The sequence below is a fragment of the Drosophila innubila genome (assembly GCF_004354385.1).
Source record: "Drosophila innubila isolate TH190305 chromosome 2R unlocalized genomic scaffold, UK_Dinn_1.0 1_C_2R, whole genome shotgun sequence".
NCBI classification, from domain to species: domain Eukaryota; kingdom Metazoa; phylum Arthropoda; class Insecta; order Diptera; family Drosophilidae; genus Drosophila; species Drosophila innubila.
The window spans coordinates 20639752-20763183 of record NW_022995374.1 but is presented as its reverse complement, the minus strand read 5'-3'; the positions used below and the strand labels follow the sequence as shown (position 1 = coordinate 20763183).

General features: G+C 39.6%; 9 protein-coding genes across 10 annotated transcripts; 4 read left to right on the top strand and 5 right to left on the bottom strand.

Moving 5' to 3' along the window:
- Positions 1-15801: 15801 nt before the first annotated feature.
- Positions 15802-17372, bottom strand: LOC117784285 (protein mono-ADP-ribosyltransferase Parp16). The gene has a single exon (XM_034621982.1). The coding sequence runs from the start codon at positions 17141-17143 to the stop codon at positions 16058-16060; it is 1086 nt and encodes a 361-aa protein (XP_034477873.1). The 5' UTR covers positions 17144-17372; the 3' UTR covers positions 15802-16057.
- Positions 17373-19139: 1767 nt separating this feature from the next.
- LOC117783659 lies at positions 19140-21437 on the bottom strand. Its single transcript, XM_034621173.1, has 3 exons — positions 20758-21437; positions 20196-20407; positions 19140-19312 (listed from the first exon to the last, which is right to left on the bottom strand). The coding sequence occupies exons 1-3, from the start codon at positions 21428-21430 to the stop codon at positions 19205-19207; spliced, it is 993 nt and encodes a 330-aa protein (XP_034477064.1). The 5' UTR covers positions 21431-21437; the 3' UTR covers positions 19140-19204.
- Positions 21438-29124: 7687 nt separating this feature from the next.
- LOC117783985 (NADP-dependent malic enzyme) lies at positions 29125-31068 on the top strand. The gene has a single exon (XM_034621571.1). The coding sequence runs from the start codon at positions 29180-29182 to the stop codon at positions 31007-31009; it is 1830 nt and encodes a 609-aa protein (XP_034477462.1). The 5' UTR covers positions 29125-29179; the 3' UTR covers positions 31010-31068.
- A 1108-nt stretch (positions 31069-32176) lies between these two features.
- LOC117783555 (semaphorin-2A) lies at positions 32177-75516 on the bottom strand. The gene is made up of 14 exons (XM_034620999.1): positions 75327-75516; positions 46214-46301; positions 44922-44973; positions 42526-42594; positions 42119-42229; positions 41714-41851; positions 40957-41089; positions 39799-40155; positions 37806-38034; positions 36758-37261; positions 36050-36202; positions 35687-35795; positions 35312-35405; positions 32177-34916 (listed from the first exon to the last, which is right to left on the bottom strand). Exons 1-13 carry the CDS (start codon positions 75514-75516, stop codon positions 35319-35321), a joined length of 2220 nt encoding a protein of 739 aa, XP_034476890.1. The 3' UTR covers positions 32177-34916; positions 35312-35318.
- LOC117783556 (NADP-dependent malic enzyme-like) lies at positions 47601-52778 on the top strand. Its single transcript, XM_034621000.1, has 4 exons — positions 47601-47679; positions 47739-47853; positions 47903-49099; positions 52297-52778. Exons 1-4 carry the CDS (start codon positions 47636-47638, stop codon positions 52762-52764), a joined length of 1824 nt encoding a protein of 607 aa, XP_034476891.1. The 5' UTR covers positions 47601-47635; the 3' UTR covers positions 52765-52778.
- On the top strand, positions 52825-55018 carry LOC117783557 (NADP-dependent malic enzyme-like). Its single transcript, XM_034621001.1, has 5 exons — positions 52825-52923; positions 52977-53094; positions 53148-54344; positions 54402-54696; positions 54757-55018. Exons 1-5 carry the CDS (start codon positions 52874-52876, stop codon positions 54897-54899), a joined length of 1803 nt encoding a protein of 600 aa, XP_034476892.1. The 5' UTR covers positions 52825-52873; the 3' UTR covers positions 54900-55018.
- Positions 75517-98845: 23329 nt separating the features above from the next.
- On the bottom strand, positions 98846-99810 carry LOC117783559. Of its 2 annotated transcripts, none has more exons than XM_034621005.1 (3): positions 99544-99810; positions 99320-99474; positions 98846-99256 (listed from the first exon to the last, which is right to left on the bottom strand). In XM_034621005.1, exons 1-3 carry the CDS (start codon positions 99732-99734, stop codon positions 99114-99116), a joined length of 489 nt encoding a protein of 162 aa, XP_034476896.1. In that variant the 5' UTR covers positions 99735-99810; the 3' UTR covers positions 98846-99113. The 2 variants fall into 2 exon arrangements, with proteins under 2 accessions (XP_034476896.1, XP_034476895.1); XM_034621004.1 differs by having other exon boundaries at positions 99320-99467; positions 99537-99807.
- A 913-nt stretch (positions 99811-100723) lies between these two features.
- LOC117784763 lies at positions 100724-101235 on the top strand. Its single transcript, XM_034622575.1, has 2 exons — positions 100724-100935; positions 100987-101235. Exons 1-2 carry the CDS (start codon positions 100739-100741, stop codon positions 101114-101116), a joined length of 327 nt encoding a protein of 108 aa, XP_034478466.1. The 5' UTR covers positions 100724-100738; the 3' UTR covers positions 101117-101235.
- Positions 101236-119475: 18240 nt separating this feature from the next.
- On the bottom strand, positions 119476-123194 carry LOC117784760 (trehalase). Its single transcript, XM_034622572.1, has 2 exons — positions 121733-123194; positions 119476-120655 (listed from the first exon to the last, which is right to left on the bottom strand). Exons 1-2 carry the CDS (start codon positions 123152-123154, stop codon positions 119681-119683), a joined length of 2397 nt encoding a protein of 798 aa, XP_034478463.1. The 5' UTR covers positions 123155-123194; the 3' UTR covers positions 119476-119680.
- Between the last annotated feature and the right edge of the window lie 238 nt (positions 123195-123432).

Genomic DNA, 123432 nt, shown 5'->3' with positions numbered 1-123432 from the left:
GATCGAGTGTATCAAATGGATGCGAAGTCCTTGCCAATGGCAATGGCAATGGCAGTGGCAGTGGCAGTGGTAATGTCAGTACCATGAGCGGTGGTCATGGTTGGTGGTTTAGTTGCCACATGCGTCTGTGCCACTCAAACATTGCTGCACCGGAGACAGTGCGCGGCCAGCAACACTTCCGGTGACATTTCAATTACCTCCACCAACTCAAATGGAACTGAATGGAGCCGATCCAATGGCAGCTGCTGACTAACAAGTGCACCACCAACAGCCCCCCTCCGCACCCCTTGCACCACTCGCAATCGCACTCGCACTCGCACTCGCATGTGACTGCAACCAAAAGAAAAAGAGATAGAACGACGCGAACCACGGGTAGTAACAATTTTTTGATTAATGTGTCTGCTGCAAATTACAAAGGGCAGACAATAACCAAATGCCCCTCGTCCTCGAGTCCGTGTCCAGTTTTAAATGCCACCCGCTGTGTCCGAAAGCGTCCAAATGAAATAAACATGGCTACTAATGTAATGTACATCCAGAGTACTTATTAAGGACAATGAGTGGCATAACCCAAACTGAAACTGAAACGGAAAATAAAACTCAACTCAACTCTACTCGACTCACGCCTAATTTTATTTTATTTATATTGGCACTGAATTTGCAATTTACTTTATTAATTTCAGTGCCAGACCGCGAAAACTACAAGTAGATGCTGAGTGCTGAGTGCGGTGGTGCTGGTGGTGCACTGCAAGTGGCAAAGCCGCAGTCAAAATCATTTTCTAATTAAATTCAAGCCAAACTTTGGCAAGCGAATGAAAACAAAAATTTCTTTGGCTTGCCGAAAACTTTAAAATTCAATTAAAAATTATGCAATGTCGCACTGGCGACAGCAGACAGACTGAAACAGCGACTTTTAAAAGGAAACAGCGACTGTGAGGAAAGCAGGCAGAGTGTCAGAGACAGAGAGGGAGACAGGGAAGGAGATACTCATACGCAAGCCATGAAAATGAAATATAAGCAGTTCAAAGTAGACACCAAGTGATGATGGCCCAACAAAACGAAAACGAAAACGAGAATGAGAACGAGAACGAGTCGTTCGCTGTAATTTTGTGCAAAATTTTACTAAAAATTACTGCTAAAGAAAATTTGCACATAATTTGATTAAAAAGTTACACGCATTTGCAGCAGCAAAAACAGCGACGTCAACTTTGTTGCAGTTGCCAGCAGAGAAAAAACAGAAAAACATACAACTTCTGATATAAAGTGCTACACTTGGAGATACTCTATTATTCGCATTTAGAGAGTAACGCTTCTTCTTTCCTTTTCTTTGTAACAGTATGTGCAAAAATATAAAGTTACAAAATATGAAAAGTAAAAATATAATGTTAGAACTTCAATTTGAAAAAAAACTGGGCTCGATTCCCACACTATTACCAAAAAAATGTATGCATGTTTTACTTGAAATGCTGCACTGACACTGAAAATTATTTATTTAGCACATAAAATGTTTATTATAAAGTTAAATAAAACCGACATATTAAAAAAAATATAGTCCAGAAAACTTTTTCTTATTTTAGTTATGTGCTCAACAAAAACAAACAAAATAACTATAATTTGATCATTATCAATTAATTTTTAGAAATACAGAATTTGGTAGAAAATGTTCAAAATGTATTAAAGCATATAAATATTCTATATAAGATTAAAATTATTTTAACATTTTCTCCTAAATTCCTTAATATTGTATTTTTCAAGCTTTTCAATTAATAGAAGGCTAGAGTTTCGGAGAAAAGTTTGAAATAATCTTCATTTAGGATATCAAAACTCTCTTTTTACCATTTCTTATATAGGGTATTTTACTAAAATATGAAATGTTGCGGCGTGTCTAACTTAAGCGGCAGAACTTGACGCATCCACACAGATCTGGTTGCAGCCAGGATGTTGTTGTTTTTTCTCTTAGTCTGAGCAAATCTCAGTTGACTGCAGTTTGTAGTAGTTCGGCGGTCTCGACTTCAACTGTGGTTTCACTGCGGTTTAAAAACTTTGAAGCGGCTGCGAGATTTGCTATTGTGAAATGTCTGGAAATGGTGGGTTAAGGTGTGATGCAGCTCTGTGAGATCGGAAAGAGTATAGAATACATAAGAACAATTATATTAACGCCTAATAGGTGCCTGGTAGATGTAAATGGAAGCTGAGTTGACTCGTTTCATGGCATGGAATCATGTCAACTTTTTTGTGCCAAAATTAAAAAGTTGCAAAAACTTTTTTCCGAGCTAATCAAATATTTGCAGCAGGAGCAGTTGCTTCAAGGATGATGAGGATGGACGCATTCGTGCGGGGCGTATACGAAAGGGCTTAAATCCTTTTAGACACGTGTGTGCAGAGTACCGTTAATATGACAGAAACACCAAGCTCAAGCGTGCGTAAGTGTGTGTGAGTGTCAGTGTAAGTGTATGAGTGTGTGTGTGTGTGTGTGTGTGACATGCAAATCTTGTTTGCCAAGTGCCACGTCACAGCAGTCAGTCCAAAACAAAACACACACAAGCAACAACAACAACAACACGTCGACAACAACAATGAGAGCACAAATTTAAAATACTTTGAAAGCAGAGACTGGAGTGCGTTTTTTAATTGAAAATTATTATAAAAAGTTGTAAATCCCTCGCATTTATGTGATGTGAGCCAGAGATGGGGGGCAGGGGAACGAGGAGAGGGGAACTGGGAGACGTATACTTGACGTGGCTTGGCTTATTAAGGGGTGAGCTCTGGGGCCAAAAAGGTGGCCACATATAACGGATTCATGTTGTTTAATTAAATTAAACCGCCAGCTGACGCCGTATCTGCCCTTTGTTGTGGAATAAAGGCGTTATTAATATTATTAACATTGTTATTATGATGTGGAGAGTTTGCAGCCAAAAAAGGGTCAAATGTGTTGCACCATTTCAGGTACTTTGCATAATGCGACATGTGAAATTTTAAGTGTCAATGGGCGTCGATGGCTTTTGTCTTCATTACGCTCCTGATGTCATCCCATAAAATGTGAAATGTAAATACGGCTTATAATAACTGTGGGCAATCTCGAAGGGGATGTTACGAGTAACCTCACAATCTGGCAACTCGCAACTGTCGCGGTTCACAGAGAAAGATACCCTCTCGGAACACTCCAATGAGCCAGGCAATTGGGCGAAACTTCCTTCGTGGACTGACCCTGAAAGTATCTATTTAGATCTATATGTATCTATTCGTGTTTACTTTCAGTTCAATTTGATTTTGGCATTACCCCAATGTGCCTTGTCAAACGTCTGTCTGTCTCTCTGTCTGTCTGTCTTGTCTGTCTGTCTGTCAGTTTGTTTGTTTGTTTGTGTGCTTTGATTTATTTCATTTGAAAATGATGCAGTTCGTTGTCTGAGAGTCTGAGAGTCGACCACTTGGGGCAACTGAACAGAATATTTATAATGGGGCAGAGGCAATGCGATTTCCCTGACTGTGATCTGACTGAACCCCTATATATAATCATCATACTCTTAGAGTCACAAGCAGTTTTTATATGGCTTACAGCTATTTTTATATCATTTTTCTCTCTCACATTAGTCCGTAGTCTGAAGTCTCCCATCATGGCAGAATCCCTGCAGTTGTAGTCGCAATTTCCATGTATTTGTATTTGTATTTGTATTTGTATTTATTTATTATGTTCTTTAAGCTACTTCACAACATTCTCAATTTTCCCCAAGTTTTTCTTCTATTTACTTATTATTTTCACAATTCTTGAAACTTTTCATCAGCAGAGGTTCAATTTTTAAGCCATACACACGTAACTGACGACTAACTAAATACCGCACTTGGTAAATTTTTTCTTTGACCAAAACTTTTAATTAGCTTGTTATTATAACTAGGGAAAAAATATGTTTGAAAGCATGTAGTTTTTAATTAATGTCATCTCAAGTTTCCTCGAGTGTCTTAAACAAAATGTTTTGTCTTGAAAACTCGATTTAAAAAAAACTTGGCAAGAAAGTTATTGAAAAGAAAATCTGGTTTCAAAACTTTAAAGCCGTAAAAAAATGGTCAAATTTCAAAGGCCTGCCTAACTAGACAATTAGTTGAAAACTACTTATTATTTGTTGTTGCTTTAATTTGCATGACATTTTTTATATAATTATTAATAATTTTCTTCCCCATGGAATGGAGTACTGTGTTAGTCTGCAAAAACTGTTCCCAGCGGTCTAACGACAACAATTTGCAATTTTCACACGTTCATAAATTACGTTCATTAAATTGCAAATTCAAATTTAATTTGTTATTTATGCAATTTGATATTTTTCATACATTCGCGCAATGAAAATTTTATTTGTTTTTATTTGTGGAAATGACATGTAATTTTCATGAATATTTGCAATTCAGTTGAGTTGCGATTTTGTTAGATTTAATTTCAAGCATTTTTTTCGACTTGTTGTAATACCCTGTAAGCGGATCGAACAGAAAAGTTGGTATTAGGAGACAAATTTCTGTATATAATTAAATGATTATTTATAAAAAAATTTAGTTGAAAAATATGTGAAGTAATCAATGCATTTCCTTTCTCTTCTTATTTTAATAATATTCGCTTTTAAGACTTGAATACGGGATATCTCTTTATTAACCCCTCTCGACTTTATCACTCTCACTTATATTTTTTTACATTATAAATATTCAGAAGCTATTAAATGCAGTTATGCATATTAAAATTAGCTTTTTGTTGTGCATATAAATTGTTTATGTCGCGGTTGTCATTTATATTCTATGGGAATGTCACTGGGAAATGTTTGTTAATAATTGTTGATGTGTTCTACTTATATTGTATTTACCTCATTTGCCAATTGAAACTAGGACAGCAAAATGAGGCAAAGTATCCAAGACAAATTTCATATTTATATGCTAAGCCGACTTTGAAGAACGACAACAACAACAAGAACTTCCCTTACAAACAATTCTCAATGATGTGAAAATTTGTTTGCGAATTTGTAAATAAATCCGAAGAGAAGCACACTCATTCATTGATTCGTTCATTCATTCATTCGTTCATTCATTCACTTATTTATTTTTAGATACGCATCAAGTTGATTTATTTAGATTAAACTTTTGCCGCTTTTCCACTCGCAGTGGTCTGTGTAGTCGTCGTAAAATGATTTACATAAGAAGGACAGAAAAGAATAAATTGATTTTAAATCATTTTCGCAGACGACTTTATCGGGGGGCTTGTGATGTTGACACGGTGCTGCCATCGTGAGGGTCGGAGAGGGGAGGGGATGAAAGAGAGCGGGTGTTTCATATGCAAATAAGCATGAAAATAAGAATAACAAAATCCAAGTTAACGAGTATTCAAAAACAAGATTAAAATAGGAGTGTTCCAGCAGATACACATACTGACACATACTGACACACACACACACACACACACACACACACACACAGATAGACAGACAGACAGACAGACAGACAGACAGACAGACAGACAGACAACAAGGCGTTCGCACCGCATGTTGTGATTTACCGCCCCCATCTTCTTCATCCCCCCGCTTTTGTGATGTGACAGTTGCAGTCCGTGGAAATTTCCTAGCCTCTCTGCCGTTCTGAAGCCATGTGTGAATGTGAGAAATTCCATGTTCCGAGCTATCTGCGAACGGCAATCTGAGCTGGCGAATTTCAAATTTTGAATTTGGATACAAGCATGAGATACAAGGGTGAGATGCGCGTCCAAACGTGTTTGCTATTTGCTTTTAGCCGTTTCGTTTGCCGTTTTGTGAGTGCATTTGATGTGGATTTGATTTGTGTTTAGCGTTGATTGAAAACTGCGCCGAAAGACATCAACTTCAATTGAGCTCTACTCCAAGATATTTCCATATTCACTCAACTACACTGAATAAAAAGACCAACTTCTAAAAATAATTTTTAAAGTAAGAACATTTTAAGACCATATTACTAATTCTAAGAATATTAATCTATAAAATCAAAGTTCTTAATACAACAATTAAAATCTTATATTGTTGGGAAAGTATAAATATGTATTATTTAATATGAGATAAATGGTTAGAAGAAATTAAAATAACATTTATAAAATAACCAAGACAGAATAAAAAGTATATAAATCAAAAAAGAAAAATTGTAAATTTAAAAATCATTTTTATTTTTAAAATAAGAACTTGCTCTTGTTTAAAATGATCTTACAACCAAGATGTGTTTTCTTAATTTAAGAATTTGATGTTCTCAAAGCATTTTTTGATCAAATTTCTTAGTTTTGAGACCAAAGTCTTGATTTTAAACCATATTTTTTTTTATCAGTGTAGGAGTACGGTAACGAATACGAATACGAATACTAGTATGCTAGTGTACTTTCACTGCAAGTTCAGAACTTTACTTATAATTCACTAGTGAGAGTTTGTCTCTTGGTCTGACACAAAATATGGAAATTGCACTTGCCTCAACTCTGACACTGCCTCAGTCTCAGTCTCTGCCTCTGCTGCCTCTGTCTCTGCTGCTGCGGTTTTTGTGACATGCCGCATCAATCTATCAGCATTTTCGCACTATGAGTACGAGTACGAGTACGAGTACGAATACTAGTTCGAGTACTCGATCTGAGCCTCTGGGCAGCAACATGAACATGCTGACAACGTGGCGCGGTGCTCTGTTGTTGCCCCAAATTGAATAGATTGGTAGATGGACCAGTCGCTTGCCAGTTGGCTGCCAGCATTTTACCCCAAATTTTGCATATATAAATATTTATGAATTTATTAAAAGCGAACCAGAATGGGCTGGGAATGCTGCTGGCTGCCTAGTTGGATGGATGAATGCATAAGTCAGCGAGGCAGGTTGGCAGGTTGGCAGGCTCGATGCCAGCACACATGGCCCCGTATGTTGCCGCATGCTGTTGCACACACACACACACACACACCGCAACATGGACGCTGCCAGTGGCGTCGGCACACTGGCTCATGTTTAACGAAATGTTTGCTACATTTTTGGAAAATTTGCACTACACGGCGACAGCGGCCTGCTATCCGAAAACAAAAGCCAAAAAAAAAAAACCAAGGCAAATGGGAAAAATGGGGGAAAAAAATGGAAAATTTCACAAAATGGCGCGCTCGTCAGCTCGCCAGTCCGTCGACTGGGACATGGCCTGGACGGGCACCGGAGCCATTCATTTGCAAGAGAACAAGGCAATCGCATATTTGCGGCTGGCAAACGAGATTGTCAAGTTTTTGAGTGCCCAGCCATTCACTCCCGCCCCCTCCAGTTGGCCAGTGGATGCAGCGCGCCTGTCGTTCAAAATATGAAGCACAGGGGCACGCATAATGCATGAAGTTGTCATTATCAGGGCCAATTCAATTGAGAATTTCGTTCCTAATTTTCGGTTTGGGCGCTCTCTCTCTTTCCCTTTGCAGCGGGTTCATGTAATACCAAAAAGGAAACGGCATTTGGCAAAAATTGAAATGCCCACTGAATGTTTCCCCACTCCCACTCTATCCTCATCCCATGCATGCCACTTTCACATATGAAATTTGGCCTCAAGAGTTGTGTCGTTGGTGATTGCAAATTTTGTTGTGTTGTGTCGTTGACCATTGACCCCCGTTGCCAGTGTTGCCACTTGATTATACGCTCTTGTTTTCCGTCCACAGCAGTGTGAGTGTATCCATATGTGTGTGTGTGTGTGTGTATGTTCAAGTAATTTAAACTTCATGTCAAATTCAGCAGCGTCATTCAATTTCATCGATGCATAATTTTACTAGCTGCCCACTTGAGGCTGCCAGGGCCACGGCCACGTAATTACCTGAAGCACTGTAATTGCCAAAACTGCCATCCCCCTCGCTGTCTCTGTGTCTCTCTCTAGCCAATTCACCACTATAGGCAACAGGGTGGCAGCCACAATGACGCTTAGTTTTGGAGCTGGAGCTGGAGCTGGAAAAGCAACTCACCCATTTGAGACGATGATGTTGGGCTTTGAAAGCGGTTGCCTTAAACGCAATTTATGCAAATTCGTTTGTCTAGCTTGTGTCGAAGACAGCATACAGCGGAGACACATGGCAATCAGCGAAATGTGTTGACAGGCTTCCCATTGCCACATCCTCCCGGCCAGTCCTGGCACATTTAACACGCTGGCCGCATTAAAACCCACGCGATTACCATAAACGCATTAAAAATATGCCTGCCTATGTATAAGGGTGTGTAATGTGTGTGTGTGTGTGTGTGTTGGGAGGGGTATATGGAATTTTGCATATAATGCTGTTTGTTTTGACATGCTCGATGACAGTGTCAACGAAAAACCGAGCCCTGGGCTAAATCCTTAGCATCCCAAAGGCAACTTGCCTGGGCCTCGGGTTCGTCACGAGCTAATCTCACAATATTTCAATTGCCAAAATATGTTGCTGTTTTATAGCATATTTGCATATGTGCATGTCCTCTAATAAGGACTCCCCCAACGATTATGGTCACATGAAAGCATTAAGAAACAACGAGAAACCCCTATAAAGCAGTGGAGAAGGAGTGCAAGGATTAAAGAGCGAGAGAGAGACAGAGAGAGAAAAAGAAAATAGAATGGAAAATAGAAAATGGAAAATAGAGAGAATTAATAGTATTATTTCTATATTAATACTTATAAAATAGATGCCCTTCGAAAATAAAGAATATTTATATTAATAAGTTTATCGTTATAAGTTTTATTATATTAATTGCAATATAATGAAATTGTTTAGTTTTTATTACTTTACTCACAAGCTAATGATTAATGAATTAAAAAAATTATTATTTTTGAGAAATATTTCTTTAAATAATGATTTTTTTTTTCAAATTAAAAATAATAAAAATACTTAATACTTTATCTTAAAGTATCTAATTTGTAAGTGCAAAATACTGAAAATTTAGTACTTCATAGATAGTGGAATTAAAGTCCAGATGGTTTTCTCTGTGTAATAAAGAGAAAACTTTCAGTATTGAGACAGAAATATTATATTTTATTTTATAACACAAAAAATAAAAGAAAATCTGATTAACCTAATGAAATTTGCTAAATAAAATTGATTCAAATAATAAGAGTACACTCTCATACTCTCTATAAATATAGAAAATTTGATTTAAATTTATTTAGATAGAGAAAAGTTGTATGTCGAATTAAAAATGTTGAGTACATCCAAGTTTAATTCACTGCTCGGACACTCAAAAGAATAGTTCCAGGTTCGATTTTTGGCACAATGCAGTGTGCTTAAGTTCCATATGTAAATGTGTAAACATTATAAAAAATATCAAAATTTGAACACGTAATAAACATTCGTACACACATATATTTAATGGATAAAGAAGTGGCTGCCATTCAATAACACAGCACAAACACACTCACATATTTGGTATGCAAATTTTATATTGATTTATATTTAATCGCTTTTAAGTGCAGCAGAAGAGCACCACCACCAACAACAACAACAACAACAACAACAACAACAAGTGGAGTTGGATGTACTCGTACTGAACCCACATAAATATTGCCGCCAGGAGCAGATGATGCCATCAAAAATGTGAAAGGGGAGAGAGGCCAACGCGCGGGGGAGGGGTATAACTGTGAGTCTCCTCCGGCTGAGTGCAATGAGTGAGTTGTCCGCTGTGCAATCATAAATAAAATGCACGCATATAGAATATTTATATGTAAACAAGGCCAACAACAATGGCAGCCACAGCAAGCCCGAATCCAAAAAGGAAAACCGCGCTTTAAGCAAATAACGTGCTCGTTGCATACACAGCGTGTGAGGTCCAAGATCTGCACACTATACGTATACGCAACCACACAGTCCTTGCAACAATTTAAGCGCAGCGTATAGTATAATGCAATCCACACACACACACAAACACACACACAGGCACACATTTGTCGTTGTTGCTGGCATCGTCATTTAACATTTTGCCTTCAAGTCTCGTTGTCTGGCGAATCACTCACTCACTTAGCGTTGCCTCTGTGTGTGTGTGTGTGTGTGTGTGAGTCGTATGGGCAAGTATGTGTGTGTTTGTGTGTGAGCGAGTAATACGCACTATGCCACAAATTACATTGCTGCAGCTGACGACAACGTCATATTCGTGCCACATGCACATATATATACACATACAGACACACAAACACACACACACACATAGATGAGCTTGAGCTCGAAGCCTTCGCGTCGCGCACTGAATTTGTATTGCATACTTTGCGGCTCTTGAGTTTTTAACCTGTCGTCGCCGCATTTCCATTCCCTTTCCCATTTCCACATCTAGAGCTGCAGCCTTGTGCATTTCGTGTTCAGTTCGAGTACTGAGCAGAAGGGTAAGGGGAAGTATGTACTACTTATATGCCATCACTCATTTGTCTGCGTGTTGCATTGTTTATCTTCCTCTCGCTGTTCATCCCTATCTCTTTCTACCCTAAACTGCTGAGCACAGTTCATGCCACTAACTTCCACTTTTCGCAGTGTCTGCTCATTTCTCCTGTCCCCCGTCCCCCGTCTCCCTTCTCGTCTCTCCCATCTCTTCTCTCATGTCTGTCTCGCTGTCTGTGTGGCTTTGCTGTTGTTTTAACGTGTTGTCAAATGTGACAAAATTAAGTTAACTGCCAACATTATCGCGCATACAACAAAAACTTTGTCGCGGTTTTTCCCAAAACTTTTTCGTGTGCCAGCGCTTCTTGTACGTGTGTGTGTGTGTGTGTTGGTGTGTGAGAGAGTGTGCTTTTGTTTGTGTGTGCTAACTAAATTTTATTTTATTTGCATGAATTTCACTTGCAATTTGCAATAATTCGCTTTAAATCATAAATAAAAGCATTATATAAATTAGTTTAAGACTTTGAATCGCATAAAAATGAAGTTGAAAACTTTTAACATTGTCTCTGCTTGAGTTAAAAATGCATAATAATTGTTCTGCATTCGCAAAATGACAACATAAGCGGTCCCAATTCGCCTATCAGCGAATTGCATAATTTACGCTTCAATTGAATTGAATTGAATTTGATTTTATGGCAATAGCCTGGCCAAATCAACAGTTGCAAATGTCATGCAGATACGCTCACACACACACAGACAGACATAAAATCAACAAGTCAGCACCACTGATGCGGGCCACGACGTGGTTGCCCCTTTTGGCCAAAGCGGACACGCGCCACTGCATCGATAATAACAATTGAAAATGTGCATATTGTGCAAACAGCACATAAGCCCAATAGTCACACAAACAAACACAATCACACATGCAGATACAGATGCTGGCTGTAGGACAGTACTTAATGTCACATATCTATTTGTTCCGAATTTATATAAATTACACAAGTCACTTTTCTTCATAAATTTTGTGCACATTCAAATTAATTTTAAGACAAAGTGTATAAATTCGTAGTGTATCTTTATTTCTCATAAATTCTAAGAAGAAGAAAAACACTCTATTTGTTTATTTTAAAATATAATTTTTATAATAATAGTTCTTAAGAAATAAGTAAATGTACACAACACAATTTATCAATTATTACTTAAGTAAAGTGAGCTTTTGGATTTAAACTTGAATTATTTCCTACTCTGAAAAATGTTTTTAATATTTATAGCCAACTCAATTGATTATCGGAGCATCAACTCTTTAGAGAATGCTGCAGTTGAGGCAATAACTTGGTGCCCCTTAATGGCATTATACACAGTGTGGACTTAAACTGGTCAAAAGGGGCAGTTTGATATGCTCAACACATGTGACCAACATTAAGCTACCACAGATACATTTACTGGCATTACCCTATGCCCTATTCCCTATATGATTCAGTCTCTCCCTCTCTCTCTCTCTCTATTTCTGTGGTCACTAAGCAATAGCCATCCAAGTGCTTTGGCATTGCAACATTATCGCTGTCGATGCACTGATTGGATGCTGGACACACTCAACCACACACACACTCAACCACACACACACTCAACCACACACACATTTAGCGACCCTTTGAGTTCATTTGCTGTTCGCATTTCCAATAATTAAACAATCAGTTGGTCATTCAGGCATAAGGCTCTCGTGTCACTTGATTCAATATCCTCAAACGTTTGAGCGCAGCAACATTTCGGAGAATTTCTCAATTGCAAATTACATCAGCGCCTGAGTACGAATACCTGGTTGAATACACTCAAGTACTCAAAAGGGTGCAATAATCCTACCTGTCTGTTTCAGAATTATTGCAGCTAATCCATTTTAGAAGCTCGAAATTTGTTAAGTAACTTATTAATTAAACAAACAATTAAAAGACAAAGAAACTTCAATTGAGTTTTATCTGAACAGTTGGCTTTAATTCGATAACGGGTACAAGTCAACTGGCAAACGGTTTTGCGGCTTTACGTAAAGGGGAAAAAAAAAACTGTTGTTGATTCCTACTCAAACTGAAAGGATTCAGTTCAGTTGCCAACACACGGCAACGGCAGCTGTTGCCAATTTCAAAGCAATCGCCGGCAGGAGCATCGACTTATTTTTTTTTTTTTGAACAGGATTTCTGCGTAACTTTTTTGTGGCATGCAACGAGCGGAGGCAAGCATTTCAGTGATGACTGCGGATCGTTCGTTCGTTTGCCATACAAATCAAATTATGGCTGACCAACGATTAAACAATTTTTGCCCCGCTTTGTGCAATTGACGTGCCGATAATTACGCCTGCCAAGCATGTACGAATGTGTGCACTACAAAAACCAACAAAAATGTGCAGAAAAAAATACAAGCACAAAGATGAAACCTCGACAAAATGGCAATCGCAAAACAAGAAAAACTGTTTACTTAGAATTGAATAACCAGACTAGAAACTACCCTGCAGCTAGAGCCTATTAATTATAGAGCTAACATACATAAAACGATATTACACATAACTTCAATGATTCTTTTTAGTTATTTAATTATCATAGCAGTAAAAGATTGCAAATTGGGGGTTTTTTTTTTAAATAGTAATATTAAAATTTTAATTAAAAAAAAGTTAAAGTTTTAATGTGAAATGAAAATAAATAATTTTATACCTTGGAAATAAGAGTAAAAACAAACGTTTAAAAAATAAATTTTAAGCCGACTTTTGTACTATCAAAATCTAATTACATTTGTGTAAAAAATAAATAAATTAACATTAATTATTGATTTTTATAATAAATAAATATTTTCAATTATTTCTTATTCTAAAGTTTTTACTTAAAAGTTGTAATTGTAAAGGTTCCTGGAATATTTCAACAGTGTTCGGGCAATCCATTGTCTTATTTCTTGACACAGAACATAGAAATGCCTAAAGTCAAGACAGACATTAATTACATTTACAGGGTATTAAAAGCTGCCACACAAATTGAGCAATCTTGAAGCCGTATATAAGTAAGTTGTCAGCTTTGTATGAGGCAGAGTGAAATGAAGAAAATCTATGCTGCAAAGTCAATTTCCTTGTTTATTTAAATTTTAAAGCGACAACATTTTCAAAACAAGATGATAAAAGCAAGCAAAAATCGCAGTTTGCTTTGGTTGTTGGCTTTTTGGGGACGCCCGGTGTTTTGTCGGTCGTGGCCCATAAACTGGATTAAATTTCGTTTAAAATGTAAATGGAAAACGCCGACAAAGGTGATAGACAAGCGTGGCTGAATTATATTCGAAACGGCGTCTTGTGCGAAACATCAAAAACTAAACAAACACCTCATCAAAAACATCAAAGGCAACACTTTTGTTGTGCTGCAGCCTAAACAGCCTGAAAAAATAAAATAAATAAAGAAAATAACTCCAGAAAAGTGTGTCGACGTGAGAGGGAAAAAGCAACAGAAGAGAAAAGGAAAAAAAAGATGAAAAAAATTGGCAAGAAAAAGCATTTTCTGGCGCAGAGCGTAGAAAATAAAATCAAGAATTTCACACCTTATCAATTTTGTTAGATTATCAAAACGAAGAATGGCGCCAGCCAGGCAACTCGCAACTTGAGGGGAAGCCAGAAAGCTCTTAAATTGCATCATCAACTTGTGGCGCCCCAACATTGATGCTGATGTTGAAGCTGATGTTGTAGTTGATGGCATTGATGACGTCGCGTCGTTCGAGTTCGTATTCGTGCTGTCCTGGTTGTTGTCATCATCATCGCCTCATCATTGCCGCCACAGTGTCATTAAGGAAGTCAAAAACTTAGACCCCAAAACGCGTTTACAGTGAACCCTCAGCATGAGGGCTAAGAGGCTGGGAGGCTGAGAGGCAGTTTGCTGCCTGCTTTGTGTGACAGCAACGTTGACATTTATTTTGATTTCAGGTCGAGTGCAACGGGGGCAGGAGCAAACAGCGAACAGGGACTATCAGCCAGGCGTAAGTGCGTGCCACTTCCCCCACCCACTTCCCACTTTCCACTTCCCACTCACAAGTTGCCACGACCCCTGTTAACCTGAAGTCGACCTCATGCTAATGTGCATTCAGCTTAGCTGCGTAAAAACCTTGCGATGAGGGTTGCTGCCCTTTTTTGTGACTTAGCCAAGTTCTTCTACCATTTCTTGTTGTTGTTGCTGTAACATAAAAGCCACTAAATTGAATTTTATGTGACAGTGCCAAGTTTGATGTGTGCGTTTATTAATGGCTGTTGGGGTCAGATCAGATCTAGCCCTCTCAGCAAGCCAGCAGCGGGGGTAATGATAGCTCGATCTCCATATAATTGATAGCTTTTTGCTTAGCTTTTATCTGCGTCTAAGCCAGTTTTGGGGTAATTGCAACTGTTGTACTTAAATGCAATGAAATATGGCTTACAAAAGTATTTCGCGAATTCTTTTGTCAGCACAAGTTACGTTTACAAATGCCAGCAATGTCCTGGCCACGTCTGCGAAAGTCGTCAGCAAATTCTCTGCATAACTTGTAGCAGCAACTAGACGAGCATATGTAAAAAATACACACACTCACACACACACACACACATACATCTGCACACACTCCATGGCATAGTTGTGGTCGCCATAAAAAAGCTGAGGAGAAAAAAAAGCTGGTAAATTGTGTGACCCTAAAAGTGTCCGGCAACACATAATGCCAAGTTTCAGTATGTTCAGTATTCGGTGTGTGGCATAAGGGATAGACTGGCTGCAGTCAGTTTATGTGTGCTCACACACACACACACACACACAAATCTGACCATGTCCTTTTTATGCAACGTCTATTTGTGCCTCCTGCTGCTGCCCCTAGAGTTTGGCTGTTGCCGCCGAATGGCCGCAAGGAATTTCACACAATTGCTGGAAAAATTGCAGAAAATTGAAAATGTGCGAGAGCATATAAATTTTTACTGCGTCACTTGTAATGCTAAATTGTTGTTATTTATGGGCAGCTGCGACTCGTGTGACTCATGCCAACACTTCGCCCCCTCCTTCCTTTTCCCCTGCTCTTGTCCTTGCCTTGCCCTTGATCTCCATTGTCTTTGCAGCTTTTATTTTCCTTGATTTTTATAGAAAAATATCATTTTCAATATAAATAAATATACACAATCTATTGCTCTGATCAGTACATTTTTAATAATTATTTTCAACATTTATTCTGTATTCATTTTGATTAATTTTTATAGAAAATTATAATTTACATTCTAATCAAACTCAATGAAGTCCTAGCATTAGTGGCAAATATCAACAATCTGTTCTCTGAGCTTAGTAAATTGATTATATCTGTCGATAATAATGCCAAAAGTTAAATTTAAATTCTGGTTTTCAGGTATCATTCCTTTCTTTATAGTCCCTGCATTATAAACAATATACACAAACTATTGCTCTGATCAGTACATTTTTAATAATTATTTTCAACATTTATTCTGTATTCATTTTGGTTAATTTTTATGGAAAATTACAATTTACATTCTAATCAAACTCATTGAAGTCCCAGCATTATTGGCAAATATCAACAATTGGTTCTCTGAGCTTAGTAAATTGATTATATCTGTCGATAATAATGCCAAACGTTAAATTTAAATTCTGGTTTTCAGGTTCCTTTGATTATAGTCCCAGCATTATTGGCGAATATAAGCAATCTACTGTTCTGTCCTGCGAGATCAATAAATTGATTATATCTGTCGATAATAATGCACAACATTGATTTTAAATTGGAAGAAATCCTTTTCTTATAGTATACATTCCGCTGGTAGCCAATCTATAGAGCATGCCTCGTCCCCCCGACAAGGACATGGATAGGATCATTAAGTATACGCCCAGTGAGATGGCATATTTCCTAGTCTGCAGCCACTTGACGGTCTCGCTCCAATCAATGGACACCTTCGGCTGCAACATCAGAGCACTTTCGTGTTGCATGTAACTCTTGCCAAAGAAGAGCAAATACGATATCTGAATGCAGTTGGCATCGCGGACAATCACATGGAGATTATCATCCTCGGAGGTCACCTGCGAGGGCACCTCTAGATACTCGACGACGGCCACACAGTTCAAAATGGCGCCACAGCGAGAGGCGCCCCAGCTGTTGCCATACCGACTCTGAGTCAGTGCATCATCCACGTTGCACGTGAGCTTAATGGGCTCGTTCATGGGCAAACAGCCGACGGTGAGCATGGCGTACAGTTCCTCCAGATGGCCACCATAGAAACCCATCTTGACCGGATACTGTTCCCGCAGAGTCGTGTAGGCCTTGGTGTGGGCACACTTGAGGCTCGGTGTGACCTCAAAGATCTGTGTGGGCGGCGACGTGGGCGCCGTAATCTTGAGATGTGCATACAGATCGTCGAATTCACAGGGTTGCAAGGTGCTCAGTGCCACATACTGTCCGTGCTTAACCAGCACCGCGTACAGCAGCTTCAGCACATTCTTATGTGAGCTACTGTAGTTGCCCTTCAGTATCTGGTTGAGAATGATCTCCAGGCGATCGAAGTCGGCAATCACATCGAAGATCGCATTGATGTTCGGCCGCCGACAGCTGTCGAGGAACTCCTCGGGGAAGGGGCGCAGCAGGGACTCGTAGCGGTAACTGTTGGCAGCTGCCACAAAGAGCGACAAGCGAGCGTCGCAGGCCAGGAGATCGGTCTGCAGGTGCTTCTGGATTTGGAACAGCTGGCCCAGAGTGGGCGAGGAGTCGGAGAAGGGCAACAGGGCGCAACTCTGAGCTGCATCCGTTAGCTTTTGGCAGAAGGATAAGCCGGCGGCATGGGAATCGTCCAGAAAAGATATCAACTTCATGGCAAATCGTGTAATTAAGAATTTAAAGTACTTAATGCCAGAATTTAGCTAACCCAAATGGTGTGTGTGTGTGTGTAAAATTTGAATCGAGCTTACGCGGATTCTATGTAAAGTTCACTTGCTTTTGTTTAAAGCTGAAATTTATTTGACTTTGATATTTTCTGAAATTTGCTTCAATGACATTTGCAAATGACAGAAGCTCTGACTTTCCCCAGGTGCCTCTGCCAGTTGCCAGACGAGATTGACGGATTTTCTGCGACTTTCGGATATTTTGGTATTTTCTCTATTTTTTTTTCTGTGGTTGCTGTTGTTGTGCAGATTGAATTTAGACACTTGTGTGACATGTCGTGATTGTCGCACTGCCGCTGCAACTTATTGGATGAGGGGGAGTGGTTGGAAGGCATGGAGAGGGAAGGGGCTGTTGCGAGGGTGTGTCTGTAATTGATTAATGGAGCTGATGCACGACGCGTAGCTTATGTCAGCTTGCATGTTTACAGCAACACCGCCAACGCGACGGGGGCAAAGGGCAATCAATTGGAGCCCATTGAGTTATGGTCGGACATGAAATCCACCACCAAGCAAGGCAACCAGTCAATAGCTGGTCAGTACGCATAATAGACCAGGGCCAGAACCAGGAACAGAACCAGGAACAGGAACAGTACAAGGATAAGGGTAGGCAGCACTTCTTGATCAGCAACTCGGCAACAATTTCATTTACACACACACACACGCTCACACCCACTTGCGTGTGTGTGTGTGTACGCGTATTCTGCATTTCAACGGCCATCGCTTTATCTGCTTTAAAAAGTGCCTGGCAGCAGGATGCGTAATTTATTGATATACTCTACCTAAATTATGAGTCTCCTGGGGGGCACATTTTTTTTATTTTGTGGCTCTAGCTGCAGGTGTCGGTGTAGAAATCAGTTAACCGAGAAAGTTTTCAACTTTTTTGCCGTTGCTGCCCTGTGAAATCAGAAGTTTCAGTTTATTCAAATAAACGCCAACATTAAGAGAGTTGCAACTGTTGCGCTGCCACTGCCACTGCCCCAACAGAGCACACTCAAGCGAAGCGAAGCGGCATAAATCAGAGAGAGAGTGTGAGAGCGAGAGAGAGCGAGAGTGAGACACAGAGTGAGAGATAGACACTGTGAGAGACTGAGACTGAGCTGCGCTTCACTTTGCCAACTTTTTTCGTAGATAAACTTTTGACGCACCAAAAGCCACCACCTTTGCGTCATTTAACCCTCTTTTTTGCCAGACTCGTACGCCCGAAAGCGATATTAATATGCGCCGTTTTCTTTTGCCAATGCCAAATCCCGGGGGAACCCCACTGAATAATTGCCTTGGCATATGCTCGAAAAGGAAATCGAAATGCCAGCAAAATGCCTTCAAAACAAGTTGGCGGCTACAGTCGGGCACACTCGACAGCAGGATACCCTGTGCCCAGGTACTCTATACTAAAAGTTGATTTTTGAACGATAGTTCCTATGGCAGCTATTAGATATATTGGTCCGATTTTAGCCAAATTTCGGCAGGATGTATTATACCAGCTCAGATGTACATTCTGTCAGATTGGTCGAGATATTTCAAAAAACCAAAAAGTTTTTTATACTAAAACTTCATTTCCGATCTTTCGTTCCTATCACAGCAATATGATAAAGAGGTCCGATCCAAAAAACAAAATTTGATCTGGGTACGGTATCCAGGAACCTACTTACCAAGTTTGAAGTATCTAGCTCTTATGGTCTCTGAGATCGACGCGTTCAAGCAGACGGACAGACAGACAGACGGACAGACAGACAGACGGACATGGCTCAATCGTCTCGGCTGTTGATCCTGATCAAAAGAAATTTATATTCTTTGGGGTGTCTGCCACGCCCCTTTCTGCCTGTTACATACATTCTGCCAAACACCCTTTTTAGCCCATTTTCAATGGGCTCAGGGTATAAAAAGGTTCTTAAACTTATAAAACATTTCATGCTAAAAAATCAAGTTGTTTGTTATCAGAACAGAAACATATCATTTAATTGTGGCTTGTTTACAAATTTTTAGCGCGATTCCTTAGAAGCTCGAAAGAAAGAAATACGATTTCAGAGATTCGACAATTTGGGCAATGTTGATACGGCAATTCTGTAGCTCGGCAAGTAGAGAACGAAGTGGCGCAGAGTTCTGAAAATAATATAATATACGAATTAAATATATATAAGCAACAAGGATATTTTAAGTAATATTTGATAACATATAGAATTCAGAATTACTGCTTTTAACAATCAAATAATAACGTGATGCAATTAGAAATCAACTTTAAGTGCTGTGACTGTTTGTCAAGGATGTGGAACGAATCACGGATATTTTATTGCGGTTTGACAGTGTTTTTTTCCAAGAAAAAAAGAAGAGAAGAAAAGCTCAGGTTGTTTTCAATTATAGGCCTGCCATTTGGGCCAAATCAATTGGCATATTTTCACACATAAACATAAATTGCCTTCGACACAAGAAAAACAGAAGGAAAGGCAAGAAAAAATTGAGAGAAAAGCATTAGGAAAAACATACGCGTTCTGCTTTTTGCCATCTCGCCATTTCATAAATATGTACAGCACGTAGACCAGCTCAATTGCCAATTAGAAGAAAAACGCCTTGGCACTTGGAAAGTCTGCTTTAAAATACATACAGAGAGAGAGAGAGAGAGAGAATAAAAAACCGAGCTGAAGCTCGGCGGCAAACCGCCGGAAGTTGATTTGTATACGAAAACGTATGTATAGTACGAATGAGACCCGTGTGCTATGAGTAGATGGAATGATTCGAGACGTAATAAAGCATTGGGCCCAATAAAATAAAATGCTGCTATGATATTTCTCTCACGTTTCCTTGGGAAAATTATTAGGCTGCCGCGGTCGAGTTGCTTCCATCTCTTCATCTCAGCAATGCACACAGAGAGTCGCACCTATATAATTGTTTAAAGCATATTTGAAAGGACCTAGAACGAACCTTTTCAAAGTCAGCTACGTGCCAGAGGTGATTTGATGAGGGAAGGACATTAAAAAAGGTGACTCACCTGCAGATTGCTTAGAATTTTGGAGAACTTGGGCGTGCCAATGCTGTCGATGAGCTTTGAGAATTGTTGATCCGCTTCGATTTTATCGAAAAATGTTGCCAGTATTTGATCCTGTGGCAACGCATCCAGCACACTGTCCACCAATCCCTGCAGTCCCTTCACCTGCTCCGTTGTGGTATTCGCCTCGAGGTTGTCCACGGGCAGCGTCAACTCTGCAAGCAAAGCCAAAGTCAAAGTCCAGTCAATAACTGGCAAAATATTTAATTAAATGCACATATGTCCAGTGCATAACTACGGCTATGATCTACTGCTATTTCCTTTCCCATTTATAGCCTAGACTTGGCCTTGTCTACATACTTTGGCAACTACTATCTGCAAATAACTCTGGCCAAAGGCGAGTGAACACTGATAACGTGGAAGCCTACTCGTTATGTCAATCCAAAGGACCATTTCAAAGTTATGCAACAGCTTGTTTGCCGTGCTCTGGCCATGAACTGCCTGCACCCTCAGTCTCTGTAAGTTATTGAAAAGCGTCAAGGCAGAGCTTGTCACTCATACGCACCGTTGCACGCTGAGCTGCTGTTGTCCTCCTCAGTTAGGGGCAGATCCGTGCTGGGTGGCCCAATAGTCTGCATCACATTCGTCACCAGCTTCAGCACATCCAGCCCACTGGCATTCAAATATCGAGTAAAGGCCAGCACTTCCGGTAGCTGAATGAGTTGTTGCTTCTTCTGCGCAAAGTAGGCGCTGTTGAGGAATCCATAGGCCCGCTGGACCTCTGCATCATTGCGATAATAATTGCTGACAATCTGCTGAACCTGTCGCGTAGGTATCAGTGCAATAAACGGGCTCATATCAATTGGAGTTGCAACAGAAATTGCCGGAATCGGGACTGTCACCTCCTCCAGCTCCTCAGATGCCGAGGCATCGATGTGAGTCGGACTCTGTGTCTGAGTCTGAGTTTTGTGCGTTAGAAAAATTAAATCATCGGAAACAGTATCCTCTTTGCTGCTCGAGTCGCTCTCCTCCTGGCTTGAATTGGACTCGCTCAGCGTGACAAGTGCAACACTGGTGTCCCCGTTCTTTTCCGGATTCACACTCACAATGTCCTCGACCATGACAATGTCTTCGTTCTGTGCGGTACTGTGAGGTCGCGGTGCAGCGCTCACAGCCACACAGATCGAGATGATCAGGCCCAAATTGAGGGCGAGAGATGCGATGCGTTCCCGTTTCATTTTGCAACTGGACAGTCTAGTTGAGCCGCTGTGATTGTGGTGCTGCACCACACACGGCAGCTGTGTAGACTTTTGGAGACTTCATTTATTATGGGTGATTATTTAATTGAGTTTCGTCGACACACAACGACAGACACAACGAAGTGTGAGAGCGGCCCTGTGGCAACGATTGTGTGTCATCTACAGTTTGAGATTGTACAATATTTCATAGTTGAATAGGACAATTGATTTATGCAGCGTGTAAATAATGCTTATCTAGCCTAACATTTATCAAAAACAATTCGATTGGGCAATAAAACACAACCTCAGGCCTTGACCAAAGCATTACTGATTGAAATCAAGCGAGCAGACTACGGAAATGTCTGTGTGTGGTTAAAGTATACGGAAGTGTATGGCAATTCACAATTTACAAATTTACAAATTTACAAGAAAAACAAGCCATGTATCTGTGTGAGTGTGTGTGTGTGTTTGTGTGTGTGTCATTTACACTTTGACAGCTGTTACTGTATCACTCAGTTAGTCACTAGCTGTCACTCATTCTGGGCTTCAATTCTCGCTCACATGTCAAACTGTGCATAAAATATATCTACACACACACAGACACACACTCACACCACACCCACACTCTCACACACATTTACGCTTGATATATTCATTCGCTCATTCAGCAAGTTAAGTAGGAATAAAATTGTCAATTTTCATGTCATTATTTCATGTCGTCGTGGCATTCGCGTTCACTTTCGCATGTGTCACACTGTGATTGTGACTATGAGTATGAGTATGAGTATGAAATGAATATGAGTATGAGTATATGGGTGCACTGCACACACAGTTATGATTTATTCACTTGGTTTGATTTATTACAAGCTCCCTCTCCCTCTCTTTCTTCTTCTCTGCCTCTGCCTCTGCCTCTAATGTGAATGTAAATTGTGCGCATACAAACCAATAATAATTGTATCGTCGTCAACGCTGACAGCTCTATTCAAGCAATTTTTTTAGGTAAATTATTTGACTTGGCTTCAGTTTCAGTTTCAGTTTGAGTTTAAGTTTGAGTTTCTGGAAAGTGTCAGGCGGCAAATTGCATAACATATGACACTTTATAAATTTTAAGCGGCTGTCCAGAAGCAGCACTTGCCACAAGTGTCGTAACTTTGCGCCACGCCAAAGTTGTCCCAGGTTGTCCTCCATTGGCATTGCCCACGCAAGGGTGCTTCTGCTTCTGCTTCAGGTCCTGTTTCTGTTTCTGTTCCTGTTCCTCTTCCTGTTCCGCGACAGTTGCGCACCAAACTTATAAATTAATTTTGCCACACGAAATACTTTGGCAAGCTCTTGGCATACCTCAGCTGCTGTGGATCGTTCTCCATCCCAGCCTTATCCCCATTCTCGTCCTGCTATGAGGACTGCCTAAGGAATTGCATGGCAGCGCGTCGCAAGTGTTGCGGTTATGGCCAACTTACTCATAATTAACTGCAGTCCAGCAAGTCGGCTAGGGACAGGGCTTTCTCGGGGAGAAGAAGGGCGGGAAGGAGAAGACTTTGGTGCGCACCTGTGACTTGCCTCGACGTTTGCATACTTTTAGGGGCAAAGTTAATTTCATGCCCGGCCAAGGATGTGTGCGTTCTTCGCGGTTGTTCAGTTGCTCAGTTGTTCGGTTTTAAAACGTTCGGCGCTTTTGTTTATGTTGCGGCACAAGAACTCGCATTTTACCGCAAGTGTCAACATTTATTTCCAACTTAACACTTTGGCGTAACATTGCGCTTAATCCGACGCGCCAGAACTTGACTAATTTTGTGCAAAGTTCAGCATTAACATTACCGCAAATTAGCAAAACTTTTCGCACAACCAAAAAAAAAAATAAATAAAATCCAGTTTCAGGCGCAAAACAAAAAGCACGACGAGCCGCCATTTGAGTTGTTGTCTGTTGTCTGCTGTCTGTTCAGTCGCCCACTTGTTATTGTTATTGTTGCTAGAGTTGCTGGAGTTGTTGTTGCTTTAGTTGCTCTTGTTGCTATCTGCCTGGTTCACTGACTGCCATAAATTAACTTGTCCTGGCAACAAGGCAAACTGCTTACGCGAGCATTTTCCTAGTTGTCGACTGCAAGTTGCCAGATTTTTGTTTTTAATCTGTTACTTGTTATTGCTGTAGTTGTTGTTCTTGTTGTTGCCTTCGTTGTTCCTCTTGCTCATGTTGAGTCTTTGGGAACTTTTAATTATGTGCCTGTAAAGTCGGAGTGCCAAATGAGTTTGTTTGCCAAGCAAAGTAAGATCTTTGACTTTATCAATCGCCAAGTGATTCTTCTAACTTCTCTTCTTCTTACATTGAAACAATCATGTACGAAATTGATCAAGGCAAAATTTTATTAATAATTTTGTTTTTTAAACATTTATTTTATTATTCACATTTAAATTATTATTTCAAATTTTTATACTACACTAAAATTTATTAAAAATGTACTTTTTTATTACTAAAGTATTACTAAAGACAAGAGTTAAATATTCTTATTTAAATTTTCTCTGAATTTTTCAATTGACACTCTAGAATACCTTGAATATTCAATTTTATTCACAGACATCTCTCAATATTGTTATTGTCTCATCAAAGCACTTACGCAAATGTCAATCTCAAATTCTGGCAGTCTCAACTGTCCACAAAATGTCAGATATTGGCGATAAGTTGAACTTTGATTGTCGCATAAAAGTGTGGCAAAATAATAACAAAAAGCCTCTATTAGATAGAGAGAGAGAGAGGGAGGGAGAGAGGTAGCTGTTGTTGTTGTCGTTGTCAGGTGTCAGCGATAAAATGTTTTGATAATTTCTATGATTTTTTTTTTTTTTTTAACCATTGCAACGTGTTGTTATTGTTGCTGTTTGACGATCTGTTTATCATTCTCTTTTGCCTGACCGCACACAGGGCTGCAGGACAGCTGCAAGTTGCTTGTGGCATGCCCCAGTGACACTCCCCCTCCCCCCAGCATCCCCAGCACTGCATCTGCACCCGCACAGTGTTCAATCAATTGTGCTGCTTTTGGGGCAAGGGTGACAGCGGGACAGCGGGGATTGGTTGGCGCTTTCAAGCGCAAAGTTTGCTACGCTTTTGACACGTTTGGCAAATATTTGAGCACGTCTAAAAGCGCGTAACGTTCGCGGAGCATTCATATTTTTGTTGTTGTACTTTAAAGCCCAGCCTCCCATCTGGCCATGCCCATCCTGCTGCCCTTCACTCCGGCTCCTGGCCAAGACCGGGGAGTTGCGTGCCAGCGCGTGCTTTGCCCTTGTCCGTGGCTTTAATTAATTTTCGCTTCCGTTAACAATTTTTATGTGCGGATTTGAAAAGGCGGACAGAACGGCTATGTACTCATACAGCTTGCATGTGCTGATTTCGTGTTAATGCTTTCTTTAATTTGCCACAAATACTCGTAAGTATGACCAGTCGACCAGTTGGCCAGTTGGCCAGTCTGCCACATTTGTGGCACAGAATTATTTGCCGGATACATGCGATTAGATTGCCTTCGTTCAGCTCAACGGGAGCGTGCAACAAGTTAATTACGCTATTCCAACTCCTGTTCAGCTTCATATTTATTGTGATTTTATTTTGATTGTTGCTTGAGTAATTCGGCATTCCAAACTTCCAATTGCTCAATAAACATATTAAATATTTAGTTGCTGAATTAAGCAAAAGACCAGCTCTACTCTTAACAAAACATAAAAAAGAAGTTGAAAGTTAAAGTTAAAAAAAAAAAAATATATATATATATATATATGTGGAGAAATGAAAGAGGAAAAATAAATAACAAAATGCTAGCAAATACGAATGAAAATAAGCTAAAAGTCTTTTGAAGTTGCAAAGTAAAAGCAACGATATAAAGTTGGCGCTTTTTGGCTTTGACGCACGTAGCTGCCGATTTGAAAGTTTGTCCTCTGTGTATGTGTGTGTGTGTGTGTGTGTCGCACAACATCACGCCAATGTGAAGCCGCGACTGCCTGTCGAAAAAGCCGAAAGCAATCGACAACAACAACAAAAACAGGCAAAAAGAAGAAAAGTCGTGCGACTTTTGCGAACCGCGTTCTCAGTTGCCGTTGCCTCTTCTTTTCCTTCATCCTTCGTCCTCTGCTGCATCGCTTTTATTAAGCTTATAAATTTTTTATTTAAGACTTTTCTCTTTGAACGAGTTGGGGCAAAAGCTACGGCACTCATGTGACATTTATTTGAGTTCTGCTATTGAATGCAACGCTGTCAGTTAATCATGCCCCAAATATCTGACAGCCTTGGCGCTTGGCACTAAACAATTTGCATCGTAAATTATCAAATCGTTGATGCACATTTTTAAAAACTTTGCGGCATTTCATTAAATGCCCAGCGGGCTGCAGAAATGTATTTGAAATTTGAAGTAAAAAACTGACAAACGACACCACTGGGCATTGACATTGGCCCCACTTGAGCTTCACTCGAGCCCCACTGCATCAGACATAAATATAATTCAATAAACTGCTACAATGCGCTTTTGGTATTTGTATGTGTATATGTGATCACAACAACCATTTTTTATGCAACTAACCGAAATTGGACATCGCTAAACCTTTTCATATCGCCTTTCAATTCTCTAACAGACTAAAAATCGGTTGACAGAAAAAAAAAATAAATGAATTGAACTCCACACAAATAATAGCCTGGTTAAGCTGTGATATTTCTGGTTTCCATTCGCAAGCTCTGAATATTTTAAAAACTAAACTGATGGCAAAATATTTATACCAACATTTTTAGTTTATCGATTTGGTGTAAAAAGTCAAAAAAGCTTATTTTAAATTTGTTTATTAAATTGCTTCATTTATTAATAAATATTATTTAAATTTTATTTTATTAAAGAGGTTGTTTAATAAATTGGTGAGCGAATAATCTACCTTAATGTTAGAAAGTCTGAAATTCTAGAAATATGCATTTATCTACATTTAGGAAATTCTCGCCAATAAATTAGGTAAGATAGTTTCAACTCGAAATTCATATAAATTGTGCTACTAAATAAGAAACTTGACAACTGGAGTACTGGAAAGTTTCCTTCAATTTGTACCACATGTCGTATGTGTAATATTGATAACGATTGTGTGCGTCACGTTCAGCATATAAATTGCTTAGTTTAAGCATATTTCAAAAAATATATGAAACCCATTTTATTATCGAAGAGGTGCGAATTGCTTTTGTTTTTTGTCTTGACAACTGTCAAAATAGTTGGCCAGCAAATGACCAATGCAAACTGGGCCCAAACACACACATTGGCATGCATAGGTTAGACATGACACCAAAGGAAATCAATTTCCATATGCAAAAGTTTCTAGTGCACGTGCCGGATCGAATCAAGAGCTGAGGGTGAGGGTGAGGGAGAGGGTGAGGTGCCTGGCCCATACTGTTATGGCCGAAATCGAATTTGGTCCATAAAATATTCAAATTGCGCTGTATAAACGTCGCATAAACATTTTTTTACGCCCTGATGCAACTCAAAGGAATACAAACACATGTATATATATATATTTATATAGTTGTATACTTGTATTTGTATAGGAATTGGCATCCCTTTATGGTCTTTACCTTTTGCTTTTCTTTCGCCTTGCACCTAGTGCATAAATTTTTATGTTAAAACGCCAAAGCCGTAGGCACTGCGAGGTGAGTTCGATCACTTAATATGTCCCGTGGCAGAAATTCAATTTGCAGCACATCCGTAGACGATGAAAAAACTGCAAATGGTGTTGCCTTTAATGTCCAAAAAGTGCAAATGTGCCACTTCCCCATTTTACCCAGCTGCCAGAGTCGAGGCAAAACAAAAAGCGCAACCAAAAAAAACAGGAATTGCCGTTAAGCCCTCTTGGCCCTCTCGGAAATAAAGCGTACGCGCCAACAGAAAATACACACACACACACACACACACACACACACACACATACATATTCAGAGAGGCAATTGGACATTTTGGTCAGTTTGGTTACTTTGTTGCCGTCGCTTTTGATGTCCGGACAAGTGGGAGAAGTTCGAGTTTTGACTGTTTCCATGTCCGAGCGATTGATTGAAAATTGATTTCATTATGAGCATTTGACGCATTCCAGCTCACACCTCCGACATGTAATTGGATATTGTGAATGGGCTTCTCTTTCTCTCTGAGTACTATTGTATTCACATTCAATTTGTTTATGAGTTTTGCGTTGACTCTGAGTATTACTAAATATTCAGTTATTGCAAATTAGCTGCGGCATTTGCTTTTTGTCTGACAGTTGCACTGTCTCAACAACTTTGTGGAATTTTTTTTAAAGTAATGTTAACCAAGAGCAAATTCTCCTGCCCTTTCTGGCGGATTTAAGCCGCTTATGGCCAAACCGTTGGGTTGATTTTTAATGCCGTTGCCAGGACTTTAGTCTTTTGGCCGAAATATAACGATGTTGCCATTTCACTTAAGGTCGCTGCCCAAGTGCACTTCTGCTTACCACAAATGGCTGTTGTCAGAGCCCCTCCCCCCCACCCCCCCGGTTCCATCACCACCACCTTCGCTGGTTATTTAGCATAAAAGGTGTGCGAAGTGGGCGGCATCGAGTCTCGAGTCTCGACTCTTGTGTCTTGTGTCTCGTGTCTTGGGTTCTCTTTGTTGATGTTTTGCATCAAATTTCGAGAAGTTGCTGTCGAGCAGTGCTGGGCGCAAGGATTCCAGGACTCTGCAAGAATATTTTGAGGTGTCAGTTTTAGGGTGAGGTCGCCACAAAGTGCGCTAGATACATTTACATAATGCGCCCCCACGAAATGCTAATGAGTACAAATTAAATGTGGCCGGAGTGCACTAAGCCACAAGCTACACAAACATAGTATCTAACTCTATATATCTTTGATAGAGTATACTCAGAAAAATGAAGTTCGATACGTCCTACAAAAAAGAAATATTAAATTAATCCTGTTTCGTTCTAGAAGTTTTTGAGAACGAATCATTCTTTAGTTTTCTTACTTTCAGAGCGCATCGTTCTTAAGAGCATAAGTTGCCGTTAACCATTCAAAAATAAGAACAACATTCTTAAATCAAGAATTATGTACACTGAATGCTGACGGTTCCGTTCTAAGATTTAAACCTGCTTAATTCTGATTTAAAAATTCTTCTTTAAATACGCATGCTTATCAGTTTAAGCACAAATCTTTCTTGAATCAAGATCTTTATTTCTTATTTATTTTTGCGTTTTCATGATTAGAATTCTGAGATGGTTCTTGCTCGTCTTCTTTGAGGAGTAGCTCGACGGTCACTGAGAAATTAAATAAATATTTGAAGATTACTTTTTGACAGTAAATTTTCTGAAGTCAGCCTTCTCTTACTAAAGATGATGACTTATGAAAATGACAATTTTATCATTTTATTCTGTTGTAAAATGATCATTTCAAGCTTATATTTTAAGATGTTTTTGTACTCAATTATACAGTTAAAGGATTTGAATTAAGTATGAAATATACTAAAAACCAGTTAAAAATTAAGTATTTTGTAGTTTTGTCGAGACATAATTCTTAAAACAATCCTAAAACAAGCTTGACTTATCCGAACGCTCTTGAAATCAAAAATTTACAGATGTTCTTAAAGCCTGAATTGCGTTCTCGAATCAAGTATTTTGACACCGGAAATTCTAGATTCAAGTACGCAAGTTTTTGATTTTTCTCAGAGTGTAATATATACATTTCCCAGCAGGCTTTTCCTTTAGAGAAAACACACATATTTTAATTAATACAAACTCAAAATGCAAGCAGTAAATAAACCCGTAGAGCAGTGCGTTACGGAGAAGGACAAGCTCAGTAAGCTGGAGGGCTTGCCACGAGATGTGGATACCTTTTGGTGCACAGATCGATCTCCGCCACCCTCGATATTGAGCGGTAAGAAATACCTGATATATCGAATTCACAACAAGGGCTTGGCATTCAGTCATCGGGAGAGACAGTTGCTCAGCATTCACGGCTTGATGCCGCCGGCCGTTTTGACCATAGAACAGCAGGTGGAGGCCTATCAGAAGTACTTTGCCACATTGACCTCGGATCTGGCTAAATTTATATTTCTTACGGACTTGGAGGCTGGTAACCGGAAGTTGTTCTATCGCTTTTTAATGAGTAATCCTGAAAAATACATGAGGGTCTTTCAGAGCGCCGAATCGGGACGTTTGGTGGAGCATTTCAGTCATGCCTATACCACGATTCGAGGCATGTATATCACGATTAAGGATCGTGGGCATGTCTACGATGTCCTGGGAAATTATCCATTCCGCGAGAATACTCGCTGTTTGATTGTGACCAATGGGAAGTCGGTGCTCAGCTGGGGCGACAGAGGAGTCAATGGAACTCCCGTAATCCACTACAAAATGTTTGCAAGTGTTGTTCTCGGCGGCATAAATCCCAATTGCTGCCTGCCCGTGACCTTGGATGTGGGCACCGACAATGAGCAGCTGCTGCAGGATAAACAATATGTTGGCCTGCGACAGAAACGCGTCACAGGAGCTGAGTACGATGAGTTCTTCGAGGAGTTTACATTGAGTGTGCTGCGCCTCTTTGGGCCACGTGCCATCATCCAGACCAAGGACTTTGGATACCAGGATACAGTAAAGCATCTGGCGCTGTATCGCAATCGCCAGTGCTTTATAGACCTGGACCATCAATGCCTAGGAGCCTGTGGACTAGCCGGCATCCTGGGTGCCAAGCAGATCACCCAGCTGCCCTTCAAGGACAACACGCTGCTCTTCCATGGCCTGACGAACTTCAACATAGGCATGGCTCAAATGTGTGTGGCGTACCTGAAGCGATTGGGCCTGAACGAGGATGCGGCCAAGTCTCACATCTGGTTCCACGATGGCAAGGGACTTGTGGTGCATAATAGATGTGGCTTGAAGGTTGCCGAGCAGCTGCAGGAGTTCCAGCAGGTCCACGAGCCAGTTCAAGGCCTCGTCGAGTCGATTGACGCTGTGAAGCCAAACATCCTGATTGGCAGCGGTCATAAGGGAAAGGCCTTCACCAAGGATGTCCTGCGAGCCATGGAACGGAGTGCTCAGCAACCCATCATCTTCGCCATGTCCCGGCCATCGACATTGGCCGAGTGCACGGCCGACGATGCCTTCGTTTACACCAAGGGTCGCTGCATCTTCATCTCGAGCATTCCACTGCCATCCCTAAAGTATGCCAATAAAGTGTATCAGCCGGGATATTGCAGCGGTGACTACATCAACTCTGGCATCACACAGGGTGTCCTGCTCTCCGGTATGACAACGGTGCCGGACGAGACATTCCTAGTGGCTGCCGAGCGGCTAGCCAGCCTCGTGTGGCCCAATGATCTGGCCAAGCGGGATGTCTATCCGCCACTTCGAAAACTGAGATGCATCAACTTGCACATCGCCGATGCTGTCTTCACTTTGGCCTATCGCCGTGGACTGGCCACTCTTTGGCCGGAGCCGGAGAATCCCCTCGACTATATCAAGAGCATGCTGTACGATCTCGAGTACACCGAGTCGATTCCCCATGTCTACTGCATGTGTGATCACATGATTGGCACTTCCGAGTCGGCTCAGTACTACAAGCATAATATATAGCCTGCTCTCTCTGTATTTATCAAATTAATTATTAAAATCGCTACCATTTATTGCATATATACCAATATCTTTGCTTGTTGCAATGTGACAAACTGTGTGGCAGGCCTCGTCTTACAGCAGTTGCAGACAAAGTCAAAGCAAACCTATAATTTCAATCGCAACTCCTCCTGAATATTCCAGTCTAGTCACAAACTGAGGGCAATTAAGTGCATGCAATTTTCACATGTCAACCCCTTGTGTGTGTGTGTGTGTGAGTGTGTGTGTGTGTTATTGACCTGCGGATGGTTGTGAAACTATTAAAAACAGCTGCAGTTGGATTGTATACTAATTTAAAACAACCAACGGGAAATATCGTAAAGCCAAGCCAAATTAAATTGCATATATGCAATTGACAGGTATTTCAGAGGAGAACAAGGTATTACGAATACTCGCTTTCGATTGGGCTTCATTTATCAATGTGACAAATGAAATGCACTTAGCCCAGCTCGTTTTCTTCTTTCGATGCGATGCTTTCATTGTGGTACTTTTAATTGTCAAAAAAAAACAGCAGAAAAGCGAGACGTATTTATTTCCATTGTAACAAATATTTTCAATACCATCAGATTTATTAATAATAATAATATTAATGATCCAATGAAATAAAATTAAAATCGTTGAGTTTCTATCATAGTCCACAATGCCGGAAATTCAGCTTTAATCAGTTTGCTGTAGAATACCTTGAATTTAAAGCAGTTGCGTATAATGTAGAAATAAACATTTTGCAGCTTAAAGCCTGAATTATATCCCTATTAACTTCATATATAAATACGAGAACCTACACGAAATTGTACTTACTGTCCCATTCCCAAACTAGCGAATAAGGCACACCAGCTGAAAATGTTCAACATTTCTTAGACTTAAGCCCCTGAAACAATGAGCATCTGATGCTGATTCCAGTTAAGGTGAAGTTTGCACAGTTCCAGTAACTGGCGAACTTAGACACAATATGTTTATATAAGTTGCGATTAATGTAGATACAGTATCTAAGAAAGTATCTGAAGAAATATGCTCGATAAAAGTTTAATACACACATATTTAAAGCATACTCTTTTTAAGTTCAGTCAAATAATAACTATACCTGAAAGTTTAAATGATTCACACCCCTTTTGCTAAGATTGAAACAAAGAATTTCTATTAAAGAATCTTATCACATTTATTTACTGCATTTTCTTTTATTTTTACAGCTAAGTTCTTTGTTTAATTGTAAGTTTTCATTATCATTTTTTTTTATTTATATAATTATTATTTGTTTTAATGAAATATTAAGATAGCTCATGATACGTTCCTCTGGGCAGCTGTGTTTTATAATATATTTCGTTTGTTTTTAGTATTTTTCTCTTTAGTACTTTTGTTTAAATAATTCTTTAAATATTTATTATAGTTTATCATAGACAGAAAACTGTATACAGACATACACATATGCAAATGTATTTCAAGCGCGAATTATGTTTATTGTTTGAATACTTTGTAAAACGCTGCGATTAATTTTTCTTTTTTACAAGGACCTTTTTGTTCTTTGTTATTATGCTATTTTAACTATATAAAGTATGTATATGTATAATTATATATATAGTGTTTATGTTAAGTTTGTAATTCATTACTTTTGTTTTTGTTTTTGTTTTCTCATTTATTTTATTTGTTTTATTTGCATTCTGAATTCATTAAATAATGATATTGCAATTTGCTTCAATTACGGGTCTGCATACATACATTTTTATTTGCTCAACATCATGTGATTGTCATACAAAACATTTCACATAATCATTAAATTATTTACATTAATTCTCAAATCAAATGTCTACAAAAGCAAAAGAAACTTGCTGTGTATCAAGTTAGAAGCTCAGAGCATTAGTAGCTGACAAAATACAATAAGAGTATTTTCATTTATTTCATTTACAATGGATATACATATCATCATTATAATTAATATTTATTCGAGGACTAAGCTAAAAGTTTTGTGTGAATAACTTCTAGATGGAAACATTAAAATTCTTTTGTTTTTTTTTTGTCTGAGAAAACCTTTAGAAAAATATTATTTATTAAATTACGGATATACCTACAGTACCATCATATAATCGTATAAGTACCTATGGGCTTTTCTTTTCTTCGTTTGCTAGACGACCAATTTCCATGGCCCTCCGATCAGAGAAGCGTTTAGTTTTCCATGTATTTGCATTTCAATATTGTTGATAGTAAGATACGTTGTTTTTTTTTTTTTTTTATCGCATATTGAACTATTTATGGTGGAGAGAGGGGAATTGTCTGGCAGTATCTGATATATTTATGTATGTATCTATGATGTAACTATAGCTCTAGATGCGCTCTCAATTCTGAGTTCAATTCATTTTCCATTCGTAAGACATTAGTAAAATGTATTTGCCACACCAACTTACTTAAGCTATGGTTATTTAAATATACTCTCTACTTAGGTATATATGTATGTGTGTATATGTAAATGAGCATTTTGGTCTCAATGCAGTAACTGTGTGTATGTGTATATGTGTGTGTGTGTGTGTGTGTGTGTGGATTTATGCATATATATTGCTTATGGTAAACATCAGGCTAACGCACCAATCTGTACAAAAACGGCCAAAATGCCGTCGGCGTGTCCTTTTCAGCCAAAAATAAACTTGTCCAAAATCATAGTCTAAAAATAAAACAATCCAACCAAAGTTCCAGCGTACACTAAATTATCAATTTATATGCCAAGACCAAGACCAAGACCAGGACTATATCTATTTCTATTATTATTATTTTTAGCTTTATTCAATTAGATTTTCTTGTGTTATATTTAATTCAAATGATATCCTTACTTGCTGTAAATGCTGTTTATGAATTATAACTAAAGCATCATTATATACAATACATAGCCTTAACCTAGAGACAATAGCCTGAAGTTGGGCTGTGCGTATTCAATCTGTTGGCAATGTCTTGAAATTTGGTTCCATAAAATACAATGTACGCCAGAGCCTGTATTAATGTTGTTATTTTAAAAACTACTTATTTATACATAGCTTTAATAGTATTTTATAACTAATGCTACAATTATTAAACAAATATTGCTAGTTAATATACAAATTCGTTTATGATCTTTCCCATGGCCAAGCGACACAATCTTTGCATTTGATTTGCCAAAGTGCTTTAACAATCGAAACAGAAACAGAAACAAGAACAGAAAAAGAAACAGAAACACGAAACGGAAGTAGAAACATGTAGATACCCAAATGCATTACAAAATATACACAAACTCAGGGAAAATTCGTCGAGTAATTCTATTTCGTTTGCTGCTCCTTGTAGTCCTGTTCAGCTTCTATGTACGAGTATCATGTCATGTAGGTGGATTTTCTTTTCTATCATTTTTGTTTGTAAAGATATTCTTAGCATAATTTCGTGATTCTTTTTGAAGAGAGATCGCAATAGAAATAGAAGTAGAAATAGAAATAGAGACTCTGTTCTATGTATGTAAAACCGTATTTTCCATTTTCATGATGGCAGGATCCTTTTGTTAGTAACTTTTGACGTTTACTTAACACTTGTTTAGCTAGTTGTGTTTTGTGTGTTTCTGTGTGTATTGTTGTTGCTGGTTGCTGTTGTTTGCATGTTGATGATTTTTGTTTTTATCTTAGATAATAAGATTACATTCGAATGCCAAACGAAGAGCACTAAACAATGTTTATATACGAATATGAGTACGAGTACGAGTACGAGTACTTTTATGTAAATGAAGCAAACATATTGAAAACATATTGAAATATTGTCTTTCAAAAGCTTAAAAATTTCAGTCTTTGTAGTTGGTTGCTCGGCTCTTGTCACTGCTTTCTGGGTGCTGCTTAATCAGTTATCACCTGCTTGTCGTTATTCTTGCTGGCTGCAAATAATTCAAATGGCAAACAAAAAATATTCACACATTAATATTTCGCACAATAAAAGGTTAGTAAATGTTCTAAGTTTGATTATACTACAACTTACTTTAACTAGAAACTTTAGAAACTAGTAGTACACATGGCAAGCACAATTACGAAGGTGAAAATGTACAATTGGTGGCCAAAAGTGGGTCGCACACCCGCTGACAAGAACTCAAAGCTGTACAAGTACTCTGAGAGTGGGCAGCATAGTTATTATATTTTTTAATTTATTTTTTTTGGGAGAGGTACAAGAGGTCAGAGGCAGTTGGTTAATTTTATTTTATTTGGATTTAATATACTAGGGTCGAAAATAAAAAGAAACTAAAGTGTATACTTGGCTCTCGGGTCGTATACTTACTTCTGGGTCAGACCAAGGCGTCGTTGCTGAACACATCGTTGACATGTTTGCCATTGCTGCTGGTTGTCGACGTTTTGTCCTTCAGGCCGCATTGCTGCAAGAATACAGGCAAGAGTAACAAATTCAATTAGGCCAAGGTGGAAAAATCAGAAAACCAAAAATAATTTCGTTAATTGCAAGCGACTCGAGAAAATAACATGGAAATTAGGCGCAGCATCAGCGATTTACATGAAAAATTAATTAAAACAATTAACGGCATCCAATTAAAGGCAGCTGCTGCCGCAAATTTCCCGCTCGCTCTCTTTCACACACTCTCTCTCACTCTGGCTGCGCCATTTGTTAAATGTATATTTAATTGGCATTCATTTCACTTACCTCCTGTTTAGCCTGCCACTGTTTCATGGCTGATTTGTATTTCTCAAACTCGTTGCACCAATGCGAGTAGATCTTTTGGTAGTCCTGTTTCTGCGATGGCGGCGAACATCTAAATTAAGAAATGAGTTTAAAGCACAGAGTAAGTTATCAGCATGTTCTATATACGGAAATTAAACTTGCAGCTAAAATGCAAAAGTTGAATTTCGAATTTCGAGTGTCGAATTTCAAATTTCGAATGTCGAAAGACGAAAGTTTTCAACAAATGCGCGCCAAACTTTCTAATTGCACAATGGATATTTTGACGCCCGAAGCGGTAAATTTAATTGCCTGCTACGGATGAGTGAGTGGGGGAGCGAAACTCACCTGTGAGCATCCACAGTAACGCCATAGCTGCACAGGAGGGTGCCATCCAAATAGCTATCATATCGTCCGCCATCTCCCTCATTCACCGCCAACAAGACAAGGCCGCCCTCATTGGTCTCAATGTATTTGGTGGGTGTGTAGCGTACCTCGTAGCTGCCACACGAAAACGAATACGAAAACGAAAACGAAATAAAACGAAACCAAGATAAGCAGATTTTCTATGTTGAGTTGCTTTTCCATTTGTGTGTACGCGTAGAAAAGTGTCTCATTGGAAACGCACAATAAAAATCAATATAAAGTGTGAGAAACTTTGGCAGCGCCAGCTGAAACTTTTTCCATTACAGACAGACTATTATTTCTACTCTTGCTCCCACTACTGTCGTCCTGGTCTGTCCTGGTTCCTCAAATAAGCGTAAACGCCAAAAAGCACACTTCAACAGCATTTTAAAGTGTCAATTTACCGCAGCATTGGCAACGCCAACCAAAGTTTCGGTTTTCGGATACACTTCCGATTTCATTATTTGCTTTCAATTTTCATTCAGCGCTTGGCTCTTTAAAGCAGCTGTCTCCGTTCTTTATCTGCGTCTCCAAGGAGTCGGTTTAATATATGGCGACGTTTACTTGAAGACGCTTTTAAGGCAGACATATTCGTGTATGTACTTGTACTCGCATTTATTTGTAGATTGAATTACATGGCCGTCTACTCACCGTCCCTTCTCCGTGGAGTGATGATACCAGCGCGTCTGCTTCTTGCGCAGCACATCGGGCATCTTTACGAAGCAGGAGAGATGCAGGGTCTGGCCATAGGAGGAGGTGACACGTTTGCGCAACACGCTCGTGTCACAGATGCCCGATGTCTCGTTCGCCACATCCTGCAGCAGGCCCAGCTGATAGGGCCGACAGGCGTTGACCTCCTTGTCCCAGCCGCAATAGGGATCGGCCACGCAGCGGAAGCAACTGTCGTATCGACGGGCGCACATGGCCAGATCGATTTGCTTGACCTGATGATCGGTGGCCAGATAGAGGGAGCCCGTCTTCTGGCTGAGTGTCAACTCACGGATCGGTTCGTTGCGGGGCGAGGCATCAAAGATGTCCACGAGACTCGAGTGCCGTTGGCCATAGTGCATGAACTGCACAATCTTGTAGATTTGGCCATGACTGGTGGCCACAAAGTACACAAGGAACTCCTGGTTCAGCTTGTCGATGCGTATTCTGCAAGTGGAGGAGGGAGAGAGATGGATAAGGGCTTGATAAATCGCACAGAGAGTCTGTAAAAGTCTCATGCTCTGACATTTTTTGTGCAACAAATCTCAAATGCACACGACTTGGCCAAGTTGGAAAACAAAACGTTTAACTAAAAGCATATCCTGCGGCGCATTGCTCATAAGTTCCGGCCAAGTTATTTTACAAGTCGTTATGCTGCACAAAAGTCAAAGAAACGGCAACATCAGCAGTTGGAGAATCCGTAGAAAATGCAGTACGAAAAACATTTGTGCTGTCAGTGAGCGAGTGCTCCCAGATGTCAGAGCATGGCGTTGTGTGTTGTCCTGGCTGTGGCCAAGGCAAGGACTGCGCTATATAAACTTGGCAAATGTCAACAAGCGAATCTCACACACATACACAGACAGTCAGTCAGACAGACAGACAGACAGACAGACAGACAGATGGCAGTACGTGGCCTGTTGCCAGGAGCAACCGAAAGAAAGCCAACTGGAATTGCAGTTCGCTAATGAATACATTTACACATTTTACTTACTTGTCGACGACGAGGCGGGTGAGGATTACATCTCGTTTGTAGAATACCGGATTGCCAAATTCATGATCGACCGCCTTGTCCATTAGCGGATGTTTGCGTATGAAATTCAACACCGAGTCCGGCAATGTTGCGGTGTCGTTGTGGCATGTGCCCGGACGTGGATCCGGCACTTTCGAGTTCAGCACGGGCAGCCAGGCACTATTCGATTTTTCCTGTTCCTTGAACTTGCCTACGCCACATGAAAGAAAAAAACAAAGTGAAAGGAGTGAGTGAGTTGTATTTTATATAGTGCATAAAAGTGCAGCCCTGAAAAGTATGCTACGTTTAATTTATGTGTGTCAGCGCTGTGGTAAATGATAATTTGCCGAGCTTTTGGCGTGGATTTGTGGCCAAGCCAGACAGACACATAAAAAAAACACAGCAAACAGTTCGAACTACTAATTACACATAAGTTAAAGAGAGAGGGAGCTATAAAGCGGGAGGGAGCGAGAGATCAGTTCGTTTGCCACAGCCAAAGTACTTTAAGTGTTTGCTGCATAATCATTTGTTTTTCATAATTAATTGCTCTGGCTTTGGAGCCATTTTTTCACACACATCGAAGTGAATGTGTGTGTGTGTGTGTGTTAGTATATTCAACATGCCCGCAAACATTTCATAATGAATTTTAAGTGTATGCCAGATTTTTTACTGCCATTCGCCTTGTGGCGCTGAGTCTGTGTCGCCGTCTATCTGTCTGCCTGTCTGCCTGTCTGTCCCTTGGTCTTGGCACTGATCCATACCCACAATTTTATGGTGTTAATGAACTTTTCTACAAAGTGCTCACACAACATTCCAACTTGCCATTTGCGTGTGTGTGATTGGCACTACTTGAAATTGGCAGCTGTCGCCTAAATAAATTCACAAATACTCACACAAACTATTTATGAATACTGAATATATGCAAAAGTATATTTGAATATCAATTTAATCCATTTGCAAGATTTCTGCAGGCATGTCATGCCACACAACTGATTAATCTTGCACACAAATTGAATTCGACTGAACTTGCAACGGAAATGAATTTCCGGATGTAATGCAACATCTGTAGTTGTCGCGTTTGTTACACATTTTTGTTGCTGTACTTATTTTTGATGTTTTTGTTGTGGTTGTGGTTGTTGTTGGTGCTGACATATACAAAACTTGAACATTTGCAACTATTTGAAAGCATGCACTTTGCATGTTAATAGAAAACAAGTATAGAAATATATTTACTTAAGCATATACTCGAATATAGAATTTGCCACATACGTGGCGGTGGCATGTGGCATGTGGCAGATGAAGAGAGACTGCCACTCGTTCTAGTTGGGATTAAATTATGACATGCGTTGCAAGTTGCACGCCAGATTTTATGCACTGCCAGCAAATTTTTGTGCTTATGACGTTGCTTTACAAATTGCATGCGTCGGGGATTGCGTGTGGCAAGCAGCAGCGGCAGTTGCAAGTTGCAAGTAGGGTCGAAGGGGCGTTGTTAACACCTGTCACGCATATCTTGTTACCGTTACCATTACTGTTACTGTTGCTGTTAGTCAAGCAGCACGCCATTTTGTGGCAAATGTTAAAGCATTTAAAGCCAGCCAAGCGTCGAGCATCGAAAAAGAAGCGAACGAGGAGCGACCTCCCCAATGGCAGCAGGCACATCAATTCAACTCGCGCCATTTAACGCTAAAATGCCAAAGCTGCTGTGTACGACACACACACACAAATACACACACACAATCACATGCAGCACCTGTGAGCGTAATATCTTCCGGCAGCTGCAGCCTGAAACGTAATGGGAAACGTTGGAAGAAGTCAAACGTAGCCACATGCACGTTCGTAAAAATGGCGCCACAGAGAATTATTGCCAATGCAATAAATCTCATGCTTACGTTCTCAGAGACACACACAGACCGATAGAGCGATAGAGCGAGAGAGAGAGAGAGAGAGAGAGATACATCTACAGTCACCCACTAACCTTCAAAGGCCGCATTGATATCCCGTATATCGTAGCTGCAGACCGCGGAGCCAATCAGTCCATTGGTGTTGGTTGTAAATGTGGCATAGAACTTGCTATCATCGTTGGGCATCTTGTAAACGGATTGAATTTCGTTGAAGTAGAAAGGAAACTCGCTCGAGATGCTGCAGTTCATACGCGCCTTTAAATAGGTCGCCCAGTTCTGACTGATCATGTATTTGCCACCGCGATCGTTCTTGCAGACGCGTGCCACACGCGAATAGACAGCCTTGCCACAGTTGATGTACTCCACAGCGTGTTCCCGAAAGAAAAAGTACACAAAGTCACCGATGTCGAAGGAACCCACAAAGTTCGGTTCTAAAATAAAAGATAATATTGATATATTATGAGAAAATGCATTTTATTATTTTACACGTAGATAAATATAATTAAACACTTCAAGTTTTAAAATATTTACATGAATCTATACCAATTCCTTTTAAAAGTAATCTTTGTATTTATTAATTGATTTTTATAATATATTTTTTTTAAAAAAATTAAGTAGATAAATATAATTAAATATTATTTGCATAAATTTATACCAATTCATTTTAAAAGTAATATTTGTATTTAGTAATTGATTTTTATAATATATTTTATAGAAAAATCTTTTCATTTATTTAACTTAAATATAATTAAATATTATTTGCATAAATCTATACCAATTCATTTTAAAAGTATTATTTGTATTTAGTAATTGATTTTTATAATATATTTTATAGAAAAATCTTTTCATTTATTTAACTTAATATTTAAAATTGATTTCATTATTTTGCTTGTAATATATAAATACATTTATCATTATATATGTTATTTTTACTTTAGTTAAAATTGTTTATGTTAAATTTTATTGTTTATTACTGGCAATTTAATAAATTTCAAAAAAAAAAAATTTGTTTAAATAAAAAAATTATTATGAAGTTAGATTTTTTAACCACATACTCTTAAATAAAAAAATTAGGTATAGTCAAGCCTAAAATTTGAACTAATCGAAGTAATTCGTATTCAGTTACAGCAAAAATCAATTCGTTTCTTGATTTGTATATCTTTTGTAAAAATCTGAATTAATTATAAAATTTATAAAAAATATTAATTCTGATAGATCTGTGGAATACTTACTGTCTAATAGCTTGGAGTCATATTTGACGGTTCGCTTAAAATTGGCCTCTTTACGACCGTTGGTAAAGTTGTACAGATCCGAGCGAAATATTACAGAATCAGCTTTGGTGAACTCGGCATTGGTTCCGGCGTACTACAAGCATAGTAAGAGGGCAAAGTCAAATGGATTAAACCGTAGTCAGTGCCGGATCGCAGGCAATGCAGGCAAATTAGCGCCAAATATTCGGGAAATTTGATTTTCCAAGGCAAACGGAAAGCATAACACACACACAAACACACACACACACACACACACACGCTCACACACAGGCACGCACACAATTACGCGCAAAGTGTAAGCACGTGCCTCAGACCCGATTCGCTCTATAGCTTCTCCATCCCTTGCTAAGTGTGTGTGTGTGTGTATGTGTGTGTGTGTGTGTGAGTGTGTGCCTCACTCTAATTTAATTTCAGCTGCTTTATTGCGACTCTTTTAAATTTCTTGCCATTTGGCCTCCTAGAACTTTGCTTTCCCCCCCTAGAAACACCCCTTCCCACTATGCCTTATGCCTCCTGCCTCATCTCCCATTCCCCAAAGCGCCACCGCTTCCTACTTTCTACTTGGCTTTCTCCTTTGCCTTTCCCGCCTTTGCCTTTACTTTACTTTTGTAATTTTATTACAATTGACATTTTTCGTTTCTTTTTTCTACACTTTTCGTTTTCTTTTCCTTTTATTTTTCCTTCCGTCGGCATTTCGACTTGCGAGACTTGGACTTACCAGCGCAGGCAAACCAAAGGGATTTCCGTTTTCCACATAGACGGCGGTTGAGTTGTCAGCGGGATCGTAGGGACACTTGCCAATGCCCAACCCAATGCCGGGCACGTACTGGGATCTGGGTAAATGTGTTAAGTTGGCCTGCGAGAGAAAGAGATGAAGAAGGAAAAAAAAGGGGAAAAAAGAGAGGATGGAATAAAGCGCATTAGTTAACTTTAATTTTGGCATTCAGTGATGTTTCTGTCGCGATTCTGCTGTCGGCAAAATTAACTTTCATCTTGACTGACATTCACAATTAGGCAACGACAAAGTCAGACCTTGGCTAAGAGCTCATTTTAGCCATAACTCTTTAAAGTATTCGCTACATATACATATATAATACTGATTTCTTTAGCAATGTTTACTCACATTTATGACATAATCCTTGGGATTGTGTGCATTCGTGCCACACACGTAGAGTCGGTGTCCATTGAAGTTCATCGGTTGAATGACGCGAATGTGATTCCGGCACTCTACCTTCTTGATGTGTGCCCATCAGTGGTGCAGTTCGTGTTTCAATTCATAGTAAAAATAATAGTAGTAAGCAACAAAATAATTGTGTTTATGTTTGTGTTTGTGTTTGTGTTGTGGGCAGAAGGACAGATAAAAATGTAAAGGCAATGCATAAGTATCGGGTAACGAGATGAAGGCCAAAATACAAATATTTGCAATACTTGCAAGTTTTCTTTAAATTTTGCAAGGGATATGGATATGTGCTTGAATGTATACATATACTCGTAGTATATAGGTATCAAATATTGATGGCTAGAACGAACCTCTCGCTTGCCCTTGGACACACAGTTCAGGATGTCGGAGCCGGTGGGTTCCAGTATTAAAACGTCGCGCTGTAAAGAGATGAAAGCTTAAAGTTATAAACGAGGGCAAACAGAAGACTTGAATATATAAAATATTTAAAAATAATTCTTGCTCTTTAGTTTAGGTCGACACGCTTAACAAATATTCGAAAACTTTATTGAAAGCGTGATAAAATTTCATGCTTATCAAAAAAACGACGCGACAGGCAAAACAACAACGACAACAACAGCCACAACAATGGGGTGCGAGCAACAATTGAGGATTGTTTGTAAATGTGAGTGTGTGTGTGTGTATATATATACATGTGTGTGTGTGTGTGCATATCGCAAGAGCACAAAACACGTACAATCAAGACGCCCATCTCGTGTGGTTGTGTTGGTAAGTGAATGTGTATGTGAATACATGCTATATATGTATGTATGTGGGTATGTATGTGAGGCACTGCTGCTGCTTTTTATATTTATTGTTATTTGTTGTAGTTGTTGTAGTTGTTGTCGCTTGTTATTGTTGGTATTTCACTCACGTTGAGCATTTGTTTATTTAATTCGATTTTCGCCTGCACTTGAATTTTGAACGGCAACGCGAAGAAAAAAGTAAAACACAAAAGGAAAAAGAAAAAAAGAAAAACTTTTTGGGAATTTTAACAGCGACTTGGCATTGTCGCACGTTCCCGATAAATGTTCACTTATTTTCTTTTGGCCATGGCAATTGTTAATGCGCATTCCACGGCAAATCAATAAGAACTTATATAGAAATCGGAGAAATGACACACTTTACTCTGGCCATGTGAACACAATATCCTGTCCTGTTGACAGTTTGCCTGCTTCACTAGACACGCCAGCACTTTAAGATGCCACTCGGAGATGGGCCGGAAGGGAAGAGGGAGGAGGGAGGAGAGGGAGGCCTGTGGCTAAGTGCTGCGATTCAACTTGAAACGCAATTTGTGCGGGCCAAAGTTGAACTGAACGGATCTGAGACTGGGCTTGGTAGCAAGCACAAATAATTGCTGTTGAAAGCATTTGATGCAACTGGGGCAAAGTGGCGCTAGGATGGCTCAAAAGATGTGGCAAAAAGGCAGCAAATGGTTCGTCCAGTTGCGAATCCAAATGCGAAATGCGAAATGAGAAATGCGAAATGCGAATGGCAAGTGGGAAATGCCAATGCCAATGCAATGAACTTGAAACGGAAACGGATATTGATAGTTCAAGACGAAATCATTAAAGTTCAATTGTCCGCCTGCCCATAGACAACTTGGGCAACTAGGCAACTCTTAAGCTCTCTCCCACAACGTATTTGCAAAGCCAAAGAGAAATAGCCAAGTTTTTTTGACAGCGATTTGGCTCGCAGTTCCGAAAATCGTAAATTCCATGAAATACCAAAAGGTTTTTAATGACTTTTGCCTACTGCAAAAAGTCTGAAGTCATTGAGATTTCTTTTAAAAAGTTGCCAAATATTTATAAAACACTTTAAATGATTTTAAAAAATAATACTTTTATATTTTAAATTATTTTGAATAGCCTAAACATTGCAGCAATTTAATTAACAATTTTGCACTTTGTGATTTACATTTCATTGCAATTAAACCAGAATTTGATACTGTAATTTACGAAATGTGTGGCTAAATAAATATATACATGTTTGAAAATTGGCAATTTCAATATTGAGTTTGAATACAAAAATGAGCCTATAATTGATGTTGTCAATCGACTGCAATTTTATTTAGATATGCATGAGTTTTTCCAATTGAACGGTTAAACAAGTTCCAATTTTATTATATTTAAAATACTTTTGCTAGATAACAAACAATTTGTTGTGGTTTCTCAGATTCATGGAACAGTTGTAAAATAGATGAAATATTTTAAAATGCATAAATAAATGAAATTCAGAGCGAACCACTTCAAAAACAGCACATGACAAGCAATTGCGTGTGTGTGTGTGTGTGTGTGTGAGTGTGTGAGTGTGTATGAAAAGATGTCACAAAGTGCATGAGCTGAAGCAAGCTGGATGAAGCTGGAGCTCGACAAACCACTTAACTGTCTGCCCAGGTGAAAAGCCTGCAAGTGAGTTGAACATATGTGTGTATGAAAGCAGGTGTCTCTACGTGTGTGTGTGTGTGTGTCTGAGTGTGTCAACAACTGCCTGTGTGCCTGTGTGCCTGTTTGCCTGTCTGGTGAGCAACACTCAAGTGGCTAAGAGTGTCAGCTTGTCTGTGTATTTTGTCCATTTACATGCGCTATTTATTTCGTATTTTCTTTTTTACCTGCAATCAATTGACATTTTGCTTTCACTCTTACTTGATGCTGCTGCTTGTACTTTTACTTAAACTATTCTACTTGGAATGAATCGTTTCACTTACCTCACAGATGGATTGACTGATGTTGCGCAGATTGAGACGAAATATGCGATCCCTGCAACAGATAATGGGAAATATATTATGCCTTGTTTTAGCCGGGCTTTGTGGGGATCTTAGACGGAAATGAAAGTGACACTTGAGTTAATCCCGAGCTCGTGCCGTGACAAACGATAAGTTAATGCTGTGGCAAACAGACGCTGAGGTGGCGTCATCATTCTGTCTGTTGGTGGCAGCAATTGAAATTGACAATTTGCTGTAGTATTCCTATATAAGCATGTATCTGTCGGTCTGTCTGTCTCCCTATCTAGCTGAATTTTTTTTTGAAAAATGATTTCGTTGCATATGCCACAGATGTAGCACACTTTTAGGCTTTGCCGCACCTGCGACGTTTGCTGCATTGCATTGGCAAGGCTTGCGATTGATCGACTGATTGATTGATTGATTGATATATCGTTGTCGTTGACGGTGTCAGTGTCGCAATATTGCGTCTATGTTGTTGCAAAACTGGCAAAACTTTAAGCGGCAGCCACATTCACATTTCCAGTGCCACTTTCGGGCCACTCCAAAGTTCGAAACTCAGAAAAGGGGAAAAGCCGTCGACGAGTCTCGGTGCTAAAGTGTGTTTTATGTAGTTTCCGGCAGAGTTTTAGGCGCTGTCGCTGGCCCTCAACAACTCAGAACCATTAATCTTCATTTCGGGACTAGGAGCAGCCAATGATGTTGCCCCGACGACTGCTGCCCTCTGTCGGCTGGTAGCTGTGGCTGCGTTGGAAAAATGGCGCTCGAGTCAAGTGGTAATTTTGGTTACTTTGTTTGGCTCCCCCCCCCGCCTCCACCTGCTCCTCCCGTGCCAACTTCACCCACGAGACCGCAACTGTTAACAACAGACAAATGAGCAAACGACGGCCATTGTCAAATTGAGCTGGAGAACTACTCCGACCTGGCCTTGCTCTGTCGGGACACGACCCTGCCCCAAGCTAACCCCTCACCCTCACCCCCTCCGCACGTCAAGCATTAATTCATAATTATGTATGCCGACAGTGTTGCCAGCAAACTCACTCGGCGCTTGGACCAAAAATGAAATATGCAGCAGCAAAAGTAGCTGTTACTCCTTCAAATTCACAAGCCCCGCCCAACCGGAAGTTCGCACAGTCAGACCGGAAGCGTGTAATTATCGCGCTGTGGTGTGAGGCTTGAGGACATCAACTTGGTCTGCATAGTTGTCCAACCGCTTACAAATCCAACACTTATTCCAAAAACTCATTCTTAACCTTAAACCGTATACGGATACTTACATTGCACCAACGTAGAGCGCATTGTTGCGTTCGTCCATGTAGAAGGTTTTGTAGTGCAACGGGCCGCAGCTAAAGTCCCTGACATGTTCTGCAAAGAGTCCAAGAAAGTAAAGCATATGTGAGCAGAGTTCCATATAAAAATATACACCAAATACAAAAGACATTTCCGTAGGTTTAAAGGTAATTTTGGATAGCGATCCAAGATCTTGAGTTAATTAAAGTTCATGCATCTATTAATGAAGCTGTCAGCGACAGCGTGTTTCTGGGGTACAAAAAACTAATTAAACTATTATAATTTAGACACACACACACACACACACACACAAAGCTAATTTATGGGGCGGCGGCATCAGGCGCAGCATCCAAAAGAAGACAAAAGAAGTCATGTATATTCGTAATATGAGTATGAAAGAACAATGCACACACTCGTAAACAAACACAACATGGCAGAGGTCCTTGCAGATTTGACAACGAATGCGGCTAAAATGTCACGTACTCGGAAACATCACGTGCCTCGCGTTCTCCAAAAATAAATGTTTATATGGCAAGGAGACTCGTCTACTCTTCTACGGTGCGACGGTTCCACGTTTCCACTGTCAATGTCATTAACGATAGATTGAGGCATTTAGCTCAAATTTTTACGACTTTAAGTTGTCAACTAATTTGGCGCAATTAGTAAGCAATGGCTGAAGCGCTGAAAAGTAGGCAACTTTTTATTTCAAAGACAAATCCTTTGATGGCAGCGCTAAGAGTCAATTTGTGTTGTTGTTGTTCCTGCGACTTTCTCTTGCCACTTGCCACTTACCATTTGCTACTTTCAACTTTGTGTCTGTTTTCAGTCGATGTCAACATCCCAAAATGAAACGACATCTAATGAGCTCCCACTGACAATGAGCCTTTATCGTCCAGCTCCTTAAGCTTATGCAACAGCACGACAACAGCAGCAACAACAACAACAGCAACAAAAACTTGGTGAATAAAATGAAAACATGCTCATTAAAATGAGCAAAGCCTTAGACATTGAGTTGCCCAGTGATTTGCATAATAATACATAATGAATAATAAGTAAGCATCTAAATAGTATTGTCAGTCTCAGAGCTGAGCTCAACTTATCATGGCAGCTAGCTGACTTGGCCAACTGACTAGTTGACCCTTATGCAAATTGACAGAGCACAGGGACATTTTCATTTAGTAATTTGTAATTTAACTGTGCCATCAACATGACCAACTGTTCAATCTGATTTGCTTTATTTTTGGGCCAATGATTACAATTGTTTATAATTATTAAAAGCTCCTCGAAAAACACATATCACAGGAACCATTTAGAACATTTTCACTGACAGCTTTTACATTTCATTTTAAAGAATTTAGAATTAAGTACGAAGTTTTCTTTTTCTATTATTTTGATATAAAATTTATAGAATGGCTTATAGTCAAACGTTATTTGGATTAAGCCGTGGTTTCAGGTAAGCTTTGCCTTAAGTCTCAAGCGCTTCTTTCTCTACCACTGCCCCCTCTCCCTCAGCCACTCGAAGTGCTGCAACAGGCAGAAGGAACTCCCCGGAGTGTCCAGTTATCATTGGGCACCGCCGATCGTGAAACACAATTACCGGAATGTTTCGAGCCCAAAGTATAATAAGGTGAGTTCACTTCGTGAATGGGTTCACTCTAAGCATCCCGTCTTTGCAGGGCTTGAGTCTCAGTCACGAGGAACGACAGAGACTGAATATTTGTGGACTTCTTCCCCCCGCCTATCGAACCATGACAGAACAACTTCACGCTGTGGCAACCAACTTTGCTGCCCAGTCAACGGATCTGCATCGTTATATGTACCTGAGAGAGCTGCGAAATCGCCATGAGCGTCTTTATTTCCAGTTCGTCACTGATCACGTGAAGGAGGTGATGCCCGTTGTGTATACGCCCACTGTGGGCGCGGCATGTGTGCACTTTAGTTTGTTGCACTTTGCCATATTGGGAATGTATATCTGCAAGTTTGACAAGGGTCGCATTGTCGATGTTATCAAGAATTGGCCAGAGAAAGATATTCGTGCCGTTTGCATCACGGATGGCGAGCGGATTCTTGGATTGGGAGATCAGGGGGCCAATGGCATGGGCATTCCCGTGGGCAAACTAGATCTGTACACGGCACTCGGCAAAATACCACCTGAGCTTCTAATGCCGGTTCTTCTGGACGTTGGCACCAACAACAAACAGCACTTGGCTGATCCGTTGTATATTGGCGTACGTCAGGAGCGGATTCGGGGAGAGGAGTATGAGGAGCTGGTGCAGGAATTAATGGATGCAATTGTCGAATGCTGGGGACCCCAAACACTCATTCACTTCGAGGACTTTGCCACACCGAATGCCTTCAAGTTTATTGAGAAATACAAGAATTGCTATTGCTACTTTAATGACGACATTCAAGGCACGGCAGCCACAGGATTGGCCGGGTTCATCGGAGTTGAGCGTATAACAAAGATTCCCCTCGAAGATCATGTCATTTTGTTTGTAGGTGCTGGTAGTGCAGCCGTGGGCATTGGTAATCTGGTGATCCAAGAGATCATCAGTCGTGGCATCTGCGAGGAGGAAGCTGCCGAAAATATCTACATGACCGATTCTTTAGGTCTATTAACCAAGGATAGGGAGAACGTCTTACTAGGTGCAAAGCCATTTCTGAAAGACATGCCTCCCAACAAGAATCTAGAGGATTTGGTGAAACAATTGAAGCCCACAATATTATTGGGCGCAACAGGCGTGGGCGGACTCTTCACAGAGAATATCATTCGAACTATGGCAAAAAACCATAAGCAGCCTGCAATTTTCGCAATCTCAAATCCAACGAGCCAGGCTGAATGCACTGCCGAACAGGCTTATAATTTCACAGAGGTAAATTAGGCATATTTCGTATCTAACCCTTTTCTTCCTTCCACATTTAAAACGAAGTTTATATTATAAATTTATATCTTTGATCTGAGCTTTTAAAGTTCTCCGATCACATGCATAAATTTTGCACGATGAAATTTTCTCAGCTATGTTGTGCCCAAATTTCATTCTCCTCGGCCTTACCGTTTGGGCTCCACGAATATCAGTCAGTCAGTCGGTCAGTCAGACAGGACAAACATTTTTATATATAGATAGATGTGGATTTCAGTATATCGGCTTAATATTATAATTTTTTGTTTTAGAATGTAAAATGTTTGGAGGTAATTTAAATCTCTATTGTTATCAGGGTCGTGCTCTGTTCTGTTCTGGGTCTCCCTTTCCACCTGTTGTGGTCAATGGCAGGCGAATTATTCCTTGCCAGGCAAACACGATGAAATTTTCTCAGCTATTTTGTGCCCAAATTTCATTCACCTCGGTCAGTCAGTCGGTCAGTCAGACAGGACTAACATTTTTATCTATAAATAGATGTGGATTTCACTTTATCGGCTTAATATTATAATTTTTATACCCTGAGCCCATTGAAAATGGGCAAAAAAGGGTATAATGTGTTTGACAGAATGTATGTAACAGGCAGAAGGAGGGGTGGCAGACCCCATAAAGTATATATATTCTTGATCAGGATCAACAGCCGAGTCGATCTAGCCCTGTCCGTCTGTCTGTCCGTCTGTCCGTCTGTCCGTCTGTCCGTCTGTTTGAACGCGTCGATCTCAGAGACTGTAAGTGCTAGAGACTTCAAATTTGGAATGCAGGTTTGTGAATACCATACGCAGGTCAAGTTTGTTTCCAATTTTGATGCCACGCCCTTCGCCCACAAATTGAAAAAAACGATTTACAGGCGCAATTTTTGACATAGCACTCCTAACTGAACAATCAGTTGAGAAGTATGCGTATTAAACGACCCTCAAAATTTCAAAGCGATTGACCCATAAATAAAGAAGTTATTTCGGAATTTAGATTTAGTTGAATAATTACATTTGGATGGCAAATCAAACGTGCGAGCGAGACAGCATGTTCACGTTTGTATGCAAGGCGCGCACAAACACAGTAAGAAATAGTACCAATTTTCTTTTGGGCTTCGATTTTAAGTACTATATGACCTAGAGACTTCAAATTTGTTATGTAGGTTCCTGGATACCATACGCAGGTCAAGTTTGTTTCCAATTTTAGGTGCCACGCCCCCTTCGCCCACAAATTGCACAAAACGATTTACAGGCGCAATTTTGACATAGCACTCCCTAACTGAACAATCAGTTGAGAAGTATGCGTATTAAACGACCCTGAAAATTTCAAAGCGATTGACCCAAAAATAAAGAAGTTATTTCGGAGTTTACATTTAATTCAATAATTACATTTGCATGGCAAATCAAACGTGCGAGCGAGACAGCATGTTCACGTTTGTATGCAAGGCGCGCACAAAGACAGAACGAATTAGTACCAATTTTTTTTTGGTACCAAATAAGAATTAAGCGATAAGCAAAAATATTATCGATATCATGTAATGAAAATGTTAATGTATAATTTATGTATATACAAATATACAATTTGATTAAAATATAATTGTGTTAATATATAAATATGTATTTTTGCATGGCAAAAATCAGCAGAAGCTGATAGCTATGTATGAAATTGCATGAGAGAAATAGCGATCATTTTGCAGCACTACTCTTGCATCTTTGCCGAGCACTGAAAGCTGCAAAATAATAATTTTAATTATTAATATTTTCGATTCCTTACACATATATATAATAAGTATCTGCTTATTATCGCTGTAAAAAAAACTTAGCATTTTCCGCTTTAAGAATCTCATAAAATTAGACATTGCCTTTTATTTCAAATTTCGCGCACTGCAGCAGCCTTTGGCAGGCTTGAATTTGTTGCGTAAGAGGGAGAGAGTGAGAGAGGAAAATGGGTGCTGCCAGATTGCAGGCTGAGCAAAGTTGTAGTTTGTGGCTACTCTTGACACACGCTACATCGATTACGACTTGCGATTTACCAATTTATCAATTTCTAATTAATTTTTTTTTTAAATTTGTATTTAAGTAGATGAAAAATATAAAATATAATTTGTTTTATTTATTTATTTTTTTTTTTGCTTTGTAATTTTTTTTTATACCCTGAGCCCATTGAAAATGAGCAAAAAAAGTATACAATGTGTTTGGCAGAATGTATGTAACAGGCAGAAGGGGCGTGGCAGACCCCAAAGTATATATATTTTGATCAGGATCAACAGCCGAGTCGATTGAGCTATGTCCGTCTGTTTGAACGCGTCGATTTCCGACCATAAGAGCTAGGGACTTCAAACTTGGTATGTAGGCTCCAGGATACCATATGCAGATCAAGTTTGTTTTTATTTTTGAATCGGACCGCTATATCATATAGCTGCCATAGAAACGATACATCGAAAATGAAGTTTTAGTATTAAAATTTTTTTGTTTGTTAAGATATCTTAACCAAACTGATAGAATATTCATCTGGGCTGGTGTTATACATCCCGACCAAATTTGGTTCAAATCGGTTCCCCATATAATATATCTGCAATAGAGACGCTCAATCGAAAATGAAGTCTAAGTATGTATGAAAAACTTTTTTGTTTTTTTGAGATATCTTAAACAAACTGATAGAATATGCATTAAGCTTGGTTTTGTACAACCTGGCCAAATTTGGATCAGATCGGTCTTTTATATCATAAAGCTGCCATAGGAACAATTGGTCGAAAATCAATCTCAGTATAGTATTTGGGCTCAGGGTATCCTACTGTCGAGCGTGCTAGACTGTAAACGCCTACTTGTTTTTTTTGTTATGTTCCGCTTTAAAACTGAGAAGGTAAAAATATTGGAGGAAATTTAAATCTCTATTGTTATCAGGGTCGTGCTCTCTTCTGTTCTGGGTCTCCCTCTTCACCTGTTGTGTTCAATGGCAAGCGGTTTATTCCTGGCCAGGCAAGCACGATAAAATTTTTTCAGCTATGTTGTGCCCAAATTTCATTCTCCTCGGCCTTACCGTTTGGGTTCCACGAATATCAGTCAGTCAGTCAGACAGGACAAACATTTTTATATATAAATAGATGTGAATTTCACTTATACTTATTTTTTTAAGAATGTAAAATGTTTGGAGGTATTTTCAATCTATATTGTTATCAGGGTCGTGCTCTGTTCTGTTCTGGGTCTCCCTTTCCCCCTGTTGTGTTCAATGGCAAGCGATTTGTTCCTGGCCAGGCAAACAACTCCTTTGCCTTTCCCGGTGTCGCCTTGGGAGTGATGTGTGCGAGGCCCTACAACATACCCGATGACTTATTCCTCGTTGTGGCACATACATTGGCTGCCTACGTTGTGGAAGACAATCCGAATACTGAAAAGATTTATCCGGATACTGCGGAATCTTGTGCAGTTGCCCTCATGATTGCTGTTCAGGTGGTGCAGTATTTCATTGACCATGGCTTGGCTAATTTGTATCCGATACCTGAGAATCTCTATGAGTTTGTCAAGTGCCATCAATACTATACGAATTACAAATCATTAGTGGCCTCTACTTGGAAGTATCCCAAGCTACCTAGGCTTCCCTTAACAAAGAAACCTGAGAAGGACTTGAAATCGAGTCCTAAAAAGTAACTAAGTCAGCTATGAAATATTTACAATAATTTTTGGAGCTGATCAAGACAAATGTATATTCAAATTTTCTTTGTTAAATGCTTTTAACTTGGTGGTCCTGCTCGTAAACATGGCATTGTCCAGGAAAGTTTTGACACCTACCCGCTTGGCAGTTGAATGGTAAGTGATTGCAGCATAAGATTCCTTTTAAACTAATCTATATTTATACCCAGTTCCGATCGTAACCTGCTACAGATCTGTAAGCATGTGAAACGTTTCACACACTTGGATCTGTACAGCGAAATTTTACATAATAATACAGATGCTCTTATGAATTCACGCTACAACAAGGTGAGTTTACTCTGAAATTAATGGTAGGGCTATAAGATAGATGATCTCTTTAGGGTCTGTCCTTTACGATGAGGGAACGTCAACTGTTAAGCATTCATGGACTGATGCCATGTTCGATTCGTCCTATTGAAGAGCAGGTGGAGGTGGCCAAGCTCAACTTTATGGCCCGCCACGATCCTCTTGGACAGTATACGTATCTGATGTCCTTGCGACAGCTCCATGAGCGTGTATTCTTCCGCTTCATCCGTGAGCACACGGAACTGACCTTGCCCATCATGTACACGCCAACAGTGGGCAGTGCTGTAACCCTATTCTCCACTGTCTACCGAAGCGGCATGGGCATGTATGTGACCATTTATGACCGGGGCCACATATTCGATGTCCTCAAGAACTGGCGTGTGCCGAACGTGCGCGGCGTTTGTGTGACGGACGGCGGACGTATACTTGGACTGGGTGACATGGGTGCCAATGGCATGGGCATTGTGTTGGGCAAGCTCTTTCTATATACTGCACTTGGAGGGGTTCCACCAAACCTCCTCTTGCCCATCACTCTAGACGTGGGCACCGACAACAAGATGCTCCTTGAGGATCCGCACTATGTGGGCGCTCGCTTGGGGAGGATCAAGGGCGCCGAATACGATGACTTTGTGGAGGAATTCATGCAGGCAGTTGCGAAATGCTTTGGCGACGATACCTTAATACACTTCGAGGACTTTGCCACGCCGAATGCTTACAAGTTCCTCCGGAAGTACCAGCACAAGTACAGCTATTTTAATGATGACATTCAAGGCACATCCGCTATTGGTTTGGCCGGCTTTCTGGCGGCCGAGCGTCTCTTGAAATACAAACTCGAGGATCAAGTGTTTCTATTTGTCGGAGCGGGCAGTGCTGCCATCGGCATTGCAAATCTCCTAGTCAGGGAGCTGAGATCACGTGGTCTCAGCAAAGAGAAGGCATGCAGCAATATCTATGTGGTTGAGATGTACGGACTCCTCACGACAAAGTCAAAGGGATTGAACGAAGATACATGCCGCTATGCAAAGGATATCGAACCGATTGTCGATCTGGAGGAGGTGGTCGATAAACTAAAGCCTGCTATACTCCTTGCTGCCACAGGAACAGCGGGTGTAATCAGCGAGAAAGTGCTGCGTCTGATGGCCCAGCATAACGAGAGGCCTGTTGTCTTTGCCCTCTCCAATCCCACCTCCAATGCGGAGTGTACTGCCGAGCAGGCATTTCAGCATACTGAGGTGTGTAGCGTATGGAACCATAATAAATGTGCGTTTCTTAATTCCATTCCTTTGCAGGGTCGAGTGATATTCAGCTCGGGATCCCCTTTTCCGCCTGTCGTCGTCAATGGAAAGCGCTTCACAACCGGCCAGGCGAACAATTGCCTTGCCTTTCCCGGCATCGCACTCGGAGCACTCAGCATGCGGGCTCGACACCTTCCAGATGAGATTTACCTGAAGGTGGCCCACGTTCTGGCCAACTATCCATCCGAGGAGAGTCTGAAGACCGGCAATTTATATCCCTTGATAAGTGAGGTCAATGATCTGTCCTTTTCTGTTGCCATGAGTGTGGCCGATTTTCTAGATAAGAACAGTGAGTATCATTCAAATTCTTGACTCATGTCATTTTAAGAGTAAGGGTATTCCTTTAAAGATCTTTCCAATGTACATCCGATGCCCAAGGATATCTGCAAGTTTATGCATAACTATATGTACAGGCTGTCATATGGACCGTCACTACCGAATACTTGGAAGTATCCACCATTTAAACGTATTTCACGCCCTAAAAAGTCATAATTCATTTCGACGTAGTCTTCAATGAGAGGTTAGTCAGCCTCAATATCAATTCTTACTTTTAGTATTATCGAAATTGTCTTTGTATATTTCAAAATTTTATTTGAAAATCCTTTTATATTAAAAACTCGATATATATATTATATAGTTCTGCTTGATTGTTTTTTCCAGTGTACGACGGAGCAAGGGCAACATGAAGCGACCCAAATAGCGGCAGGAAAATGTTGAGCATTTTAACGTCATTATTGTCTGTCAGCGCGACATTGACATATGTATGCATACCCATGCTGTAAGTGTATGTGTGTGTGTGTGCGAGTGTGTTTGTATATGTGTATGTGTTGCTGTTTTGCATATAAAATGAGACGAAATGTGTGTGCTCACCAAAAATGTCAATCAATTTTTTAAACGTCCTGCGTACAGACATATTTGCTTTGCCGGTCTTCTTTACCTCCCCTCTCTCCCTCCTCTTGTTCCATCTCTCTATATATATATATTTCTATCTTTTTCTCTCTTTCTCTATCAGAGTGTGCCAGGACATGCATGCATTAAAAAGCAATTGGTGTTAAAGGAGCAGTCACGTTGTCTGCCTGTCTATCAGCTTGGCAAGCGGCACCTTTTGCCTCCCTACCTACCTCCCTCTCTCTCTCTCCCTTTTCTCTTTTACTCTCCCTCTGCCTCTCGTCTATGCCAGACCCTATCCCAACAACTGGTGTGAAAAGGACACATACGCACACAAACACACAATAACCGTTAATATATACAAAAGAGGAAGGCGACTGGCAAAAAAAGGGAAAATGTAAAATCATTTTCTTCAACTGACAGCTGTCAAAATATTTGCTCTCTGTCAACGCGCTGCGTTGTTGTGTCTTCGATTTTCCATCCATCTACATACTAAATGCGAATGTGTGTGGGTGTGTCTGTGTGTGTTTTCACAGTAAATTTCATTTTAATATTCATTACTTCACACTATAATGCTAAAGGTTATCACTGACCGAAATCAACTGTGCTTTGGATTTTCCCACTCACTCATTTTCCATTTTCCATTTGACCTTTATTTTCTGATGGTTTGCTCTATAAAAACTTTAACAAAATGTAGTTGATCGTAAGCAGACAATATGCAAATCTCTTGCTACAAAAAAGAAACCCTACAAGTGGTTAGTCCCCCCCCTCCCCCGCCCCTCGACTGAAGCTGTTGGTTCCGCTCAGTTCAGTTGCCATGGCTTATAAAATTTAATTGCCTATAAAAAACTGTGTGGCTTGTGCAACGGCGGGGCAGACAAGTCGTAAATTTTGAGTGTTCCCCTCCACAAGCCGCAACTGCTGCCATGGCCGCCATCGATAAGTGCTTAAATCTAAATACCAGAGTCAGAGGTTAAGCTCTATCCGCGTAGATTATGTGCTGCGTCAGCATATAAATTTCATGGCGATATGAAGAAAGTATTTGGGTCGATGGCAGCCGAGACACGCCTTGGCTTGGACTCTGAACAAAACAAACTAAAGTTTAATTCGAATGCGAATGTTTTAACCCATATTTTAATATAAATATATAATGTAAGGCTTAACAACTTCAGCTGTATGAAAAAGTAGTCTTCGAAAATTGTATGTTTTTATAAGGACAAGGATAAGTTAAGCAGAACTAAATAGTCAAATGCGCAAGCAAAATCAAAGATTTACAAAAGAGATTCAACACTGATATTTCAAAAAATTAATACGGAAAATGGGGCATCACAACTACACACAAATAATGTTATTTATAAAAGCAGAGAGCAGACTGTTTTCTTTGACCTAGAACAAACCCTATGAGTTAACCTACATAATTATTACACCAAGAATCGAACCAAACGCAAGTCGAGTGCAAGACAGAATCAAATGCGATTGCTTTTTTAAGCACGGCAAAAACTGAAAACTTCCCTTGGGCTTAAACTGGGTCGCATATTTAAATATGCAAATGCTGTTTACTGCTCTTGCGTTGTTGCGGTGCGTGCAAAGCAAACAAATGTGTAATTAGATGTGAATGCGCTATTGCATTGCGTATACGCAATGTCGTGCACTCAAAATCTACTCAAACTTATCCATTATTATCTTGGCTGGGTCAAAACTGAACTCGACTGTATAGAGTCGATAAGTAGCCACAATAAACACAAAAGCCTAAGAAGGCCTTTGAGTTTGCATCTGCGACTGCTGCTACTTCATCTTTTTGAAGATTTACATTTATCTGCTGGCAAACGTTTCAGCACAGAGATAACGCGCACACACACACACACACGGGACAACAACAAGGGTCATGGGACAAGGGCGCAAAAGAAGTACAAAAAATAATGCCGCACTTAAATCCATTTAAGCGAATTTTTCAAGCATTAAATTTGCGTTTACGTTACGTATACTTAACTTCCAACGGCAACAGCTCCCAAACTGCCAACAGACAAGAGCCAGGCTGGCAAACGGGCAACTGGCAACTGGCAAACTGGCAACTGACGGCAGGTAAAAATTGCCGAAGCGCTAAGAAAAATTCACGTATATTTTTCTTTTTCTTTTTCGCCTTTACTCTGCCTTTGGTTTGGGCATTGCCTTGGCAAGGGCACAGAAAACGTATTTGCATCATTTGTTTTAGTCTCCGAGGCGCTCTCACACCTTGTATTCTGGCCAATGCATTTGGTTTGGCCAACAGAGTAGCTGTGTATGTGTGTGTGTGTGTTTTACTTAGGCTCACACAGACATGAATGGCCGAGCAGCAGACGCACTCATGCGTTTGAAGTTCCCCTGAATTTCTTAGCAACATTTCTGTTTTGCTGCGTTGTTCATTGTTGTATTTTGTGGCCATGTAAATGACTTGCCACACCCATTCCGCACAGCCATGTCTTGCCACAGTTGTGTTGTTGTTTTCTTTTCTTTCTTATCTCTGCTTTGCATGCCGCTCTCTGTTTGGGGTTTCCAGACGAACTGAGTCAGCACTTGATTTTTATTTGATTTTACTTCACTTTCTGGCAGCTTTTCTATCCTCCTCTCTCTCTCTTACTCATGCTGCTTCCCTGAAGAGTGCGTCATTTTTTATGGCATTAATTTTACAATGATTGAAGCTTGCAACATAGCCAACATCCAAATGTTGAAGCTAGTGAGCTGCAAGCGGCAAGTTAATGGCATAGAATGACAGCAATGCTAAAGTGTGGCAGAGTCAACTTTATTAAGACAAATGCCACTGCGGCAATTGGCAAGACAACAACAGAAAGCAATTACTCTATGAAAATAGCAAAGAAAAGCAGTTCAGTTCAGTTCTGTTCTGTTCAGTTTCCAGTCTACGAGTGGCAATGTTGTCGCAGAGGCAACATCAGGTGTTGACATTTCACATTTCAGACTTTAGTCGTAGTGGAAGTCGAAGTCGACGACAGACTCGGGACTCAGGACTAAGGAATCGAGAGTCCTTCGAGTCGGGTGCGTGCCTGTGTTTTCATTACAGTCCTGCTAACTGGAAGTGGGAAGTCGGACTCTCAATCTGCTGCAACTTGTCAGCTGGGACAGTGTCTGATAAGCTAATAAAAAATTGAATGCAATAAAATTCCTTTTCAATGCTCATCATTTTTACAGAAGGAATTTTGCGCTTGCAATGAATTAATATACAAAGTTTTTTAATTGAATATAACTATTAAAAAAATTAAATGCTTTACTCACGTAAAGTAAAGTGCGTTTAAGCTGACACAATTTCAGGTGTTCAATTGTAGACATAATAAATTATAATTAGTAAGAAAAAATAAAGATAATATAAATTAAATAGATTAAATTCAAATTTAAATTAGATTACAAATAAGACAATTAAAGTTATAATATTTAAAAATACAAATTAATATACAAAGTTTTTTAATTGAATATAACAATTGAAAAAATTAGTTTCTTCAGTCACGCAATTTAAAGTGCTTTTAAGCTGACACCATTTCAGGTGTTCAACTGTTGACAATTTAAATTAAAATTAGTAAGAAAATATAAATTAAATAGATTAAATTCAAATTTAAATTAGATTACAAATTAGACAATTAAAGTCATAATATTTAAAAATACAAATATGTGAACTAAGGCTTAAAATGGCCTCAAATTAAAGCTAAAATTTTGAGAGTGTGTATGTCTGTGTGTATTGGTTTTAAGTTGCATTAGCCAGCTGACGCTGTTGTTGCTTTTAGTTTGTCTTTGGTGGTGCATGCATCAGGCTTATCTAGTCCAGCAGAAGAAAATGTCGCACAAATCTCGGACCATTTGGCAAAGTCAGTTCTGGGTCCATTCGCTATCGTTGCACGAGGCACGAGGCAGGCGACAGACGACAGACGACAGGCAACAGACGACTGGCGGCAGCATGTGGCAAATGTAGAAATGTCTGTTCGATATTTAACAGCTTCCAGTTGAGCGCGCCGTTTGCCATATGCAAAGTGTGAGCCAACTGCCTGTTGGCTTAGATTTAGCTTTGCCGTTGGCAAGTTTGCTCAGCGCTTTGTTCGAGTACATCAACTTTTGCCGCAATATATAGAAATGTAAATGTGTGAGTACACACACACACACACACTCTCTCTCTTTCTCTTTATCTGTATTTGTATGTCTTTGTCTATCTCTATGTAAGTGTAAAAACAACAAACGTTTGGTACAAATAGCTGGCGCACTGTAAAAATCCAGTCAGGTAAACAGTTGGCCAATCTGACGAGCGCAGGGACCAGAAGCAGCACAAGGACGAGCACAAGCATGAGGACGAGACGGAAGAGGCGAGGTAGAGACGTAAGCACCTGGCATTTGTGTTGAGCACGTTCGTACCTTATGTGGGATTTAGTTTTAGACTTCATTTTACTGCTACCAGTACGAGAACGAGTACGAGTACGAGTATGCTGCGCTTTTGGTTTCATTTTGCCTGGTTTGCCTTTGGCTTCCTTCTTTATGCCATTTTATGATGGCCGCAAAACCGTGCCGTAAAAAGCAGCGACATAGCGAGCAAAAGAGCGAAGAGAGAGAGAGAGATAGAGTGGAGTAGAGAGGCAGAAAGATATATAGTAAAATAAAGCCATAGACAAGCAGTTCGCTTGCCATCGCTTGAACCAAATACGCGAAGAGAAACATGTGCACACACACACACACAAGGAAGCCTGCATTAAGATATAGTTCATACACATAATGCACAACAGGCTGAGGCAGCGACAGTCACTGTGCCAGAGTGTCAGAGTGTCTGAGTGTGGCAGCTAGACAATGCTCTAATCTAAAAAAGCACAAACGTGCAATTGTGTTGTTCTAAATGCGAAGAGTGCAGAGTCCCGACACGAAATGGCGTGGGAATATATTACAAGTTGGCTGCCGCCATTAGCAGAAGTATGTCAGTGTCCTGTAGCCCGTGTCCTGTGCCTGTGGAGTCATCTTAAAGCAGTCTAAATATTTAATAAGGCGCCAAAGGATGCAGAGGCCTTGTACCATCACTTGACTCATTTGGCTTTCATCAGAGATCGCCAGTTGTGCACAACTGGGAAATAAAGCGAGTCAGTCAATTAGGAATGAGCAGAGGCAACAGACGGACCAAGGCTGAGGCCATAAAAGCAGTTGGTTAGCTTACACAAATCAAGCCTGCAACGTGTGCAACTTTAAGTCCGTTTGCAGTTGGCCAAACAAACTATATAATTCAGCAGAAAATTGTATATCTTCATCTTGGTAGAGTCAGCGAATCATGTGTGTAAGTGTGTGTGTGTGTGTGTGCAACTGCAAGAGGAAACATTAGCAAGTCTAGACACCTACGTCATGCGTCCTGGCAGCCCAAAAACGTGAGCAGGAAGCGCGCTGATGTAAAAAGAAACCCAAAAATTGAGACGTCAAGCAGACGAGAACGTGGTCCGACAGTCAGACCGACAGCCGGACAGACTGACAGACCGACAGATCGACAGCAAGAGGCCATGGCCACGAAAGTCAGAGTCTCAAAGCCAGAGGCGGCTGCCTGCTGCGTGCTTCTTGCAGCCTGCAGTCAAATGGCAAATGGCAACTGGCAAATGCATTGCGTCCAATTCGTTGCTGTTGCCGTTGCCGTTTTCAGAGTTGCACCCGGCGGAGATGCCGTGCCGGAGTCTGGCTGCTGTTTGAACCCTTGGCTTGTTTAATATGCTGAAAAATACGCGTCCCGACTTCCTGAAGTCTTTCCTCGACGCTTTTTGTGCCCCATTTCCTTGTGCTGTTCGTAGTCGATGGCTTCGCTCGGTTCTGGGCTGCTGCACTTTGACACATGTAAGTAAAATGTCGGCTCAGACATGCACACATGCCTGAGTTCACTCTACACACACTCGCACACACACAATATCGCAATAAATTTAGCAAAGTTTAATATTAGTGCAATTTCAAACGATCTTAACTGAATGAATATATGCAAAAATTCTCCATCGAAGCATGTTTAATTACGTCGCATAATTGGAATTCAATATCAGACCGCGTGTGGAGCGATATTTGAATAAAACCACATGGCCAGCTATAGTTAGACATACCAGTTTAGTTGGAAGCTATTCATGAAAATTCATGAAAACGCAAGCATGATAAAAATTTTCCAATTACCGATTTTACATATTTCAAAACCTGAACATAAATATTTATACCGAAAATTTATGAAAACTAAACGTGTGCAGAGATACCATTCTCTACACACGGGAAACTGCCAAAGCGAGAGAGAGAGAGAGAGACATAGGGAAAGAAAGAGAAGAGAGAGAAAGCGGGAAAGAAGGAAGAAGCGGTTTAGTGCACACTCCCACTCCCACACACACACGCACACACTCCATAAATGGCACTACACATTTGCATGCATGCACTGACAGAAAAATCAAGGCTACAAAATTAGAGTTCCTTTAAATACAATTTATTTACAAGAATGCCTCTGTTCTCTATTTCTAATTTTAAAATAAAGAAAGAATTTTCAATAAATCATTTAATAATTTTAATAATTGTAGTTTATATAAATAACAATATTATTTAATCTATTGAATCAGCTGACAAACCATTTCTTGTTAAATACTCTACTTTTACTCTACTTCTCTTGCAATATAATAAATTATTTATGGCATAATATTTAAAAATTTATTTATTTTATTTATCTTCATTGATTTATTATTTTTTTATTATCTTTCCAGCTGGTTTTTCTCACTGCACCTGATGTGGTTGTTAGCTTTGGCAGTGCTTTGGGCTATCAGCTCAACCCCAAAGCAAATACAATGTAACACGATGGCTGAGCACAGGGAAAGCAACATTACAACAACAACAACAACTCCGGCAACGACAAGTACGTTGCATATTTTTAGGTGATTTGAATTTTTAAGAGCGTAGTAAATTTTTTTATATCCCTGGGGTTATGTGTCACTGCACTGCACTCTTCACTCTCCATTTCCCCTCCCTCCCCCCCTCGGCTCTTCATTACATCGGTGGCAAAGGCTCTGATTGCGCTGCAGCTGTGTTTAGCTATAAACTGTGCAGCACTTACGCTTGCTTAGCTGGCAAATGGTGTTGCAACGGTTTACACTTTCACTTGGTCACACCCTCTCCCACCACCCCCATCCCCTATCCCTGCTGCAAGTGCATAACTGCTGACTGAATGAGCACTTGTGACATTGACATAATACAGCTCCTCAAATACTGTTTGGCCTCATTTCATATAGCATACTTTCTGTCTTCCTTTCTTTCTCTCTCTTACTCTCTACCTCTCTCTCCCTCTCTTTGATGGGACTGGTAAATGAACGTTGCACTCATGTACTCTTGTGACGCCTACACGAAATGGCATTTTAATTGTTGCAGCGACCCTCGCACTTTACGCTGATTTCCCACAGCTCAAACGCCTCTTCACACACACACACACACACACCCATACATACATAGCTGTAGACTTTTGCAATTGCCAGCAATTTGTTTTGTGGCACTAAACAAGCTGCCCCCGCACCTGACTGCGTTACAAGAGCTAATTAATCTTCGCCGTCAGCCATGTGCCAGGTGATATGAAGTGCACCGCTACCACCACCCCCCTTCACCCTCTTCTGTCCGTCTACAGGTCGACAGCCGGACTGCGTAGCCTGGCATATTCGGGCAGCTTATTTCCGTCATTAATTAAATTACGCAAAAATGTTCAAAAGCACATAAATCAGACGGCGTCATTCGGGACTCCGAGTTTGCCACTGCCACTGCCACTGCCACTAAAAATTGTTGCCACCGTGGCAAGCTGTTTGCTTTTTTAGTGCCCTTTCGGGACGACTATAAATATTTATGCACCATGCCACACGCTCGCTCCAAGTGAACGCGTCAAGAACTTCAAGTCAAAGTTGCGCCGGCCGCTCCCTTGATTACTGTCTGCCACAGGAGCAACACGGCACCACCGCACCACCGCATCAGAACGCACCGCACAGATAAACTCATTTAAATGTTAATGCAACGAACGGGCAAAAGTTGCCTCTAAGAACAGCTCGCATTGCATGCATTCTATTTCCCATTTCCCTTTATCCTATTTTCCACTTCCAATACCATCAACTTAGCCAAGTCAGTGGAAGGGTGGAGGCTGTTGCTGGTGGTGAATCCACTTCATATATATATATATCTATATCTATACCCATAACCATATCTATCTATCTATAAAACAACTTTTGCCTGCCTTGAAACAACATGTTACATAGTTTAATAACTGCAACAATGTGTTTAACCCCTCAAGGGGTGTGTGTGTGGGTGTGTGTAAGGGTGCAGGGTGGTGCGGTGTGGTCTGCATGTTAATTAAGTGGAAAAATGTCTGCTCTGGATTTTTTCAGGGTGGCAGCTTGCTTTAAGGGTGGCTAAGAGTCAGCATAATGAAAAATCATAAATAATTGAATCATGCACAATTCCAAGTTTGATGTAACAATAATTACACCTACAGATGTCTACAAACTTCATCAACAACAATGTTGAAGCTAAATAGCAGGAATATCAATCTGTTACTTTGTTAACAAAATTTAAGTCCTTAAATTGTTTTCAAATACTTTAAAACCATTTTTTTGCGTGTGTTGATGAAATGCTCTTAGACAATTTTATGATATTCTAAAATATATAGAACTCCCACAAAGAAAATAAGCTACAGAAAGCAAGGATTATGCTAAAGTGAACTAAAATCGACTAGACAATAAGAGCCAAGAAAATAAAATGTATCTGATAACTATTGTCTAATCTGAAACAATGATTTCGCAACTCTACAAGGTTTTTATTCTTTTAAACACAATTTGAATTCAGCTTTCTGATGAGAGTATTTAAGCTGCATTCTCTTCATTTTCCAGACCATTGGCTCTCTTCTTACCCTCTCCCAACTGCAAATCGGAATGAACCTCTTCAGGTTATTTGCTTATAACAGATTTGCGCATCGTAATAATAACCCACATCCAGGCACATGGCAAAGACATTTCGTGAGTGAGCTGACAGCCATTAACCTGTTAATGTTGCAATTATGCGGCAGAAATAATGTTGTTATTCTTTTGCTTTTGCTTTTGGCTTTGCCTTTTCTTTTTCTTTGCCTCTTGCTTTGCCATGGAAAATGATGAGCTGGGGAAAAGTGCCATAAATAGGGGCGCATTATTAAAGTTGGCAAACTGAAACTGTGCGTTAAAATAGCACTGCATAATGATAGTCAGGCAGGAGAAACAAATACACGTAACACAGTGAGCTCCAGCTACAAAGTAACTTAACTAGAGGAGCTGTGTGTCTGTGCGTGTGTGTGTGTGTGGCAAACAAGCTGGAAACATAAATACAAAGAGAGCACAAAGTATCACAGCAATGGCAATTTTAATTACCCACATTGTAGCAGCATTTCTTGAATGCAAATAAAGTTACAAGTTTCTCCAAAGGGATAACAGAGGTACGTATAGTCTCTGATTCTTCCTCCCTGCTCTGACGACATTTGTTCTCAGTTTAATTGGCTTAAATATAAGGTAAATATGATGGGCTTTCATGCGTGTTTAAGTACTCTCTGCATGCACTCCATTTCCCTTATTAAGCGACTGTAATTGCATTCTGTTCCTCGTGCTGGACGGGTCAACTTTAGGATTGCATGACGTCTGATTTATGTCATAAAAATCGTAAAAACGTAAACAGCAAGAAATGTATTAAAATAAAGAAATATAATCATAATAAAAGGCAGAACGAGCCAAAGGTGTGCCACAAAAATGATATTCTTTTGGGCGCCTTATTTATACAAATATTACGACTTTTCATATACTTCTTACGAATGTGAGCTTACTCCGAGTCCAAGTCTCAGCTGGCAGCCATAAATCATGAGGCTTGTTTGGCGTTAAACTTGTCTCGTCCTTCTCTTCGTTTACTCATTAGATTTGGTCGCTTTCGTTCTGTCGTCGTGTCGCTTTGTCGCCTTTGTACGAATAACACCAACAAAACAGAGCACATAATAATATGCTTATTTCAGGATACACCTTTTGTGTCAACGCCAGAGAATTCATTTCATCTCTCTTCCACACACTATCTCTCTTTCTCTCCTTTTTCTTTTCTTATTGCTGCTGTGCATTGTCAGCAATTCGGTGGCTGAACAAAACCAACAACAGCAACAAAAACAATGCCTCTGGCGCTATTGTGGCAAGCGGCGTTGATTGGCAGCGGGTCGCGTGTGGCATGTGGCATGTGGCAGGTGGTAGGCGACGCCTGGCGGGTGGCGGGTGGCGAGTGGTGCTGGCCTGTTATTTTCTTAATTTTCAACACGTTTGCTTCTTTTCGACTTGATTATCCTTTTGCTCGAAAACGGAAACTGAAGTAGCACAAGACGCGCCAGCAAACGAATTGCGACACAAAGGCGTATCTATTTCGTGACAAAAGGCAACTCTACTCACTGCCTATGTGTGTGAGTGTGTGTGTGTGTGTGTGTATGTGTGTGACTGGGCTGCCGCTTTGTTGCCTACTTTTGGGAGCCAACCTACGTGTATTTACACCTGAAAGTATGCTAACGTCTTGCAGCACGCACATTACGCGTCGCGCCTTCCAGCTATCCTCACTCAGGTTTCACTCTCGCACTTCTCGTATGCGCATAACTTTGCACCTCGACCAGACACCCTCGGCCATTAGGGATGCGCACTGCTTATTTATATAACTATTGACAGTCACAGTAACGAGTTAGCAAAAGAAATTGACTATGAAAAACTATATTATTTTTACTTTACTGTACTTTTACTTTAGTTTTTAGACCCCGTACTTAAAAAAAGTACAGGGGTCTATTAAGTTTGCTTTAACGAGTATGTGCGTAACAGGCAGAAGGAGGCGTGACAGACCCTATAAAGTACATATATTCTTGATCAGCATCAATAGCCGAGTCGATATAGTAATGTCCGTCTGACCGTCTGTCTGTCTGTCCGTCTGTCCGTCTGTAGGAGCGCCTAGATCTCAGAGACCATAAGAGATAGAGACACCAAACTTGGTATGTAGGTTCCTCTATATTGCAAGCAGATCAAGTTTGGTTCAAAATTCGGAAACGTCCCCTTTATCGCCCACAAATTGAAAAAAAAAATTTCATATCCAAATTATAAGAGCAATTTAAAAGCTAGGGACACCAAATTTGGTATGTAGATGCCTCTATCTTGCAGGCAGGTCAAGTTTGTTTCTTTTTTGAATAGGCCCACTATATCATATAGCGCCCATAGGAACAATCGGTCGAAAATCAAGTTTTAGTATGAAAAACTTTTTTGTTTTATGAGATATCCTAACCAAACTGATACAATAAGCAAATGATTTGGTTTTATATATCCTGTCCAAAGTTTGTTCAAATCGGACCACTATATCATATAGCTGTCATAGGACCGATCGGGTGAAAGTAAAGTCTTAGTATGAAAATTTTTTATGTTTTATGAGACATTGTAACCAATATGATAGAATATGCATTTAAGTTGACTAAATATTTTTAATTTTTTCCATTGTTAGTTTTTGCCATAGTAAATACGGGGTCTCCGACAGTCGAGTATGCTCGACTGTAGCACCGTCCGCCTAGTTTTTAAATCTATTTGATTTGTATTGATTTTTGCTTATTAAAAATTGTGGCTCATCCTGCTAAACTGTGACCGTGACTGCGAAATTCACTGTTTTTCTGCCCATCTCTATTGGCCAATCATAAGACCAACTCGCATTCTACGCAATTCGACAGACAACTTGAGTCGCAGTCATGTGCGTGCTGTCGTCTTATGACAGAAGTTATTCAACTGCCAGCTGTCGCCCACTGCCACGCCCATCACAGCATTAAAGACAACTTAAATATTTGCAGAATGTGGTTAAGTTGGACAGCTTTAAGTGCAGCCAGCAGCTTCCTTGGCTCGGCCAATTTAGTTACAGCGACGCGTGGCCTAAATTGTTTTAAATTACAAGGCGGCCATTAAAGTGAGGCCGTTAATCCTGCGGGCAAACACAGACAAACACACACACATATACTACGTGTACATAGCTCACACACACACACAGATAGAAAGTGAGCGGGACATATGTACACAGTTACATATGTACACACCGTCAGGTATTTCCGGCAGCTCATTTCCGTTTCACCTCAATTGGGTAAATGTAAACCCAAAAAAAAAACAAAATAAAATAAAGTAAAAAAACAACAACAAGGGTAAAAGCAAAGCTGCAAAACCAAGCAAAAATAAATATAGAAAGCAAAACATAAAAAACGCAGAGGAAGAGAGAGAGAGAGAGAGAGAGGGAGAGAAAAGGAAAGTACAAAGGGCGGTCGAGCCCACATGCAATGCCATAACTAGACGCAGCAGGTTTCCCCCGTTGGCTGCCACACAGAAGGGTGCATAAATTAAGGCTGAGCCAAAACGTCGCGACGCGTCGCCAAGTTGCAGTTGACCGTAGTCAGGAGACGGAAGACGGGAGACGGGAGATGGCAACAGATACAAGTAGCTTTGTGGCAATGTTGAGGCCAAGCAGCCAATGTTGTACCGTCTTGCGGCAAAATTTAAAGACAGACTCCCCTCAAAACAGCAGACTGAAGACAGTAGACAGGGGACGGCACTTGTGCAACACCTCAGCATTTATTTGTGGCAGAGAATTTAAATTTCAAAGCACATTGCATACTTGCAGGCGTCAGCAATATATAGGGATGAGTGTGGTGGAGGGTAGAAGGGCAAGAACACCCCTCAAATTAGCGTCGCTTCCCTTTCGGTTTTATGTGTTTACCTTTTATGATTGCTAGCCGGCTGTTGTTGTTTTTGCGGCTATACTATACTACACTTTAGACTTTAGACATTAGACTTTATTTTGGCAACACCCTCGTGGCATGGCATGGCAAAAGTGTGGCAAATTGCGCACTCACATACACACACACACGCACACATACACACTCACGCAGACAGTGTAACACACTGCAAAAGGAAATTTGGCCGAAATTGCGCGGTAATTGCAACCGCTAAATTTCACTTTTGTTTCCACCTTCCACACTCCGCTTTTTAAGCCATGTGCGCCATGTGTGCCATGGCAATGGCTATGACTGTGGCTATATCTCTAGCAATAGCTATAGCTCCGACTCTGGCGCAGAACAGCAGAAATTGAGCAGTAACAAAAAAGAGAATTATGCGGCTACAGAGCGTGTCGGGTCTCTGCCTCAGTTTAGTTCAGTTCAGTTCAGCTCGGGGCTGTGCAACCACCTCACCTCACACACCGCATGGCCGGGCAGTTTTCATTTTTAAATTGGCGGTTTTATGTGCAATTGTATGTGTGTGTCTACACCCACACACACACACATAGACAGCGGCTCACCCTCAGTCTGTCTTGGTTATGCGCATTACCAAATTTTTATTGCATACTTTTGTGCGCTATTGCAATTTAATGTGCCCCACCCAACAGACGTTCCACATGCGGTTTTGATGCTCCACGCATAATTTAAGCATGGCAACAAACCGAGTACAAAATACACGCTCAGACTGAGATTTATATTTTCATATTCAACCGCATTTGACATTCGAAATGTGCGCAAATTTGTTGCGCCTCCCACACAAAATTCTTGTATATTTTTTATTTAAACGAGTGTCGCATTAGACACGTGTCACTGTGGTTGTTGTTGTTTCACTTGACATTTGTTGGCATTTTATTGCAGTCGTCTTCATTTCGTGTTTGAAACGCCCTTGAAATGTACTTTGTTTATCATAAAATCAGACTTCACATTGTTGTTGTTATTGCCATCGTTGTCATATAAATTAAGGCATAAATAGAGGGCAGAATTTCGGCATTGATTTCGTTCGTTTGCATGTCAATTTGCATATTCGTGCTGGCAGGCAACGCTGCGTATACGTAATAAATAGTTTGGCCTGCCTTGCGACAGCAGCCTTCTTAGCAACCCAACTTGCCACACATGCAACAGAGATACAAGAACGTTACTTCCAGTTACTTGCCAGTTGTCGGCCTTTTTGCATTTATGCCACTTTATTTATGTGTGCTCGTGTGCGAGGAGTAGATCCTTTGTTTCCCGATTATTATTTATAATAAATGACTGCACATACCAAGCCAGTCAGAAGCGCAGTTAAAGTTGCCTCCCCCCCGCATGTTCTCCCTCCCTCACACAACTCCACATCATTCATTATTAAATAATATTATTGAGCGTACCGGCCTTTGTCTGAGCTCTGCTATTGTTTTGAAACCGACAGTGAAGGGGAGGGGTGGAGAGACAGTGCTATCTGTTTGGAAGCGGGTCAATCGATTTTGTTAGTAGCCTGCTGGCCTGATCCTTTGTAGGCGTTTCCTTGTGCTGCCAAACAAACACGCAGAGCGGCAGCTTGCCTCGATAATCAACTTCTTCTACTCGTATAGCTGAAGCATTAATTAGAAATTTGTTGTATATTTGTTTGTCTGTTTGTTTATGGCACATATGCTTCCCATAGTCTATATGATTGCTTTGTTAAGGGGTTCCATTGTGTATCGCTCAAATGATGTGTTAATTTTGTGGCCAACAACTCGAAGACTTTCTCATATTGCATATTTCAGCAGAGATACGAGTGGACTATGGCCATTTAACAGCTCATTCCTATGCATGACCAGACATAGCTGAATTTTCTGCACCCCGAATGTTGCTTGACTGCACTTAATGCAATTATTCCATGGCCAAATTCCACAGCTGACAATAAACCAATTTAACTTTTGCAATATGCTTGGAATTACCAACTGAAATAAGTCACAACCCCCTTGGTCATCCCTTAGGGCAGCCACCCTCGCCTTATGCTGATGGTCAAAATAGTTTGGCGCATCGACAATGGCTGTGAACGAGGGCCTTTTATGATAGCTGTAAGTATTTATTTATGCGACTGAACTTTTGACCAGAACCCACTCCTCATGTACAGAAACAACTTGGTGACTTTTCAACCACCCTGCATAAGTTGTGGGTCAATTGGTAGCGTGTTTAATGCCATTTACAGGCATAACTTGGCCAAGTACTCGCTTCGAATTGCCATTTGCCATGTGAGGAGTTATTGTTGTGTAGCAGTTGTAAATGTTATGGCCAAATATTAACAGTTCATTGAATTAAGTGTAAATAAGTGGCAGCGAGGTGTGTGTGCCAAGTATCAATGTATCTGATAGGCTTTACAAATAGTTGATATATCTGGTATCTAAAGCATTTGCCCGTCAGCTTTAAGTCTTTAAGTTGCCATCGATAAACTGTTCGCTATGCTGAGCGTTTAATTAAAAATATACATTGTGCTTGTACAAGTACAACAATGTGGGACATTGTCGTGTTGTACTGTCGTCCTGTCGTCCTGTTGCTGCTGGCTGTCGTGTGTCAGAACAGGCTGATGGCCCAGACCGTGTACAGTTAATTAAATCAAGCGACATGTGTTTAAAATTAATTAAATAAATTCACATGATATTTTATTATTTTTAATAGGTTCGGTCAGTTCACAACTCAGCTCAAGTTCTTTACTTAAACAATAAAGAAATTCCACAAACACAAACCGAATTTAAACAAACAAACAAACACAAAACTTTCATAATAACATTTAGTGGCAAAAGGGAATTTTTGGTTTAATTAATTTGTAGTCATTAACTGGAGCTGCCTTTGAATGAGTATAAATACGAGTGTTAGTATGAGTGTTAGTATGAGTGTGAGTTTAAGCAACGTCAAGCCCCAAAATTCCCGCTGAGTGTGTTCTCAGTGTCGTTTTGTTAGTAGGTGCCAATACACACAAACACACACAAACACACACAGACTCTTCGACTCAGTCAGCTTTTGTTTAGGCCCACCACAAATGTTCCCCTCTCTCTCTCTCTCTCTCTCTCTCTCTCTCTTCGTCGTCTTTTGAATGTGGTGCACCGAAATGTATGCCACATGTGATGCTAAGCAGCATATCGAAGCAAGTGTGTGTGTGTGCGTGTGTGTGCGTGTGTGGTATGAAGATATATTACATTTTGTGGCCAGCATGCCTTTGATTGTGTGTGTGTGTATGTGTGCGTCTAAGCATCAGACAAGCATTTGTACTTGTGGCTTTCGACTGTTTGGGCCAAGCGTTACACATAAGTTGAATTATGGCACTTGCAACCGCTCGGCGCTAAGTGCAAAAGCAGCTGCAACTACAGATACAGATACAAATACAGTTACTGTAATAATTACAGTTGCAACTGCAACAGCCTAATGAAGTTGTTCAGCCAAGGCACAAACGGATACCAACAACAGAATTGGGTCAACAGCGCTCTAATTTATGGCTTAGATGAAAAATCGGCGACGCATTTGGCACGCAAAAGTGCGCTAACAAGCGGCAAGTGTCAAAGAGGCAGCTGTAACTCGAGAAGACGCAAGAGAAACCGCTTAGACGTGGCATGGATCCAAAGGAACGGAGGTCGTGTTATTTTTAGCACAAATCTCGTAAAATGAGCAACAGGCCGCCCACAGGCAGAGTTGCCTCCGACTTCGACAGAGTATTGATTTTATGTGTGTCGTGTGACAATTTGTCAGCTTTTGTTAAATTTACGTTGCTTACTTTAAGGCGCAGACGTAAATTACGTATACGCCGCATCGCACAAAACGATGTGTGTGTGTTTGTGTATGAATGTGTGTGTGTGTGAGTTTGTGTTTGTACATCAACAAATACCTGACTCAAGATTATTTGTCGTTGTGGCTTTTGTTGTTGCTGTGAGTTGGGGCAAATTGACGAGTACCGTTTGTATCGTACGTGGATGTGTGTAGATGTTTTGGCTTTGGCTTAAGCTTTACCTATAAATTGTTTTTCCGCACATCAACTTTATTATGCCTTAATAATTGATGCCTTGATATACGACTTAAATATATATATATACAGACTCTGCCACAGCGCCCACAGGTTGACAGAACGCTTGTGGCCGCCGCCTTCAATTGAATTGTGTAAATTTGCTGATGGATTTATGTAATGCAGCTAAAGTTTTTGGCTTTGTCTACCTGCTGCTGCTGCTGCTGCTGCTGGTCTGGCCAGCTATTTGCCATGGCGATTACAGCTGAAAATTGTTGCTTAATTGCAGAGACTGAGAGGAGTGTCCGGGCCGGGCCGGGCTAATTTACCCAGCCAAGTCGGCCAATTGGAGGCAACCCACATACTTACCTGGCGCCAAAGTTTGCCGCTGTTGTCGGAAAAAGTTTTCGGGCTTCTTTTGTAAAGTGGGCAGCGCTAAATGCCCCAAATTCTTTAAGTTTTACAAGAGAAACATTTGTGCGCAGTTTTCATTTTTCCTACCATTTTTTTCTACGCTTTTTTTTTTGGGGCTTGCGTGCGTGCACGAAATGACTGCCCCATGTTGGTCAAAGTGTAGCAAGTTTTTGTGTATTTTTACACCCTTTTTTTGTTGGCCATCGTATTCTTTTAGTCTCTGTTTCTATTTACGCAACGGCCGCAAGTTTGGCCTGGCATTTGGTTTTTCGTCTGCTCGCGAAAAGGTGAACAGGGGACGGGGGAAGGGGGAGTCTCGCTAATATTCGCCATTAAACTTTTGCTTGTTTTTCTTTAATTAACAACGCAAACATCTGATATGCTACTCTTTGTTGTTGTTGTTTTTTTTGTATTTTTTGTGTATTTTACTTTCTTTTTTTGTTGCTTACTTTAGCTGTTCGTTGCATACCTTTATTAAGTTTCACATTTTGCTTTTGCTTTGCGGATCCCGGGCAACTTTGGTACTTAAAATTTGTACTTGCCGTTTGTTTTATGTTCGCCAAGCCAAAAGAAAAGGGTCAGTGCCCCAAACCCTTCTCCTTTTGGCATTATAGACTCTTCTTTAACCACACAACACGCCCACAATACCGCCTTAAAACAATTGCGCTTTGTCTTTGATTTGATTGCATTAATTGTTGAAATGGTTGTGGTTTCCTGATGGACTTTCTATTCCTTTTAAAATATTGACTCCTTACTTTCAGCGCATTTCAGTTATTAAACAACCGAAGTCTTAATCTTCTTAAAAATTTCACAAAAGAGGAGAACGTTACAAAGATAACAGTAATAATTTATAGGACAAACAATTTTTACGTCAATATGTTTTTTATAATTTTTACTCTCGCTATTTTGTAGATAGTGTTCAATCTTGCCAAATTTTCTAAACTGAAATTTTCTAAATTTGAACAGTTTGCTGAATATGATTTCTCAGCTTATTTTGAATAGTTGTATATTTAAAGCTTAACCCTTTTTATTTATTTTATAAGATCTAAATATAATTTTTAAATAATACAATTGCATTGGAGAACCACCTCAATTAAGCATTTATTTGTTAATCATAGAGATTTAAATTGAAATCACAATAACGCCACCGAGGTCAAAACAATTTGCTGGAACATTAAATGCAAATCGGAAGAAAAAAAATTGAATTTATGCATCAGCCATTTTAATGCATTTTCTATGAAAATAAAATCCGAATAAAGTATACTTTATTTTTAAAATTTAAAACAATGGTGAAAATATCGATAAACATGACATGCATGAAAAGATTAAAGCCACAAACTACTAATTCAAGTGAGTGCAGTATTCGTAAACGAGTGAATTTGAATAGAATTTCGCACAACACAAAAGGTAAACACCAGGGAACATGCTAAAATATATAGTTATTGTTTTAAGCATCCCTGGGCGATTGTAAATGAGTTGCAATGGCGAAATGACGGCGATTTGGCAACGGGAATGTCGTTTGGGGCAAATGTCATAATTCCACACGAGTGTTAACATAAAAATTCAAACTTTAATTCACAACTTTTCATTTACTGCTGCAAATGAACTAAGCAGCCGTTGCTGTCTTTCAACTGGCACAAAACTTTTGCAGCGCACTGTAAGCGGATGAGTATGCGGAAATCTGTGTGTGTGGGCGTTGGCGTGGGCGTGGCTACTGATGAATGTGGATGCGAGCAAATTAAAGCGGATTACTTAATGAGAGCTGCATTTTTGATGCACTTATGTGAAATATTTATGTTTGATTTAGCCAAATGGCTTTTAATTATTAAACCAACTTATGTACTCGTATGTGGTCCACTAATGTATGAAGTCAAGAGCCTTGACTATCGCTCAGTAAATCTGCCGAGTTATAAGCTTACTTTAAGTCCATAAAAACACCACTTGAAAACTAATTAAACACTAATAGCAAACAACAAAAAGCTGAACAAAGGCAGCTCAAGTGGCGGAAATGCCAGACGGCCAAACGGCCAGCCAACTGGCCAACAGCAGCCTGCAATTAAACCAAACAACAACAACAACAACAGTGGAATAAAAGAAAAGCTGAGCAAAAAAAAAGCAAAACTTTTTAATTTGGCTCGAAGAGAGCGCAGGAAGCACAGGCTGCTGGGCGCGAATGAGTCTATAAGTTGAACTCGAGAAAACGTCTTGCCCAGGAAATAAAACAATGGCCAAAACAAAAGCAATACGAATATCGGGTGCCAAATGGTCGCAGCGAAAGGATAACAAACTCTGCTGCAGACAGAGACGACTTGTCGTTGTAGACAGGAGGGAGGAGGAGGAAGGCAAGTGAAATGAAATGGCAAATCAATGGAAAGCGGCAACAAAAGCAGCAAATCGGCTTACAGTGAAAATTATTCCTTAGCCGAAAAAGGGAATCTGTCGTGCATACACACGTATGTACAAAAATGGGCTAAGCGTCTATAGCTGGCCAACTTTTGGCCATTCGCGGCTGTGTAAGCCCTAAGCTGTTGACTTATTTGCCAAGCTTCGATTTGCTTTGCTTGGCTTTGGTTTCCCCAGCCTATTGTATGCATAGCTTAGCTGTTCAACGATTCCTATTCTTTTCTTTTCTTTTTTTTATTTATTTTTTGGTAGGGGCACAAGCATTTAGTTTAGCCAGATTGCGTGAAAATACGTGTGGCTTGGCTTGATAAATATATACACAAATTTGGCTAGCAGCTGGCAACTACAAACTAGAGTCATGCACTTACTTAAAACTGAAATTACAGCATAAAATATGCAAAGCAAGAGGGCTGGGATTTATGAGAAAATGCTTGGGACTTACCTTTGTGATGCCGCAAGTGATGGCCAACAGCTGCTGCGCCCGTGCAACAAGGTGGCTCGTAATATAAATTCCAAGTGTTCTCATAATCCGCCCCAGCATAATCCACATAAATTATTTGTGTGCCGAGCAGTAGCAGCAGCCAAGCGATACCGCTAAGCAGTCTATGCCCCAACTTGGCCATCGAGCACATGTTGGTCCTGGGCGATGGCTAAAACGGAGGCACCAACACCACAACACTCACAACACTTGCAGCAACAACAACAACAACACTAACAACAGACACGTAGCGTAGCGTTTTTTGATACTAATTATTATTAAACGTTGCTAATTACAAGGCCAACAAAAAGTATGCGATTTGAGCACGTCGGTTACCATTGAGCCAGGTTTAAATACTATACTGATCGAACTCTTCTCGACTGTTTCTCACATTGTCGCACACGATAGACGCGAATATCTAAGCAAGGACTTCAGGACAACTTCGAGTGTGTGGTGGGCACGGCACGAGCTGCAGTTACGAACTGAATGGCCAGGACACGAGGAACTGTGTTAAATAAACACACACAGCACGAAGCACGAAGCACGAGGCGACGACACGACGACACGAACTCCACTCGGCTCACTGTTCACTGTTCGGCAAACGTCAGACACCTGTGCTGCAAATAGAGAGCGAGAGAGCGCAAGAGAGTAAAATTAGTAAGTGCTGATTGCGCATGCGCATCGAGAGAGAGAACTTAAAATATCCCTGTAAATTTCCCAGTTTTGTTTATGTTTACGAGCTTGGCCAAGTGTATTGAACTCATTTACAGCATGCAACGTGCAACGAGCAACGAGCAGTGTGCAACGTGCAACGTGCAACGCTATGCATTAACAACAACAACAATAATAACACACACATTTTCAAGGGTAACTGCAGACTCATTCAAACTGAAGTGCACACAAAACCAGCCAGGACTTCCTCCTCCTCCTCCTCCTCCTCCTCTCCCCCCGTTTGGCTTTAAGCTGAGAACAGACTCAGACTCAGACTGAGACGAGACGAAAGGAGACTGTTGCCAATGCTGGCAGTTAACAGACAGGACACTGGCAGAAGGTCGCTGGGAGACAGGAACCAACCAAGCTGGCCTAACCAGACTCAGACACACAGACACAAACACAGACACAGACACAGTTGCACTTAAAGCATTTTCGTGCATTATTATTTATGCATATGCTTGTAATTGCAGTAGAAATATGTATATATTTGTATGTGTGTGTGTGTGTGTGTGTGCCCAGACTCTTTTTTGTCTTCTTCCTGCTGCTTTGCTTTGCTTTGCTTTGCTTTGTGGCATCGCGTGTTGCCTTGTGGAAAATGTGCAGCACAATTTCAATGCTGCAATTGTTGTAGGCTGGAAAAAAGTTCTCTTAAGGCCAGACATAAGTCACTCAGACAGTCACGCAGACGGCATAGGCTTCAGGGCAGACAGTCAAGCACAAAGACAATTAAACACTACACTGAGTCTGTGTGGCTCTGTAAGTGTCTGTGTGTGTGTGTGTGGTGTACACTGGAAGAAAATCACCAAAGATAATACTAGTAAAAATATTAAGTAGTTGGTTACGAAAAGATAAAACATTTAACGACTGAGTGTCTAGCAGTGTAATAATCTGTTGCATATAACAACAATTGATTAGATGAAATACACTGTGAGATTTATTAAATAAATCACTAACCATAATAATTTATAAGCGAATATTGAGTTTGTTACAAAAATATAGATAATAACTAATAATATTTAGATAATATGTAAATGATTATCTGCTTTATTTATATATATGTGGTGTTTTTAACATGAATACATTTGAACAAATATTCACATTGCACAAGTTGAGACTCTTCTTTATTTAGAGTGAGATAAACTAAAGTTAATTTAAAGCAAATTTGTTTAAACTGATAATATTTACAGATAAAGTCAATGCACTAAATTTTTCTCAGTGTAATAAGCTTGAAATATTCAGCAGCACACAAAAATTGAAGTACACTTTGTTTTTTATAGATGTCTTAAATTCGTTGATTGAAACTGAAGGAATTTTTCACTATCTAATACATTTTTTTAAGTGTATTAACCTTCAGACAGCCGAGTAAGTTTGAGCATACTTTTAATATTTATGGCGCGCTTGGACTTGACTATGGAATCCTGATCAAAGCCAGAGGCCAGCAGCAGCAACAAACTGTCTGCTCGGCTGACCGCAAGTTCGCAAACTTTTGGCATTTGGCGTTTCTGCATTTCGGCTCAAGTTTACTGCATTGGTATTAGTACATGTGTATGTGTATGTGTGTGTGTGTGTTTGCGTTGTTTGCAAGCCAAGACAATTTGCGGCTACTTTGTGCGACAACCAAAAGCATATGGCTTTAATATTATACAAGTAGGTTTGATAAAAGGAAAGCGCGATTGGCCAAAAAGAGGGAAAACTCAAGCCAGCATATCTTGAATCCTGTAACCTCAATGCTGTATTCTGTATAGCCCAGCCCGCACCTGTCGTGTTCGCTGAAGCGCACAAAAACAAGCTGAACAATTGCCTTATAAATGCCCTCAAAGTTTTCACTAAAACGAAAAGACTTTTGGAAAAAAACTTTGATTAATGTGCGCTTAAAGAGCCGGCAAATACGTGTTGGCAGGACGGGCAGGGCGGGCAGGGCAGCAAAACAAGGACAAAACTTTTCATAACTTTAACAGAGGCAAACAAAACAGGACGATGGCAGTAGACCGCGTGCAGCCAGCCAGCGGCTTCTTGGCCAAAACGCAACAAAAACTTATGCAATCAAGGAGGCGCAACGGAGGCGGCAACACACAGCGCAGAGCGACGAGAGCCAATGCCATGGCCAGGGACAGGACCAGGAACAGGAACAGAAACAGGACTTGTGCAAGAAGCAAAACTGGCATTGCTGTTCAAGGCGCCGCACAACAATGTCAGCGACGGGATAACCGAAGGAATCACAGCGCAAAAGCGTTAAAAAATGAATTGTAAAACAAACGAGCAACATTTGCTCGAGGCACACCCACAAACACACACACACACACATAACATGCACACAGCCACAAAGTAGCCAGCGACCCGCAGCGACCCGGCGGGCGTTCACAAAACTTGCCGCAAGCTCCTGCTCCAACTTCATCCTGCACAACCTGCGGACTCTCCTTCCCACTCAATGGCAACGTCAAAGTCAGCAGACCGGTTCAAGCTCACCCGCATCTCTATTCCCGTACCCGTTCCCGCTCCGGTTAATAGAAAATGTAATTCGATGCATTTAATGTTGGCAACGCCAAACACTGCAGGTTGCCCTCCAGGACGAGCCGAATGCCACGTTACCGTTCTCAGCTCTTGCCTCCTTTTTTTATGATTTTGCATTTGGCTCGTCGCTCGTCGCTCGTCGTTGTTGTGTTTGTGTTCCTTACCTAATCCTTGCAAACAAGCTAAAAACGTTGTAAAACAAACAACAAACAGCTGGGAATGAGTGGCAACTGGTGCTCCCAGCCAATGAATGAGAACATGGCTGACATGACTCTCAGATGCGCTGCACAACAATCAAAGGGTTTATAGGTAAAAAACTGACAAATCCGTTGCATACTTGTGTGCGTATTATTAACTTGAATGTGGAGCTAACAAGCTCACATTAAGAGAGTGATCAATTATACTTTGAGTATTCAATTAGCGGATCTTACATATTAAGTGTTTTAAATACAAGTATTTGGAAAAAGAAAAAGCGATTAAAAAGTTAACTTTAACATAATTAAATCAGAATATTTATTTAAATTAAGATACCAAAATTATTTCCTTATTTTTTTAAATTGAATTTTTTGCCACTTTAAGTAACTATCTTATATTTTCATTATTTAAAAAAGTAAGACATACTGTGGCATTTTAAAGAATTTAACGATTGTCCTATGGGAACTGATTAAAGAAAAATAAAATAAAAAATGCTGACATATCTAGACATCTAGACTGTTAGTCACTAATATATCTAAAATTGTATACATTTTTAAGGATTACTATGCAGATATATCAACAAAATAATTTAGTTTGGAGGACGTAATTTTTTTAATCTTTAAAAAATTAAAAAGCACTCTTTCTTAAAAGTACGCTTTATATATTTTTATTTACTTTTATCAATCTACAATTTCTCATTTGTATAATATTTGATCAGTAATCCTTCTAAGCGAATTTCCACTAACGATCTATAAACACACACATCTCTAATTTCGAAATTCGGAATGTCACAAAACTGTTTTGAAATTGCTAGAGATAGAAATTTGTAAATCTGCACGAGGCAGACGCAATGGGAAAATGGTAATGAATTTGACTGACATCGAGTGCCATGAGAAATACAAACAATCATCAGGCAGGACCTGTTTGTTGTCCTGACCCCCCTACTCCATCCCAACACCCCTGGTGCACACAGCCCCATCCCTAATCAACATTTGCCTGGCAATGGTAACCTCAGTAACCTGCGCCGCGTGCCACAGCAATGACAACCGAAGCGGCAGCGCTAATAGAAATTAAACGAAAGTGCTGCCTGGTGGATGGGTGGAAGGGTGGGGATGGGTCGATAGGTGGTTGCAAACCACCCCCCTGCAGCGCACCGTGTGAAGGTCGAGCTGAAACCAAGTGCAGCAGCCGTACACTCGCAATTCGCAATCGCCTTCGCTTTCATTTCGCTTCGTTTCGTTTCGTTTTTTGACTATTTACATTTGCTTTTATTAATCATAAAAAAATGCTGAAATTGCCGAAACGACAACGCGAGCTGGTGGCAGCTCCTGGCGCAGGATCGTGCACGAGAGCGCAATTTGATTTTAATGGCGGCAAAATGTTGAATGTTCCGTTGCACAGCCAAGGCAAACAGACCGACAGACGGACAGACAGACAGACAGACAGACAGTGGGACAGATAAATGGAGTAGACAGGCAAACACGCAGACAAACTGGTTGCCGTTTTTAGTCCTTCTACTCCTGCAGCCTTTCCATGCAATCAGACGCCATTTGTTGACGTTTGCCTGCATTGGTGTTTGTTAATCTGCCAGCTGCATATAGATGTGTATGTGTGTAGGTGTGCGAGTGTGTGTGAGTGTGAGTGATTGGCAAGTGCAAGTCTCACGCATACGCTGTTTCATTTTGCATGTCCTTGCGTCCTGTCCATTGCCTTAGCCTTAGTTGATGTTGCTGGTTGCAATACGTGCGTACATTTATTTGTTTGCATTGCTGTTTGTACGTGTGCGTGTGCGTGTGTGTGTGTGTGTGTGTGAGTTGCATGTGCGTGCTTGGAGGCGCACAGCCGCTCATCACTGTCATTAACGTGATTGTTGTTGCCGCTGTCGCGTTTCCTGGCTGGCGAGTCATGGCCAGTGTCAATGACAATGGCCAACCACCAATGCGTCGCACTACATATTTTAAATATTTAAATGACACTGCCCCAAACACACACACACACACACACAGAAACAGGCACACACGCATACCCTTTAATTAATGTGACAGCCTCTAAAAGTATGCTTTGAAAACTATCAATTATTTATTTGCTGCCATTTAATCAAGCAACAATTTTAGACGTCTTCCTAAAAAAAACACGCACAAATGTCATTTACAGCGGGCCAAAATACCAGTAAATAAATATATATAAATGAATTTATATATAGTTAGATGTACATATATATAAATATGAAGTTGTGGTAAGGTAAGCGTTGTTCTTGTTGAATTTATTGCCGCTGTGCGATCATTGATAAGGGCAAATAACAACATGGCAGCAGGACAAGCAGGACATGCTCAATGCAATGTGTCGATACATATATTTTTTATATGTGTATGTGTGTGTGTATGTAAATCGACGTTAACAGACGTTCCACTGTGCACAATCGCCAAACGATTGCGTGCCCAGAGGGTCGACTGCTATTTGCTTGCTGATGTTTGCAGAAAGTCAACGACAAGTCGCCATACACTCCCTTCCTGCCTGCCTCCCGTTCTGCCTTCATCCTCCAACGTAGCCAACGTCTGTTCGGGCGTGTGCCTCTGATAAGGGTCGCTCGACAGCCAAGGGGGGTGTAGAAGGGGGTTGGGGGGGGTGCAGGCAGTGCAGTGTGTGCATGGGATTTACTCTAGTTTATTTGTTAATGGTTTATTTATTAATTCCTGCGGATTATCACGTCAGACAAGCCATCACAACAGCGCGATACAGCACGGCGGCCAAAAGGACCAAAAGGACCAAAAGGACGACCGGAAGTGAGCAGTCGCCGCAGCAGGAAACGCATATGCTGCTGCCTTTTCAAGGGGGATGCAGTATTGGGTGCTGCGATAACGCTTATCGTGTTCTTGGCAATTGCTGCTAATGGCTAATGGCAAATCGCAAATGCAACATGACCTAAGCTTAAGGTTTTCACTGTCCTTCCTCCCACTTTGGCTAAGTGATGTGTGCAAAGTTTTGGTCAAATTGAAAATTTGTGTTCGCATTGAAATCATGCATTAATAATGCTTAAACACTAAATAGTTTCACACACACACACACACACACACACGCATACACAGAGAGAAAGGACTCATGCAAAGTGCCAGGAACATGCGTAGACAATTTCCTAAATCATGTGCAAGTCATGGCACGTGAAACGTGGCTAAAACCGCCCGGAAATTTGAAATTTTGTGCAAGTCGAAGACTTTTGCCTACAGTTTAAAAAGAGAAAGAGAGAGAGAGTGAAGGAGATAGAGATAGTTTCTCAAGTTATGTTGCCTTGAGTGCGTTTGACAGCACGCATGTCCTTGCGAGTGTTCAGGCGTGTGTGAACTTCCGCACATGCACACACACACACACACACAGAGCAGAGAACACCCCAGAACACCCAAAAGCAACAACTACTGACGAAAATCAACCAAATACAAGCAATTAGTAAATAAATTTCAAATAGAACTGTGCAGAGACGGGCTGAGAAGGGGCTTGATAACTCTGACATTCATAGACATCAACCCGACACATTTGTTGCCTCTCCCCCTTCCCCCGACCGCGCAAAATGAAAACCTTTTAAAGTATTCAATAACACTGAAATTCTAACCCTGTTCAGCCTTCTTCTCCTCATGCTGTTGCCAAGCTGATGGACATGCCTGCAAATTGAATTTCTCACGCTTTACTAGCCGCCCTTCATAGATTCAAATAGATCAATGTCGATGGCAACTGATGGAAATATTTGTAATTTTCACTCAAATTTGATCAGAGATGTCATGGAACTTCATTAGGAAGCTCGAATACTAAAAGAGTACTAACTGCCTCCCTCTAGAATGTCAACTTACTCAGTTCTGGGCTATGAAAAAAAAGCCCGCATCAAATTACTCATTTAACTCGCGACTGTATTCAACTTCAAATGAATCAAATATACAAATGAATCAAATTTCAGTTGGTTGCTTTAAGAGCAAAGTAGACTCATATTATCTTTTATTCTGATACTCTTCGAGGCAGTATTCCTATTTAATCAAAAGAAAATGCGAAAAGACTTTTTGAAACTAGAGAATACATTTTTGAAAACAATTTAAAAAGCCTCTTGCCAAATAATTCAGTTAAGCAAAATGAAATCAATTAATTTTTCATAAAGTTAAAATTAAATTAAATTAAAATTTATAAGTAAAAGACTTTATGTATTAGGTTAAGTAGGTTAATGAAATATTTATTGGTATTTATGTATGTGACTAGTGCTTTAATAATTAAAGTTTAATTTATAAGAATATCCCTGTAGCACTAGAAAGTAAAAATTGAATATATAAATTAATAGATAACTTTAAACTTTGGTAATTATTATTGTACTAATCAAATTTTGAACTCTCAATTCTTTTTGTGTAATGAAACCAATTAAACAAAATATTTTTACAAGGCAAAAAAATGTTAGAAAAAATTAATACACAAAAAGAAAGCGTTGCTTGGCGATCTACCCAACTCAACTGTTAGCATTAAGTAATATGATTTCAATAAGAATCGGAATGAAATTTAATTAATAACTACTTTTGCCAGTATACAAGCCATACAACCCCGTGGGGCAACATCAAAGCAACTGTTCAAAATGATAATAGCTCAGGTTAACACTGAGTACCGCTAAATAAAGCCACTTAGCTTTGAGTTGTGTCACTTGCCCCCAGATACACACACACACACGCACACACTCACACTCACACCACAGACGCACTTATAGCGAAATTGAATGTCAAATTTTATATACATATTTTCATATGTGGCATGAATTTGACATTGAAATTTGCATATGCCATCAATGCTTACATTTTTGCATTGAGTTTTGTTTTTGTTTTTATGCCCCTTGCCGACGGACTGACTGTGCGTGTGTGTGTGTGTGTGTATGGGGGGAGTGTGTGCAAAAAAATGCTACATACAGTGTGGGGGAGTGTTGTGGCAGAGACAGACGGTGGGCGTGGCACGTGTATGTTTGGTTGCCGCCTTTGAAGTGTGCCAGCATGGCGCTTAGCTGCTGATAATCCTTTTTAAATAAATTTGTTGGCACAAATCGTTATGCCGCCCGGGGGCTGTGGCACGCACCTTTTTGCAACCAACCACCCTCCCTCCCCGCTGAAATGTCGCATGTAGCGACACCGGGGGAAAGAACTGCGATTGAATAGCCGCCTGTGGCTCGTTGCGTTTTTCTCTGTTTGCTAAGCATGTTAATACACAGGAAATTAAACACTTATGCGGAAGTCATTGAAAAGTCCTGTAACGCTCATCCAACAACAACTCACTCAGAAACACACACACGCACACACACAGGGAGCACACTTTCAAAGTGTCTGTGCCTTCAATTATGCACAGAGATTCAACAACAGAACAACTTAAATGCCAAAAGGTGTGAGTGTATGGATATGCGACTAAATGACTTCCTGTATGCTTATTCAGAAATTTTTTAGAATCATTATGTTTACCAAAGCGATACCGTTTTGAGGGATTTCAGAATCTCTGAGAACAGTTATTTTCCATATTAAACTTTAGGTTTGGTTAGGTTGAACCGGACGGCCCTCATTGGTTCAAGCATAGGCCATTAAGGCCCTTTTTCAACTTTATTTTGCATATAACAATTATTTTTATGATCAAACTACATTAAAATATTCGAAAAATTTTCAGGTCTTTCTAAAACTCCAAAACAATTGAATTGCAATTTTTGGTATTTTTGAAACCAAGTTAGCAAATATCTCGTACTTGTTAGAAAATTTGTTAAAATATTAAATTTATTCAATTAAGTAAAATTTACTTTTAATTTTAGTAAAATGTTAAAAAATTCACTTTTTTTTATAAAAATTTGAAATAAATTAAAGAACTTTTAATGTGACTCCAAAAATATGTTCTTAATTATATAAAAAAAAGTAATAACAATCACTTAAATAAAATCAACTCGAAATACGTCCAGGTAATAAGGGTAATAAGCTACGACTTAAATCATTTTTTACAGGGTATTAAGGGCAGTAACAGGCACACAATGGCCACACAGCCATGTTAGTAAAGTCGATTATGATGTGGATGAGAATTTGTTGAGAACGATGATGATAATGTTGAAGTTGATGCGACCCACCGACACACACACACACACATACACACACATACACATTTTAATTGTATATTTGTATATGTGTGTGCCTCGCATTAGCACAGTTAAATGAGTGCAGCAGCCCGACTGGCAGGCGTTCTGTCGTTCTGTCGTTCTGGAATTTACCCAGCCAGACGTAATCCCAAATAAAAACGCACTAACCGAAACAAAAACCCACAGTCCGTGGAGAAATTCATTTAGTTTGCACTAACACGCTGTCAACAAAGGACAACAGGGGATGAGGGTAACGGTGCTGCCGGGAATACAAATACACACACACTTGTGTACAGAGCGCCAGAGTACAAAAGGGGCGGCTTTTGGAGGTGGGCGTGCCCACAGCGAACTTAAGCGATTTTGCATTTCATTACGTTTTTGCTTGACGCAGACGGGTTTTCCACAACGACTATGAGTATGAGTATGAGTAAGAGTATGTGTGTATGTGTATGTGTGTGTGTGTGTGTGTATGTGTGTGTGAGAGAGTGTGTGTGGGTATTTTGGTGGCAGTTGGCAGACCGACAAGGACGAAGGAGACAACAACTTCAGGGGACTCCCGTTGCTTTCAGCTTGAAGATAAACAAAATACATAATCCAAAGGCGTACAATAATGGCAAAAGGGGTTAAAGCTTTTGTCAGATAGATGAATTCCCATTGTTGTTGTTGTTGCTGCTCTCTTTCCCATTGTTGTTGTTGCTGGGCGCGCCTTAGCGTAAACGGCTTGAGGTACTTAAATACTTTGAAAGCGCATTGTAGCGCAAAATGAGGCACAATCGGCACGGATTGACCCCACGGATTGCGTGTTCTGTTATAGGATAATTGCTTAAAGCAACCGAGAAGCAACAACGACAACAACGACAACAACTGAACATTTTTTGGGGCGTTTGATGATTGACACGCTGCCAAACAAACTTAATGAAAAGCATAAATATTTAAATCCCCATAAAAGTGCCGGCTAATAAAGGTACTCCAACTGAGCCAGGGGAAAGGGAAAAGTTTCCACAGCACTGATTGAACCAAGGGTTTCCAGCTACATGTATTTTGATTGGCAGCCCATTCTTAGGTTTGCTATGATAGTCAAACCCTTTCTATATTTAATCAGCTTAAAATAGTCCGCTTTGGTTATTATCATGAATAAAACAAAGGACAATTATATTAAATTTTCGAGCTTAAAATCAGCTTAACAATAAACTTCGATTTGAGATCATCTTTATATGTATATATTTACTCATTATTTTGAGATTTTTCTAGCAAATTTTTCTAAGCTGTTGATGGTTGTAATGTAACAACTTTTCAGACTGTCTGCAGATATAAAGATAATAATTTTAAGGAAACTCAGATGGGATATTTATTTTATTCTTTATTTACTTTAATTAAAGGTTAAATAATTTTTTAATGAATTTATTCTAGAATATGAGTACAGTCAAATTTGTTTAGATACTTATTTAAAGTATATTTAATTTAGTTGTTAAGATACAACCTCAGATTCACTTTTTTTTCAAGTTTAGCATAATTAGAGAGTCACTTTCAGACTGTCTGCAGATATAAAGATAATAATTTTAAGGAAACTCAGATGGGATATTCATTTTATTCTTTATTTACTTTAATTTAAGATTAAATAATTTTGTTGATGAATTTATTCTAGAATATGAGTACAGTCAAATTTGTTTGGATACTTATTTAAAGTATATTTAATTTAGTTGTAAGGATACAACCACAGATTCACTTTGTTTTCGAGATTAGCATAATTAGAGAGTCACTTTCAGCCTGTCTACAGATATAAATATAATAATTTTAAGGAAACTCGGATGGGATATTCATTTTATTCTTTATTTACTTTAATTTAAGATTAAATAATTTTTTTGATGAATTTATTCTAGAATATGAGTACAGTCAAATTTGTTTAGATACTTATTTAAAGTATATTTAATTTACTTGTAAAGATGCAACCACAGATTCACTTTGTTTTCGAGATTAGCATAATTAGAGTGTCACTTTTTCTGAGTGCTTGCAGAAATCAGCTTAAATTATTTACTGTGCAAATGCAAATGTTAATCGCTTTTTGATTGCCAAAGGCAAATGCAATATTAACAACGATTGTTGTAAGTTGATCTGACTATTTAAAATACGCATGGAAATTGTGCTAAAATTCGGAAATAAGCATAACTAAGTTTGTATCTCTGTTTCCACGCATAGAACAAGGCTCTTCAATTTTGCACGCTCATTAAGCTCTAACTGGCAATATTACAGCGATTTACATTAGCTGCGCTTTAAAATCAGTAAATCGAGAAAAGGACAGACAGAGAGAGGGAGAGATAGAGAGGGCAGATGGAGAAACAGACATCGACATCGATTAAATTGCACAACAGAATGAAGCAATAAACTTTTAGAGGGCCAAGCGCCAGCCAATAGTCGAGTACACACACATACACTGGGGAAAATGCCAGTCAACTTATATGTATGTGTGTGTGTGTGTGTGTGTGTGCGTAAAAGCGGGTTAAACGTGTGCGCTTCAAATGACCAAGCGACGTTTAGCAGCCGATAAAGTCATTCAATGTGGCAGCAACAGCCACAGAGCAGCATGTGAATGCCGTCGGAGCTGACTTTGGAGCTGGAACATATGTAAGTATGTGTGTGTTTGTGTGTGTGTGTGTGCTTGTGTGTGTGGTGCTCATTTTACGCTTTTGTGATAAAGTAATCAGTTGATGTTATTTGACAAAGGCGAAGATAAATCGATAGATTGGCTGCCGTTGTTGTTCCCTCTGTCTTGTCACTGACCAGCCGCAAATATAGAAGGAAGAACCACAAAATATTTATTGATTCCATGCATTAAGCATACGCACTGTGAGTATGCGATTCGAAAATTACAATGCCAGGTTATTTGCGCACGTTTGTGGCAAAATATTTACGTATTTGACGTAAAACGCATACTTTATTTACCTGAATACAAAATGAAAATAAATCACACACAGACACAATTTGTTATATCAGAACTTGATCAAAATAACACACAATGATAGAGGGGAAATCAAACATAACAAAACAAATAAACAATGCAATAGGCAGACTACAATTTTGCTGGCATTACGAGTACGACAAGATTGGCCAAGAGGCGCAGGCAAAGCGTCTAGACTCTAGACAATCGAGTACATGGCCAATAAAGCAAATGCGAAAATAGCCGTACATAAAAATTAACAACGGCGACGACACGGCAGCAAAAGAGTGCGAAAAAAAGCATAAGCCAGGCCCGCAAACGTTGACAGACAAAACTAAAATAGAAACAGAAATAAAAATAAAAATAGAAAATGAAACTGAAACAGTAACAAAAACACAAACATAACCAAAATAAAAACGAAAAAAATACTCGTCTAGTCTGTCTGAGCTGAATGAACTGACTTTCGTATGAATGAAAATCGGAAAATTCGAAGCAAATAACGTTGAAACAAAAAAAAAAACAAGAAAAACAAACGGGACACACAGAGCAAATGTGGCCGCAAAATGTGGAAGCTAAACAAAGTCCAAAGTCATGGAAATGGACTCGGTCTGGTTCAGGTTATTTGGACCGCTTGACCGCAATAGAAGTGCATGTCGTTCTGTGTGAGTGTGTGTGAGTGTGTGTGAGTGTGCGTGTGTGTGCAGTGAAATAAAAACGCAACAAAGCGCAATCATCATTATCGTTAAAAGAGGCGCTTACAAAACTAGACAAATTGCCACTTTAGAGGCGAGAGGCAAAAGCCAAAAGCAGCAGGAAGTTGGCGGCCTTTGGGCAACGTCGCGTATGAGCAACGGACGAGGCGTCTATAATGACCGCTGGGCAAATGCGGCAGCCACACACAGACTCACAGACATACGCTTCAAACCAAAATGGCGCATATTAGAGACCGCAGAACGCACAAGAGTATGCTAGAAAAGTGTGCGATGTTGGCAACAACAAAAGCAACAAGCTCATAATCAACTCTGTATGTGTGTGCCACACAGAGAGACCTGATAGTCCAGATAGTCCTCAGATGCCACAAAAGGCGAGCACAAAGAAATATAATAAAATAACAGAGATTTCAACATGGAAAGTCAGCAAGTTCAAGGCAGGCTTGCCCAGTTGCGACAGTTGGGGTCATAAAAAGCATAGGCCAGCACTTTTAGGCTTAATTATAGACACGCACAATACACACAAACACACACACACACACACTCACTCTCATACACTCGAGGGCAGCCCAAATGAGCGATTATGTGTCGAGCTTTGCCAGCGAATTCTCTTGTTCTTTTTTTTGTGCTGTTTTCTGTTCTGTTTTTTTATTTGTCGGGTTGCTGGTCAATTTGCTGGCATCTAAACACTTTGCGAAGAGCATTCATTAATAGCCTGAACATTGTTGTTACTGTTGCTTTGAGCCAGCCGCTCATGCAATGGCGACAGCAATTATAGTTACAATTAAAAAACCATTAAGCGTAATTTTGTTTCGTGTTGTTTTTTTTTTGTGCAATCAAAATAACAGGACACGGTTTTTCCGGCAAACGCAATGAAAACATTAACCCCTCGATAAGCCCAGCTCACGTTAGAGGTAGTAGATTAATCTAAGTAGTTTAACTAGTTTATATCTAACTTTTGATTAATTGCCAAGGCCACAACAATCAAGTTCACTTAACAAAGAACAATTTTCCATGCAATTCCACAAGTTCCACTTGCAACAACTGAAGCAGTTGTTGTTATTGTTGATTCACTTAAATCAAATATGCAATAAGAATAAATTGCTTCATTCATTTAATGAACAGCAAATGTCTTGCTCCACAGGCTAATAATTGAAAGTAAAGTTATTATTATAAGTGGCACTGTGAAGCAATTTAGTTACGTTCTTTGTGCAACTCAACGAGGGCAGCTCAAATAGTAACTAATGGGATTAAGAAGCGTTTTGATAAATAAATCTTAAGCAATCTCTCTTTTATTTATCAGTGTCATTAATTAGTAATAAAAATATTAATGACAATGTCATGCTAATAATAAAAAACATAAAATGAAACACAATATTTGTAAATTTTTAATACAAAAAATTGATTTAAGAAACTTTGAATTTTCCCATTCATGTTATTTATATTATGTATTGTTTCTTAATTATATTTCTTTATTTTAATATTATTGACTGTCGACGGCTTTTTATAAATAAATAAATAAATATTAACTATAATTTTATAATATCGAATACTAAAGAATTTTAAAAAAAAATTTCAAACATATTTACGGAATTTATTTTTAATTTAAAATTATTTTTTGTCAACTGCTTTAAGTTAACGTTAATAACAATAAACATAATCTTCAAAAAGATTTAAAATGTCTAATCAAGTAATAAAACCGAATATCAAATAAAATAAACTGTTCGATTATCTATACTAATAGCTACTTTAGTAATTAATTTCAGCAGTCTAATAACAATCTGATGTTGGTTGGATCAAGCAAATATTAACACAATGTAACAGGCACTGCAAATATTTACATTTACTTTAAGTGACTTCTCAAACTACCCTCGCATAGCTATCTAAATACGGTCAGTCGTGGCTAACCATTTGTTTGAGAGCAGGACAGAGCAACTATCTGATTATGTATGCAAATAACTTTGTCCTATTATCGCACAATTACAGGCACAACAATTTGGTAACATTCGAGTAAAGTTTTTTTCTTCTACGATTATTTGGCTCGCATTGTTTTTTTTCTTGTTTTTGTTTTGCCAGGGATAAGAATTGACATGCGATGGCCAAAAATGGAAGCACAAAGCCGTTGATTGGCAGCTGTCGCACATGTAAAATGCGGCACAATGCCAAATTGCCCGCACCTGAGTCTGAGTTTTGGTCTGAGCCAGATCCTAAGCCCAAAACCCTTAGCTGGCCTGCAGGACATGGATGGGATCTGACCAGGGTGTCAAAGGAGCTTAAATGCTTTTGAGGAGCATGCCGCACGATACACGCTCTACGTTCTACTTTTTGTGTTTTCTTTTTTCCTTTTGGTCGCAGCGCACTTTTTACGCGATTTTGCAGGCGTTCAATGTTTTTTTGGCCGTTTCTACTGCCGCATATTTTCTTTTCATAATGACCAAAAACAGACGACGCTGTTTCTGCAGAGCCAGAAATGCTTTTGAAGTTCTTTGTCGCTATTTTGCCGCCACGTTATTGGTGCGGGTAGAGACGGGCAATGGGCAATGGGAGGGGAACGGCAGGGGAACGGGGGACAAGGGCAATACGATGCCTCGTTTTTTGTCTGCCTTGCATTTTGGCCGTTTTCTCGCTCCGCTTTCTGGTTATTGTTGCTGCGTTTGGGCCACGTTCCGCGGTACCCAGGTGCAGTAGCTGCAGATTCTGCAGTTTTATTGTGAAATTCTTGTTGTTGTTGCTGTTGTTTTTTCTTGGCCAACATTTTTTTGTGTTGGCCAAACAAAAGCTTTTTAGCTTGGCTTGTCTTTGTTTTGGCCCGCTCTTGCACGCTGCTAAGTGGCTATAACAATTTGGGTTTATGCATATACAATTTATGTTTTGCATTTCTTTAGTATTTCTAAAGACTCGCAATGCATGGCAAAGTTTTCACAATCTCACGCTCTTAGACCAGTTGAAGTTTGGACCCTTCCCTGCTCAGCTAATTTTATGCTCTAATAGCAATTGGCATTTATGTGCAATTAGCATGAGAATTTGCCAAGAATTATGGCCACAATAAATGCGCTAAGCAGAAAGACAGAGACAACGAGAGGCTGAGACTGAAAGATAGAGGGAGAGAGAGGGAACTGGTCAACTGGAGGGCGCAAACATAATGCAAACGACTTGAGCTCATGAAATGGCTAACAAGACATAAAAACGAGCTTCGCAGGCTGTTGACTGTTGTCTTGTACGTTGGCTAAAATGCAAACAGGTAAAACTGAGCACACTCAGAATGGAGAACTGACGCTGCAAGTTGCCAGTTGCCAGTTTCCAGTTGCCAGTTACCAGTTGGTGCATATATAAAAAAAAAAAAAAAAAAAAAACAACAAGGGACACTTGATGTTGCCCAAACGAATTTCAGGTTGTAGCACATTAAAAGCAGTCACACACATACAGAGAGAGATACAATTGTGTTTGTATGTGAATAATGATGCTGTATTTGTCTGTATTCATAGTGTATACTCGTATATTCACCTTATTTGCGATGCTGGAATGCAATTTACAATTCACAGTGCAGAATTCACAATTCACTGAGTTTGTTGTTTGTTTTTTTGTTGTTTGTCAGCTAATCAACTTATGCTTGGCTCACACACACACACACAGACACAGACACAGAAACAACACACACAAAGACAATTAGTTAATGCTAATTATTCATGTAGTTTCAATATATGCTGTATACATCAATTATTTATTTATTCAATATTTATTTATTCATTTCGTTTTACGAGTTTATTCTGGTTTTCCACTGCGACTTGCCAATTTCAAAGTGGCGAATTGCGCGCCACATGCAACTTGGTACCGTTCAAAACGCGTTTGTAGCACAAACTGAAACTGTTTCTTGTTTCTGACGTCGCGACGCTGAATGTCGCCAATTCTTGCCTCGTCTGCAGCTTCGTGGGGCATTCGTTCTCTCTCTCTCTCTCTATCTCTCTTCGCACTCGTCGGCTCTCGCATCGTCGGCGCCACATTGAGAATAAAACCAGTTTTTCAACTGGCTCCTTTCTTTCTCACAGCTGGCAACACTGCTCCGCCTTTTGGCCATGTTAGTGCGCTTACTTGCCGGCATTTGCTTAACATTTGTTTACGTTGCAGGGCGCAGGCGTTGCTGTTAAGCAGCTGTTAACCCAACTCACAACTTTGTCAATGCCAGAGCAGCATGATAAGAATACTGATGCATCTGATGACAACTGAAAACTGCAGGCACTTTTGAGTTAGACCAATCACATTTATGACTAGATTATAACCTTGCATTGAATAGGCTTCTATTTTAGCCCTTCGAATGACTAAATCGAATCCAGTTTGTGTGCTAATTGCTTGTTCCTTTTCTGCTTCCCAATGAGCACTCTCAGTTTCACAAACAAATGCACATAAATCTACCACACAGCACAAAAATCCTTAGCCAAAACAATGCACTGTCAGTTGTCTTAGACAAGGGTAGTTGAAATAATGGAAAATTGAAAAACAAAACTTCAATTTCAGAAAGTATTAGGAAGGCATATTGAAACCTCTTACTATTATTCTTTTTATAAAATAAATTAAGTTTTTTTTATTATAAAATAAAATAAAATAAAGCAAAGTTTGCTCTGCAGATTAATTAACATTTAAGTGATTAAAGGTTGAATATTGAAATCCCTATTAATTTCAATTAAAAATATTAATTACAATTGTTTTGCTTTTGTGAGAGATCAATCAGTTATTTTGATCATCAATTTATTTTCATATCCTATTTGCCTGCTTAATTAATAAATATTATGTGAATAAACATAAATAGACAAAAGTATAAACTAATGACATGATTACACAGAGCTCAGAGGTTTGCCAAAACGTAAATGAATTCTTGATAAATCAAAGGCAACCCGTTCAAACAAGAAATTCAGGTAATTGAAATAGAAATAGAAACGTGTTGCATGCATATTGAAATGTCTGATTAATTTGTGGCAAAGTCGAGTGATTGGCCATAAAAAGGAAATCATTAGGCATTAAGCCATGTGCATAAATTATGCGCAAATTAATAATGGCACGTAGCCAATCATTTGAATGCCATTTAATTAATTTTGCCACGAGCTTCACCCACTCATACACATACGTGTACATCTATTGGACAGGTTAAATTACGTAATGCGTTGGCCAGATGTACAAGGAACCAAACTATTTAGAATGCTGGCCAAGTTAATGACAAGACATAAGCCACTGAGTGGTAACCATGACGAAAATACTCGTACTTTGAGGAGATGATACATCAATGAAATCAAATAAATATCGTTTGAGCCAGGTGAGATGGCTGCCTCAGCAGCTTTGGTGTCTTGCCCCAGCAAGTTGCACGCATCTGCTCGTAAATAACCAATGATGCGGCATTTATCTGGCTCTGACTTGGCGCTGACTCTGACTCTGACTCTGGCTACCACCCACAATCAGTCTCAGCTTACGAGCCAGAGCCAGAGCCAGAGCAGCAGCTAAACGGGCTATTGAAACCGAAGACGTCCATTGTTGGCCTGGCTGACTGACTGCCTGCCTGGCAGCATCCTTGGGGCTAAAAGGGATAAACGTTTAGCATGGCCTGCACGATTTTTATGTAAGGCACGTGTTGTTGTTGCTGTTGTTCCTGTTTGGGAAGGCAGCTATATTCGCCCACAACTTTTGTTGGCCATGTCCCTGTGACTGTTTCGCGTCATTTGCTCTGATCCCAGTGGTAATTTTGTGGGCCGAACCGTACCGCCTTCAACAGTAACACAACACCGTCGAGCAAATGGGAAAATGGGCATTGGCCAGTCGAATTTCGTTTCGTATCATTTCATTTCATTTCGTTTTATTTGACGAAAACGTTTCTGCCTTTGAGACTTGGTGACTTTCGTGAGCTGTGTGAGTTCAGTGTCTAAAGTTGTCAAAACAATACGACAGCAGCAAACAATAAGTGCCAAAAGAAAAAAACAGAAGAGAAGAAAGACAGGCTGATGGGATGAGCAGAGCTCGACAAGCTAACCAGATATCCGTCCATCCAGTTGTATGCTCACCTGGCAGCAGACCAACTCAGTTGTTGGCCCAACCCACTTGAGCATTGTGCACAATGGAGCAGCTTTTTGGCAGTGTGTAAACCTTGTCAAAACAGAATATCGCTTACCAAGTCGTTTGGCAATTTTTCTCAATTTTCACATGGCAACTAAAATACGCTGGAGCATCGAAAGGCTGCAATATTGCATCTGCAAGTGCTGCAAGTGGCGTCGCACAGTGGGACCATTTCTCATTTTGCGTTGCAAAAATCATATCTTTTGAGCCAGAGAAGATCTTTGTTAATTTTTTAAAGAACATTGTTTCGTATATAAATTAATATAATTACACTAATTACAAAAAAAATATATTTAAATCTCGTTTTATGCCAGGCATAGCGGGACCGTGTAAAAGTGCACTGCGTTCTTCTTCTCTAATCACCATTTTATTAAGATGTTGCATCAGTTTTTGCACTATAATTAAAGAATCGATTAGACTGGCATAATGTTCAAAAGTTTCAAATTTTAGTTACCTTCCATCAAAGCTCAAATTTAGTAATTTTTTTAACATTTCTGATATAAAAAGTAAACAAGTGGCAAAGGCTATAGTCGAGATCCCAGCCATAGAATACACGTTACTTAATTCAATATATATGAAAGTACTTTAAAGAATTTACTAATTAATAATAACTACTGCACACTCTTAGGTGATTGTATTGATATAATAACTTTATTAATAACTTTGGTTAGCTATTACTCCCGTTCTACTTGTCCGATCTTGCTGCGGTAAAGTCAGATTATAGATTATATTAATAAATAAAGTTATTTACCATAAAAACTGTTTTATCTTAATATTTGTGGGTGTGGTGGTTTTTCGCGATTTGTGGGGACGGAAAGGGGCGTGGCTTAACTTTGAAATAAACTTGATTTTCGTGGGGTCTATAATAATCTGGAAGCCAAATTTGGTTACTCTATTTCTTTTGGTCTCTGAGATCCCGTTGTTTATGCAGACGAACAGACAGTTTTTTGCGATTTGCGGGGGCGGAGAGGGGCGTGGCTTAAATTTAAAACAAACTTGACCTGCACCAACGCATTTGGAGTCTGTGGGTGAAAGTTTGGAATCTCTATCTCTTATAGTCGCTGCGATCTGGGCGCTCACACGGACGGACAGACAGACAGACGGACAGACGGACATGGCTATGTAGACTCGGCTGTTGATGCTGATCAAGAATATATATACTAAATGGGGTCGGAAATGCCTCATTCTCCCTGTTACATACATTCCATCGAACACAATATACCCTTTTACTTATTTTTTAAGTAACGGGTATGACAAGTGAAATAATTAACATTTGTGTTTCATTCATATGAGACCAAAAACAAAAAGTTTTGTCGCATAACTTGTCTACAATTCAGTCTTAAAGTTGGTAAAATTTGCAGATGGGTCAACTTTGAGAGCCTGTCACGCCCACAATTTTTACGCGATTTCAATAAGCTTTCGGATTCTTGAAGATTTCTCTCTATCGAATGCAAATATTACTATTTACGATGACTTTTGTCAAAAAGATGATTTTTGTTATGCTTTTTGGCCTGCGGCCCCAGTGTGCGTCGTCTCTGCGCTTGCAGACTTGATGTTTGGGCATCCAATTTGAAGTGCACGTCCAGGCTGGAGAGAAGAAGGTAGCAATAAGGGGGAGAGCGGAAAAACTAGCTTGATTTCCGCCGCTATCCGCAGACCACACATACACACAAACACACACAAACATACACACAAGCACACAGAGAAATAGGAGGCAAGAATGTTGGTCTGGTGTTGCACGATTGCTCTTTGGTGATTTGGGAGCTGGTGGGGCAGAAGCAGCTCTTGCAGCTTCAACTTGAACGTGCAGAGAACAGAAACAAAGCACAAATTGTTGTATGTAATTGTGCGTTACTCATACACATCAACACTCACTCACACACAACACACACATAACACTCAGACACACATAGAAGACTCACCTGCTGCTGCGTGCGGCGAATTCCATTGCATACTTGCCGCCGCTCGTTGGCTGTGCAAATAAAAAGTGATATACGCGCGACACTGAATGAATATTAATCGCCTTTTTTGCCTTGGCATCTGGCATCTGGCAATGGCCAAAACCCGAAACCCACAAGCCCACAAGCCCACAAGCCACCATCTACTGCCACCTTAATGCCATCAGCTTGGCGCCAGCTTTGGCCCAGCTGGTTGGCTGATTTGCCAGCTTAAATGATTTCCGCCTCAGTTTCTCACTGTCACTCTCCATCTCTTTCTCGCTCTCTCTCTTTCTTTGTGTGGGCATAGAAATAAGTATGTGTGATTTGTTGAATTTGACAAAATTTATTAGTTTCAGGTCTGCCTATTGTTTATCGACGACCTCGTCTCGTTTTCGCAGTCATTTCAAATAATTCTCAACGTTTTATTGAATTTCATTTCATTTGTATGCCGTTTTCTGCAAATTGCTTTTAGTCCCCTGCCCTTCATTTCAAAGGCTCTTAAATTTAACACTTTTTTATATGCCTTTAGCCGCTGTTAATTCCTGGCACAAAAGAAAAGGTGACGGCCATAAAATGAAGCGAGTGTCGCAGTTGTCGCGACCCTTTTGACAAAAAAAAATAAAAGAAACACTCATTGGAAACAAAACATGTATTACTTATTATGGCTTGTCAAAAGGGTTAACATTGCCCCATTTGGTGGCAAGTTGTTCGCACCTTTGTGCGGCTTCTGTGCTCAAAGCAAATTTTCGGCAATTCAATTTCGTTTTTTATTTCGCACTCTAACTGGACTCAGCACTGGTTTTTTAATGAATTTTTGTATTGACGCTGGCATTAAATTTCGCAACGAGTGTGGGGAAGAAGGCTGTGATAGGGGCGGGGCGGTTGTCAGTTGTTGACGCCTTCGTTTTTTGACCAACCTCGTCGTTGAAGTGGACAAACTTCAGAGTTTGCATGTTGCCATCAAATTTATAGTTAATTTTCAATTCAGCTGAACAAGCTTACACGTTTCAATGAATGGATTTCGTTTTCGGGCTCTGCCACACACTCATACACACACATACACTCAGCCAAGGTAACAGCGTTGTGTCAAAGGCAAACTTTGCAGACAACAAAAGCTCAGCGTAGACAACCCCACAAAGACAGCTAGCTGAAGGGGCTGAAGTTGTACCCTTAGGCAGGGGTAGCCCCTCCTAGAGATTAGCTAGGCTACGCCACTGAGTAAATGGCTAAAAATGCAAATAAAAATTCACAACGAAACTAATCTGCAAGTGAACCCGATGAGCTCAACACACAGAGATAGAAACGGAAACAGAAACAGATACGAGTACGAGTACGAATACGAGAAGACAAAAGCAATTTGTTTGTGGCGCACACTATTGTTGCATTATTATTGTTTGCTGGCTGCGTCTGGCCGTGGATACAATAACAACAACAACAACAACAATGGGGCAGTCTCCCTCTGAGGCTGCCACAGCGACAGTTGCAGCCACACGCAGCACATGTTTGCCGCCTTGTCGAGCCGCATTGCCACTTTATACTAACTCGTTTTTCCCGCTTTTTTACACTCTTTCAATGTGTGTGTTTGTACGGGTGTGTATGGGTGTGTGTGGCCTGTCCTTGCGGTGTATTTAACCTGTCTGCTCGTTGGATTACGAGCAACCGCCCACAGACCGAGTGGCAGACAGACAGTCAAACAAACAACACAGCATGTATCTATTCATATGCCATTTTGTAAGGGGATGTATCTGTGTATGCATGTATGTGTGTGTGTGTGTTGGGTAATGCAATACGCATGCATCGAGGGGCATGCAACCCGCAAACGCGTGCCTGCCACAGCAGAAAGAGAGGGAGAGAGAGAGAGTGCAACCTAACGCATATGGCTCCACTTCTTTAGCAGACATTTTAACGCTTATTTTAGTTTGGGCTACGGTTTTGGTTACACACACTCACACACGTGTACACACATAGATTCACACACAGACAACCGCAATGTTCACACTAATTTGCACAAGCGTTGACGTTGACGTCGACGTCGACGTCGCTTTGCGTGTTCTTTTCCAGCTCAATTGCATTTCACACTTTGCAGTTGGCGCTGAAATTCCCTTTGGCTTGAATGTCAGGCGTCAATACGAGTACCCCTACCCCTACCCCTACCCCTATCTCTCCTGTGTGCTGAGCATTGATTACTAGAATATTATTTTATGCTTTCATGTGCTTTAAACTAACTGAACCCTTCTACCCTCTAAATAACTCTAATACGATCATTAATTGCAGCAGATGTTCCACATTTATTTATTTTCACTGAATATAAATTGATAAGCAGAGATAACATGGTGACTTATTTGTGATTTATATCAGGGGAGCGTACATTGTGACTCAATTAGTTCACATAGCTCTTACCGTTGTATTTGACAAATTGCCGAATCGAGCTATAATCGAAGATTTTTTTTTTAATTTTTAAGTATTTTTAAATTTGTCACTTGAATCAATGTACATATTTTTATTTAATCAAAACTCAATTGCAGAGTTTTGCTACACAACTATAATTTTTATAGCACTCTGCTTAGGCCCCCAAGGTGAAATTTTAAGGGGAATAATATAATAATTTTTTTTATCTTCCGTTTTCATATCCATAAAATCAACATAGACGGCATGAATAAAATAAAACCAAAAACCTAAAGAAAAACAAAAAAGATATATATAATAGGTCTATCATAGAAATCATTACTAAAGCCTACCTGCCAGGGTGTAGAGCATAAAGTTGATAATCAAAACGTATTTCACATCGTTTAGCAAAAAGGACCAAATATACAAGCTCTTGTAGACCAAAGTATAGGCGAAGGCAAATGCAACTAGCATCCAAGGCAAGAAAAACCACTGATTAGCCTGTATATGAAGGATAAAGTAAACACATACTTTTATACTCAAAAGCAATTCAGAGTTGATTTGTCTTACGTATACGGTGCCGATGAAGAGTAAACCACTGGCAATAATCTGCAACAAGCAGATATGATTAAATACTCTTTGATCTATAAAATCGTCGCCATTGAGCACAAACACAGTGGTCGTAAAAACAATAAAAGTTATTGACACGATCACCGAGAGCACCGCAATTGTTTTTCGCGCAGTCTCGCTTTGGATTTTTAAAATCATTTTGAAGACCGAGATACGTTAGGTCGACCCTTAAGCTAAGAACTCGCTTCGAGAACTGAACGATATTATCAGAAACCACAGTAATTTTCTTTGAGTCAACAGTGGTTATTTATATAGAGCTACTTTACTTGCCGCTTATCTAATTCAAATGAGTTTTGACGTCATAAAATAATGATACTCTTTCATTCGTATGTTTTTACGCTTCTGAAGACCCTTCTTTTAAGTAATATTACGGATAAAAGGGGCTCTTCAGTTCGAAGAATATTTGTTGAAAGAAGGCATAATGAACTTTTATCAACAACTAATAAGCTCTGTGTTATGCCTGTAGTTTCTTTCAGTGTAATTCTTACATTAATTATATACGTTTTAATTTGCTGCAGTTTTTCTGCATACAGTTAAATGACCTGAATTAAATTTCTTATCAGTCGGAATACAAACAACAGCTAATAATATATGATTTCTACAATAAAGCAGACTCGTAATCAAATCGTTAATATATAAAAATATCTTGAGGAAAATATAAAATACGCTTTATCATTTTTACAATTAAATGATTCACATCTACATCTTAAGGGCTAGCTACACTGGAAGCGAAACAACCGCGGAATGAAAAATTCCAGATAAAAAATAGCAGTAAAAATTTGTTTAACACAACAAAGTTGATAAGGACATCACAGGATATGCATTCTTTTTAGATATAAATAGCTTAATATATGTACTACTAATATAGTATTAATACTTATTATAAAAATGTTTTTATAGCAATTATTTTTATCGAGCTAATTTTTCACATATGCTGTTCCTATTATTTCGCACTCGTCTGTACATACTCCAAATACCGACAATATGAGTGTATGTAAATGCATTATTTTCTTGATGTGCATGAATTCATTAGTAATCAGCATTTACAGTTCATATTATTTGTACTCTGTCTTAATCATTGGTTTTTTAAGCTGAGCTTCATGTCGACTGATTCATTGATTTTCTGATTTCAACACGGAAAGATGCAAATACTAAAGTTTTCTGTGCTTTTGATGTTTGTGACACTTACTGCAGGACACCTTGACTTTCTGGTAAACTTCCATGGAAGAAGGTGCATTCTTGACCCGTCCTACCTAAGGAACGATGAGGAAACTACCGAAGTACCATCAACACTGTGTAAAGCCCTCTGCTTCGAAAATTATGATTGGACTACATTTGAGTAAGATTCATATTATAAAAAAAATTCAACTTATTTATTGTATTATTGCAGTTGCTTTGAGCCAAAGGTCTCCGCAGGCTGCACACTAGGAGAGCGAAAATATCCCGTAGACAATTATCCGAAGTGTTGTGAACGCTATGAAATTTGCACCGACAAACGCGGAGAAAATGCCAAAAAATAGAAAATATCTAGAAAGCTTTAAGAGTAAAATCTTAAATGCATTAATCAATTCATTGAAGATAATCTTTGCTTGACTAATACCGAGAATAAGCGTAAAAAATATTATTGATTTCGAATAAATTATGTTGTTCTTATTGCATTTTATAAACATTTCAGTTATAATAAAATCTTAAAATAAAAATGTTGCTACTCGTTTTAATTAGATGTTCTAAAGCAGAACAGGTGAAAGTTTATGTAAGAGTAAAAAGTAGTCGTAATGTGATTGAAGTGAAGCAGAAACAAGGAATATGTGAAAAGTTTTCTCAAAATGTCGATAGACGAGTGCTTAACTCACACACACCTACACACAGACTACATAAGTTGGAGGGAAACGCGTTTCGCGTAAATTAGCCAAGTGTAGACTTCATTAAGTAGCGCCAGTAAATTAAGTGCTAATGTTGAAAGTTTTGACCGCCAAAGTGCGCAATGCAATGCATTGTAGTTGTAGTTGTAGTTGTAGTTGTAGTTGTAGCTGTAGTTGTTGCTATTGTTGTTGCTCGCGCCACGCTTCCGGCGGAAACAGTCAACAGGAGCAGCAGCAACCACAACAACAACTACAACATCAGCAACATCAGCAACAAGAACAGCAGCAAGGAGTCCAAATTGATGATGGTTGCCCCCAACAAAAATTGCACTCACTTTCTCTAGTCTCCAGGGTACATTGCTTACAGGGTAGCTCATGTTGTTGTTGTTGTTGTTGTTGTTGTTGTTGTCGTTGTTGTTGCGTTTGCAACACAGTCTGAAAATTTTTAATGCTTTAATCTTGATGCTAATAAATCTTGAAGTTGCTGGCACTTTCACATTACTTTCGGGCCAAAAGGGGTTAAAGTAGGGGTTGGCCCTCATTTTCAAGGGGCCAAAGAGCCAAATTCAATTAGACAGCTGCACGCTTAACCGTCTTAGTTTAAGCCAATTTGAATGCATTTTACCAAGCAGCGACCAGTCACTAAAGTGATGCCCCCCTTCTCTATTACCACTCTACTGCTGTCTTGCTTGCTTCTTGCTGCTCTTGACTGTTCCCGGTCTTGGCTTGTGGTAATTAGACTTGACGCTCAATGAGTGAGAGAGCTCTGTGTGGAAATTGCCGCTGACAGTTTGGCAGTGTCGGTTTTACTAATCGAATTGAGAGTTGGCCTTTTGCGTGCTTCACTGCAATTGATTAGCAATGCTTTTGTTATTAATACATATATCAAATAAATACTGCCGTAGAAATATTACGAATAGGAAATACAGGAAACAGCTTTTAATTTATTTTCCTATATAAATTTGCGTGGAAAACGCAAGAAGCAATCGCATTGTTAATTTTGTATATTGGTGCACAATTTGGTGTACTTGAGATTATAAAAGAATAATTAAAAGCTAAAACATTTAAACATTTAAAATGTTTATTAAAATTTTGGCAGAATTTGATACCATCGAACAAATTTATATAAAAGTAGGTATATTTAAAAATAGTTTTAATAACTAATTTATATCGAGCCCTATTTGAATAAAAGTCGTACACGACAAAAAGCAAATACAAAATTCAGGAGTGAGTTTTTTTAAATTATCGTGTTTTGTATGTTGCGTGTCGCTTAGGTTATAATTGACAGGCCAATAATTCCGAAAATATATATTAAATTACATTTTAATATTTTAGGTGCAGATGCTGTTGGTTGAAAAAATTTGCATATACTTATATAGTTTACATATGTTCTGAGGTATAGTAAATGTAAATAATTTTTAAATAAGATACAATGTATAACTGTGAGACTATCACATTTTAAATAATTATTCTAAGCCTTGGCACAATTTAAAACTGTCTTCAAACAATTTGTTAACACTCAGTAGAGTTAAAAAAGAACTACTCAATGATTAACATTTTGATCGATAAACCTAAACAAGATACACATTATCATTTAACCCTTGAAAGTAACTCTTGACCCACTGTGCATTAGTTGCGCTGTCACCGACAGTTGGCATTGGCTGACATTGTGGGTGGATTGCGGTGGGTTCCTTTTTGTCCTCTCCACCCACAGTGCTTTGGTGGTTTTGTGGCCACAAGTGGAGTTCCAAGTTGTGACACACAACTGTCAAAGTGGCTCGTGACAAATTTGTTATTAGAGCAAAAGGCAAAAGAAGGCTTCAGGCTTCAGACTTCTGGCTTCTAGCTGCTAGCTGACAGCTTGGCTGCTCAACTGTTCAACTGTAGAATGTCCTCTGTTTCCTGTTTCCTTCTTCTTGTTTTATTAACTCGGAATTTATAGCCTGCCATTAGGCGCTGCAAATTAATCAAATTTTTTATTTGCCATTCGCTAACAAAAATTTAACAACATAAATTTGTATTTAAAAATGAGTTAGCTACGCAGCTTGTGTTGAATCTGTATCCGTATACGTGTCGCTGTGTCTTCTTCCGTGTTCTCGCTCAGCTTTGAGTCAATTTCACGCCGTCTCACCTGCCAAATGAACGCCATTTTTCTTGTCGACGTCTCTTATTATGTAAGAATTTGTCATTTTCGAGCATGACACGACTAGACGAAATGCAATTTAGACTCGGCAAGAGGCATTTTAATGTTCTTACTTAATGGCCGGCCTTAAAGCAGCACCAACCATTCAGGCATGCAATTCTCTTGCCAGCTGCCTCATCAAGCTTTGAAACTTTGTCCAGACTAAGCAGAGTAAACAGAGCATATGTTGGCCAGCCTGAATAGACCCCACTAGCTTGGCTATTTGGTTTTGTTGTTGTTGCCTGTTTTATGCCCAGAAAAAGTGCAAAAATATGTTGCACATAAATTTGTATTAAGTTTGCCGCTGTCAGTTTTTCGTTCGCCTAAGCAATGTGGGCAGACAGCATAACGACATAATCATAAATTTAAATATGCAACCCAGTGAACCCCTTGCATCCCCCCTCCCCCCACTCCCATTCAGTTAGACTTATGTACAAACACACACTTTACATTTCTTAGCCAAAAAAAAAGGAAAGAAAAGTCTTCTCAGTGACAGTTTCACTTTGCCTGGCATAAGGAATTCCAGCTGCCGCCACACACACATGTTGCCCTGGTTTATGCGTGTTAAATGAAGTTGTTTCGAATGGAACCGGCACTGGAGTCTGTGTCGCCAAGGCGACTCCAAACTCGCACACGATAAACGTATTCAATGTGTGCTTACACTCTAAATATCGGATGTTACAAGCAAATGTCTCAGTTGATTTCTTTATATTTATCTGCCTTTATATGTTTTTTTATTTATTTATGCACGACTAAAAGCAGTCGGCAATGAAAAAATTACCAAGCATAAAAATTAAGTTAAAGATTACAAATACAAATAAAATTAAATATAAATTATGAACTGTAAAAAAAAAATTTTAAGTTATATCTGGGGTAAGCAACAATAATAAATGATCCAACATCCAATTTAACGATAGGTATTGGAAAGTGCGGATTTTAGGGAAGGGAGAGGGAGAGAGAGTTCTGAGGAGAAAACGTGAAAGAGGATATTATAGGTAGTGCATAAAATACGAAACGAATCTTGTGAAGCGTAATCAGTTGTGCATGTAGATAAAAATAAAGGATTGTAATTCCTACGATTAATTAGATAGATTTGATAGATTTAATTATGTAGATTTGAGAATATATGCTATAGAGGTAGAGCCAGATATCATATTTGCCTGTCAACCTATTAACTATCTTGTAATATATTAAGTAGAACAAAATAATTGACATTTTCAATTTAACTTAAAAAAACAGCAAGCAAATCAATTGATAGTGACAGTAGACCTAAGATATCTTAATATACAAATTACCGTATTTTCATTTTATAATTTTAAATAAGAAAAATGTACAAAAATAAATAAATCCCAAAATAAGTAAGCTCACACTAAATATGTTCAATTTATATTCCAGAATTTTTGGTTAGCAATGCATTTATTAGACGAAAATTTGTAGTTTCACGAACAAAATTTTAATTTAAGTCCATTTCTTTTTATCAGTGTATAATCAAAAATTTCACTTTATAAAAAACAATGTGGTATTCACATTATCGAAACCTTTTGCACTAATTTAATCATTTTTAAGTGTAGCAAGCATGACTAAAACTTCAATTTACTGAAGGTCACACTAATTATATATTAATATGATTAAAATAAAATGTCATTTAACTGTAAATTATAGGAGCATCACTTTGGAAAGTCCTAAAAAGTTTCAAGGAAAATGGCAATAGTAAATCTGGAGAAAATGTGCTACCTGCACCTGGGCACAAATGTTCGTTTGGTAAGGAATGATTATTTCTATAAAACAGGTCTACATGCTCGCACTAGTATTCTTACTTGGACCACCCTCAATTTGGGCAAACATTTGCCAATACGTAGTCGTAATCCCAAAGCAACGACAACAACACCGTAAAATGCTTTGCAAATAAGCCTACAAAGGGCAACGGCAAACAAACTATGGGCCAACTGCCTTGTAATAGATTTAAGGGCAGACCAAACTGCCCCAAAAAGAAGCATTAGTTTATTAGAGTATTTCAGAATGTGTGTGAGTGTGTGTTGGTGTGGGTGTGTGTTGGTGTGGGTGTGTGCGACTTTAATAGTCGAGCAACCAAATAAACAGAGTGCTTATACAATGACCAAGAAATCTTTGCTGCCATTGTGTTTATATTTTTTTAGAAAAATATTTAAATGGAAAATCTTGGGAAATTGCAGGACGAGAAAGACCATCGGAAAGTTACTGTTACGCTTGTAAAACATACAAGGTGCTTCCGCAAAAGGATGCGCAAATAATGTCTGTAAACAATTTTTATTGCTTTCTGCATGGACTCGAATTGGAACTGGAACTGAAACCGAAACCGAGACTGAGACTGAAAAGCAAAGATCAGACCTCTGGCCATGTCCTGACACAGGCAGATTTGCTTAAAAGTAAAAGTTGTTGATAGAAATCACAAAACACAATAACATAAATTGCAAAATGTGACAAAGGGTTGCCCAACACAGAGGGAGAGAGAAGCCAACCCCTTGGAGTGCCAGGCATTGGGTCATCCAGCAAAGAAATAAATAACAACAACACAAATAAGAGAAATGGAAGAAGAAGAAGTAGAAGACGAAGTATTTGAAGTGCGGCAGCTTCCCAAGTTGTGTCGATGACATCAGCAAACAACAGCCGCAGAAATTGAAAAACTAATCCAAGGCATATGACGCATACGCCAACCGAAAGAAGAAGCTTAACTTTCCCCAAGTGATTCGCATTAAAAGTTTAAACTTGCCAAATTGCCAGTGCACACACACGTATACACGCATGCACATATAATGTTTTAACCAAATCCAGGCACACCTCTAGTAGAAGCACAACAAACCAGCTCAAACGAGAACAGCTTCAATCTCTGCTTCTGCCTCTGTCTTGTCTCTACTCTCTGGCAGTTGGCGAAAGGAAATTGCTTGCTTTTCATAACTAAAACTTGGGAAATTATGAAATTCATACAGGAAGACAATTTTCTTGCACATCTAATTCGGTTGCCCGCCTCCGTTCTCCGCTCACCGTTCTCCGCTCACCGCTCTCCGATTTCCCTGAGTCCTGCTACTGACTGCCTGCCTGTGCAACATTGCTGCATGAAATTTGTTTGTGGTCTTAGCCATAAGTTTGCCCGTCGACAGGCAACTTGCGGCTGCTGCCGGTTAGCTGCTGACTTCTGACTGCCTGCTGCCTTCTGCTTGCTGTTTGCTCCATTTTCCTTTACCCTTCACTTTTATCCCAGAGATTTGCAGTTTTTAAGTCCGCAATCTCCTGCATTGCGTTCACTTCTAAGCAATTTCGGTTGCTTTTTTGCGGCACTTTTGACGGAAATCCTATCCGTCTGCCCCCACCCCCAACCCCAACACACACACACACACGCACAAATACACTCAAAGTATGAAAAGAGAGGGAAGTTAAAGCAATTCGTTAGCTTTGTTTAACTTGCAATTTGCTGGCAACTGATAGGTAGGTAGCCAAAGCCGCAACTTGGCCAAAAACTGACTGGCATCTTGACTTTCATTAGAGAGCAGTGCATATTTTTGAACGTCTGCCACAAACTTCAGCTTCAATTTGTATATTGCAAATGACTTGTGATGCCTCGAGATGCCTTGAGATGGCAACAGGTTTAATTCATTTTTTATGGCTGCATAAAGCAAACCATTTATAAGGATATAAAAGCACAAACAACGATATTGCGAGATGCGAGATGCGAGACCAAAACCAATGAGCAGCAGGAAATCTAAAAATTACATAAGGGATCAGGGGACTTTTCGATAGCACGGCCTCTCAAGCTCTCCCTCTCCTCTCTCCGCTCTCCGCTCTCCTCTCTTCATCTGCCTATCTATCTCTCTCATTCTGTATGTGAGATTGTCGCAAAAGGCAACCGAGACAACAGGAATGCTCCTTTTGCCAACTCCATTTGTTATTATGCTTGGCGTGCAAGGATGCCACGTCCTGGCCACGTTTGTTTAGTTTACGTCCGATTCCCCATGCAATAACTTAAAAAACACGAAGACAGCCCGACAACCAAAACAGTCAGACAGTCCGACAGGCCGACAGCTACGGGCGGCCCAGTACCAATAAATGCCAACCAAAGCACCTTGGCTCTAGGTTGGCTTCAGTCTACTGCTGCTGCCACATGCCACTGCCACTGCCATTGCCACACTGCCACAGTCACTGCCACACAACAATAGGCAAACAGCCGCTGGGCACGGAAGTGCCGTCATGACGAGCATAATTCTAACATGGCCAACACCCCATTCGAGCCAAAAAGCAACAGGGCTAACAACCATACTCGCTTTCAGTTTGGGCACGCACTGACAATCTTACCCCTCCCTCCCTCGCCATCCCCCTTCATCCCTGCTCCTCGGTCAGCACAGCCCAGTAGGAGGAAATCATATTTTCTCAGCTTATTGACAGCGTAATCAGAGGCAATGTTTGACAATACTCATGGCAACAACAATGCTCAGACGCAATAATAAAATACAAATACAATTTATAGTTATACTATTTTTACAGGTCCTCCCCCCTGCTTCCCCCTGTGTCATGCCTCTGCTTCAATGCCAACAACGAAACTGGTAATTCATTACTTTATCGATGCCATAAGTTCGCATCGCAGCTGGGACCGGCTCCTTCCTTATAACCAGACCCATACTAACATCTATATATATATCTATATATGCTCATGTGTGTACTCACAAGTGCAAGAATTTTTGTGTACACAAAAGCTGACAATTTATTGCCCCAGTCGGGTGTCGTCTGGCCAAGTTAAAACCCTTTGCAAAAGTGTAAAAAAAGCAAAAATATAAACAAGTTACCACAGTTGGTCTTGGTTCTAGTCTGAGCTGTGGTCCCACGGTTGCTACTTAGCAGACATTTTTTAATTACGCTTAACAACAATAGGGAGAAGAGAATATTGAAAGACGTGTTTGCAATCGCTTAATAAATATTTTGTGTTGTCAAAACTACATTGACATATTTTAAATTATTTATTTGTAAACTGTGTATAAAAAAAAACAAATTATAATTATTATGATAGTTATTTTACTAATAAATAATAAAGAAAATATGAAATAATAAATTTTAATTCAAAGTCTTATAAATACCATTCCTTTATACCCTCCAAGCTATTTCTCCCTGTGTACATGCATTCGTTCAGTTGATTATATTTTTCTTGGTATCATTGTTGAAATATTGTATATTAAACAAAAACAATGCACAACACATTGTAAACACCACAATTCAGGGACAACAAATTTTGTTCTCAACACACGAGTGCCTAGCAAAATATAAATATTGACTTGCCACAACAAACACCTCGACAAAGCGTTGGCCTCGGCGGCGGGTAGCAAAAACTACAAACATAAAATAAGAACAACAATAATACTAATAATAATAATCACACTATACTGTAGTTATTACTATTATTATTATTATAGTGGCAACAAAAACTTTACTCATTTCATCGCAGGCATGACAAATTTGAGTTTGGACCCGAAAAGTATGCTACATAAATCGAGAACTGTTGACAGTGCAAATAAGATAAATAAATAGGCAAAAAATTGAAAATGCATAGATTGCTCGTTAGCAAAAACGAAAATATAGTGTATACATAAATGTAGATTTATAAAAGCAATTTTAACCACAAACAAAATGCAACAAAAACTGAAGAAAAAGTTGGTACACATTAAAACAAGGCCACAGCTGGCACTCAGTTTCGGCCAGCTGTGTGAGAGCCTACGAAAAAGTGGAATTTTAAAATGTCGCCCACAGCAAATTGAAAATTAAACGAAAAACTTTAAAATAACTATATTAAAGGAGAGTGCCTGGGAGGGCAGAGAATGGGGGAGGGTGGGAAAGCGTCAAAGAAAAAGTTGTATAAAATGTTTTTACTTCTTGCTGACCCCAATTGTAGGCCCGGTCAGGCTGCCAGGCTGCCAGGCAGGCAGGCTGGCAAGCTGGCTTGTTCTGCAAGTGTTGCCAGCTTAATAAAATGAAGCTCAAACATGGAAAGTTGACCAGCACGATGAGGACCTGTTCCCAAGAACTGAACAAAGCCTCAGCCTGATAGTCACAGCAACAACGAGAGCACCAACACAAACAGACAACAGCAAGTGCATGTAAAAAAGTTGTGCCAAAAAATACATTTCCCTTTTTTGGCAAGGCAATTTTTTACAAACACTGTCACTAAGTTCCTTATGTAAAGATGCATATATACAGACCGATATACAGAGATATTTCTATAGGTATATAGCTAAGTTTGACCGTTGAGCTCATATTTTACAGTTGTTGCCGCCATTGTTGCTGCTGCTGTTGTGTGTATGTGTTTTTGTGTGTGTGTGTGGTTGTGTGTGTGTGGAGGGTTAGTAAGGCCACAAGTCTCTGTGGAGTGCCTAAATTGAATATCATCAAGGCTCAAATTAATGTCTTCAGCACAAACTTTGCCACTTGAAGCATATTTTTCCTGGCTGTTTTGTCTTCTTCTCGTAGTTTTTCATTTACTTTTTTTATGATGTTTTCTTTACATTACTTTACTTTTTTTTTTGGAGTCCGCACTTAGTTGTTGTTGCAAAGTTTTTGGTAGTACGCGCTTTGCGAAAGTTTTCTGACCCGCAAATTGAAATACTCGCACATTTTGTTGGTAACGTCGGCATTTTAGCTAATTGCACGCACGGCCGAAAAACTTGGCCAGTGATTTGATTTTCTGATTTTCCTCCATCTTTAGTAAAAGCGGCACGCGTTGTAGCGTAAACCACCGTGTGTTATGCATCCCCTGAGTCCATCCCAAATGCCCAAACTCCAGAAAGGGAATCAGACCAACCCACCTCAAAACTAATATCAATGCCAATAGCACAACAAATGGGAATACACCAGCTGCGATTACTCGACTATCAGATACCCAACATCGTGGATTTTCTATGGATTTGAAAAAAGGATACTGTAAAATTATACCAAAATAAAGCAAAGAAAAGATTTAAAGAAACGAGAAATTCAAATAACTTTATTTACTTATGAATTACAATATTTAGATTTGTATATTGATAAAAAAAAACGGTTCTAAAATCAAGATTTTTAAGAAACGAGAAAGTCAAATAACTTTATTTACTTATGAATTACAATATTTAGATTTGTATATTGATAAAAAAAAAACGGTTCTAATATCAAGATTTTGGTCTCAAAACTAAGAATTTTGGTCTAAAAAATGCGTCGAGAAAATAAAATTCTTAGATTAAGAAAACACATCTTAATTTTGAGAACATTTTAAATAAGACCAAGTTCTTATTTTAAGAATAAATGTTTTTAAAATTAAAATAAAATAATAAAAAAAAGATTTTTAAATTTGTAATATTTTTTAATTTTGAATGTTATACATTTTATTCTGTCTTGGTAATTTTATAAATGTTATTTTAATTTGCTAAGAGTGTTTTATAAGAAATAGTATATATTTATACTTTCCTACCAAATTAAGATATTTATTCTTGTATTAAGAACTTTAATTTTTTAGGTTAATATTTTAAGCATTAGTAATGTGGTTTTAAAATGTTCTTATTTTAAGAAAAATGTGTTTAAGATGAATGTTCTTGTTATTAGAAGTTGGTGTTTTTTTTCAGTGTACAGTGACCGAAATTCAAGCACCCGCATTGTATTTTCATTACTTGATTGGTTATGATTCAGTATCATCTCTAATCGAAGTTTATCCCAATTAGACTCTATGTATTTCGGAAACTCGTCTCTAACAAGCTGAAAAAACAGTTTAGATATTTTCCACATTACTTCCGTATATAGATCCCCTTAATACATTTTTTTACAGATATATTCAAGTTTGGAACTGCCGTTTTATTCATCTACATCTACTGGGTATACAACTAGCCACCCTCAACATGCGTGTTATTAATTTCAGTCAATCTATTAAAAATGTAAAATGCATGAGCTGCAAAGACAATTGCAATCGGAACTACCATGTGTATGTGTGTGATATAAATGTGTGTGTGTGGCTGGCAATGCATAAGGGGAAAAGTCCCTCTATCTGTCTCTCTGTCTGTCTAACTTGGCCGATGTGTGGCTGATCGTCTGGCGGCACGTATCCTCTAAACACAGGACTCTATCTGTCGTCTGCTTTTGATGTTGCGCTGTGCGTGCCTCGTGGGCAAGTCAAATTGTGAGACAACCCTCTCGTCTCCCCTCGCTGTTGCATTATTTACGCGACGCTTCTTGTTTATTGATGTTTGTCTGTGTCTGTGTCTGTATCTGTGACTGTGTCGGTTTCTGTGTGTCGGCTGCAGGTTTGCCATTTCCTTTGCCATTTTACCTGACGCTTTGTGGCTTTCACTAACGCCAGTCTCCCCCCTGAGCACCACCGCTGGCAACCACCGTTGTCGACAGAGCAACTGCTTACATATTCATGAGGGTTGCGGTAGTAAAAGTAGCCAAAAAAGAAATGTCTTCGTCTCGTATGGGCATTGCCAAAAAAAAAAATAAAAGATATAAAATAAAATGAAAAAATTGCGGTTCAAGTTCGCTGAGTTCGTAACTTGGGCTGCTGTGGAGCCTTACATCCCTGTTTATCTCTTGATGCACTGACTCTAGGGAATTGGACTAACAGCCGGGGTGTTAGTCCGGGTGTTTCTACTGCTGCAATTTGCCGCTTAAATATGCGGATTTAATTGAGTTTAATTGTATATGAAACGAAAGATTTGTATATTCATTTTTTGCTTCGCTGCATCGTCAAAGAAAGATTATTCCCAGAAAAATAATATTGATAGAAAAATTTTATTTTTTTTGAAAATTATGAAGTCCCTTTTAAGCTCACAGTAGAATCTTTTTTAATTGAAAAAAATGCATAAAAGTTTATTAAAAAAACGTATCTTTATTATTTACTAGTCTCTATGTTTTCAAATTCAACAAAAAACCTCAGCTACTATAAGGTTATTCAAAATATATAAGTGAACAATTTTTAAAAAATTATACTGCAAAATGAAAGAATTTAAATCATCTTACAAGAATCTTATTATCGATAGTTATGTTGAACTACGAGTCTGCACAACGGTAAAAATACTTTCAGAAAAGGTATTTTAAAATTCACAAATATTTTCTGTTAGTAAAGCTTTAAATATAAGATTTAATAAACTTATTGTAAGTCTCACTTGGAGAAGATTCAATAAATAAAAGCAATGTAAATTAAAAAAAAAAAACAAATATTTTCTAAGGGTAGAATTTGTGCACAACAATTTCAGTTGAAAATTTAATGTAAATAATTATATTATATTTAAGTCAAATATTAATTATAAATGTACTTAAAAGGGTCAATAAAACTAATTTTGTTTATTTGCTTCAATGAATATCAGCTGAAGTTATCACGTTTCAAATAATGCACACATAAATGTGTATGTATGTATGTGTTTGCGTGTGTAATCCTTAAAACAAAGACACACTGTACAAAGGTCGAGAGCTTATTAAAATTTATATATTTAAATAGCATTTACCGCAAGGCGCAAAGCTCATTCCATTGTAGTCTATCACTGTTTTTGCCTAGGGCGTTACAGATGAAAGTTTCAAGTGCCCCAAACATACACACATACACCCACACCCACACATATAGACTAACAATCACGCACACACTCTCACATGCAGAGGCTGGCGATACTTGGGAATTGACAAAAGGGGTAGTTGGCACAAATGCAGACTAGAAAAACAATTTCACGGTTATTCCTTGGCAAATATGAAAAGTAAAATGTAATAGCCCCAGTCACAGATCTCTACTTTTTCCCCCAAACTCATTTTTTCTCTCTCTCCCTCTGATATATATCCACCCCCGCAGGGGGGGAGCAGCATATCAAGCGGAAACGGAAGTCAGACACTTACATATGCGCGCGTAACTTTACGCCCACCGTCTTTATTTCCAACTTGTTGTTGTTCACAATTTTCGTCGTTTTTTGTTGTTGTTGTTGGTCTGTTGTTGGTCTGTCAGCCCTGCGGCATATTTCAACAGTTGCCAAGTTTGGTTGTCATTGTTGTTGTTGCTATTGTTGTCATAATATTGGCATGCATATATCATTCTGACGGTCTATAAAAATTTCTACACCAAATGCCGCCATAAGGGTTGATTTCTCTTGTCAGCGCTGTTGCACTTGTCATAAATCTGTGGACAAGGGAGAGAGACAGAGAGTGATGGAGTGGGAGGGGGGGGAGTGTCAGTCGCTATTTCGTTTTTAGAATGTAATAAGCCTCAATGGACTATCGCTTATTTTGATCCTAAGTGGTTGATAATAAATTGTTAGTGAGTAATGTTGAATGTCATTTCAACTTGAAACTAAGGGTTGTTGTTGTTCAACCCCTTTTGCCCCCATCTGCAGTTTGCGTATCAATACAATTTTCTCAATTGAAGCAACATCAACGAGATACTTGAAAAAATCAAATGTCGCCGAATCGAGAAATTCAGTTAAATTTGGCGTCTGCTTATTTATTAAGCACGTCGCACGTCCACAACCTGAGATCAGACGCATACACACACAGTTAGCCCTCGTCAGCTCACCTGTAACTCCCTTCGGCAACATTTTTATTAATATTTAATGTGAGTTTTGCAACTTTTGGCAGACCCTGTCCTGCCAACCCTCATAAAACGCAACTTTTTGCACAACTGACAACTCAATTCGGCAGCTTTACCTCCATTCAACCCTCCATTCCCCTGCCCCATTCGCCCCCCACAAGAGCACGTGCCAAATATTTTTGTCGCTCTCCATGCAAAATGACACAGACCGCGGCTCCTGGAGTCCATTAGAGACGTAGTTCTTAGCCTGCATAGCTCTATAATGAAAAATTTCTATGCCCGGAGAGAGCCACAAAAGTTACTCCCAGACGGGGGTTGGCAGTGATTTGGATGTGGGCGTGGGCATGGACATGGGCGGGGCGGGCGGAGCATAGACGTAACTAACGCTCAACGTAACATAAATCATAAATATTTTAAAGTTTCAAATTACCAGTGGCAAAAACAATCAATGCGACCATTTCCTTTCCCCCCGAGCGGGGCGACAACGGGCTGTCACAGATGTCAGCATTTGTTGAGCCTCAGGGCAGGGGTTGGAGCTGGAGAAAAAGGCGTACCACGCAATCAGCTCTAATCTAATGAGAGACAATGCCGCATGTGATCATTTCTCGCTCAAAACCGAGATGAAAGTAAACGAAATGCTTTATGCTGTTCGATTCGAAAATAAAAGCCCTAATAATATTGAATACTTTAACAAAACACTCATAGCTCTTTAATTATGTTCCGATTTCTTTCGAGTTTCGAAAAGATGACTTAGATTCTTAATTATTATGATCCTGAATAATAAATAAAGGCTGCTAAAGTGAATACTCATGATATTCGAAGATAAGTTCATAGAGTTGTCAGCCTTCCTTCCGAAAAAAAAATATCAACCGTTTCCCATTTTCTATAAATAATTTCATTGGGATAGTAAAGTCTAATGTAAAAGGTTAAACATGAATTTCTGCTGGTTGAAATTATGATTTGAAGTACACACATTTTAGTGATATGCTTTAAATGAATTGAGAATGCAAACTTTATTTTGAAATGAAAATAAAAGGTGCGTTGGGCTCTTAATGCTCGCTGGTACTTAAACTTGCAGCAAGAAGGATGTGAATCGCATCTGGTAAATGAGGGGAGTGAGTGCGCACTCACTTATTCACTGCTTGGCAGTTATGAATATTACAGAATGCCAAAATGTCTTGTAAGTTTGCACAAGTATGTAATATGCGCGTACTTTTCATTTGACTGTTACAGTTACGGGTACCGTTACCGGGTACCGTTACCGTTAGTGACAGCACAAAATGGCGCCATCTTTCCGCTTGTCTGCCGTTTGTCGAGCTGTCCGTCCGTCCATTTGTTGCGTAACGGTTACGGTTAACGTTGCAATTCATATAAAAATAATTGTTTGCAGGCGCACATTCATTATTTGCAATGGCAACCCTGGCAACAAAACACTTCAGCTGCTGCCGCAGCTCCTTTAGCTCCAGCAAATGATATTAAAAATGCAATTTGGCCAAAAAAAAAAATAAAATGCGTACTCCTGTTGCCCAGATCCATTGGCTCCTGTTGTGGCTTAAACCTGTCCCAGCAGCAGGAGCATCATCATACGCATCCCAGCTGCCTCTCCGCTCAACTGAATCGTTACGCACTTGGCAATACGCAATTCGGAATACAGAATACGTATTTGCAAATTGCATTTCCAGCTGGATGCCCAGTGTCCTTTTGCATCTCAAGTTGCAGCAATTGCATTGCATTCCATTGCATTTGCAGGACATTCTACTCGCCTCCTGCTCCTCCACGGACATGCGCATCAAATTAAACGCCCGCGCGCAATAAACATTAATAAAAATCACACAAAGATTGCCATTCGAAAGGTGCAGTCGGCAAATGATAATGGAAATTGCTCATAAACAAGTCCATCAAATAAAGTGCACACAGCTGAAACTGCAAAGGACATTAAAACGAATAAAACCAAGGATAAAAACTCCAAACTTTGACATGCGACACATAAGATACCCTTTAGATAGAACAGAAAACGTTCAAAGTATATAGAGTCAAGATTATACAATACAATTCCGATTCATGGTAAGGAAATATACTGATAAGAAAAGATATCTAACATCAATTATTTAAATAAAGGCTTTAGGAAAATGTAGCTTCCACAAAAATCTTAAGTTTGCACCTGTTTTTATCAGTTTATATCTGTTATGTGTAGACAAAGCAGAGCCATTGGTGACTTTTGGCGTTAAACCGCAGTACAATATTAACAATGACGCATACGAGGCAACAAATACACACGCACACACACACACACATAAAGAGTGAGCGAGAGAAAGAGAGGAGCGACCACAGCAGACTATCAAATTTTAATACGCCAGCAGCTTGTGCCTTTATTTCATAAATGTTTAATGAAATTAAGCGGCAAGCTTTTTGGGTGAGCTGCTCCAACAGGGTCTGCCCCTGTCCCCTGCCCCCTGTCACTCCTGCACCCCTGCGCTCACAAGCCATTCGTCAGTCTGGCTGCCCCGAAAAGAGTATTCGGAAATAAATCATAAAGAGTAAAAATGCATAAGTAAGCCAGACAGTTGGCCAACCAGGCAACCAGTCAGGACAGTCAGGACAACAGGCATTACATTGTTTGCATACCTTTTTAAACGGTTTTCAAAGTTTTTCAGCTGCTTTTATTGTAAATTTTGTATGCGTTTTTTGCGACTACTTTTAACCACAACTAAAAGTGCGGCTGTTAAATAATGTAATATGCGGTATTTTATATGCTTTTCAGTTTAATGAGTGCGACTCTCTCTACACACTTGAAAAGGTCAACTAAAACGAGTGTACAAAATATGAAATACTTCCGGCAAGCCAAACCAGTCATGAGTCAACGGGCAACGGGGCAAGAGGAAGAGTGGCAACCAGGCAACACCCCAAAAAGTATGCAACACAAAAAACTATAAGCGGGAGTAAGAGTTAGACAACCATTCCGTATTCGTATCCGTATTCACATTCGTATATGCGAAATCAAAAGTTGTTTATGACTCAATTTGTAGTTTTGAACATGAATTATTGCAGCTGCGCGCCCAACAAGCAAAATAGAAGAAATAAAAATACAAAAAATTATTAAAAATAATAAAAAAAATGTATTTGTATGTGTGTGTGTGCCAAACAACACGAAAAATGTGCACAAATTTGCTCAAAACTAATTTCACAAAGAGGAAATTAAATATGGCAAAGTTTGACATATGACAGATTTGTTGTTGCTGCCTTTAAGAATTGTCTTGATTTTATTTATTTACGAGTAAAGGAACATAGAAGCATGTACGTAACATATGCATGTGCAAACTGCAAGTAATTGAAACATTTTGAGCTGCTGCACATTTCTCCCTAGAAAATGTCGACGATGCCAAAAAGGCGAAAACGCTAAAATTTCTGTTTTCAGTCAGAACTGAGACACTGACACTATTCCATATTATCATGAAAGCGTATTTGACATTTCATTTCAATTAATTTGCTTTCAGTTTTCATTTCAAGTGCAACTGCAACTGAGATTCTGCATACAATTTGAAGCCAAGAACTTTTGCCACTTTCTACTTAATTTAGTCAATAAGATGCAAATGATCCTGGTGCCAGTCTAATTAGAAACACAGTCGAGAACAAAAAGACAGCTCCTCATCTCAAGTTCGTTAGTTTCATCTTGTTTTCCATATTAAAAGCTGCGGTGCTTGTGAACCAAGCTAAATCCGCTGAGAATATCCGCTGACAGTGTCAACGTCAAGTCGAGACTGATGAGCTACAGCATTTCTGCATTTGCTTCTTTTATTTCTAAAATGTATGTAGATTTTAAAAAGGGTAGGAGATTGGGATACTCTGTGGTATTTGTAATAAAAAAAATTTTTGTTCTTATTTCTTAAGATTTAAAATGATTCCTTGGGTTTTAAAAGACCGCTTTAAGAGTTGGCATATTTTGTAATATACCTACATAAAAGGTATAATCGAAATTTGATAGATTCAGTTCGGAAATTCGTTCAATTTTATTTAAAAAAACAGAGATAAAGCTCTCTGATTTTAAATTAAAGTAATACACAAATTTGTTGATAAATTGATAAAAATATTTCTCATTCTATTTTTAAAAATCAGAAGAAAAAAAATGTACAAATTCGAAATAATAATTAAAAAGCATACAAGTATTGTAACACTGATCTTCAAATGTAAATATATGTCTATACGAAATTAAGTAGACTCAGCCCCCCTTTATGGGATTTCAAAGTACGACTCTGGCATAGTGAAACTGTGGGTGTGGGTGTGTGCGTGTGTGTGTGTGTAATACCGTGCCATATGCAGTCATGCCGACCATGAAATGATGTGCACATTCTTCATCGTCAAGTGTGCAGTTTGTACGTTTATCATTCGACTGCGGTTACTTTTCCGCTTTGACCCTCATCCATCTCTCGGTCTTGGTTACGGACACGGTTACGAGCTCGGTTAAGGATTCGGTTATGGGTTTCGATTTCATTCAGTGGCAATGTTGACAGATTCGCTGACAAATGACCAAATGTGTATAATTGGATAAGAAGTGCATTAAATGCTCATACATCGACGCATCTGAACTTTTCATTTGCATTCAGTTGGAAAATTTAATCAAATTAGCGCCAAACTACATAGAAATACATGGTACTATTTTTGCATATGCAGCTATTGGCAGGAGTCAGTTTCATGGCCAAAATGTTTCATGGCTGACTACTTATCGCTTAATCACATCAGAGCCATCGCATCGACCAGTGTTTGGGGCATAAAACATTTAGCAACATGAAACTGTTACTGTTACTGTTTACTCCCACATTCCCCATCAGACATCAAAGCCAATCAAAACGGCATTTCAATAATATCAGAGCGCTACAATCGCATCAGCAAAGGGGGAGGCGAAAAAGTCCATAAGCTCACACACACATGCGAACAAATGTTGTAATGTGGCACGCGTGTTTTTGGCTGTGGCAACTGTTTGGTGGGGTGGAAGGGGGTGGCACATAAACGATTTGTTCGCAAATATCAGCAGCATGAGCTCACTCCCACACAAAGCAGACACACACACACACACACAATTTCTTGGTGGGTGTGGAAATTGTGTCAAACGAGACTTTCGCTTTTCAACAAATGTGTCCTTGTCCAAATGCTTCGAGATATTACAACATGTCCATGTCTGTAACTGTGTATGTGCATGTGTGTGTGCGTGTGTGAGTGGGTGTGTGGCTATAACATAAAGATATTGACAGCTACATAAAGATAACCATAGAATGAAATGGAATGGACTGAATGGCATTTTAGAGGAAGAAATTAACAAATTTAATATGATTTCTGTACTTGATTTCTCATTCTGATGCAAAAAAAATAAAAATAATGGAACTGTTCAATTTTAACTGGTCCAAAAAGAATCGTTTAACTTTCTAATTCGTATGCCGAAATCCTGTTTCTGTTTAATTTTTTACCGAAAAGAATCGTTCAACTTCGACTCCACTCGCCCAATTTAGTCACATTCTTTGGGTGATTTTTCCTTGTCTGTCTTCTGTAGGTAACACATACAGGTTTTATCTGTGTTAGATTCCTTGTCCTTCTTTAGATCGAAGCAATTATCATCCATTGAATCGGCCAGCGGAAAGATCTTGTTCTTTATTGGACTGGCTGTTACGGGGGCGGCGGAGGGAGCTGCGGCTCCGGAACAAGGAGCTGTACAAGCGTACTCATCGTCCTGTTCTTCATCTTCGGTCTGGGAACAAACGACAGTATCCATGGTTGCCTCTGACGATTCGCACCCGCATTCAGCCATTATTTCCTGCTCCTGTGAGGGCGTCAGGTTCATCGGGCAGCTGCCATTCTGCGTCCTCCATCCCTCATTAAGGTCGATTTGTGGTGGACAATATACTTGACTAGCCATATCTGAGGCGAGCGCAAAGATCAGCGGCTTCTGTGGCTTCTGACAATCCTTACACATTGGACAACAACCACTTTCCGCCTGCTCCGTCTTGGCAGGAGTTGGCGCAGGAGCAGTACACACTTTTGGCTGTGGTTGTGGTGGAGGGATCACCTCTTGCCCACACCCGCACTCTTGCTCACTTGTGGCAAAGCTCTCAATCTCCTTTGCGGGCTCCTCCTCCTCGTACACCGTATGACAGCAAATAACCGAACAACATTCGACCTCCGGTGCACTTTCACCGCATTCGGTATTCGTGGGAACAGTTTGCGTATTCTGCGCCTTCTGCTCCAAATACAACTCACTCGTTATAGGACAATCTTCCAAGGAATCTTCCAATATCGGCACACCAGTTGACACGTCATCGTTGCAAGTGCAAACTCCGTCGGCAGCTTCGGTGGCATCTGCTGCTGTCAGCTCTTGTCCATACCTGGCCAGCAGTTCGATCAGCACCGCATTTGTCCAGCCATATCCCGTCTGATTGGGTTGCTCTCCGCCAAAGCCAGGACTGCCAAATTCTTCACAATTATACTAAGGAATACGAGAGGTCAGTTAAAGAATAAACAGATCTGTAGATTTTTATCGGAGGTATTAAATAACATATAACATATATCAATTTTATAACATTTATATAACATATTTTTACAATGCGTGTAATAATCAGCTGTATGGAGTTTTGGGAGATTTTCGGTTGCTTTGCTTTCTGTGGCACCCCTGAATAAAATTGTTTTGAGTTTATACTTTTTTTTTATTTCTTTTTTTCGATGTTCTTATTTTTATCGAACAAGTATAACGGCAGTAATAGCTGACCAAAGTTATTAAAAATTAAGGCAATACAAGCACCTAAAAGTATGCAGTAGTTTATGTTACATAATTATTTCTATTGAGTACTTTTATATATATTAAAATATGTAACGGGTACTCTACACTGAAAAAAAGAACAACTTCTAAAATCAAAAATAATCATCTTAAATATTTTGTTCTTCAAATAAGACAATTTTAAGACCAAATTAATAAAACTAAGATTATTAATCCAAAAAATCGTACAATCTTAATATAAGAATAAAAATCTTAAATTGTTAGGAAAGTATATATAGGTACTATTTCGCCCCGTGGCGCTCTGGTTAGAGAGGCAGCTTCACTTGTGAAGCAGTAGGCGGCGGTTCGAATCCCACTCGTAACATATTAAAATAACATTTATAAAACTACTAAAACTAAAATTTAAAATTTATATTTTAAAATAAACAAATTCTAAAAATATAAAAATTAATTTGTATTTATTTTATTTTTTGATTTTAATTTTAAGAACATTTATTCTTAAAACAAGAAATGTTCTTAAAATTTCAAGATGTGTTTTCTTAATTTAAGAATTTTATGCTCTCGACGCCAAAATCTTGATTTTAGAACATTTTATTATCAGTGTATATATATTGAAATAAGTAACGGGTATTCTATGGTCGGGATCTCAACAATAGCCTTTCCGACTTGTTTAAAATGTAAATTTACTAGGTAACATAATAATAGTATCTGAGAAAACTGATTACTGCTGTTATTGGACAAACAATATTTGTGCTATATTTTCGACATCTGATTTTTAAACATGCTCACCTTTTCATACGCAAATCCGCTCTTTTTAAATGCATCATAGTTGGATCTGACCCAACGTTCTCGCCAGCGCTGTGACAATTCCTTGGCCGGAGGTGTACCCAGATTGTTGAATCCCTCGATCAGCATGTGCATCATTGGTGGCCAGACATTTGGATAGTCCCATTGCTCTCCCGTATTACTCAATGTGTGTGGCACGCCGCCAGGAAACGAATCCAGTTTGTTTTCCTCTATGTAACTCATAACAGACTCTGTTATCTTATCGGCTTCGTTTATTGGATAGGCGCGAGCCCAGAGAGGCGATAGATTGGTCACCACAAAGTAATCCCGCGGCACCTTGTTCTTCAGATCATAGTCAAACCATACACCACGTTCCTTGTTCCACAGCACAGCAGTTATGGCCTTGATCAGACTTCCAGCTATGGTCCGATAATGCTCCGCCCTGGTATTATTTCCAGCCCACGTGTTGAACTCAGCGAGGGTCTTGCAGTTACGGAAGAGTATACAGTTGAGGTCGACTGGGACTATCCAGGTGGTCTTGATGTTGGCCAACGTGCCCACATTGTTACCACATGGGGAAACAAACCAGCGGGAGCTGAAGTCCATGCCGGACTCACAGGCAGCCTTCAAGTGCGAGTAGTGCTCTTCCTTCTCCGCATCCGTGACGAAACCCGAGGCACTGGCGACATCTTCACGATACGCCTCTGGCCGTGGTCCAGATGACTTATCGCGGTATTGATACATGGTTCGTCCCTTTACCTGCACCGCATGATTCTTGAGAAAGTTATCCATCTCCATTTCGAGGATCGGCAGCACTTGCACGGCGTATTTCTGATCCTTGGTCATCTCCACATATGTCTTCACCATGGGCACCAGCAGCGGTGGCTGTGAGCGTCCCCAATAATAGATCCTACCTCCATTGGGCACAAATTTATACTGCGACACAATGTACAAAAAGTTATCAATCATTCCACGGGCAGTTTGGATCATGCCGCTGTGAAGAAGTCCTCGCACAATCCAATAGGTGTCCCAATAGTAGAACTCATTGAAACGACCGCCGGGCACAATCACAGGATTGGGCACATATACCAGTGAGTACATCAAAGGATTCGATCTTACACAGTCCTTGGAGTGTCGGCCCAGTTTCTTCCATATGAGATTCAATGCTGTGGCAAATTTCCTGAGTTCCGGATCCTTGACATTAGCTAAATAAGCGGGCTCACAACGCCAATCGGGTGGACTCCAGTATTCTATCTCGCTGCCGGGCGAATCAAAGTGATTCTCCACAAAGTTGGTCAAATGTTTTAACGATGATTCGTTTTTCTTGCAGGAACAGAACAATTGCCAATCGGCCAATATGCGATCCGGCGAATATTTACCGGGCATATCTACAAAATGCTTCGAGTCTCTGAACATGCCCGACATCTGCACTGCCCGCAACAAGGTGCCACAACAATAGATGGCACTGTGGCAATACCAATCAGTACTAATTGAATGTATCTGTGAAGTTGTTTGCAACTTACCCATTGGCACCTGCAAGGTGCACTTCTCCACATTCAGCGCATTTGCGAGCAGACATTTTGTCAATAAATTTATGTTGTGCGTATGGAGCCTGTAAAGTCGAACGACAAACTGAAGCTCGAGCAACATTAGCGAGACAAGTAACTAATAGTGAACTAATGTGCTCTCAAACAATTTCATTT

Coding starts and splice junctions, on each gene's coding strand:
- LOC117784760 (XM_034622572.1), bottom strand. CDS start 123,154: ATGTCGGGCATGTTCAGAGACTCGAAGCATTTTGTAGATATGCCCGGT. Junction 120,656..121,732: donor GCGGATTTGCGTATGAAAAG/GTGAGCATGTTT, acceptor CGTATTCCTTAG/TATAATTGTGAAGAATTTGG.
- LOC117783556 (XM_034621000.1), top strand. CDS start 47,636: ATGGCTTATAGTCAAACGTTATTTGGATTAAGCCGTGGTTTCAG. Junction 47,680..47,738: donor GGATTAAGCCGTGGTTTCAG/GTAAGCTTTGCC, acceptor CCTCTCCCTCAG/CCACTCGAAGTGCTGCAACA. Junction 49,100..52,296: donor AGGCTTATAATTTCACAGAG/GTAAATTAGGCA, acceptor TATTGTTATCAG/GGTCGTGCTCTGTTCTGTTC.
- LOC117784763 (XM_034622575.1), top strand. CDS start 100,739: ATGCAAATACTAAAGTTTTCTGTGCTTTTGATGTTTGTGACACTTACT. Junction 100,936..100,986: donor TATGATTGGACTACATTTGA/GTAAGATTCATA, acceptor GTATTATTGCAG/TTGCTTTGAGCCAAAGGTCT.
- LOC117783985 (XM_034621571.1), top strand. CDS start 29,180: ATGCAAGCAGTAAATAAACCCGTAGAGCAGTGCGTTACGGAGAAGGAC.
- LOC117784285 (XM_034621982.1), bottom strand. CDS start 17,143: ATGAAGTTGATATCTTTTCTGGACGATTCCCATGCCGCCGGCTTATCC.
- LOC117783659 (XM_034621173.1), bottom strand. CDS start 21,430: ATGAAACGGGAACGCATCGCATCTCTCGCCCTCAATTTGGGCCTGATC. Junction 20,408..20,757: donor CAGCAGCTCAGCGTGCAACG/GTGCGTATGAGT, acceptor CTTTGCTTGCAG/AGTTGACGCTGCCCGTGGAC. Junction 19,313..20,195: donor AAATTCTAAGCAATCTGCAG/GTGAGTCACCTT, acceptor TATTATTTTCAG/AACTCTGCGCCACTTCGTTC.
- LOC117783557 (XM_034621001.1), top strand. CDS start 52,874: ATGGCATTGTCCAGGAAAGTTTTGACACCTACCCGCTTGGCAGTTGAA. Junction 52,924..52,976: donor ACCCGCTTGGCAGTTGAATG/GTAAGTGATTGC, acceptor ATTTATACCCAG/TTCCGATCGTAACCTGCTAC. Junction 54,697..54,756: donor CGATTTTCTAGATAAGAACA/GTGAGTATCATT, acceptor ATTCCTTTAAAG/ATCTTTCCAATGTACATCCG.
- LOC117783555 (XM_034620999.1), bottom strand. CDS start 75,516: ATGTGCTCGATGGCCAAGTTGGGGCATAGACTGCTTAGCGGTATCGCT. Junction 42,595..44,921: donor TCAGTCAATCCATCTGTGAG/GTAAGTGAAACG, acceptor ATCTCTTTACAG/CGCGACGTTTTAATACTGGA. Junction 41,852..42,118: donor CCAAGGATTATGTCATAAAT/GTGAGTAAACAT, acceptor TTTCTCTCGCAG/GCCAACTTAACACATTTACC.
- LOC117783559 (XM_034621005.1), bottom strand. CDS start 99,734: ATGATTTTAAAAATCCAAAGCGAGACTGCGCGAAAAACAATTGCGGTG. Junction 99,475..99,543: donor GGTTTACTCTTCATCGGCAC/CGTATACGTAAG, acceptor CTTTATCCTTCA/TATACAGGCTAATCAGTGGT. Junction 99,257..99,319: donor TATGCTCTACACCCTGGCAG/GTAGGCTTTAGT, acceptor GTTTTTCTTTAG/GTTTTTGGTTTTATTTTATT.